This window comes from Lissotriton vulgaris, chromosome 7 (genome assembly GCF_964263255.1).
Source record: "Lissotriton vulgaris chromosome 7, aLisVul1.2, whole genome shotgun sequence".
NCBI lineage: Eukaryota > Metazoa > Chordata > Amphibia > Caudata > Salamandridae > Lissotriton > Lissotriton vulgaris.
In genome coordinates this window covers 192,615,133-192,759,311 of record NC_141695.1, presented here as the reverse complement: position 1 = coordinate 192,759,311, position 144,179 = coordinate 192,615,133, and the positions used below count along the sequence as shown (strand labels likewise).

Here is a 144,179-nt window from a genome sequence, read left to right as displayed (position 1 = left end):
ATTCGGCCTTCAGTTTTGATCAACATAAAACTGCCAGGAGCTTTGGTAAACTGATTTTTCTTTGAATTGGACAATTTTTTAATATTGACCCTTTCCTTATGGCACGAACAATTCTTTGCTTAACGTAAAAACTATTCTTAGAGAACAGAAGCTTCACACTTCTATTTCTAAAAAACACATCTAGAGACATAACAACATAACACCAGCCTCTAGCACACATATTATTACAATGCATTTTTATGTGATGATTTATCTCGCATTTCTTCTGTCAGAGATACTTCATGTGTAATTCTTTTTGCATAATCGTTCATTGATTTCATATGCAATAGTTTTTGAATGATTACTATGCTTTAAAAAAACGTACAGTACCTAAATTCCATGTATTACAAGTACGCCTATTTCGAATGCATTTATGTATTTTGGGGTGGGCTATGTTACACAATGTTACACATGCATCTAATTGCTTAGTTTTAGTAATTTTGATGGACATGAATTCGTGGAGTGGGTGTCATGTGCTTATCTAGGTTCCTGATCGATACTGTGACCTTATGCCCCTATTCGGCTATAAATCCATTTATTCCCTATATTGGCATAACCGTTCAAGTGCGATTTTCTGTAAAGTCATCTCTGGCCTCACACGAGCAGAGCCACAGAGCCACATTCCAGCATGACTCTCTGCTACTTCCTTTGCGACCAATTAGTGCAATGACAGAGCAGCAGTCACTATCTGATATTCCTAGATAACACTCCGAGTTCTTCAACAAGATAAAAACTTAGCAAACCTGGAAATCCCCGCTTGCTATGTTTTGATTAGTAATGGAACTCTAATGAGCAACTGATAACTATCACTTCCTAGTGACATCTTTAATTGACGTCTTATGTCCAGCAAACTTGCGTCAAACCCGGCACCTGTCAGGTATAAATATTACCAACGTTGCCTTAAGCAATGAGCGAACATGTTGCTGATGCCAGCTGCCTGCATGACCCCGTGTTGGTAAAAACTAGCACTCTGTCGCTGCAGCCTGCTATCCTGTGGTGGTGAAGCTACTGATTACCATTATCGCCGCTACAGCGCGACCTATGGTGCAGTACGCTTGAGGAGCCGTGCAGCCGTCCTCTGCGAAGACATCCAGCCCAGCTGCCCGCGGACGCTGTCACCCCTCCTTCCTCGACGCGCTGAGAGAAGCCGCTGCCTTTCTCGTGCAGAGAAATCCAGTCCCGGCGCTTCCAGTTTACCCTCGCAGGTGACTGGGATATCGAGAGAGACCCCTGAAGGAGATACCAATCCTCCATCATTCTATTCAGAGGTATGGTGTTGACTAAACCCTTAGACGAGAATTCTTGAAACAAACCTTGGCAAAACCAACTTAACTTAAGCTACTTACTTACTCCCCTTCTCACGTGTTAGGCTTAGGTCAGGCACACTGGGGTAGGCTTAGTTAGAAGCACCAGTTGAGTATGTTAGCCTAATGTATATATGACTGTATATATGTTTTATTACTTTTAAACCATTGTATGGCTAAGAAACCATATCAATGCTTTTACAGTTCTATTTCGCTATTCTTATCTTACTGTACGTACTTTTTATAATAACAGTTATTGCAATTGTGGCAATACATTTCTCTTGTATGAGAAGAAAGACTGTTCAATAAATGTTAACCCTTTATTGATACACGCCCGTCTCTCTATTCTCTACATACTGTGAAAGTAAACTGCACTAGACTGACTGAGTGAAATCTATGTCTATTGTTTCACACGACCCTAGAGATCGACTCTTGATCTGAGGAGCAAAGTTGTCATGTTGCACGGTTGTTGGAAAGCTGAATCCCTTCTTGTCTGTGCCAAGGAAGCTGATCACTTCCTATGCAGAGAAGAAAGTTTCCAGTGACCTCTGAGCTAGTTGGTAACACAACCCAATTAAGTTTAGCATAGTCAGTGGAGGCCTGGAATATAAGCAGTTCCACGTCGATACTACTGTTTATGTTATTCCAATGCGCAGGGCCTAGTGGGAAACTAGGAACTACACTACACAATGCTCTCTTTTCCAAATGATCTACAATCCGGCAGATCTCCACGTTGGTAATCCCCCCCAACGCTCTCATTTACACACTGGCCGCAATCCGGCAGCCCTCCACGCTGGTAATCCTCCCCAGCGCTCTCATTAACGCCGTATATCAACGACGACCACATTCCTATGAACACCTTCAGCTCTCTGTCTATTCACTAAGGGTCTGCTACTACAATAATATTATGGGATGGCCGAATTACTTAGTGTCAACAATTCCCTAGCTCAAGGGCTCCCTGTTCTCCCTATTCATTCAGACTTACCGGATCAGGGGCAGCATCCGTTCTGGCTATAACATCTGACTAGGAGAAAAAGGTTACCTATGCTTTGGAACAGAAGACGCTGTTTACAGGATTATGGGAGGGTGTACTAACGTGGTCCCTTAGTTGCAGGTCTCCTCTCTCCCTCACTATTACTTACCTGATCAGGGGTAGCATCTGTTCAAACAGTAATACCTACCAGGAAAGGAGATTACCCTCACTGTATGGGGACAAAGATATACACACTATGTGATTGAGTTATTTCTTGATTTAAGCGCTCCTACTCCCTTCTGGTCCATCAGTGGCTCAACGGCAACTGGCTAGAAGCTAAGATAGCTTTATCATAAAAAAACTCATGCACACTAATTCACTAATTAAATGGGGTCATTTATTGTAACAATAATAAAGTACACATACACAAAACTATGGGGTCTCTATAACTAGCAGTAACTTTAACACCCCGCTGAAAGAAAAGGATTAGACATACAATTTATAACACACCGCTGAAAGGGAAAAGATTAGACATACAATAGCCTAGGGAATAAGAACAAGATTAAGGTGTACATGTAAAGGGGACTTGGTTCAGACTACCTCACCTATTAGAAGGAAGATTTCTCTCTCTCTGACTCTGGTGGGATCAGGGCTCTCTCTGCCTCTGGTGGGATTAGGGCTCTCTCTGTCTCTCCCTCCTTCACCACATCACCACGCCTCTGGTTCAGTTCCTCCAGCTGACAGCCTTCTTTGATGCTCTCTGCACTGCTCTCTCTCTCCTCATCTTCAGCAATCGTCTGCCTTCTTTCTCCATTCAAGAACTGCACTCTATTCTGCAGCTCCAGCAGACATCCTCTCTCTCTCTCCAAGCTGAACTGAGCTCCAAGCTGAACTGAGCTCCCAGCTGTTCTGAGCTCCAAGCTGTTCTGAGCTCCAGGCTGAACTGCACACAAGCTGGAATGAACACTCCTCCTTTCCTGCAGCTCGCTAATATGGATTCCCCTCCCCTCATGGAAATTTCCAACAGAGGGCTGTCTCCTACCGAATTCCTGTGCCAGCTCCCAGGCTTCCACGCAACCGCAGTGAGCATCTGCATGTTACGTCTGGGCCCAAGAGAAAAACACATTCCTCGGATAAGAAGCAGTCCTAACTGGATTTTCCTCTAGCACACAACAGCCTTAACTATAAACATTACCTTTACTCTAAAAAGCCTCTCAGCTCCCTCAAGATGGAGTCCCTCTAGTTCTAGGCCTGTAGGCCTGAAAGGGATGAAATACCCCTTAGCTCTGTCAGAATACCTACATAAACCATACCAATGTGTCTAGTATGTCAAAGCCAATAGGCAATAGACAGGTTAGAGTCAAGAATAAGGGATCTATCATCATATTAAGCAGCTATCCTCTTCTAGGTCTGGAAGAAAGGGCTTAAAAGGGCCAACACAAGCTAAGAATACCTATCCTAGATGTGAGCAAGACTAAGATCTATATCACTGCTAAATAGAGCCAAAAACTCTGCCATTACAGGCAGTCAATCACTACCAAATGCATCCAGCATAAAGATGATTTTTTTCCTTTTAGGAGGCGACTGCAATCAGATAGTTGATCCTTTCTTGGATCACAAGTCCTCTGTCTGCTTTGTCCCTCATAAACCCCATAAACAGTTTTTGGATACTCTTTTACAAACACAACTTATGGACTCTTGGAGACTCACTCACCTAGATACTTTAGATGTTTCTTTCTTCCCTCCTCCCCATGCCTCTTTTTCCCGTCTAGACTATATTTTTCTCTCCTCTTCCTTATTTCAAAATCTTTTATCTTCCTCTATTGAACCTATTGTAATCTCGGACCATGCTCCTATTGTTACAGACTTTGACCTGCTTCCCCCTCTTCCTACTCCTCTCGCTGGCGATTCAATTCCTCCCTGCTAACTGATCCTAACTTTTCCTCTTCCTTCCGTTCTTTCACTAATGAATTCTTCCACCTCAACTCTGACCCTCACATCTCCCCCCATGTCCTTTGGGATTCCTTCAAAGCCACAGACCGAGGTTTCATTCTTGACTTTGCTTCTAAGAAAATGAAGCAGTTTCTTCAAAAGCGGAAGGAAGCTTTAACCCATATCAAAACCTTGGAGCATCAGTTTTATACCTCTTCCCCAATCACATGTCCTCTGAGCTTCTTCAAGCCAAAATTGCCTTCAATAAACTTACCACTGATTCGGCTTCTTCCTTTCTTCTTCGAAGTAGTGCACGTTATTACGGTGGTCATAACAAATCGGGCAAACTCCTTGCCAATTACCTTAAATCTCGTAAAGAGCGTACTTTTATCGAATCTATCTATTCCCCCACAAATACTCTCCTACACACAGATAAGGACATTTTGGATCAATTTCAATCCTTTTATAAATCTTTGTACACTCCAGAAGCGCCCCCTACGCCGGCTCTTCTTCAGTCCTACTTTGACAACTTACCAAAGCCTGATACGTCTCAACTCCATTTCTCAGACATTGAAAAAGATTTTTCCATCCATGAACTTTCTACTGCATTGTCCTCCCTTACTAACGGCAATACACCAGGCCCTTATGAATTTCCGGTTGAATTCTATTTGCATTGCTCTGACCTTCTTTTACCTAAACTTCTTTTTCTCTTCCAATCGTTTTGTTCTTCTGGCCTTGCTCAGGATTCTTTTCAAGATGCTACTATCTGCCTAATTCCCAAGGAGGGCCGCGACCCCAAGTTTTGTAAAAATTACCGGCCAATATCCTTAGTTAATGTGGACTATAACCTCTTTGCTAAATTGCTCACACTACTTCTCGATCCCTTCATGCCACACCTCATTGGGAAAGAACAGTGCGGCTTTGTTAAGGGTCGCCTTACCTCGGATAATTCTAGACTTTTCCTCAATGTTTTAAATAAAGCCTCTTCTCTCTCTATCCCCCTGGCAGTTATTTCAGTAGACGCTGAAAAAGCTTTTGATCGGGTTGATTGCTCTTTTCTACTTGCTTCCCTGAAATGGCATGGGTTTGGCCCCAAATTTATTTCTTTTATTTCTTTGATATATTCCATGCCCAAAGCCTCAGTCCTTGTCAATGGTCAACTCACCTCCTCTTTTACGCTTCAACGTGGGTTCGTCAGGGTTGTCCTCTCTCCCCTCTTCTTTTTGTCTTAGCTCTTGAACCTTTCCTCTCCTCTATTCGTAATAACTCCTCTATTTCTAGTTTTCCATACGGAGAGCACCAGCTCATATTATCTGCTTATGCCGATGATATTCTTCTATTTATCTCAGATCCAGTATCCTCTGTTCCTTCTTTGTTAGCTGAATTTGAGAAGTTTTCTCTTGTCTCAGGCTATAAAATTAACTCTGATAAAACGGAGATTCTCCCGCTAACTAAATTTTTTCTCCCGCATTTCTTCACCTCTACGGGTTTCGCTTGGAATAGCACTAAAATAAAATATCTGGGTGTTCTATTCTCTAACTCTATTTCGTTCTCTATCAAACTCAACATGACTGCAGTTATTTCTAGAATTGAGCATCTGTTTTCCTCCTGCAATCCTTTATTCCTTTCTTGGTGGGGTCGTCTTGATTCTGTCAAGATGATGATTGCTCCTATTTTGATTCATTTGCTCTCTATGCTTCCAGTACATATTCCGGCTCTTTATTTTAATCGTATTGATTCTGTTCTGTCCAAATTTCTTTGGAAACAGAAAAGAGCTCGGATATCTCTCTCAGCTCTTCGCAGGGCCAAATCAAATGGAGGGGTCAATTTTCCTGATTTTCGTCTCTATCACAAATCTTTTTCTCTACGTCAAGCCTCTCATTGGTTATCGCCAGAGCTATCTCCATTCCCCCCCTCTGGCTTCATATTGAAAGTTCTTTACTATTGCCTTTTTCATTTCAAGATGTCCTTCGTTTTACTTCAAAATCCCCTTATACCGTTCCTCCGCTATTTAAACATACTTCCTCTCTCTTGAAACCGTTGCTTTCCCCATCGAGCGTTTCTCGCAAATCCTTCCTACTATTGCCCATTTGGTATAACTCGCTCATTCTACTACAAAATAGACCTGTTGCTTGGTCTTCTTGAAGGTCGAAGGGCATTATTTGGGTCCATCACCTCATCGACGGCTCGTCACCTTGCTTTTTCCCCCAATTTCAACAGCAGTTTCGTTGCCCTCGTTCATTTGCCCAGAAATACTATATTCTTATGGAAATTGTCCTCGACCGTTATTACTCTCTTCCATCTTCTGAGCTGTCTCTCCCCCCTTGCCCCCTTCTCGTCATTCTTACCACTCTTCCTAAAGCTTCTCTTATCTATCGCTTCTTCTCTGCCCCCAACTCTGTACGTCCCAAGACTAAATTGGAGCTCTCTTGGGAAACAGATCTTGGTTGTTCATGGCCTGTTCATCTCTGGGATAAATTATGGTCTAGAACCCTGAAGACTTCTCGTTCTGCTTCCCTCACTCAATCCATATTTTTCCTTTATCATAGACTCTATCTCTCTCCCCTTTCTCTCTCTCGCTTTCTTTCTTCTTCCAACTCTAACTGCTGGACATGTAGCGCGCCTGCTGCTGATCTTCTTCATCTTTTCTTTTTCTGTCCTTCTGTAGTAACTTTTTGGAAGCAGATCTGGTCTTACATTTCACACATTTTTACACTTTCTGTTCCTTACTCTAATTCCCTTGTGTTTTTGGGGAGTCTCTCGGACTCTTTGAATCTCCCACCACACTCAATTGCTCTCTTTGACCTTATGCTGGCTCTGTCGTTCCAACACATTGCCTCCAATTGGAAGTCACTTGCTAAAACTTCCATTCGTTGTTGGTGGAATTTACTATGTAACTTTCATAGACTTGATGTTGCCTTTGCTTCCTCCTGTAAACCCTCTCGCAATGTTGAACTTTATTGGTTACCTCTTACTCTTTTATTTAGATCAATCTGCCAAAAGAAGCTACACTCCCCTTTCCTCCGACAACTTTAAGCCCCCTTGAATACTTGTACTCTCGCCTGCAGTATTGCTTTTTAGACTTCACAGTTTGGTTTATTATAGACTTCTATGTATGATATATCCCTTCTCGGTTATTGTGCATTTGTTTTATCTGCCGACAATTGTTTATATCAATATGACTTGAATTAACATGATTTCTATTCCCCCCCCTTTTTCCTCCCTCCCCCTACCTCTCCCCTAAAATTAGATAATGCTTAGATTCTTACTGTTGTCATCAGTAGTCTATGGTTCTTTCCATATATTTTTCCCATGCATTTTGTTCCTATTTTCTGCTGGTGTCACCTTGCTGTTATATATCCTTTTATTTCAATAAAGCTTTCAAACTGTAAAAAAAAATAATAATTCACAAAACAATGTCTTGCTAAACTACTGAGTGATATTAGGTACCATTTTATCTGAAGCATCATTTAGGAAAACGTTGATGCATGATATAATTCCCAACACTATTCATAATGGAATCAGTGTAACCAGCTTCAACAAGATTATGAGAAATATGAAAATAAACAAGCATTGGCAAAGCCAAAGGTCTGACATTGGTGGTCAGCATTTTGGTCAAGGCACGTCATGTTTTGACATGGTTTTTATTAAACGATATTGTTGTGGTAGTTGTGGGTCCTCACCATTATAACATACAGTGGCAGAAATACCTTTTGGTCTCAAAAAGCTCACATTGCCACAGTAGTTCCTGGCTCTGAACAAAAGTGCTGATATATGTTCCTTGTGAAAGAGAAGAATGCTGTCACTCATGGTGAAGCTAGTCAAGAGAGAGAGATATCCCTGACCTCCTGTCTAGGCTCACTCTCTCCCCCACCAGGAACCCTGGATTTCCAGCCATCAAAAACCTCTACAACAACTTTGTCATTCTGCATTCTGGTACTTTTAGACCTATCGGCTGCCTTTGACACCATCTCCCATCACCACTTGGTCAGAAGGCTATGGGAGTGTGGTGTCAAAAGGCAGGTTTTAAGATGTTTTATCAGCTATCTGTAAAATCGAACAACCACACTGCAAACAGATGAAACCTTAGCCAGCACACGGCCAGTTACAAGGGGTGTGCCTCAGGGCTCTATCCTCAGCCCTTCGCTCTTTAATGTTTATATGTCCCCTTTAGCCAACCTCATTAGGGCATATGGATTTGACGTGTTATCATATGCTGATGACACGCAAATACTAGTCACCCTTGGCCATGACATAAATGATACCAAAAAGCGCTTAAAAAAATGCCTGGTGGAGGTAAAAAATTGGATAAGTCTGAATCATTTACAATTGAATGGTGCTAAATCTGAAATAATGACATTTGGCCAAGCCAGTGTACATTGGACCCAGGATTGGTGGCCCCCGGAAATGGGGGAATGCCCTGTCCCAAAAGAATCCGTCCGCAACCTTGAAATCCACATGGATAATAAATTATCCATGAAGGACCATGTAAACCACACAGTTGGGACCTGTTTTGGAATCATGCGAAGTTTACGCAGAGTTTTCAAATGGATACCAAAGGAAGCACGCAGAGTCCTAGTTCAGGGCCTTATAATAAATAGATTAGACTATGGTAACTCTCTTTTGCTTGCCATAAATGAGTGCCACATCAAGAAATTACAAGTTGTTCAAAACACTGCTGCTCGTCTGATTCTGGGACTACCAAAACAATCCCCCTCCCTGCCATGCCTAAAAAGTCTACACTGGCTCCCTGTAAAAAAAAGAGCCATTTTCAAAACCATGTGTTTGGTTCATAAACATATGTACGGTACAGGACCAAAATACTGGAACCGAAAATTGACATGGTACCAGCCTGGTCGAGAACTGAGATCTAGCTCTAAGTTCCAACTCACGCCATTTAGAGTTCAAACAACTAGAAATGGTGGACGTGCTTTCTCCTATATGGCACCACTCCTATGGAACAAACTTCCTTTAAACATCCGTACAACTATCGGATACATGAGTTTCCGAAAGTTGTTGAAAACATGGCTTTTCAGTTAGGCCTTCACTTTTAGGATCATTCACTATCCTTTTCTGGGATTGTCCGCATGCGCCATGAGACTCCCTTTGGGATGTGATATGTTTGCGCAATACAAATATCCAGACTAGACTAGACTAGACTAGCCACCCTCCAAACGCCACAGCCGGCCCCCCACCCTCCAAAGACATCAGCCAGCTAGTCCACCATCTCCATCTGGACTCCGATCACGACTAAAGACACCGCCTCGACCATGAAAGGCATCCATTCGGGGCACCCACCGACCCCAGCCCACCTCACATCTACCACAGAGCCACAGCCACCATTGCACCCGAACTCCAGTGCACCATCAACACCACCCTCCAACCAGGCATCTTCCCAGACGACTGGAAGCGCTCAGAAGTCAGGCCCCTGCTCAAGAAACCCACAGCTGACCCCACCGACCTCAAGAACTACCGAACCATCTCTCTCCTCCCCTTCGCAGCCAAAGTTGCAGAGAAAACAGTCAACAGGGAACTGACTCGATTCATCTAAGGGAGCGCCGTCCGAAGCAACCACAGCATCGAGACCACCCTGCTCGTCACCACAGATGACATCTGCAGCCTCCTGGACCAAGGACACTCCACAGCCCTCATCCTACTCCACCTATCAGCAGCTTTCGACACTGTCTCCCACTGCACACTAGTCACCAGACTACACAATGCCGGCATACAAGGAACAGTCCTGGAGTGAATCTGATCGTTCCTCACCGGAAGAAAGCCAAAGGGTCAGACTACCACCCTTCCTCTCTGATCCCACGAAACTCACCTGCGGAGTCCCACAGGAGTCATCACTGAGCCCGACCCTCTTCAACATCTACAAGGCCCCCCTTGCAGCCATCGTACGACAGCACGGCCTAAACATCGTATCCTACGCCAACGACATCCAGCTCATCCTCTCCCTCACCAAAGACCCCACCACCGCCAAACTCAACTTCCAGAAAGGAATGCAAGACGTCACAGCCTGGATGACCAACAGTTGCCTGATGCCCAACGTCAAGAAGACAGAAGCCCTCATCCTTGGAACCACCCCCTCAGCTTGGGACAGCGCCTGGTGGTAGCCCGTCCTCGGAAGCTTACCTACCCCTTCAGACCATGCCAAAAACCTTTGCATCGTACTCGACATCACTCACCATGAACCAACAGGTCAACACCGTCACATCCAGCTGTTTCAACATCCTCTGCAAGACCTTCAAATGGATCTCCTCTGAGTCAAGGAAGACAGTCACCCATGCACTCATCACCAGCAGACTGGACTATGGGAACTCGTTCTATGCCAGCATCAACAATTCCCTAATCAGCAAACTCCAGACAATACAGAGCTCCGCCGCCAGACTCGTCCTCGGCATCCCCGGCATGAACATATCGGGCAACACCTAGGAAGACTCCACTGGCTCCCCGTGGAGAAGAGCCACCTTCAAAATCCTCACTCATGCCTACAAATGCCTATACAACAAAGGACCCAAATACCTCAACGACAGAATCAACTTACACGTACCCAAAAGGGACCTCCAATCTTCCAACCTCGCACTAGCCAAAACCCTGCGCACCCACAGAGCCAGAGCAGGCGGACAATACTTCTCTCACATTGCAGCCAAAACCTGGAACGAACTACCGTCAGACATCAGATGCACCCCCTCACTGAACACCTTCAGGAAGGCCCTCAAGAAGACCTGGCTCTTCGACTAAATGATCTGCGGATCCCCACCCCCCCCCCTCCTCAGCGCCTTGAGACCCTCTCAGGTGAGTAGCCCACCTACAATTCCCCTAAGCGCAAAGAGACCTGATGGTGAACCAGTGCTATATAAGAACTAATTAACATTAACATTAACATTTGATTGATTGAGATATAATTTTATTAAAAAATGAAAGGTCTTGGTTAATGCAGACCGATTTAGGTGCTCAAATATTCAAGAAAGTCAAAAAAGTGCATCCTTACTATATATCCTTGCATTAATGCATATTTATTGGTTTCATGAATTAACAGGAATTTACAGAAGTAGGCCAGGGAATTGTACTTCTAGGAAATATTTGAAAACTTCATTTTAGCATGAGCAAATATGCATGTGTATATTTACTTGTGCGAAAATCTGTTGAGCGTCTACAAGTTCACCTTCCTTCCAACCGCTTTTTTCCCAACTCTGGAAGGAGTTTTACTTCTGCCCTTATCAGGAGTAAATTTTCAAACTTTCTCAGTATAGAAAAGTTTAGGGAAGAGCTGGTGAAAAACCATAAAACATGCAAGTTAGTAGGTTTGCACTCACTAAATTAAAACCTGGAGCTATTGCTTACCCCTACCTCCAGCCCCAGTACGTAGATCGGAGGAAAGGTGGCAAAATAATAGACTCACTAATATTAAAACCCCTCTATAGTATCAGCCCTTTCATAATCAGAGAGACTATTATCAGAGCTCCTTTGTAATGAGAATGCTGCCATAATTTGCTGCTATACAGCAAGGCACCACAGGTACACTAAACTTTTTTTACCGGACAAGTAGATTTATGAAGCAACCTGTCCCATGGGCATGTACTATTAAATTCCACACCCCTGACACTTTAATGACTATTAACTTTAACATATGCATTTCATAATGCATGTATCAGGCCTAGTGCCTTTACCATAACATTTCATAATATACAGATCAGGCCTCTAGCCAAGATCATTGGCTTGCACCCATAACCAACTCAGTCTTGCTGCATCAAGTATATACTTCAATAAGCCAAAAAGTGCAAGCAAACACATTGGCCCAATCTCCTGTACTCGGGGAAGCCAACCTAAAAAGCAATTTAGGTTACTGACTACTTCCTCTCCCATCTGTGCTGCTGCCAGTGAAAAACACCATACATTATCTAGTTATCTAAGACACTTGAATAGCATTACAATGTAATGTGTGTGCACCTACTTGTTCAAGCACAAAGAGCTGGATAAATAGAGAAAATCATCACTGCTGTTTGAGGGCACACATTTTTTTATGAAAGCACACCATTTCTGCACAACAGAAACCTGCACTCTTGGCTCCCAGCATTTGGGTGGAACCACAACCACCCTCTTAGTTATTCGCACATAATTGTCTGGGGACCGCTGCAATGTCAAGTCAGACCATAAGGAAGTACAATTTGGCCTAACCTTTTAAGATACAGCAGTGTACAACATCAGTATAACTTTTATGTTACATTTGTTCTCATGACTCACCGTTAGATGGTGGTATAACCTCAAATATAAAAATCAGGGTCTTCGGCTGGATACTGTTCAGAGCTGCATAGCTAAAGACACCCTGGTGCATAAAGACCGACAGATGGGTTGTATTTCAATTTCTTTCATTTAGCACTTACAACCTCTAGTGAGGTGCTGAAACCCTTTACGCCAGGCAGCACACTGCTCTGGAACCCAAGGTTAGTGGTAAATCCAGTGGTTATAGATTATTGCAATTAGTCTTGCAGACCCAGGGAAACTATTGCATGCCTTTACTCCTGTTTAAATGTGGTAGCGAAGACTGAATTATTACATCACCCAGCAACAGTGATGATGGCAGGAGAGGCCAAATATTGATTAGACATTCACAGCAACCTTTCGTCTACCTCAAGCATGGTTTTGTCAGCAAAGGATTTAAATATTAAGTGCCCATGAAATGTGCTTCCACACTTTTATCCTTCCAGGTTTCAGTGCATGGTGTAGCTGTAGGTGTATTGGATTGTGTGTTCACGTTTCTGTATTTGCAGGTATGTGTAATCTATGTCAATGTGGGCTAAGATTCATCTCTATAAAACTGCATTAAAATAAACTAGAATGCATGCTTGGATCTTGTATCTTCATCTGCAAGTGTACATGCACTATACAAAAGTCTGACTTATTGAATTTGTCAATATCTATTTTGTGTGTATCCTAATTTTCACAGTTCTATATCTTAATAAAAGACCTACTATTTTTCAGAGATATAGGTCAAGTTGTAAATTAACCTTTTTGTTCTTCACCAGGAAATAAAATGGCAACTTTTTTGGCATGTACAAAGGAGGCCAGGCATAAACGGAGCAGGAGTGATCCCAGATTCCCAGTCCTTCCCAAAGAATTCTTTTCTATATTATGTATTAAACCCAGTACTAAAAAAAAATCATGTGCCTAATGGTACATTTCTACGAGTGTAAATGTAACTTAGAGGTGCATTCAACCTCAAAACTTGTATTTTTATTGGTGATCCAAAGTTAAAATATGTAACCATTGAGGAGCAGTCTTCATGACGCCCTCTCCATGTTTGGGGTGCTCCCTTGTTTTTCTGCTTCAGAGCGGGGCGCACTCCTGCTGTTCATAAAACTAAATACTCGACCCTGACCAAGGAGAATAGGCCATGACATGTTTGTGAGCAGCCGTATATAGGGGCTCATTGGGATCGCGGACGGACTTGAGTCCGTCCGCGACCCCAGAGTAGGAGGTAATGTCCGCATGGGCAGCGGCGTTCCCTCCGTGCAGATTAGGATGTGACCGCCAGGGTGGCGGTCACATCCTCTATCTTTAACATTGCGGCGGGTGCAGCTTTAAGCTGCACCCTCCTCAATGTTAAAAATGCATACATTGCATTTGTATGCAGAAAGCGGCAGGCACCGCGCGGTGCCTGCCAATTTCTGCATACAAATGCAGGGGGGTACCATGTTATGTTATGTTATGTTATTAGGGTTCTTCTATAGCGCAACGGCTACTCCAGTAGGAGTGTCCCGGCGCTTTAGCGAAGAGGTCCTTTAAGAAGAGGAAACATAACTGCAGAATAAAAGGAACAGCGAAGTTAACTGGTAAACAGCCAGGTTTTTAATGCCTTTCTGAACAACATCAGACTAGGGGCTTGTCTGAGAGAAATGGGAAGCTCATTCCAGGCGCGCGGGGCCAGGTAATGAAAAGAGCGCCCCCCTTGTCTGGTTCGCTTGATGGTTGGAACAACCATTTTAGACAAGGAGGCAGATCGCAAAGTTCTGCTCGGCTTGTAAAGAGCAAGGCGCTTCCTAATGTACCTAGGGCCTGAGTCATGAAGGGCCTTGTAGGTCAGCGTCAGGCTTTTAAAGAGAGCCCTCTTGGCTATAGGAAGCCAGTGCAGTTCCTTCAACAAGTCAGAAGCACTAGCTCGTCTAGGGAGTCCATAAATAGCCCTGGCAGCTGAATTTTGGACTACTTGAAGTCTCCTCACGAGATATTTAGGGAGTCCTAGATAGAGGGCATTTGCATAGTCCAAACGCGACCCGACAAGTGCTTGGACAATGACCCTTCGGTGGTTCATAGAAATCAAGGGGAGGAATTTCCTGAGCATCCGCAGGATCCCGAAACATTTCCCCGAAAGACAGGATATTTGAGGCCCAAAGGATAACTCATTGTCAACAATGATACCTAGATTTTTAGCCTTGGTACTTGCATTAACCGGTGGAAACAGGTCTTGTGGCCACCAACTTTTCCAGTTAGGTTCAGAGACACATCCAAAAAAAGCAGCTCCGATTTATCGGAGTTGCATTTTAAGCCGTGTCTTTTGAACCAATCAAAGACTGCTTCTAGGCAGCCTCTGATGCGAATCCCATCGAACACCTCATTCTTGTCGTATGTGAACAAGAGCTGGGTGTCGTCAGCGTAAGACACGATCTGAGCGCCGAACGACTCCGCAACCTCTGCAAGGGGGGCCAGAAAGATGTTAAAGAGCAGGGGGCTAAGAATAGACCCCTGAGGGACCCCCACTTCCAGAGTTGCCATAGCTGCGGAGTGAGGTGGCGCCCAGATCGTTTGTCGACGGCTAGCTAGAAATGATTTGAGCCAGTTCCACACCGTCCCCCGGAGACCACAATCCCAGAGTCGAATTAGGAGGGTATCATGGGGAACAGTGTCGAACGCCGCCGACAGGTCCAACATGACCAACATGGCCTTTCCTCCAGTATCCAAGACCTCTCTGATGGCAGTGGTGACTTCAAGTAGCGCGGTCTCTGTGCTGTAATTAGCACGAAACCCAGATTGAGTGGGGTGCAACAGATTGTTATTCTCGATGAAGTCAGAGATAGATCTGTGCACATGTCTTTCCGCCACCTTTGCCAGAGCAGGGAGGAGAGAAATAGGCCTGTAGTTGGCATGTATGATGGGATCCAAAGCTGTTTTTTTTATGAGTGGAAGGATGAGAGCACTCTTCCAAGCCTGAGGGACTACGCCAGAAGACAATGAGGAATTAAGAATGGAATTGATTGGGCCATTTAGCACAGGGGCTATTTTGTTAAGGCAAGAGACCGGGCAAGGATCTAGAGGAGAGCCCGACTTCAAGCTTGTCAGATGGTCTAATGAAGCAGCAAGGCTCAGCTGCGGGAATTCCCAGAGGGTGGGTTGTGAAGAGGAGAGGGCACCAAGAGCAGCATCCTGAGGCTGTTTTGAGTAAATGGCAAGAGAGGCTTGAATAGATGTTATTTTATCTACAAAATAATGTGCCAGTTCAGTCAGCCAAGGTACTGAGTGAGGCTGAGCAGAGATGCCTAGGGACGGAGAAGTAAAATCCTTGACAATTTTAAAAAGTTCCTTACAGGAGTTTTCAGATTCGTCTATCCGACGTTCAAGATAGGATTTTTTTCCACTCCAAATCATCTTGTGGTAAGATCTAGTTAAGTTTTTAAATTTTTCTTTCTCAAGAGGATTGTAGTCTTTCCTCCAGGCTCTTTCTGCTCTCTTGCAGTTTTGACGGGCTTCTCTAAGCTGAGATGTGAACCAAGGAGCTGAAGGACGTTTGTTTCCGGGTTTAGCGGCTTTCTCAGGCACGAGATCCGCCAGTATAGTCGTGAGCCAGTCAGTGTAATGAGCTAGATCGATTTCCACATTACCTGACAAGGTGCAGGGTGAACATGACATGGCCTGTAGTAGCATCTCATTAGAGAGCAGATGAAAAGGCCTGGAAAGTCGTTTAGCAGAGGTAGTGGGATTTGGTCTAGGGGGAGGGGTACTTAATAGGAAAAAGGAGATTAAGTAATGATCCGACCATAATACTGGCTGAGGAGCAAGTACATTAATAGGGACGGTGGAAAAAACTTGGTCCAGAGTATGGCCCTTATTATGCGTGGGATTATGAATGAAAGGTGTAAGTCCTAATGCTGTTGTGACCTCCATGAGTTTCATTGTGTCAGGATTTGTGGCCTCATCCATGTGTATGTTTAGGTCGCCTAAAAGTAAACAATGTTCTGATTTAAGACATGGGACAGAAAGTGCTACCTGTAATTCATCCAGGAAAGAACCTAAGGGACCGGGAGTTCTATATACGAGAATGCCGGTACATGCCTGGTGGGGAGACAAATGAAGTGTAAAGCCGAGCGCCTCGGTGTCCTGAATATTGTCTATCGGGAAGGTAGTGCAGTGTAGCTGGTTGTTAACTATGATAGCCACACCACCCCCGCGCCCAGATGTTCTGTCCCTCCTGATGATGGAATAGTTAGGTGGGATGGCGTTGACTAAGTCAGGGGCCGAGGTATCACTAAGCCAAGTCTCTGTGAGAAAGAGGCAGGATATATTAGAGTTATCGAGCAAATTCCAAATATCTAGCGCATGACAGCCTAGGGAACGTGTGTTAAGGAGTACGCAGGTGGTAGTGATAGGTTGGTGGATCAAAATCGGCTTGTTGTGTATAGGAAAGCGCCATCCGCACTCAGTACAACCTTTCCTACGGGTACGGCAACCAGGAAAGACAGAGTGGCAGCGACCTACCGGAGGACGCATATTTAAGAGGGTCTCTGAGGAGTAAGAGAAACACATAGCTAAAGCCGAGAAGAGTAAGGCACCAACCAAAGGTAAATGCCAGCCAGCCGTCCTGACCCGTCTGCTGCCGGAACGCTGACGGGCGCAGACGGGCTGACTCTGGCGTGACTCCGGCGCTGAGGAGGCGCGTCCGCAAACGCGACCGCTAGCGCGGAGAACAACTGTTTCCTTAAGTACAGGAGACTGGAGCGCTCTCACAGCTCTCGCCCCCTCACCCAATATGGCCGCCGTAGAATCTGTTTGCTCTGCACCTCGATCTTCAGCCCTAAAGTCGGCTGGGATCGTCAAAACAAGGCGAAAATGATGCCAAGTGGGTGCCAGGTGTGCTGAATGCAAGCAGTGTGAAAATTCAACAATTTAGAAGTAAAATTCGGCGATTTTTAAAAGTACAAAAACGTTGCACGCAGTAGCTCTAAATTGCTCCTAGCGTGTTTTGATGACAGACAAAGTGTTGGCAAGGCTCTAGAATCACTTGCCTGCCTCCTAGGGGCTCCTTAAGTACAGGAGACTGGAGCGCTCTCACAGCTCTCGCCCCCTCACCCAATATGGCCGCCGTAGAATCTGTTTGCTCTGCACCTCGATCTTCAGCCCTAAAGTCGGCTGGGATCGTCAAAACAAGGCGAAAATGATGCCAAGTGGGTGCCAGGTGTGCTGAATGCAAGCAGTGTGCATGTGCACCCCCCACCCCCACTTCACCCAGGGGGCCCGCAACAGGCCCCCGAAGTCAAAGTCCGTATGCTTTTCCACGGCGGAGACCCCGCTGTGGAAAAGCACCTCTTTTACACTATCCTAATATGGCTGGCGGTGTCTGATAGACACCGCCAGCCATGTTACAGCTTTTCCGCCGCGGTTGTAAGTCAACCGCGGTGGAAAAGCGACGGACTGAAACCAGGACCCACCAGCCATCCTAATGTGGCAGTGGGTCTTTGGTGGGTCCGCAGAGGATTTTCCGCATCTTCCGGGCCGGCGGTGGCTTCCGCCGGCCCAGAGGATGCGGAAAATCCTCCATCATAATCAGCCCAATAGTACCTGGGTTGGTGTGCACAAACGTCTCAGGGCTTCCTGTCAGGAAGATTTACTCAGATGTCAAAATGCATGTCAGTAAATATCACTACTGGTGTAGGTACAAAGCCCAAACGTAAATTGGCATCCATAAATCAAGCCTTTGCTGCACCTACCTCGACAATGGATGTGCAGATAGGTTTCGAAAAGCAGGTCCAAAGGAAACCAGGCGTAAACCTGCAGAGCTGTGGCAGCTGTCAATTCCCAGGATTACGGATGGAATTCCAATTTACATCCATGCAATTGCATTTACAGTACTTCCAACACATGTGTGTATGTACAAAGATAGCACAGTAATTTCAATTGAACTGCTAAAGTTTTAAAAATGTTTTCTCCAGGGGTAAAAAACCAACAGTGCTTCAATACTCATTCTTTCTTGGGTAAGTATTTACATATGCAAAAGTGCCCAGCGTGGGACTAAACCGGACAAATGTTTATGAATACATACATTTGATGGTGAAACTTCCAAGGAACTGCCTACCTTGAAACCCTCATTCCAAGCCCCTTGGAGAAGTTTTTCTCCCAAAATTAAGTAAGTGAAAGCAATGGCTTTATTACGAGCCTGGCGGTCTTCCTCTGGGTTCGCCTCCGCGGCGGTCCCTGGAAGCCTGTGGTGAACCTGTCAACCAGAATATGGGTTAATTCCACAGGACGGACAGGCGATGCAGCGTTGGTGTCATGGTGGCGGGTATGTTAGGGTCATAGGAGAGCCTAAACAGCATACTGCCGCCATGAGAGAGCCTGCAGCACGTACCTGCATGGTGTGCCAATGACCTTGCTGTGCATACCACACAGTGCATGCAGGAAGGTGCAATTGTAGGGTGGCATAACATGTGCCCCCAGGCATGCACCCCCATGGCCAGATTTGCCCCCTTACCTGCATTTCCGCTACCCTGCATTGGCACCGTCAGCATATTAAGCCCCTTTTCAGCCCACCACAGAAGCGGGTTCCTGGATCCCGGCGGTCTTGTGGTGGTCCCAAAGGCACCATCATAATACAGCGGTTGGATCGCCAGGGTGCTGGCGGTCGGGGTGCCACCGTGAGTATGCCAGTACTCGTAATAAGTCCCTAAATCTTTGTATACGTGTAAATCACGTTTTGAAGATCTAAATAATGTATAAATTAGGCTGTTTGGGAATCAATTTAGAATTAAAGTTTATAAATGGCTTATAAGTCTGGATTTTTTTAGCGTACTTACATTCTGCAGGAGTAAGCTTTCCTTTGCATATTGCTATTCTTGGACACCCAAGTGTACAACAGGAATAAGTTGGCTATACAATTAGAGATCAGCGGTTTCTGAGTCCTTGAACACCAGTACCAAATCGCATTATGGACCACGAATACTGTCCAGTAATAAGGTCATAAAAGGTCATAAAACCTTTCACCAGTACTTTGTGTTCGGAAAGCACTATTGTAAAGAGTTTAAATACCACCACCAAGATTTTGTACCCAATGGCTTCTGGAAGTATTGCAGATAAATAATACATTTGTGAAAATATGAATAGTCTTGTAAATCATTAATCTTTCAATATTTCCATGAGTACTGTTATGGTTTGTTGTGGGTGACTAAACATTTTGAATTTACTCTGAATGTAGGAGTAGAGCTACAGGAGTAGAACTCATTTTTAAGCCTTGTTTGTGAATCGTGTCCTCAGTGTGCCTGATATTCTGAATGCGATGTTGCCCTACCGCGTGCACTGTATCCACGCATGATATCATTACTCTTGAAACATCCTGGACTGCTGTGGGACTCATGAGCGTGTCTAGGTTATGTTATAACTATTTACCACAAAAAGAGCTGCCCCTAGTGTAGTGACTCAATTGAAGTTACGGTTGTCTTGTGAGTGAGGGCATCTCACAAAATGTGATGGACTGGTCTCACACAGCACCTGGTGTCATGCCCATCATTGGCCAGTTCTCGCCCTCTAAAAACTTGGTTTGATAGAGGGCGGGCATACACCTGACGACAGGGATGCACTTCTAAACCAAGTGGGGGCCCGTGAGGATGTGAGTGAGGATAAAAATCATAGTTATTTTAAATAGATTTTAATGTGACTAATATGATGTTAAAATCAGTGGATGGTGTGTGGGGAATTTATTGTCCGCTAGCCATTGTATAAATGGTCAACATGTTTCTGCCTTGTTGGCCCAAGTGGCTCCAAGTGGGTCATGGGCATTTATCAGGACCTAAGTGTAAGGAAGGGGGCTCCGTTCTTACCAACTGGTGGCAAGAAGATACCACTGTTATAACTATGATAGCAGCAGACCTCACCAAAGGCCCATCAGGTGTGGGATGCTATAGAAAGGGAGACCCTGAAGTAAACATTTGTTTATTGCAATACTTCCAGAAGTCATTGGGATACAAAATCTTAGTGGTTGATACCCAAGAGGCCTTACTCCTCACTTTTAGTTTTCCAAATGTTTCCATGGTTCAGAACTGGATGTTCGTGAATAGCTGCAAACTTATGAGTAAATTTTAACTGGCCCATGCAGAGTTAGTAAGAACCCTTTTCCTGTGCTGAACCCTAAATGTATCTCTCTTTCTTACCTCTCTCTGAATGGATTTCCCTAAAGAAATCCTGTATATTTTACTAAGTCTGGAACTAATTAAAAAGTGTAATTGTGTACACAGCACTACAGTCCCTGCTTCTCCACAAACTCCAACACCATCACCAGTTCCTTCACTGTAGAGCACGCCATTGCCATGTAACAAGGTATGTGCTATACTGGGTACGCAAGTAAAATATGTAACACTTAAAAGTCAAGCATACTGTCATTAAAATTGTCAATTGTAAATTCTAAAAATTCTGATTTTGTGTGAAAGAATAAAAAACATGTGGGATCAAATGTACTAAGCATTTTAACAGTCAGAAAGGCTCCAGTTCACCATTTGTAACTGTTAGAATGCTTTTTCTTATGCGCTAATCCCAGTTTAGGAGTCGGAACAGATTATGCAACTCCAAACATGGGATTCCGATTGTATCTGGAAGGGGGATATTGTAGGCGTCCCTTACAAATACTGAATCAATATCTTATTTATCAATGTTTCCCGACAGAAATCTGGACGTAAAACATTGAAATTTTACCAACACCTCAAAGAACAAGCATTGGCAAAAGCCAATATGTCTGGTATCTTCCGCCAGCCTTTTGGCAATTGTTATCTTATTTTGTCATGGCTTTTGCAGACCTTTATTGTTTGAGAAGCTGCCAGATGTTTGTCAATTGTTAAAAAAAACACTGACTAAGATGTTGTAAATCAAAGAGAAGTCAGCCTATGGCGGAAGTGGCATGATGTGTTACCCATTGATGCATGCTTGAGTGGGTTGGAGAAAAATGTGAATGACACAATCACAGACAAATAGATTGAGTGTTGCCGAAAACCCTTATAAGTAGCTATATCATACACATACGTTTAGTAAAATCAAATGGTCTTCCCTAACATAGATCTAAAAAACTAATTGTTGTGCTATTGGTTGTCAGCCACTTGCATTTGAGAAAGGAAGAATGAAGGAATGGAAGAAGGAAAGAAAGAAAAAGTAAGAATGAAAGAAAGAGGGAAGGGGGAAAGAAATAAAGAAAATGGCAGGAAGGAAAGAAAGAAGGCAGGAAAGCAGGCAAGAAATAAGGATGGTAAGAAAGAAAGCAGATAAGAAAGTAAAGAAGGCTAGAAAGAATGGATAGAAAGACAGACAGAATTGAGTAGGGGAAGAAGGACAGAAAGACAGAAGGCAAGAAAGAAGGAATGAAAGCAAGAAAAAAGGAAAGAAGGAATGAAACAGGAGAAAAAGAAAGAAAAAAGAGAGAAACAGAAAGAGAGGATGAGAAAGAAAGCAAGAACAGAGGAAGAAAGGCAAGAGACAAGGAAGGAAAGAAGGGAAGAAAGAAGGAAAGCAAGAAAGCAAAATGGAATGAAACAAATAAAGAAGGCATGAAATCAAGAAAGAGGGACAGACGGAATGAAGACAAGAAAGAAGGCAAGAGAGAAATAAAGCAAGAAAGAAGGAAGGAAAATGAAAGAAAGAAGGCAAGAGAAAAAGAAAGCAAGAAAGAAAGAAGTAGTTATGGAAGAAAAGAAGACAGCAAAAGAAAGGGAAAGAAGGGATGAGAGACGAAAGGAAAGCAAGCCAGGAGGAAAGAAGGAATGAAAGAAGAAAGTAAATAATTAATGAAAGAAAAAGGAAAGAGAGGGAAAGAGGAATGAAGTCTAAAAGAAAACAATAAAGAAGGACAGAAAGGAAGAGGAACATAGAAAGAAAGCAATACAAAAGTGACAAAAGTGCTGCAAATTAAACACAATGAAGGCTGCTTTTCTTCCTGGGTACAGTTTATCAGAGAACAATTAGTAAAAATGAGTCCAGAATAAACGTGTTCTGAAGATTGTCCTCTTTTTAATTCACATGTATAATATTGCAACTTTCACTAACTTAATACAGAACAGTTTTAAATGGATGCAATTTGTTATGCTGTGGAATACTAGAAGTGAAACGGTAAACAAAGGACACTCCAAAATTAATTTACAACTGCATTGGCAGAAGGCAGGAACTGATAAAGCATGGAATGCGGCCTGTGCTCACATCTGTTATAGCATCCTGATGTCACATCCGACTCTAAACATGGAGGGTTGTAGTTCCGTGGTTTGTGAGTGGGGTTCGATGGTTTCGAACCCGTTCAATAAAGGTCGTCGGAAATGGACGATGTTGGTGTCAGCAGACCGCAAATGACGAGTGTAGTGTGTCTGAGTGTTTTCTCATGAATTGATCTATGGGAACACTCTGTATTCAAGGATTTAGTTTGAACCTTCGGGTTCCATTTTGTGTATGGCAGCCATTTTGTATGGTTGCCCTCACATAGGCCGAAGACTGCGGCCGAACGAGTCCTTGAGACACGTATGCCTTAGCTGACTTTTGAATAACCTGGCCGAACTGACTCCTCGCCCGAGGCCGACCTCGTTGAACCAGTTCCTTGTTCAGCAGCTGTTCTGATAAAGATCAAAGAGTAGGGCAGGTCCGAGTTTATGGTACACTGCTCCCACCTTTCTATCTCACTTCCAATCTGTTTCTGTTCCTTCCTTTACGACATAATCACTGATTTGGGTTGAGGGTTTTATGATGGGTTTGTCCGGCCTGATCCGACAAGAATCCTGGAATTTGCTTGGTCATTTTTGGTGGGCTGGACAACGGAAAGTGGGATTGTCGTCATACGTTACTCGTAAAATGTTACACTGTCATTGGTCCGTTTGTATGCACACAATGTAAATTTGGAATGTTGCCTGAGGCTTGATTTTTGGCATAAAAGACCATGCTCCGCTCATTGAATTTGTGCAGTCTCTAGCGAACCACCCGTGTGTGCTTCGTAGATCTCTGTTCCTGGTTGCAGCCAATAAACTTTGGTCTTTGACGTCATCAAGAAGTATCCCGTGTCTCTGTTTGCCAAGACAGGGGAACTCGAAGGCATCGGGCGTTCTCCCTGACGCCGCTGGGTTCTAAAACCCGGTCCTTCAGGGTCGGATTCACAAAGGTAAACTTATGCAATTGTGTAAGTTTAATTTTTCAGTATTCGCACAACTGCATTTTAATAGTATGTTTACGAGTACGGAGACTCCGCTGTTGGGGCGAGAACGACAGGCCTATATTTTATGTGTGGAGTTCTCCGTCCAGACTGGGGAGTCTCTGCATTCATAAACTTACTTTTAAATATGAATCAGGCCCAAAGGCAACATCAAAGTAGGAAAAAAAAACATTGGCACATAAGCATACATGCCAACATTTTGGAAGAGGAAAGTGTGAGATATTTTTAAAAAGTTATCTGGCGAATGTACTTCTCCCATTGACTTCTTTTGCCGCCTACATCGGGTCTATTGGCCTGTATGGGACTTGCTAGTGCACTGCTGCAGGATCGGATTTCGGAAATTCAAATATAAGTGTTTTCCATTCGCTATGGCAGGGAGAGAAATTGTGACAAAATGTTGTGCACTTGCTTGCAGAAGCAGGTTACTGGCAGTGCATGATCTGAGACTAACAAGACCAGCCCCTGTCATCTGATACCCGCTGAGGAATAGGGTTTTTGCTTGCAGGAATCAGGAGGTGGGAGACTAGCCTTGAAATTGGTAGTGTACCGCCTGAATCGGGAGCGTTGGCATGTATGCAGCTTGTGTGCAGAAGTGCTCCTCTCCTTGTGAAAGAGCAAAATGCATTCACTCAAGTGATGTTAGCTAGAGACTTAAGCGGTCTAACTACCTGCCTGTTGCTGTATGCTGAAGCAGGTGGAAGCAAAATGTAAATGACACATTAACCAGGGGCGGCTCCTCCATAATGGCAGAGCAGTCTCGACTCACTGAGCCAGTCAGCAGAAAATAAAATAACATAACAGTATTATCATTTTTTCGCACTGACTGAGCCAGGGAGTCTTGGGCAGGGTAGGTTGGCCATGGTAGGGAGGAGTGGTAGGCACACTGTAAAGTGCGCATGTCGGTTTGGCCGGCCGTCTCAGGTCGGCCAAACAGACATGCAAACTTAGGTTTCTCCAACCTGGCTCTGTTGCACAGCCGGGTTGAAAAACACCACCGGCACTAAGGCCCTGTCCGAGGGGCGGCTCTAGGCTCATGGTGGCCCTGGGCAGGGAGCGTAGGTAAGGGCCCCGGAAGAGGGGGTCCGGGCGGGGCGGAGCGAGGAGGCCAGTGAAGAGGGGGGATCAGGGTGTTTGGAAGTGGAACAGAGCCGGAGGCCGCCAAATCCCTGCCAGGGACCGCCACACAAATATGTATCCATCCTCAGAGGAATATTATATTAAGGATATATATTGGCGTGGTGGCCCCTGGGGTTTGGTGGCCCTGTGCAGGTGCACAGCTTGCACATGCCTGAGGCCGCCCCTGGTGGCAAACGAGGCTGCGTAGACCAATCCTGGCGCTGCTCTCATGCTATGACGGCAGCGTCTGGATTGGGTGTGCTGGTGTCCCAGGAACTGCTCGGACACTCAGGAGTGAAGAGGAGCACCGACCGCCGCAGGACAGGTAACTTTTTTCTTTTCTTTTTTATTCTATCCCCTTTAACACCCCCAACTGGAGTTTTGTGGAGGCCGCAACTGACATCAACAGACCAATGGATGAAGAAAGCCGGCTAAAAGATCCCTTTAAATATGTAGTCTACATATATTTTCATATTTAAATGAAAAGATATCCTTGGCCCACGCCAAACCTAAAATTGCAATAACCTCCTCGACTAAGGGGAACTCCCAGCATGCATTGCCATTAAAGCTATAGCTCTTTTGTGGCCCGCCATGAATAATTTGAATCTCCCGGCGGGGCCATTGCATCAATTTCTTTATCTGGCTAAAGCCTTCACGGCGCCATTTAATACTCCTGCCTGGCGTCTTTTGCAGGTGAGCCCTCCGTCCCCAGGGGACACCTCCGTCTCCCCGTGACTGGCAATCAGCAGCATCAGAAGGCCGGGACCAGCAGCGAGCACGGCGCCCCCGGGGGACCTGCTATTCCCATCGTCAAACAGGAATTATTGGCGTCCTCGCGCATCCCTGCTCGTCAATGTTAAATCGCGATGGAGTTGATCAAAAGGGATTGCGTCCTCCCCCCTCCCCCGCCCGCCTTCCCTTCAGATCGCTGAGCCGGGGCTTTCCTCTCCCTTGATAGCAGGGCCAGGTATGAATAATCCATGCGGGCCCCGCGCGGCCCACGGTGTCTTCGGAAGCATTCGCCTCAGCGTGAATTGTTGAAAGGCATTTCTAATTCAGAGTCATCTTGAGGGATGCGCGTTTATTTTTTAATTTAACCATTTCACTGCCGCAGGCGGAACAGACAGCGCGCTTCTGTACGTCCACGGGAAAGCCATCTGCCAGGGCAAAGATGACAGGTTAGTGCATTCTCATGAAGGTTATTGCTAAGTGCGTCCAGGGCTCAGGTCCTATCAAAAGAAGTGGGGGGACTGACAACATGCAAATTACCCCATGACGTCACGTACTGAACGTGTCCCGGTGTCTGAAAATGACACCGGGACACGTTCAGCTTATATCTGTGGGGCCCACCTTCTTGGAAGGGTGGACGGCGTCCACCCTGTGAAAAGAGTGGGGGGACGCCGTCCACCCGCGTGGACCCCCGACTCGAGCCCTAAGTGCGTCCCTAAAGCTTAAAAAACATAGTTGAAACATTTCTAGGCCCATACTTTACGCTCCCTTTTGATTTTCAACACAGAATGTTATTTAATTATAATAATTATAATATGTTTTTCTTAGGAACACTTGACTATTTGCAATAACCAACTACACACTAGATTAACCGCTAACCTTGGGTTCCAAAGTAGCGTGCTACTCACCGTAAAGAGTTTTGACGCCTCATTTTATGGGGAAGTAAGCGCTATATAAATGCAATTACAAATACAATATTTAAGCTCTCATTGCCAGTAGCCTGGTTTCCAGTGTCTGGAATGTATTGGGTGTGATAATTACTGCCTAGTGCAAGTTTCCCTGCAAAATAGGGCATAACATGCAGATGATGGGGCTTACCACACCCTACTATGCACATCCTGGTATTTTATAGGATTGCCAAAAGGCTGGCGGAAGATACCAGGCCTATTGGTTTTTGACAATGCTTCTTTTTTTTTGCTCACCAACCAATAGGCAGAAGGCTGTTCCAGTACAGGCACTTCCGGGGTCAAGAGGCAGGCTCCACATCAGAACATGACTCAAAGTTACATTCTCTCAGGTTGAAATTCAGGTCACTGTTGTAAAACGCTGCCTACAAAATTAAAATGTGTGTGGCTATAGGCACCACAGCTTGCAGTTCCTTTTTAGGTTTTGCCTGCACAGCGCAAGCTTGTGAAATCTATTGTAATAGCAGCCCGTCCCGACCTTGTCCAGGAGCAATCATGCTTCAGGGCCCCCGCCCGCCCCGACGTTGTCCGTGGGTCCCCCGGATCCTTCCTTCATATATTGCAGTATTATACCTCTATGTTTCCTTTGTACGCTTTTGTAACCTGCACACGTCACATTTTTCTCATGTAATGCACCGTTTGCTACCTCTTGTATTTTGTTGGCTCACTATTCTCACTTTTGTAATGCACGGTTTGCTACCTCTTTTGCTTCATTTAATGCTCACTGCTCCTCCCCGCCTGTATTTCACCTACGCTCACCGCTCCTCCCCGCCACTTTTTCCTCATGTAATGGACTGTTTGTTACCTCTTGTATGTTGTTGGCTCACGATTCTAACTTTTGTACGATTCTCACTTTTGTAATGCACTCACTTTTGTAATGTCCGTGGGTCCCCCGGAGCCTTCCTTCATATATTGCAGTATTATACATCTATGTTTCCTTTGTACGCTTTTGTAACCTGCACGTGTCACTTTTTCCTCATGAAATGCACCGTTTGCTAGCTCTTGTATTTTGTTGGCTCACGATTCTCACTTTTGTAATGCACGGTTTGCTACCTCTTTTGCTTCATTTAATGCTCACTGCTCCTACCCGCCTGTATTTCACCTACGCTCACCGCTCCTCCCGGCCACTTTTTCCTCATGTAATGCACCGTTTGTTACCTCTTGTATGTTGTTGGCTCACGATTCTAACTTTTGTAATGTACTCACTTTTGCCGTTTGCTACCTCTTTTGCTTCATTTAATGCTCACTGCTACTCCCCGCCTATATTTCACCTACGCTCACCGCTCCTCCCCGCCTGTATTTCACCTACACTCACCGCTCCTCCCCACGTGTAGCTTTTGTATTTCACCTACCTCATCCGCTGCTCACGGCTCCTCCCCGCCTGTCCGCCGCTCCTCACCGCTCCTCACCGCCTGTCCGCCGCTTCTCACCGCCTGTCCGCATCCCCTCCCCGCCTGTCTGCGGCTCCTCCCTGTCTGTCCGGCGCTCCTCCCCGTGCTGATGTCCGCCGCTCCTTCCTGGCTCCTGATGTCAGCACGCACGTCGCGGCCGGCTTGCGCTACTTCCAAGGGACTACTTTTTTTTTAGGTAAATATTTTAAATAACGTATATTTTTTTATTTTATATAGCCTATGTCCATCTACAGACCCTGCCAATTACAACGATGTATCGGGTGTTTGGATTGGCGCTGTGGTTCCCGAGTTTACCCGCCTCAAAGGTTCAAAGTTCTTCCTTTATAATAGTAGTATAGATTGAATATATCTTTAAAGGGGCTTACATTGCGCCCCTTTCTTTCCTTGATTTTCATTGGTTCTTGTTCTTGTCACTTATTTTTCCTCCATTACTATTGGCCTTGGCATTCTGTGTCCTGTCGTTCCTCGAGTGCTTCTCCTATCAGAATCCTAGCGCTGAAGTACTGCTTTGATCTGTTTTGAAGGACTTTGTTAGGTGGAGCCTAGACAGAGTTTGTGCTGTCTCTGAGATCTGCAAGTATGCTTAGATCCCTCTCTAAAGATGGTGCTAAGGTAGGAAGAGGAGGGAGACGTCACAGATCACCGTGCCCCCATAAACACAGTGGAGCCACTCCGCTGTCTCCACAGCTCCTGCTCTACAGCAGCTGACCGCCAGTACGCAATACACACACAGGGTGTATTGTTTACATTCTTGCCTCCGAAGTCTTGTGTTTATGAGCTGGGACTGTGAATTCCACATTAACATCTGAGTGTCTCCCTTATCAGCAACGGGGTCTCCTGGATGATCTTCGCGGTATGTGAACCCACATTATGGACACCAGCCAGGCTGAAAGTGTGTCTTGTGAGCAGGAATTAAGGGTCACACTGCCTCATTATTTCTTCAGCAGTGTGGGCCTGCTTCTTCATTTATTCTGCCGGTAGGCAGGCAGTTGCTACTGGCAGCCCCTCTCTTTGTTATTCACTGGTTCCAGCCATGTTCCCTCCCATGGGATGATCACATTTATTTTATCCTTCACTCATCTTTAGGAGATAGTATTTCTTTCCAATAGGAAGAATGTGGAAAACTCATTTTTCTCTCTTTTATTGACCTCTGCCCACCCCTTTCCTGCTCTCCGGGCACATCCCTTATTGCAGTAGCAACACCAAAGGAGTGAATCAACCTCCCCCTTGAGCTCTGGTCACTTTCCTCCATTCAGGCTTTTCACAAACAATTGAAATGTTTCCTTTATAATTAATAAGTATCTATTCATTTCTTAGAACCCGTAGGGTTCTTGTTATTCTTTCTTTGTTCTTTGGTTATGTTTGATTGAATAGCGCCAAGAAGCTTCAGTGAACGGAGCATGCTATAAGTATTAAATAACATCATATATATACCAGCGACATCCCATTAATTTATTCAATGAGGGTTTGAGCAATTAGCTTAATCAGATATGCTGTAATGAACTGGACCACTCTTCATACGCAGAAGGGTTATTGGTATAGAGAAAAACCCAAACCACAGGCGTGCCATTCGCAACCAGCCATCAACTGCCAAATTCCAGAACCCTGCTGACCATATACAACTCCAAAGCATCATACTTGTATCTGCAGTCCCAGCCTAGCTGAGACTGCCTAAGCACATCACAACAAAGCTCCCTACCGTACAAACAAGAATAACATAACCCCCAAATATAATACCCATGTATCTCCAGATACAAGCCCCATAAATCCTCCCCCAAGTACCCCCAACAATGTTTAAGACAAAACAACTAAATAAATAGAGACCACCAACCAGTCACACGTATACTACTGTAAATAACCAGGAGTCCTCCTTGCCACCCTCCTAACCTCTGATGTGACCTCTAAGGACCCATCTCCACTTTCCAATCTGTTAACAACACTCTTTCCCTGCTCTAAGTCGTCATCCATCCATCACACTCAACCAAGGCAAACCAGACTTTGACATCAACAGCTTTGGACCATTGTCACACTCACTCTGCCTCTGATACAGGGCCACACACCAGAGATTCCGTGTCTGTCCGTTTTCCAACCTGATCAAATTACCTCCAACTGGGACCCCAGAATTTGGTCAACCCCTTACCAGAACATCCAGGTTTCATTCACCTTGACCCAGCCACCCACACCAATTAATCTTTTTGTTTCTTTCCACCTAGAACCACACAGTTTTTTTTTCTCAGAAACCCCTCCACGCATCTATGACAGGATTAACTTAGTATCGGCTTGTCTGCCCCGCATCATCTCAAAGGGAGTTAGCTCAGTGCTAGCATATACAGTGGTTTGATATGCCCAAAGCATGTCTTTAACCGCCCCTTGAACAGATAACCCAACACTCAACACGAACTGCATAGTTCCTTTCATCATCTTGTTAAGTATCTCCACCAAACCATTTCCCTGGGTATTATACAAAGAAGAACAAACATGCTTCACACCCAGGTTTTCCCCAAAAACTCTTATCGCCTGGGAAATTAACTGAGTTCCATTATCAGTGAGCAATATGGAAGGTATCTCTTCTGTCCTGAACACCTCACAAACACCTGAATTGTCAAAGACTTTTCTCATAAAAATCACCTCCAACCGCTTTGATTTAGCATTCACTAACACAGCAGCAAACTTTCCGGAAGCATCCCAAAAGGCCCCAAAAAAAAGGCAAACCTTCTCCCACATCTCTCCAGCTTCAGAGACGTTGTTCTTCCTGCAAACAACCCAAATCAACCCTCAGGCGTTTTTCATAGTCTCTACATAGTCTCTACAAGCTTGACACCTTACAACTCACTCTCTCACGTGGTTGTCCATGAGAGGCCACAAAAACATCTCACGTAACCTTTTGATAGTCATCTTTTGACCCAAATGTCCCTCATGGGCCAAATTAATCAATCTAGACAAGGCGGCATAACATCTCTCTGTTGAAGCAAACCCTTGTCATGCACTGTCAACTCATCAATTACTTTGAGGAATGGTCTCACCCCTTCAGGTAAACCACTCTCTCTCTTCACCCCCCACCCTTCTAACTTGAGTCCTGCTAACCCTACAAAACAATTTTTAATGCCTCCAAGGGTTTGGGATCTGTCCTTAACGAAAATGCATTACCCCTCAAGAACACCCTGAAGTAGTTCCTTGCCCACACAGCAGCCAATGCTTCCCGTTCAATAACGAAACAGTTCTGTTCATAAACTGCAAAGAAAAAGCTATTGTTCTCTCCACCTTTCCCTGCACCTGCGCTAAAACAGCCCCTACACCTACTGCACTTGCATCCACCATAACAATGGTTCTCAACCCAGCTTGAAACGGTACCAACACATCTACCTTAGCAATGTCATTTCTGATTAAGGAGAAAGCTGTTTTTTCAATGTACCCCCCTCAAATTTCCTACCCTTTTATAGTAATTCCCTCAAAGGCTCTGTCTTATGCGCAAAATCCTTCACAAATTCTGATAAGTACTCCACCAGAACCATGAATGGTCTGATTGTATCTTTATCATGTGGAATTTTAGATTTTACAATAGCACTCCCCAGATTGGCTTTAGGTTTCACACCATCGCTAGTTATTATTTAACTCAAGTACCCCACCTCCTGAACCAGAAATACACTATTCTCACTATGCCAATTAAAACCAGCACACCTAATCCGTGTCAATACCTCATCTAAAATCTTGTTATGTTCCACAACATCCTCTCCAAACACTAGAATATCATCCTTAAACACTACAACCTTATCCAACCCTGACAGAACCCCGCCATGAACCGCTGAAAAAGACTTGCGGCTGAACACAACCCAAAGGGTAGCCTACAAAATTTAACTGTCCCTTCCGTTGTTGGTAGGCAGACAAAATATCGAGTTTTAAATATCGACATACAGTAATGTTGATGTCTAAATATCAAAGGGACAGAATATAGAAGGTAAGTTATATCGATATGTTTAATATCAATGTTAGTAATATCTATGTTACTAATATCGATGTAAATAATATCAATGTTATTAATATCGATTTTTGTATGATTTTTATGTATATTATTATGTATTCATTATGTATTTAATTTTTATATATGTTATTTAAGTACATTTTGTATTTTAGTACCGTAGCGGGTTCTGGGTTTATAGGGGAATAGGGTGGGAAGTAATTTAATTATAATTATTAATTATTAGGAATTATAAATACATTTTAATTAATTTGTCATTATTTGTTATTAATTTGGAATGAATTTTAATTACTTGATTAATTGATAATTATGTTCTGTAGTGGGTTATGGGTTTATAGGGGAATAGGGTGGGAAGTAATTTAACTATACTAAATTAATTATTCATTTTCAGTAACTATAAATTAATTTTAATAAATTGGTAAATAATTTTAATTAATTGGTAATTAATTTTAATTAATTGATTAATTGATAATTATGTTCTGTAGTGGGTTATGGGTTTATAGGGGAATAGGGTGGGAAGTAATTTAATTATACTAAATTAATTATTAATTTTTAGGAAATATAAATTAATTTTAATTAATTGATTTATTGATAATTATGTTCTTTAGCGGGTTATGGGTTTATAGGGGAATAGGGTGGGAAGTAATTTAAATGTAATTGAGTAATAACTTATTTTAATTCCTTGGTTTGTTAATTATATTATTGTTAATTACTTATTAATTTGTAATTTATTATTATTAATTGGTATTTATTATTAATTTAATTTTATTTAATTATGTACTGCTAATAATGTTTTTAATAATTATGTATTGGTATTTGTAAATAGTTTATATTTATTAAATAATTTATTTTTGTATTATTTTAAATTATTAATTTATTTATAAGTATGTTATTTTTACCTTCTACGCTATACAATACTTTCCCTACTGTTGCACTCTCTGGAGTTGGAATAGTAATTTTTACCCCTACGCTATCCAACACTTTCCCTACTGTTGCACTCTCTGGAGTGGGAATAGTAATTGTTACCCCTACGCTATCCAACACTTTCCCTACTGGTGCACTCTCTGGAGAGGGAATAATAATTTTTACCCCTACGTTATCCAACACTTTCCCTACTGTTGCACTCTCTGGAGTGGGAATAGTAATTTTTACCCTTACGCTATCCAACACTTTCCCTACTGTTGCACTCTCTGGAGTGGGAATAGTAATTTTTACCCCTACGCTATCCAACACTTTCCCTACTGTTGCACTCTCTGGAGTGGGAATAGTCATTTTTACTTCTACGCTATCCAACACTTTCCCTACTGTTGCACTCTCTGGAGTGGGAATAGTAATTTGTACCCCTACGCTATCCAACACTTTCCCTACTGTTGCACTCTCTTGATTGGGAACAGTAATTTTTACCCCTACGCTATCCAACACTTGCCCTACTGTTACACTCTCTGGAGTGGGAATAGTAATTTTTACTCCTACGCTGTCCAACACTTTCCCTACTGTTGCACTCTCTGGAGTGGGATTAGTAATTTTTACTCCTATGCTATCCAACACTTTTCCTACTGGTGCACTCTCTGGAATGGGAATAGTAATTTTTACTCCTATGCTATCCAACACTTTACCTACTGTTGTACTCTCTGGAGTTGGAATAGTAATTTTTACCCCTACGCTATCCAACACTTTCCCTACTGTTGCACTCTCTGGAGTGGGAATGCTAATTTCTACCCCTACGCTATCCAACATTTACTTATTCTTTTTTAATTTGTTTTACATTTTTATTAATTTTTATTTGTATTAATATTTTATGTGTGTACATTTATTTGTAATTTATAATATTTTTATTTATTTCTAAGTTATTATAATTATTTTTAAAAGTTAGTATCAAGGAAGTATATACTATGTATTATATTTATAATATTAATTAATGTTTTTTATTAAATTATGTATTATTTATTATTTTTAAATATTATAACATGTTTTTAACTATGTTTATTACATTTATAAGTATTATTTTATTTATATTACATATTTTTTAATTTAAAAAAAATTATATATTTTTAATAACAATATTTTTTGACATCGATTTTTTTTGCTATATTTTTGTACTTACCTTGTTAGAGATAGCATGTCGATATTTTTGTAATCAATATTTTTGTTGCAATATTTTTGTAGGTAGATATATTTGTAATCAATATTTTGTCAGGGATTCCCGTTATTATAAAGGAAGTGAGATGCTCGGACTCTGCATCATGTTCAATTTGATGGTATGCACTCCTCAAGTCAAGTTTGGAAAAGTAATTTCCCTTAGACACCATTAACACCAACTCACTGATGTTGAGTAACTGGAAATTGTCCAATGTAACATTCTCATTTAGACTTCTCAAATCCACACAGAATCTGAAAGGCCCATCAGACTTCTTGGTGATGACAACTGGCGATAGCCACTCCGCCACTTCCGATCCTTCAATCACTTTATTTTCCAACATCTTTTTGATTATTTCCTTGACCTTTTCTGTCACAGCCATGCTACCTTCCTGGCAACTTGTTTCACAGGCACAGCATTGTTTTTTAATATTATCTCATGTACATAGTCCTTTGCTACACCTATCCTGTCTGCAAAGACCTCCTTATGGAGAGCCTAAATGACCTTCATAATGTCATCTTCAATCACCATCACCTAGTTTTGAGCCCTTGGATTCACCATGATGTTGGGGTCTCATTGATGAGACAAACCCAGAATAGGAGGACACTCTGCTACCACATAAAGTGTGCCAGCTGTTTGTCTTCCAGTAAATTCGATAATCGCAGACTTGAAACCCATGACTCCTTGATAACCTTTCAGGATGACATGCACTGCAATTAGATGATGTTCTGTCCATGTGGCCAAAATAAATCCTTGGGAATTAACATATGCCCTGTGTTAACCATCAAAGACACCTTTTTCCCATTAATGTCAAAGATTGTTTTTGGTCACACTCTCCTCCTCTCACCATCCCCAGCTGCCACAGTGCTACCTTTCTGTACCATGAGCACCTGTACTCCCATTTATCAATCTCCACAATGGCCTCCTTCTTATCCATGAACTTGCACATGCGCGCAATGTGACCTTTTCCCCCATATTTGAGGCACTCCTTACCTATTACAAAACTTCTGTCATGTGATAGTTACTCCCACACCTGTGGCAAGTACAAGTAGAAACTTCCCTTTCCCAGACACCATACCCCTTGAGCTACTATTCTTGAAGTAACCCCCTTTGCCCATTTGAGACTTGCCCTTTGTAGCATATACTTGATCACTGTCATCAGTCAATGAGGTAACCTAACTGGCTTTATTGTCCAAGTTAATGTTTTTTCAATTCCCGCATACAGTTTTCCGACTCCTCCACCGTCTTTGCAATTGCCACAGTGTCCTTCAAAGTGAGATTTTTTGCAGCCCACAATCTCTGGGCCTCGCCTACGCAGCGCGCATACGCTGCATAGAAGGAGACCTTTAGTAATCAATTCACTTTTTGAGCCAAAAACGTGCACGCATTGCATTGCTTTCAATGGCAACGCGTGCACGTTTGGCGATTCCCTTGCGGGAGCGAGCTTTGAAACCATCTGTTTGTAATAAAGCGTGTTGCTAATACGAAACTAGAAGCAATTTATAGTAGAACACTGTAAGCTTGCGCTGTGGGTTAGAAGAGGGGTTCATCCCATGCTGCAACCCCTGGGATTAGGGCTGGCGTCTCACTGTGTTTCCAGGATGCTATGAATCCAGTCCAGGACTTGTCTGCCACAAGCATATGTACAAGGACATGTTAGTTCAATTACAGCAACAAAAGAAAACAGACTACAGCTCCCAGAATGCTATAGGTTGTCAAATAAAAGTCCACGATGGAAACATAGGGGCCCATTAGGATGGCAGGCGGACTGCCACCGCCCAGCCTGGCGGGGGTTTCCACCCGCCAACCACACCTAAATTCCCCCCGCCATATTAGGATGGCGGGGAGGACCGTGGCGGACGGAAAGACCATCCACTGCTTTTCCGCCCCAGTCGCCTTGCTGCCGGGGCGGAAAAGGTTTAATATGGTGGCGATGTCTATTAGACACCACCAGCCATATTAGCATGGCTGAAAACAGATGCCTTTCCGTGGCGGCGATGCTGCCACGGAAAGGCATGCGGTATTCACTCCGGGGTCCTCCTGTGGGCCCCGGAGTGAAGGACAGGTGGGGGGTGCACACGGGGGGTACCTGTGGTACCTCCTGCATTTGCATTAACAAAGCGGCAGGCACTGCGCGGTGTCTGCCGCTTTGTTAATGTAAAGGCATAAATGCATTTTTAGTATTGTGGCGGGCGGTGCTGAGTACACCGCCCGCCACAATGCTAAAAATGCAGTATGCGCCCCCCATAGTGGCGGGCGCATCCTAATCCTAATCCCCCCCACGGGACCCCCGCCCTTATGGCGGGCGGTCCCAAACTCCGATAGGAAGGCGGGCGGACTAAGTCCGCCGCCATCCTACTGAGCCACATAGTGTACAGATGATCTCCAGGACTCACTTGATCTCCCTGGGCAGGGCATGAGTGAAGGGTGTCCTAGTGTGGCTCTCACGCTGTGGTCAGTACACTGTCATTCACTGCTGCCCCCACTTGATGACAATCACACATCACACCGTGGTCTGGACTAAATCTCCCCTAGAGATGGGCTCTCAGCCATATCGATTCATCCGCTCGACCCTGTGGCTCAAGTCGGAGTCTAGAGAGGCCACTGTTGCTGTTCAATATCACTCTCCAGCCACAGATGGCCACCATATTCAGCCACAGATACCACTACCGCTGGTGGCTACCATTTTAGCCCGGGAAAGCCACAATCTCACTCTCCAGCCACAGGTGGCTACTATATCGCTCTACAGCCACAGGTGGTCACCATCTCACTCTTCAGCCACAGGTGTCCACCATATCGTATGGCATCGAGTAAGGGCCATGGTAAGAGAAAAGCTCCTATTCCATATTTAAGAAGCATTGGCATAGCCAACATCCCTCGCCTTTGGGACCTTTTAAGTATGTAATTCTGCAGCTCAATATCATTTATGCAACATCAACTGTGGCATGGCTAAACACTTATAATGTCCCAAAAGCGAGACCAATTGGCTATACCAATGCTTGTTTTACTAGTGCACTGCACAAAGAGTGGATTCTTTACTATCTCTTCCTTCATCAACCCAAACTGGCACTTTGCAAAAAGCTCCCTTAACCGTGCCACAAAATCATCAATGGACTCTTCAGCATGCTGTGAATGTGTTTAAAATTTGTGAAATCGCATGACCACAATCACTTGTTTCGCAAACTTAATTTGTAACTATAGAACCGCCTCCTTATAAGCATCTTCAACCTCTTCTCCTTGGGCATTCCTGGCTGGTGTAAGTATTTGAACAGATGTTGTCCCTCTTTACCCAGGCGTCCCAATAACAACACTTTTTTCCTCACTGCAGAGAGCCTAGATCTATCTAGAGCTAATAAATAATTCTCAAAGAAATCTATCCAGTCCTCCCAATCAATAGGAGGTCACCAGACATGACTAACAAGTAGATAACAGCGTTGTACATGGATCTCAGTACATAGAGTGACTCTTTCTCTCTCTCTCTCTCTCTCTCTCTCTTTAGATGCCTGCCATGCCTTTCTCCAATCATCGCCAAAATTGTAATGACCTGGACCACTCAGTATACACAAGGGGGCATATTATCAAGGGAGTTTATCTCCGCTTTTTTGGCTTTAAAAGCCAAGAAAGCGGAGATAAAATTATCTCCCTATTACCTAGCTGTCGCTAACACCAGTTAGCGACAGCTAGTTGGTGATAGCGACCATCTTGGGCCCCGCTTTGCATGTCAGTGATATTTATCACTAATGACATGCAAATTGGGCGTGCCAAGATGTTAGCGACTGGAAACAGTCGCTAACATCGCTATCTCCTATTACCAACTTTTGGAGATATTCGCGCTAAACGCGATTATCTCCAAAAGCTAACACCTGCCCCTGAGCAGTTCTTAGCCATGTTATCCAATGGTAGGTGGATAACATGGCTAAGAGCATTAGCTCGGTAATGCATGAATATCGCTGACTTTTCAGCGATATTCATGCATTTCGGCCGATTTTTGTTGCTTAGGAGATAAACTTTGATAATAGCAAGGTTCCTAAGCGATAAAATCCGCCGCAGCTCGGCGATAAAAATATTGCCGCTAAGCCAACATAGCGATAATTATCGCTAGTTGTTGGTAATATGCCCCACGGTTTATTGGTACAGAGAGAGAACCCCAAATGTCATGTCAGTCATGTCAGGCGCAGCTAGCCACCTTTTCCTACTCTAAACTACTAAATAAAAATACAAGCTTTTCAAACGTCTTGCGAAAAGTATCACTCACACGACAGAATGTATTACTAAGTAGGATAACATAATGACAGTCAGTGCACTACGGAAATTAATAAGGAATGCATTTGCAATCTGTATTGATTTCGCATATGAGTTCAGGAACAATAAATGAAGCAAGTAAGAGGAAAATTACTTGCTCCATGTGCTGAGTAAATAATAAATTATGTGATCACATTTATCGAAGTCTGCAATTATAAGGCTTGGCCTTCGTCCATGAGGTTTCAACCTTAGCTTGAAGAGCCCTGTAAATTAGTGAGCTACTCTTTAACCTGTGCTGGTATAATTGCAGCTGTCAGTCCCCTCACAAAGGGCACAACTCATACATAATTAGTGAGTCAAGTGGTTCTTTTTTTAAAGGAAAATCCCATGAATAATAATAATGAGAACAGCATCGAGCCATTGTCGGGATAGTCTCGAATTGGAAAGTCTGCCAACTACTACTACTAATGAATGCCAACTGGTGCTTTGCTTACGAAGCAGTCTCAATCTGATGCATAAGCTATAGACGTTTGAAAGAATATTGTGCAAACATCCAGAAAACAGCATATTAAAAGGCTAAGCTTTAACATACCACTGAGACTAGTTTGTATCATAAATGAAACAGCCCTTCTCCAGGCTTTGGAGTGCGAGCTACAACAGCTGAGTAAACACACAAGGCAATTTTAAGAGAAGGATCGGTGGACTTTACTCTATTTGCCTTGCCCAGTACAAACATAATTTCATCTTTAAATAGAGGCTTTGTATTCCTTTGCATTATACAAGGGAACAAATAACTTAATATTAGTGGACCTAAAATCCGCTTTCGACCTGGTGCAGAGAGACAACTTGTGGGCAACTCTACTGGACCTGGGGGCTCCAGCTTACCTTTGCCAACTCATGAAACAACTACACGTTGGCAATTTTGCTCAAATTAGGTTTGGCAAATGCAGAGAATTTTCTAAGCCCATACCCATAGGCAGAGGTGTTCGTCAGGGCCGTGTCCTTGTCCCGACTCTTTTTTGTCTTTTTTTATAAATAGATTAGTTGAGGCTTTAACTGCAGGGAAGGACATAGATGCCCCCAAGCTGATGAGCCGCAAAGTACCGGCCATGATGTTCGCTGATGACACTCTCTTACTTTCAAATACACCCATGGGTATACAGAGGGTCCTAGATAAGCTTAACGCCTTTTGAAAGGAAAGGGGGCTTGAGATCAACTGACAGAAAACAAATGTTATGATGTTTAACTCAGGTAAGTAGTACCCGGTCATGTTTGGAAGGCAGACCCCTGGAGCGGGTCGCTGTATTTGAGTACCTTGGCATCAAGCTCACAGAAAAAATGGAACGGGGAGCCCAAATTGAGAAAGCCAGTTTGAAGCTGGTCCAGATAACGGGGGCCTGACAAAGGTATTTTGAAATTCCACCCATAAGCCTGTTGGTTGAAATATACAAAGCATAAGCTAGAGGTGCTGCCCTGCAAGGGACCAAAATCTGGGTCCATCTTCCATCTGGCAACATAGCAAAAAATCTAGAATACCTTTGCCAGGGAACTATTTGGCCTCTTTCCCAGCTCCCCCCTTCAACTACTTTGCCTAGACCTTGGGGTCAGATCAATCACAGGCGAAGCCGCCCTCAGACCCCTCATATTCTGGCAGCTTTTGTGGGTCACCCCACAACTGGTTGAGTATAGGGGAGAGAGGTGTTGAGCATACAGGGTGCGGGACAACCGCTGTGGTTGGCCTTCATCTGGGACACATTTTTGACCATGGGAAGGGGCAATCTGTGTCACAACCCAGAAGTAACTTACCCTACGGTATCAAGGAAGGATCTGATAGGGAGTTACCGGGAGAACAAACTTGCCCACCTCCAGGGAAGCTCCACAATAGGCAAGCTTACCACAGTATTTTAAGAAATCAAAGATCAATACAGATTAGAGCCCGCACTAGATGACATCAAACCGGCTCTTGCTATGAAGTTATACCTCCAGTTTAGGCATGGGGTACTTCCACTGCGTGCTTTTACAAACAAATGGACAGGCTCACAAATTTTGGGTTGTCCGGCCTGCAATAACGTAGCGGAGTCGGAATACCATATACTGTTTTTCTGCCCAGGTGACAAGAAGGCAAGACAATGATGGTTGATTCAGCTTTGCAGAAACCTGGGAACTAGGCACTGCATAGAGGCTTTTAGAATATTGAAATATTATACTAATCTCCCCGTTGTATTCTCAATATTGCGCTTCTTTTTTCTATGTGGTGCATACACAGAGCGCTCTTGAAGTTGACCCCCATAGGCTCTGGCTCATTATCTTACAATATTTTTAAATTGATTCTGGATGTTTTTTAACTTGTATTTACACATTTATGACTTTTTTATGAGATGTTTTTATTTTATTACTGATGTATATTTGGTTTTACGAATACTGTACAAAATCACCAATAAGCTGAGTAGTGGTTTATGGGCTAGGGTGTATGCCTATGTAATCAGATTATATGTAGGCACAAATACTTTATAAAAGCTATTGTAATGGACGTCCAGCGGGCTTGGGCTCGTGCTTTCGTGGATTGCACTGTGTTTACCGCTCCTTGTTATCGTTTTCCGTATTGTATATATATTGCACATGCACTCTAAAGAGGTTTCTAGGTTTGGGCTGGTCGTAACACAGATTTCTTTTATGCTATATTCATGTGATGTACATGCATCTTTGTGAGTTGAATGGATTCCCTTTTAATTATTTTATCTTCAATTGAAGTGTATTATATTGCATATATACTTTTATGGTCATAACGGCCAAAATAAAGTTTTCTGAACTGAACAAAGGAACAAAGCTCAGAGGACGCTATGACTTGTAAGTTGACCAAAAGTCCTGAATTCCTTTTTTACTTATCCCATGCATTCAAAGTACAAAACACCAGCATACAAGTGACCTCAGTGGTTGTACCAGCTAGTAAATGATACAAGCTTCTTGGACTCCACGTGTTCCAACAGTACGAGCTCAGGCCAAAGCAACATCCTTCTATGGGCCATATACAATGAGTATTGAAGCAAAACATCAATTATTTCATTATTTATATGATACATTTTTGTGTATATTGCTAGACGTCGAAACATGTTTGAGTCTCAGTATTGTTGGATGTCTTAACAGCGAGGTATTTTCATATACGGTATGAGTTCTGTGCATGTTCTGTGTCTAGTTACAGTGTGCACTGTTGTAAGGTAGCAATATCTTAAACTTGGAAATGTGGATAGGGTGAATTGGGGAAAACAATTGCTCACTGTTTTAATTAGATTTTCATGAAAGAGGTAACCTTTCCATATTATAAAAATGTATTCTGTTGCACAACACTTACATACCTTTCACCTACTCTCAGACAATGATCACTCTGCACACTCAGCCACCATTTACCTTGCACAGTCACCCTGACATTGTGCTGGCAGTCAGATACTGTTATTCTACCACTCACACAGTGCTAACTCTGCACTCACACACCATTGACATACCCAGACTCACATTCATCTCACCTTTCACCTAAACCTTTCGCCCTGAACTCAAACTTCTCATACTGCACTTATACTATTGACATACTGCTCATCCTATACTTGCACACCTTTTACCTTGCATAGGGTAACACCTCTCACCCTGTACACTCACATAATTCTCATTCTGCATTGAACACACATCAATCACCAGGCTTCAGGCACTTTCACCTTGAGCCCAGACACTTATCAACCTTCATTCATGCATCACTCACCCTGCACAGAGAGCACTCACACCATTCTCCCTGCACTCATTCACTGCTCCCACACCTCTTTTTATTAATACTATAGGTGAAACCTAATGCATTTACCAATACATGTTAATGATTACATTTCCTATATGCAGCTATGTTTTTAGGTCTCGCCTACGCAGCGCGCATGCGCTACATAGGAAAAGACCTTTTGGCATCAATTCACATTTTGCCCTAAAAACGTGCACCTGTTGCATTGCTTTCAATGGCAACGCGTGCACGTTTGGCAGTTCCCTAGCGGGAGCAAGCTTTGGCACCATGTGTTAGCAATTATCGCTCCCGGTACAGCTCGCTCCCGCAAGGGAAACTCTTCCACTTTTGCCGACACTTTTTTAGGCGTCCGCGCTTGTTGCTTTGTTTTCAATGACTTGCAGCCCCAATTTTGTAATGGGCTACGCCGGACTGCAAATGCCAGGCAATCTAGACTAGTGCCCTATCTACACTGCATATTAAAACCTTGTTGTGCCACTTGCGGATGGAAAACCAGAGAGCTCTGCATCTGCGCACGGTCCTCACCTCATATCCCTTTCATCCTAAGCTCTCATATACGGCCCATCCCTCAACTTCAACAAGCTTTCTTTTCAGGTTTTACAAGGTACAGCTTCCTCTGCAGTGCTCACCAATGATGCGATTCAACAGCTCCGTCACTGCTCACCCCCCACCCCCACCCCCCATTGCTCTTAACCTAAACACTCCCTGAAACAACACATCCCACAGCTTCCACAGGCCCCCTTACAGAGACACCGAGGAGAGGTAATTCCACTGCCCCTACCGCAGCATGTACCCCAATCCTTCCCCACTCACCAGCCTGATGACCCCCAAATACTAAGCACGAACCCACAGGCTGCCATCTTCGGCCCGCAGCACAGCACGGACACCATTGGAGCGCAGAGGTGAGAGCGTGGGCGCCAGTGTATCAGCTGGACACACCGAGCAGTGGGGCGAGGGATCAGCGCCGGCACAGAAGGGATGTAAAGGATCGGTTTCAGAGCTGGGTCCCTAGCTTCTTGCAGCCTCTCCCCTGCCTACTTTCTTCTGACAGCTCAACAACGTAGGTACATCCCAGAGACAACTCTCCTTTCAGAGACAAGGAGAAAGGACAGCCCCACAACACTCCTTCAGCCTTTCACAGAGGAGGAGAATTGAGATGTGTTACTGACTGTCGGAATTTCACTTTCAGACCATTCCAAGATGGCAAAACCCGCAGCGAATCGCGATCTCACTGCATTCATTACTGTACCGGCCCCCGTCAAACCTGGTGAGAGAATTAATCTATATACTGACTAAAATCCGTTCCGAAGCAACGAGACGTTTACGTACCCCATTCCAGTAAAGAAAATAGTGTCCCCAGTAACATGACCGTAGTATTGTTCCATGCAAAGTATTCCGTTCCAAGATGGCGCACCCCCGCTCTACACTACCTCATGGTAACAATTGACTTATGATTTATCCTTTCGTGTCCACGCTCAGCGCCACGTGACTGTCATGAGACTCTCATGTGATAACTCATGAAATTCCTTTACAGCTTTACAACGAGACAGACGAACCGGTGCAAACTGTCAGGAATGGTTCCCCTGTAGGTCGTTCTCTGCTGGGTTCCTCCACAAATAAGTCTTCTTTTGGTGTCAAGACCCCGAGCTCTTTTACTAACTTGTCCTTGCTTGTGGCTAGATATCGTTTGGGACTGAGCAGGCGTTTCCCTGTTGCCACTGACAGCGTAATCTGTTAGCGCTCTAGTGTTTGCATAGAACGTTGGCTCAGCTTCTTGGAGCGCGAGCGTTTCTCTAACGTCGCACTTCAACAGTAGTTTTCCCTGAGAGGCGAATGTTCTATTCGCGCTCTTTTCTCGAAGCAGTATTTCCAGTGTTTAGTAACTATTAGCTATTCTGGCATTTGTTATATTCATCCCGTATACATTATTGGAGTATTTACGGGGTTTCGGCGGCAGCCTCTTCGCCGCCTTAGTCACACTCCGTGACTCTTCTCAGCCTCTCCAGTGTTCCCGGCAGCGGCTCCACATCAGGGTTTTCTTTTCGGAGTTCAGCAGGAGCCCGGCAGCTCGGCAGCGGCTCCTCTTCAGCGCTAACCCTGAGTTCAGCTAAAGCGAGGCAGCGGACTTTCCTCAGTCAGCCCACATCTCCGGAGGACATTGTAGCAGGGTCCTTGGTGAGATCGTTCCTTGTTTCCTTTTGGATATTCAGAATTAAAGTAAAGTATTGTAGCACCAGCGCTTTCCCTATACAGAACTCTCTGACAAGTATTGATCTGCATATGTACTAGGTTCCTGTTTAGACTGTCATTTAAGAGTACTACTGCAGTGCAGACATTCGTGAGTCTTGGGCATCTCTAATATAATCAGAAGCGCTCCCTGCTCTAGACTTTGGGCGCTACCTAGTTTATGGAACTGAACTGTTCATCTGTTTTCCTATGGATAGTTTGGAGTTCAGGTCTCTGAGGACACTTCTTCAAGCGGCAGAGTCATCAAGTAGATAACAATATATATATATATATATTCTTGTGTACCACCTTATACTGCAACTCCATTGTCTTCATATCTTCAACTATTGACTTATACTCTATCCTTCAGTTCCTATTGAGACTTTCTAGAGAGAAGCTATTGCCCACACTAAACCAGGTAAATAGGAGAGAGTTTAGGAGAGTAATTAGAAGGAAAATTAATGTTTGATTATTAGAGCAAGAACTTAGTAATGTTGTTGTTTAATCTTACAGAAAGAATATTCATCTCATCCGAAGTAGAGGTGAAGATTCCAGTGTGAGCAGTCTCTCTGTTTGTCTCTTCCACTTCCCCTTTCCCTGGCGTCACTGTGGCAAGAGAAATCTGGCGCAGTGGTGTAGGGGAATTGGGACCTAGCATCTCCTTCGGCCTGGTATTCCCCCAGAACTCTGGAAACTTCAGGTACCTAATCTGACACAAGCGTTTATTCATCAGAAAGGAACGCCTACAACTGACAGAGCAGGGGTCAAATGTCATAGAACATTCTTAACAATGACACAGCACGCAAAAGAGAGGAAACACAAATACAGAGCTGCCAAGTTTGCATTGTTCTAATGCGTGACATTTCCATGTTTCCTGTGTGCTCATGTGTGAAATTGAGAGTGACACTTTATCTCAAGTACTTTCCATGTAATGAAATCTACTTCTTATGATGCAAAGTAATGGCAATAATCTGAAAAGCCAAGATAGGCTGAAAGGGTGTTGTACAGCCTCCTAGAGAGTTGTAGGCAACAAAGTCCATTTGATCTTACTTTGTGCATCGCTTAGAGCAAGCCAGCCAGGGAGTAGTCCATGTTGGGATTATAGTCTATGAAACACACAAAAGTTGATAAGAGGAATGCTTGCAATTTGTCTAACCACTGGCAATCGCTCGGGTAGCACTCGTTCTTTTGCTCACCATGTCACCTCAGTTTGGACCCAGCCATATACAAATCAGTCGACCCTGCTCCTCACGGGAACAGTCGAGCCCGAACTGCCATGCTAGGTCTTTCCGTAACCGGTTGATAAGCCTATAACCAGGGCAAAACCGGTCCTGGGTTGCTGATGTTCCAGTACAGGAAGGAGGGCCAGGGTCCAGACTGATATGCATATCGCTGGGTCAAAGCTGAGGTGGCGTGTTGAACAAAAGAACGATGGGTTGGAGTGCAACCTGAGCTATTGCCAGTGGTTAGACTTATTGCAAGCAGCCGCCCATCACCTTTTGTGTTTCATTTTGTATTGTGCCATCTCTGAGCATGTCCTAGGGAGCCATCTTTTCTTCAGTTGTGATCTCATTCTGTTTCACACGATGTCTTGGTCTGTTCTGTGAAGCAGTCTCTCCTCATGTTGGGATTTATCTTTGTATTGTCTGGGCTCTCGTCTGACCTGGTAAAACAAGACTCTCCATGAGTTATGATGTTATTGTATATTTCCTATCAGCAGCTTTTGATATGTTATGATGTCACTCTGTTCACTGTATTACCAGATTTAGATCCAGTCTCTCATGACATTCTAAACAACAAGAACAAGCATTGGCATAGCCAAGAGGTCTCACTTTTGGGACCTTATAAGTATTTATTTATGCAGCACAGTATCCTTGGTTTAACAACTTAAACTTTTGCATGGCTAAACACTTATAAGGTCTTAAAGGCGAGACCTATTGGCTATGCCAATGCTTGTTAGCTGTGGCAAAGTTGTGCACGGGTGAGAGATAATATTTACTGTAAAGTGCTGTAAAAGTGCTTAAGAATTGAAAAAAGCTCTGGTCACAGCATAGGGAATGCCTGACTTATAAGTAGTATTAATTTCCTTGAAAGATCTTCATCAGCAGGGGGAATAGATGATTAGAGATAGCAAGTCCTCTCCAATCTGGATTAAGGTTGCTCATGTCACTTTATTATACTATTGCTGTAGAAAGATTTCTTAGGACTGGAGAATGTTTTCTTAGTTCAGCGGATCTTCTGCCTTGCAATGATTTATAAACTAGCCTGGGACAGATAAAGCCTTTACAGATTTTTTCAAAGGAATGGGTGCCCCGCGGAAGTCCTAGGCTTCGCATTCTACTGTTGCACTTACATTCAAACCCGAGGCACTTTAACAACAGAGCAGCCGACACATAAAAATTCACTTGGACTGCTTTAGAGTTGGGTGCAGGAAATCCCACCAAAGGATTCTCCTCCAAGATCAACATATTCTACAGAAATTAAAGGATTAGCCTGCCACCCTAAACTCTGCACTTAGAATACCGCACTGGGGAAGTTGAAGATATCTCAGCTCTTTTAGACTTTTTTTCCGTGCCATTCATTGGCTACCTGTTGACTCTGCAGGACAACAGCAGATGGAGACTCTGGTTGGTTGGTGCTGCTGTCACCAAATCGTAGACATCAAGGCCTTTAATATTGGTTTTTATTGAAGCTTAAAACAACACCACTAGTTCTCGACCACCAGAAGCTAAATGGCAGGCCACAGAACCTTCTTCCTAAAACAAGAACAGAGAATGTTTCAAAAGAGTAACATGATATCATGAGTGAAGATTTGTTCCCACCAATCACCATGCTCCAAAGTTGCTGCTCTCTCCCACACAGGTAGGACACAGGGAGGCAAGAAAATATTCCTCCTGAACTAACTCTCATTGGTCATTGGTCACGTTCCAACCAATGCTTTGGCACAATCTTCGCCATACTCTCAAACCAAAGAGAGGGACTCCGTGTAACCCAAAAGGAAATGGAGTTCCAAATAACTGTTAAGTGAAACAAAGTATTCCTTTTGGGGGTTAGGAATAATTGCCAGCTGAAGCACTCACTACATGCAGTCACTTACTCACATTCGATTTTATATGGTCAACACATTTGGGAAAAGCTCTATAATGAAAACAAAAACAATTATACACAATATACAAATGTATTAATATAAAAGAGACATATACATTAATCCACAATTTCATTTAAAACAATTACATACATAATAAAAAAGCCACCTAATGTGGTGAAGGAGAAATATGAACCGAGACAGTAAACTTTGTCTTAGTGTTTGTTAATTCGGACTTTTTGTTGTCAACAATGGGAAGATATACATTTCTTATACCCAACTGTTTGTTGACAACTCCAAATTTAAACGTTTTTGTTAGCGTCGACGCGTTTCGGAGACTTATGGTGATTATGGTCTCCGTCTTCAGGACAATGTTTTATTGAAATTTCTCCAGTTTGTAACGTTTCACCTAGTGTATATAAAATATTTATATTAGCTGACACATCTTCAACTCATATTTATAGACAAATTGCTAATGTCATAAACAGAGAATACTGTTAAAACAAACAATATGCCTCTATGTACCTATATACTGCGACTACACATATATTTTTTATCGTTATATATCATATATTCTATCCATGTATTAGTATTTTTTCTCACTTTTCAAAGGAGTTTGCCTAAAAATAATGCATTCCTATGAGCGAACCCACTAGTTCTTCAACCTTTATAAAGTTGTTGATCCGTCAAGTCTAAAATACAAACCAAAAGCTACCACATTCCTACATGTTGTTAAAGCAACCTGTTGACTTTGTCAATGTTTTAACATTTTTACCATAATACACTAGACATATAGTTGACATTAGCTGACATTAAGCATCTTATCTATACCAAAACATATTCTTCATTTCAAACCATTACAGAAAAAAAACAAAATTTAAAACGGAAATAAAACGACAATAGAGACTACAATTCTGTTTGTTATTATTTGTATTAATATTTCTCAAAGATACTTTGTGTTCTAAACATATCGGGGAACAATTAAAAAAAATTTAAGGAAGAGGAGAACAGCTCGTTTTATTTTCATTAGTGACAGCCCTTCCCAACTCTTGTCATACATTCATTCTCACAGACATCCTTTAAATAGCATTCATAAATCAATCAAGGCAAGGGTTTTTCAATATTAACTCACCTATGCAAAAGCATCTGGGTGAAAATACTGTAATTTATATCCGCTCCGAGTCTACTTTATCTTCAAGGTTAGACTCCCACGCTGTTAGTGGATAAGAATCATAAAAACGGCCTATTAGAAAATTATATTAACATGAGTGGAGTAACAACTCGTGTGATCCAATTACTAGCTTATTTTTACCTAGAGCGCGATTGTTACGAGTTAAAAGACCATTATTGTACATCAAGTTTTCACTCGTATTGATTCTGGAGCCCACGTTCTGCTCCTGTAGTGAAAACGTGACAAAGTTGTTATCTATTTAAAATACGCGCTAGCACTGTTTCATTTACATAAAGGTTCACAGAGGGTTACCTCTCTTAGCTCCTCGGTCTTTTAAAGATCCCGTCTATTTGAAAGTCTTTCAATTAAAATCAAGCATTCTGTGAAAAAACTGAAATGATAACCGTTTTGTTATTTTAGTTTGTTTATATCAACAGACTTAATTACATTTACTTTGACAAGCTCTCACCTTGTCAGGCGGCTTTCAATCCGTTTATAATTCAGGCACATCCGGGTATTTATGCTCGCGGCTGCATGTGAAATAAAATACAAACAAACCGGGCGTTGTTACAATTGCTCTATGTGGGCTATGCATTTTGAATTAACGGTCATCTCTACCTGAACCGTTCATTAGGTTAACATATCAGGCAGGCTCACTAAACTGTGTCTATCGATATTTAAATCACATTTAGCAATCCTGTTGAGGCTTACAGTTCAACTAGGCGGCGTTATGTTTTAATCTATACCAATCACTGCCGCATCCTGACGATTATCTAAAATTATAAAATTCTGTATCGCAAGTGTAACTTGCAATTCTATGAGCTCCTAACGCTTACCTCGTTTAGTAACCTAGCGGATTTCCCCGGTGTGGATTCTAGCGTCAGAGCGATCGCTGTTTGAAAAGATATTTTTTTTGGAAACAACACAGTTTCCCGCGCGTTTGCTATTTAAAGCCTGATAGCTCCTACGTCACTACGTTCCTCGGTCTCCATTGAAGCCGTTTTTTTCTTTTCTATCTTTATTGAAAGCTTTGTCATGGACAAGCCTCGCTTTTGTCAAGATTGTCAATATTAAAGCGTAGCCTGCAACTTTGTAGATTCTGTCATACAGACTAATCTGCTACAGATTTAAAGTGCACTTACAAGGTTGCGCACGGATTTATTATGCAATCGTTTCTGCGCAGGCCTACGAGTCCCTACTAATTGTCATGCATCATTATTAGAGGTGCACTAGATGCACTAAGTGCACATTATTGTATTTAAATATATATTCTCCAAAGTCAGTGAAATCTCTATCTCTTACGGTGTCAGGAATTATACCTACTGTCTATTTGTCCACTCTCTAATAATAATGCATAATTACCTTAATTACCTTAACCCTGAATAAGCAAAATGTTTAAGGATTCGGTATCTATTAAAAGGTATATGGGAAGAAACTTGATTTGAGGTATTAGGTGGGCATCCTGTATTGATCCTTTATTTAACAGTGAGTGTTATCGATCGCTGTTATGGCAGTATCTGTATATCTACATGGGGCCTAATTTCAGTAAGGCCAAGTTATCCGGTAATTCTCATCCAGTCTTCTTTAGTGTTTAAACCTTTGTTAACTGTATTCAAGGTGGAAATGTACCACTGTTCTCGGTTTCTGCGTTTGGCTTCTACATTTCCACCTCTTTTTGAAACAGTGATTTTCTCCAACACAAACCACGAAAATTCCGTATGTTTGTGTTTAAGTTTAATGAAATGTTCCACCATTGGAGAGTTTTCCTTTTCAGTTTTGAGAGCAGACCGATGTTCTAATAAACGTAATCTAATTTCTCTACCAGTTTCGCCAATATAGGCCACTCCACAAGGGCACAGTATAATGTATATTACATTGCTACTTCTACAGTTGCTTATTGTTTTAGACGTCACTGTGTAATTGTTGTGAGTGAGTGTTTTGCTAACAATAGAACTATCACACATTGAGCAGTTACTGCATCTATAATTACCTACTGCTTTAGTGCCATCCATGGTCATTTGTTTATTCTGAATTACCTCCCTATATGTATGCACCAGGTTTTGACGAATATTTTCATTGCGTCTAAAGGCAAAGATTGGTTTAGGGATTTTATCTTTTTTCCCATCATTTAGAATATTCCAGTTAGACTGAATGATATTTTTTAATTTATTACTAATGTTGGAGAATTGACTCACAAACACCAATTTCTGATTAGTCACAGATTGTGTCTTTTGGTTTAGATCTGGGTTTATCATGCTTTCTCGGTTATAGAATCTTGCTCTTTTACAGGAATTTTTTATTAGTTTCTACGGGTGTCCTCTCTCTATTAATTTGTCTGTCAATTTTTCAGCATGTTTAACACAGTCACCCATATTGGAACAGTTCCTCCTTAATCGGAGGAATTGGCCAAATGGTACATTGTCCCGTTGTGTGCGAGGATGATAACTGCTATAGTGTAGTAAGGTGTTCTTATCAGTAGATTTAGTGTACAGTTCCACCTCTAGTGTTCCCTCCTTATTTTTAATTGTTATGTCGAGAAAGTTGATTGACTTGTTATCATATGAAGCAGTAAATCTTAAGTTACTGTCTCCCAGGTTTAACCATTCTAAGAATTGTTCCAGATTTTCTTTCTGACCTTCCCAAATAAAGAAAATGTCGTCAATGAAGCGACGCCACAACTTGATGTTCTCGTAAAATGGCGCCACTTCATTAAAGATATGTCTCTCCTCGAACTCAGTAGAGCATAAATTGGCCAGCAAGGGATTTCATTTATATGAATTTACAGCACTAGTTTAGGACTTGTTGAATAACAATCAAAGTACCTAAATTTGAGTTCAATCAGCGGCTGTTCGAATAAATTTAAAAGTTTCTAACAATGAGAAAGCACAAGATGTTACCACACTAACATCAAAAATAGAGTAAATGAATAATAAAACATGAAACCAGGATAGTTTTCTTGTCTGAGAGGTTATTATTTTTACTTTCAAGACAAAGAATAAATCTGTACACAAAATCAACAATAACATAAAGCAGGGTACATACAAAGATATATAATGGATATTAAAGGTATTGGTTACTTTTCCTATAATATATCCATGAATACTGTCCAAACTGCTAAAGAGGTGACAACTTGATTTCTACTATTAATCAGGAGAAAATCAACAGTCGGTACAAGTCATACAATGCAGAATTGGACCATGTGGGTCGACGTTTCGGTCTTATCTTGATCATTTACAAGACCATCATCAGGACGGAATATTGATATATACAAGGTTGACCCTCTGTAAGAAAAACAACATAACATTACAGTGTATTCTGTTACTTTTAAATACTTTTAAATTCCTGGTTCACTAACTTAAAAACATTTGTAGTTACATCTTTATTTAGAAAAATTAGAGACAATCTAAAACAGTCGGTGTGGCGACTGGAGCAAGATAACATCATTTAACAATCATAGGATTAAGTTATTCCTAGGTCTTGGTTTGAGCATATGTTGGTTTACTCACTTTTTTATTCCAGCTCACGACACTTATGGGTTTAAGTGACGGCCTCAGCTAATTTCTTTGAGAAGCGGGCAATGTGCAGACTCAATTATGAGTGTCACGCACTATTGGGGGAAAAAGTACTCTTAGTTTGTATCTTTCCTTTATGCGCTAATACATATACATTTCATGTTTATCAGGGGTTTACCTTGTGTATACAGCAGTTTTGCGAAAGGCAGATTCTGGTGGTTTATTCAAATCGCGATTCTTTTGCCAAGTATTCACAGTTATCTAAACAGAAAACAATTTAACCATGTTTTAGGAGATAATATATTGATTGATTCATAGACTTTACGATATTTTCAAAGGTGTGGGGCACCCTGATAAAGGTATTTTATATTATGTGTCTTTTTACTTTGACACCAGACTTATTATTGACAGAGAAGGTTATACTAGGTCTATTGCATATTTTAGTTATCATAATGCATATATACCGGCTGGGTATAAAGGGTCAGTGCTTGGAGCCCCAAAACATGTGCTGTTTGTCAAACAAGACAGCGCAACCAAGGTGCTCCTCTAACAGAAGTTTATAGCATTGAATGGTAGAGAGACGTCTTCTGCAGTGATTAGAACGCATTGCCGGCTAATACTATGAATAGACGTCTTTTACTCACAAAGTTACATCGGTTAGAAGTCTACAAAAAATGTAAACAAGAGTATTTAAGTTTATAACAAAAGAGCCCACAAGGCGTCTAACTGGCACTGAATGGTAAAAACATCTTTTGCAGTGATTAGGGCGCATTGCCGGCTAATTTTATGCATAGACGTATTATTATCCCGAAATTGCATAAGTTCACAGTCTAAAACGTGTGTAGACAAGAATATTATATTTACAACAGACTAGCGTCTAGCTATCCCACCATTGCATAGCATTTAATCAAGACGGGCATCGGTTCACTTACTTATTATAATCGCGGAGCGTCAGCAACGAACAGTCCGGAGAGTAACAATGTTGCAATTTACCGCTGTTTAAATACCGGTGTTGGTTCGAAGAGGGAATTGCGAGATCTCGCGATGTTTTGTGTGGCGATTAGAGAATCGGAATTGATTCATTTCACGGCGGCCATCTTAGCACAGGTTCTAAAGTGTCATTGTTTATGCAAACAGAAGTGAAGAGTATCGTTTCTTATTTATATAACTTAATTGTGATACTACGGATGCTTCGTAGATTAAGTTGAGAATTATTTGGAAGTTCTTTGAATTATTAATTCCATAATATAAACTAACTCGTTATGTCACTGGATTTTATCTGTAAATCAAATATTAAAGTGACGTCGGGCAGCAGAATATTATTCAATTAGAAATGTTGATAGGCCACTCGGGAAGCGGTATCAACCGATGTTGCCCATTGAAGGTATAGAGGTTTAAGGGGCAGCCATTTTGGATTGGGAAAGGTCTTTGTTTTTTGTAAAAAGCCATCGTGTCTTTGGTTTGTTTTAGATTAACAGGAAAACGACCTTCTGTTTGAGCATGATCACATTTTGAATAGATACATTGGACTCTACAAAATAGATTATATATCTTGGATACACAGTACATGATTCTTACGGAGTCAAACATCACAGCATGCCTATCAGTGCTGTCACCAATGAGGTGCTCACATTCTGGTTAAGCCAAATGCACACAAAAAGATAGTTTAAGTGGATACAGCATATATGGGTGTATATGGCTAAGGCAACTCAATATATTAATCAGGTTAGGCAAGCAAGGGTATGCCATTCTGTACATACGTTTAGTCCGTTGTTAACACTTTTGGCTACCTCAATCCAACGGTTCTCCTTGATAATTAGACTTTTCTCACAGTTTTTTTGTCTAATAGATGGTTTAATCACGTCTATCACCCACCAGATCATGTCATTTTCTGAGTGTTTGGCGGAGGAGTAAACACTTGCCTAACCTGATTAATATATTGAGTTGCCTTAGCCATATACACCCATATATGCTGTATCCACTTAAACTATCTTTTTGTGTGCATTTGGCTTAACCAGAATGTGAGCACCTCATTGGTGACAGCACTGATAGGCATGCTGTGATGTTTGACTCCGTAAGAATCATGTACTGTGTATCCAAGATATATAATCTATTTTGTAGAGTCCAATGTATCTATTCAAAATGTGATCATGCTCAAACAGAAGGTCGTTTTCCTGTTAATCTAAAACAAACCAAAGACACGATGGCTTTTTACAAAAAACAAAGACCTTTCCCAATCCAAAATGGCTGCCCCTTAAACCTCTATACCTTCAATGGGCAACATCGGTTGATACCGCTTCCCGAGTGGCCTATCAACATTTCTAATTGAATAATATTCTGCTGCCCGACGTCACTTTAATATTTGATTTACAGATAAAATCCAGTGACATAACGAGTTAGTTTATATTATGGAATTAATAATTCAAAGAACTTCCAAATAATTCTCAACTTAATCTACGAAGCATCCGTAGTATCACAATTAAGTTATATAAATAAGAAACGATACTCTTCACTTCTGTTTGCATAAACAATGACACTTTAGAACCTGTGCTAAGATGGCCGCCGTGAAATGAATCAATTCCGATTCTCTAATCGCCACACAAAACATCGCGAGATCTCGCAATTCCCTCTTCGAACCAACACCGGTATTTAAACAGCGGTAAATTGCAACATTGTTACTCTCCGGACTGTTCGTTGCTGACGCTCCGCGATTATAATAAGTAAGTGAACCGATGCCCGTCTTGATTAAATGCTATGCAATGGTGGGATAGCTAGACGCTAGTCTGTTGTAAATATAATATTCTTGTCTACACACGTTTTAGACTGTGAACTTATGCAATTTCGGGATAATAATACGTCTATGCATAAAATTAGCCGGCAATGCGCCCTAATCACTGCAAAAGATGTTTTTACCATTCAGTGCCAGTTAGACGCCTTGTGGGCTCTTTTGTTATAAACTTAAATACTCTTGTTTACATTTTTTGTAGACTTCTAACCGATGTAACTTTGTGAGTAAAAGACGTCTATTCATAGTATTAGCCGGCAATGCGTTCTAATCACTGCAGAAGACGTCTCTCTACCATTCAATGCTATAAACTTCTGTTAGAGGAGCACCTTGGTTGCGCTGTCTTGTTTGACAAACAGCACATGTTTTGGGGCTCCAAGCACTGACCCTTTATACCCAGCCGGTATATATGCATTATGATAACTAAAATATGCAATAGACCTAGTATAACCTTCTCTGTCAATAATAAGTCTGGTGTCAAAGTAAAAAGACACATAATATAAAATACCTTTATCAGGGTGCCACACACCTTTGAAAATATCGTAAAGTCTATGAATCAATCAATATATTATCTCCTAAAACATGGTTAAATTGTTTTCTGTTTAGATAACTGTGAATACTTGGCAAAAGAATCGCGATTTGAATAAACCACCAGAATCTGCCTTTCGCAAAACTGCTGTATACACAAGGTAAACCCCTGATAAACATGAAATGTATATGTATTAGCGCATAAAGGAAAGATACAAACTAAGAGTACTTTTTCCCCCAATAGTGCGTGACACTCATAATTGAGTCTGCACATTGCCCGCTTCTCAAAGAAATTAGCTGAGGCCGTCACTTAAACCCATAAGTGTCGTGAGCTGGAATAAAAAAGTGAGTAAACCAACATATGCTCAAACCAAGACCTAGGAATAACTTAATCCTATGATTGTTAAATGATGTTATCTTGCTCCAGTCGCCACACCGACTGTTTTAGATTGTCTCTAATTTTTCTAAATAAAGATGTAACTACAAATGTTTTTAAGTTAGTGAACCAGGAATTTAAAAGTATTTAAAAGTAACAGAATACACTGTAATGTTATGTTGTTTTTCTTACAGAGGGTCAACCTTGTATATATCAATATTCCGTCCTGATGATGGTCTTGTAAATGATCAAGATAAGACCGAAACGTCGACCCACATGGTCCAATTCTGCATTGTATGACTTGTACCGACTGTTGATTTTCTCCTGATTAATAGTAGAAATCAAGTTGTCACCTCTTTAGCAGTTTGGACAGTATTCATGGATATATTATAGGAAAAGTAACCAATACCTTTAATATCCATTATATATCTTTGTATGTACCCTGCTTTATGTTATTGTTGATTTTGTGTACAGATTTATTCTTTGTCTTGAAAGTAAAAATAATAACCTCTCAGACAAGAAAACTATCCTGGTTTCATGTTTTATTATTCATTTACTCTATTTTTGATGTTAGTGTGGTAACATCTTGTGCTTTCTCATTGTTAGAAACTTTTAAATTTATTCGAACAGCCGCTGATTGAACTCAAATTTAGGTACTTTGATTGTTATTCAACAAGTCCTAAACTAGTGCTGTAAATTCATATAAATGAAATCCCTTGCTGGCCAATTTATACTCTACTAAACTCTGCCCGAGCCCGCAAGGGTATATTGGGTTACTCACCTTCCGAAACATTCTCCTCGAACTCAGCGACATATAGACACGCTAGGCTCGGCGCACAGGTGGCTCCCATGCTCGTGCCCTTTTGTTGAAGAAATAGCTCATCTTTAAATAAAAACATATTGTTTTTCAGCACCAAACTGGTGCATTGAACAATAAATTCTTTATTCGCTCCTCTAAGATCTACCTTATCCAAAATATCACCAATCACCACAATGGTGTCATCTTGTGGTATATTGGTGTATAATGCCTCTATGTCGAGGGTAACCAAAATTTGGTTATTGGGGTTATATGCCAATCCTTCTATCATCGAAATAATGTGTGCTGTGTCACGTACATATGATTTTTGTTGAGTGACAAGAGGTTTTAAAAAAGTGTCCACATATTGGCTGAGTGGCTCTAGACGTGAGCCAATACAGCTGACAATCGGTCTCATCGGTGGATTATTTAAATTTTTATGTATTTTTGGGAGACTATATATCGCAGGTGTTTTAGCATCCTTATTATTTGGTAATTCATGTTCAGCTTTACAGATTGATTCATTATTTAAAGCTTCCTGTGTTATTTGCATGACCTTCCTGTTTAGGGAGTCTAGTGTGGAGAATGGGACCCTTTGTTAATGTTCTTTAATCTCTAACAATTGTAGCATTTTTGCTTCGTAGTCCACTGTATTAAATACAACCACCCCCCGCCTTTATCGGCCGGTTTGATGGTTAATTGTAGATTATTTTTCAAATCTAGCATGGCTTTCCTATGTTCTTTGGACATATTGTTAGTATCAGGATGGGCATGTTCTATTGCTTGCCTCACTTTGAATTCAACAGCTTTCTCGAATATTTCCACATTTTTCCCTACATGTGAGATAGTGGGTGTAAACTTAGACTTTGGTTTAAGACCAGATAGATTTGTTTCTACATTGTACTCTTTGTCTTGAAAAAATTCCCTTAATCTGATTTTTCTAAAGAACGCTTTGAGATCTTTCTCCAAGTGAAATTTATTAACATTAGCAGTGGGGGCAAAAGTAAACCCTCTCTCGAGTACCTCTAATTCTGTTTTATTTAGGACATGATTAGAAAGATTAATGATAGGGAATTTCTGTGTATCCCCCAGGTTTAGCGACGATATCGCTGGCTCCTGGTGTTGGGATATTCCTGAGGGCCCTGGTTGTGTTGTTGGTAGTTCGTTCTGTGACCACCTTGATATCCCTGTTGTTGATTCCTCTGAAATCTTCCTCTGTGTTGATATGGTCTTCCTCCCCTCTTTTGGCGATTGTCTAAAAAAGGAGAGGATATGGAGAGTGCACCATTTTGATGTCCTGTATTGTCACCATTGGGACCCTCCTCCTCGCTGCTGGACCCTGATGTTTCTGAAAAGGTAACCCCTTTCTTATTGCCCCTATTATAGATAGGTCGCTGTTCTAAATTTCTCTCCTCCCTTGATTGTTGGAAGTAGTCTTTGTGTGTGTAAGGATAAACCATTTCTAAACTAAATTTGTTGACATCTTTCTTCAATTTTATAGTTTTTTTATTTATCAGGTAATCTTTATATCCATCTAATTCTGAATTCAAGTCCTCAAGGCGTTTCTTAGCATCATCCAATGCTGACATTTCTAGGAGGGCGAGTTCTAGTTGTTCTATCTCATTCCTTTCTATGACCACTCTCTCTTGGGCCGTTTCGATAATTAATAAGATCCAGTCTCTGCTGCATCTTGTGGCAATTTGTGTCCAAATTTCTGGAAATTTTTTATTGTCTGTGAATAGACCTGGTTCAGTTCGAACCTGAAGGCCTATAAGGATAACACCAGACCTAGCATATTGCACCAAGAACTCAGCATGGAGTTCTGTCCGTACAGATTTCTTCTTAAGATTAAGGACATTGCCCCATTTATCATTATTTCCTGTCACGACCGTGATTTTATTGGTGCTATTTGCTGAGGAACCAATGATTTTATTAAATTGGTCCTCTGTGAATACGAATGTTTTAAATGGATCCATATCAAAGATTTGTTAAAGTCACTAAACAGTGATCAGAAAAAGAGAGAAAAAGACTCTCCAGCCGAGTGGCTGTACTCAATAGTCTCAAACAAAAGAGAGGGACTCCGTGTAACCCAAAAGGAAATGGAGTTCCAAATAACTGTTAAGTAAAACAAAGTATTCCTTTTGGGGGTTAGGAATAATTGCCAGCTGAAGCACTCACTACATGCAGTCACTTACTCACATTCGATTTTATATGGTCAACACATTTGGGAAAGGATCTATAATGAAAACAAAAACAATTATACACAGTATACAAATTTATTAATATAAAAGAGACATATAAATTAATCAACAATTTCATTTAAAACAATTACATACATAATAAAAAGCCACCTAATGTGGTGAAGGAGAAATATGAACTGAGACAGTAAACTTTGTCTTAGTGTTTGTTAATTCGGACACTTTGTTGGCAACAATGGGAAGATATACATTTCTTATACCCAACTGTTTGTTGACAACTCCAAATTTAAACGTTTTTGTTAGCGTCGACGCGTTTCGGAGACTTATGGTGATTATGGTCTCCTTCTTCAGGACAATGTTTTATTAAAATTTCTCCAGTTTGTAACGTTTCACCTACTGTATATAAAATATTTATATTAGCTGACACATCTTCAACTCATATTTATAGACAAATTGCTAATGTCATAAACAGAGAATACTGTTAAAACAAACATATGCCTCTATGTACCTATATACTGCGACTACACATATATTTTTTATCGTTATATATCATATAATCTATCCATGTATTAGTATTTTTTCTCACTTTTCAAAGGAGTTTACCTAACAATAATGCATTCCTATGAGCGAACCCACTAGTTCTTCAACCTTTATAAAGTTGTTGATCCGTCAAGTCTAAAATACAAACCAAAAGCTACCACATTCCTATATGTTTTTAAAGCAACCTGTTGACTTTGTCAATGTTTTAACATTTCTACCATAATACACTAGACATATAGTTGACATTAGCTGACATTAAGCATCTTATCTATACCAAAACATATTCTTCATTTCAAACCATTACAGAAAAAAAACAAAATTTAAAACGGAAATAAAACGACAATAGAGACTACAATTCTGTTCGTTATTATTTGTATTAACATTTCTCAAAGATACTTTGTGTTCTAAACATATCGGGGAACAATTAAAAAAAAATTTAAGGGAGAGGAGAACAGCTCGTTTTATTTTCATTAGTGACAGCCCTTCCCAACTCTTGTCATACATTCATTCTCACAGACATCCTTTAAATATCATTCATAAATCAATCAAGGCAAGGGTTTTTCAATATTAACTCACCTATGCAAAAGCATCTGGGTGAAAAGACTGTAATTTACGTCCGCTCCGAGTCTACTTTATCTTCAAGGTTAGACTCCCACGCTGTTAGTGGATAAGAATCATAAAAACGGCCTATTAGAAAATTATATTAACATGAGTGGAGTAACAACCCGTGTGATCCAATTACTAGCTTATTTTTACCTCGAGCGCGATTGTTACGAGTTAAAAGACCATTATTGTACATCAAGTTTTCACTCGTATTAATTCTGGAGCCCTCGTTCTGCTCCTGTAGTGAAAACGTGACAAAGTTGTTATCTAGTTAACACCTTGGCTGCTAGGTGTTTTTCCCTCCTGTGCTGATCTTGGATGATTCCCATTGTTCATGACGAGCTCAGCTCGTCATCAGCACAGCTCAACCGTGCCTCATGACGAGCTGAGCTCGTCATGAGCATGGAAGGGGTTAAAATACGCGTTAGCACTGTTTCATTTACATAAAGGTTCACAGAGGGTTACCTCTCCTAGCTCCTTGGTCTTTTAAAGATCCTGTCTATTTGAAAGTCTTTCAATTAAAATCAACCATTCTGTGAAAAAACTGAAATGATAACCGTTTTGTTATTTTAGTTTGTTTATATCAACAGACTTAATTACATTTAGTTTGACAAGCTCTCACCTTGTCAGGCGGCTTTCGATCCGTTTATAATTCAGGCACATCCGGGTATTTATGCTCGCGGCTGCATGTGAATTAAAATACAAACAATCCGGGCGTTGTTACAATTGCTCTATGTGGGCTATGCATTTTGAATAGACGGTCTTATCTACCTGAACCGTTCATTAGGTTAACATATCAGGCAGGCTCACTAAACTGTGTCTATCGATATTTAAATCACATTTAGCAATCCTGTTGAGGCTTACAGTTCAACTAGGCGGCGTTATGTTTTAATCTATACCAATCACTGCCGCATCCTGACGATTATCTAAAATTATAAAATTCTGTGTCGCAAGTGTAACTTGCAATTCTATGAGTTCCTAACGCTTACCTCGTTTAGTAATCTAGCGGATTTCCGCGGTGTGGATTCTAGCGTCAGAGCGATCGCTGTTTGAAAAGATATTTTTTTTGGAAACAACACAGTTTCCCGCGCGTTTGCTATTTAAAGCCTGATAGCTCCTACGTCACTACGTACCTCGGTCTCCATTGAAGCCGTTTTTTTCTTTTCTATCTTTATTGAAAGCTTTGTCATGGACAAGCCTCGCTTTTGTCAAGATTGTCAATATTAAAGCGTAGCCTGCAACTTTGTAGATTCTGTCATACAGATTAATCTGCTACAGATTTAAAGTGCACTTACAAGGTTGCGCACGTATTTATTATGCAATCATTTCTGCGCAGGCCTACGAGTCCCTACTAATTGTCATGCATCATTATTAGAGGTGCACTAGATGCACTAAGTGCACATTATTGTATTTAAATATATATTCTCCAAAGTCAGTGAAATCTCTATCTCTTACTGTGTCAGGAATTATACCTACTGTCTATTTGTCCACTCTCTAATAATAATGCATAATTACCTTAATTACCTTAACCCTGAATAAGCAAAATGTTTAAGGATTCAGTATCTATTATAAGGTATATGGGAAGAAACTCGATTTGAGGTATTAGGTGGGCATCCTGTATTAATCCTTTATTTAACAGTGAGTGTTATCGATCGCTGTTATGGCAGTATCTCTATATCTACATGGGGCCTAATTTCAGTAAGGCCAAGTTATCCAGTAATTCTCATCCAGTCTTCTTTAGTGTTTAAACCTTTGTTAACTGTATTCAAGGTGGAAATGTACCACTGTTCTCGGTTTCTGCGTTTTGCTTCTACATTTCCACCTCTTTTTGAAACAGTGATTTTCTCCAACACAAACCACGAAAATTCCGTATGTTTGTGTTTAAGTTTAATGAAATGTTCCACCATTGGAGCGTTTGAGAGCAGACCGGTGTTCTAATAAACGTAATCTAATTTCTCTACCAGTTTCGCCAATATAGGCCAATCCACAAGGGCACAGTATAATGTATATTACATTGCTACTTCTACAGTTGCTTATTGTTTTAGACGTCACTGTGTAATTGTTGTGAGTCAGTGTTTTGCTAACAATACAACTATCACACATTGAGCAGTTACTGCATCTATAATTACCTACTGCTTTAGTGCCATCCATGGTCATTTGTTTATTCTGACTTACCTCCCTATATGCATGCACCAGGTTTTGATGAATATTTTCATTGCGTCTAAAGGCAAAGATTGGTTTAGGGATTTTATCTTCTTTCCCATCATTTAGAATATTCCAGTTAGACTGAATGATATTTTTAATTTATTACTGATGTTGGAGAATTGACTCACAAACACCAATTTTTGATTAGTCACAGATTGTGTCTTTTGGTTTAGATCTGGGTATATCATGCTTTCTCGGTTATAGAATCTTGCTCTTTTACAGGAATTTTTTATTAGTTTCTTCGGGTATCCTCTCTCTATTAATTTGTCTGTCAATTTTTCAGCATGTTTAACATAGTCACCCATATTGGAACAGTTCCTCCTTAATCGGAGGAATTGGCCAAATGGTACATTGTCCCGTTGTGTGCGAGGATGATAACTGCTATAGTGTAGTAAGGTGTTCTTATCGGTAGATTTAGTGTACAGTTCCACCTCTAGTGTTCCCTCCTTATTTTTAATTGTTATGTCGAGAAAGTTGACTGACTTGTTATCATATGAAGCAGTAAATCTTAAGTTACTGTCTCCCAGGTTTAACCATTCTAAGAATTGTTCCAGATTTTCTTTCTGACCTTCCCAAATAAAGAAAATGTCGTCAATGAAGCGACGCCACAACTTGATGTTCTCGTAAAATGGCGCCACTTCATTGAAGATATGTCTCTCCTCGAACTCAGCGACACATAGACACGCTAGGCTCGGCGCACAGGTGGCTCCCATGCTCGTGCCCTTTTGTTGAAGAAATAGCTCATCTTTAAATAAAAACATATTGTTTTTCAGCACCAAACTGGTGCATTGAACAATAAATTCTTTATTCGCTCCTGTAAGATCTACCTTATCCAAAATATCACCAATCACCACAATGGTGTCATCTTGTGGTATATTGGTGTATAATGCCTCTATATCGAGGGTAACCAAAATTTGGTTATTGGGGTTATATGCCAATCCTTCTATCATCGAAATAATGTGTGCTGTGTCACGTACATATGATTTTTGTTGAGTGACAAGAGGTTTCAAAAAAGTGTCCACATATTGGCTGAGTGGCTCTAGACGTGAGCCACTACAGCTGACAATCGGTCTCATCTGTGGATTATTTAAATTTTTATGTATTTTTGGGAGACCATATATCGCAGGTGTTTTAGCATCCTTATTATTTAGGAATTCATGTTCAGCTTTACAGATTGATCCATTATTTAAAGCTTCCTGTGTTATTTGCATGACCTTCCTGTTTAGGGAGTCTAGTTTGGAGAATGGGACCCTTTGGTAATTTTCTTTAATCTCTAACAGTTGTAGCATTTTTGCTTCGTAGTCCACTGTATTAAATACAACCACCCCCCCGCCTTTATCGGCCGGTACAATTAACCATCAAACAGGTGTTTTAGCATCCTTATTTCGGGTAGAGAAATTAGATTACGTTTATTAGAACATCGGTCTGCACTCAAAACTGAAAAGGAAAACGCTCCAATGGTGGAACATTTCATTAAACTTAAACACAAACATACAGAATTTTCGTGGTTTGTGTTGGAGAAAATCACTGTTTCAAAAAGAGGTGGAAATGTAGAAGCAAAACGCAGAAACCGAGAACAGTGGTACATTAACACCTTGAATACAGTTAACAAAGGTTTAAACACTAAAGAAGACTGGATGAGAATTACCGGATAACTTGGCCTTACTGAAATTAGGCCCCATGTAGATATAGAGATACTGCCATAACAGCGATCAATAACACTCACTGTTAAATAAAGGATCAATACAGGATGCCCACCTAATACCTCAAATCGAGTTTCTTCCCATATACCTTATAATAGATACCGAATCCTTAAACATTTTGCTTATTCAGGGTTAAGGTAATTAAGGTAATCATGCATTATTATTAGAGAGTGGACAAATAGACAGTAGGTATAATTCCTGACACCGTAAGAGATAGATTTCACTGACTTTGGAGAATATATATTTAAATACAATAATGTGCACTTAGTGCATCTAGTGCACCTCTAATAATGATGCATGACAATTAGTAGGGACTCGTAGGCCTGCGCAGAAACGATTGCATAATAAATACGTGCGCAACCTTGTAAGTGCACTTTAAATCTGTAGTAGATTAATCTGTATGACAGAATCTACAAAGTTGCAGGCTACGCTTTAATATTGACAATCTTGACAAAAGCGAGGCTTGTCCATGACAAAGCTTTCAATAAAGATAGAAAAGAAAAAAACGGCTTCAATGGAGACCGAGGTACGTAGTGACGTAGGAGCTATCAGGCTTTAAATAGCAAACGCGCGGGAAACTGTGTTGTTTCCCAAAAAAATATCTTTTCAAACAGCGATCGCTCTGACGCTAAAATCCACACCGGGGAAATCCGCTAGGTTACTAAACGAGGTAAGCGTTAGGAACTCATAGAATTGCAAGTTACACTTGCGATACAGAATTTTATAATTTTAGATAATTGTCAGGATGCGGCAGTGATTGGTATAGATTAAAACATAACGCAGCCTAGTTGAACTGTAAGCCTCAACAGGATTGCTAAATGTGATTTAAATATCGATAGACACAGTTTAGTGAGCCTGCCTGATATGTTAACCTAATGAACGGTTCAGGTAGAGAAGACCGTTAATTCAAAATGCATAGCCCACATAGAGCAATTGTAACAACGCCCGGTTTGTTTGTATTTTATTTCACATGCAGCCGCGAGCATAAATACCCAGATGTGCCTGAATTATAAACAGATCGAAAGCCGCCTGACAAGGTGAGAGCTTGTCAAACTAAATGTAATTAAGTCTGTTGATATAAACAATCTAAAATAACAAAACGGTTATCATTTCCGTTTTTTCACAGAATGGTTGATTTTAATTGAAAGACTTTCAAATAGACGGGATCTTTAAAAGACCGAGGAGCTAAGAGAGGTAACCCTCTGTGAACCTTTATGTAAACGAAACAGTACTAACGCGTATTTTAAATAGATAACAACTTTGTCACGTTTTCACTACAGGAGCAGAACGAGGGCTCCAGAATCAATACGAGTGAAAACTTGATGTAACTCGTAACAATCGCGCTCTAGGTAAAAATAAGCTAGTAATTGGATCACATGGGTTGTTACTCCACTCATGTTAATATAATTTTCTAATAGGCCTTTTTTATGATTCTTATCCACTAACAGCGTGGGAGTCTAACCTTGAAGATAAAGTAGACTCGGAGCGGACGTAAATTACAGTCTTTTCACCCAGATGCTTTTGCATAGGTGAGTTAATATTGAAAAACCCTTGCCTTGATTGATTTATGAATGATATTTAAAGATTGCCTGTGAGAATGAATGTATGACAAGAGTTGGGAAGGGCTGTCACTTATGTAAATATAACGAGCTGTTCTCCTCTTCCTTAAAATGTTTTTTAATTGTTCCCCGATATGTTTAGAACACCAAGTATCTTTGAGAAATATTAATGCAAATAATAACGAACAGAATTGTAGTCTCTATTGTCGTTTTATTTCCGTTTTAAATGTTGGTTTTTTTCTGTAATGGTTTGAAATGAAGAATATGTTTTGGTATAGATAAGATGCTTAATGTCAGCTAATATCAACTATATGTCTAGTGTATTATGGTAAAAATGTTAAAACATTGACAAAGTCAACAGGTTACTTTAACAACATATAGGAATGTGGTAGCTTTTGGTTTGTATTTTAGACTTGACGGATCAACAACTTTATAAAGGTTGAAGAACTAGTGGGTTCGCTCATAGGAATGCATTATTGTTAGGTAAACTCCTTTAAAAAGTGAGAAAAAATACTAATGCATGGATAGAATATATGATATATAACGATAAAAAATATATGTGTAGTCGCAGTATATAGGTACATAATGGCATATGTTTGTTTTAACAGTATTCTCTGTTTATGACATTAGCAATTTGTCTATAAATATGAGTTGAAGATGTGTCAGCTAATATAAATATTTTATATACAGTAGGTGAAACGTTACAAACTGGAAAAATTTTAATAAAACATGTCCTGAAGAAGGAGACCATAATCACCATAAGTCTCCGAAACGCGTCAACGCTAACAAAAACGTTTAAATTTGGAGTTGTCAACAAATAATTGGGTATAAGAAATGTATATCTTCCCATTGTTGCCAACAAAGTGTCCGAATTAACAAACACTAAGACAAAGTTTACTGTCTCGGTTCATATTTCTCCTTCACCACATTAGGTGGCTTTTTTTATTATGTATGTAATTGTTTTAAATGAAATTGATGATTAATTTATATGTCTCTTTTATATTAATAAATTTGTATACTGTGTATAATTGTTTTTGTTTTCATTATAGAGCCTTTCCCAAATGTGTTGACCATATAAAATCAAATGTGAGTAAGTGACTGCATGTAGTGAGTGCTTCAGCTGGCAATTATTCCTAACCCCCAAAAGGAATACTTTGTTTTACTTAACAGTTATTTGGAACTCCATTTCCTTTTGGGTTACACGGAGTCCCTCTCTTTGGTTTGAGACTATTGAGTACAGCCACTCGGCTGGAGAGTCTTTTTCTCTCTTTTTCTGATCACTGTTTAGTGACTTTAACAAATCTTTGATATGGATCCATTTAAAACATTCGGATTCACAGAGGACCAATTTAATAAAATCATTGGTTCCTTAGCAAATAGCACCAATAAAATCACGGTCGTGACAGGAAATAATGATAAATGGGGCAATGTCCTTAATCTTAAGAAGAAATCTGTACGGACAGAACTCCATGCTGAGTTCTTGGTGCAATATGCTAGGTCTGGTGTTATCCCTATAGGCCTTCAGGTTCGAAATGAACCAGGTCTATTCACAGACAATAAAACATTTCTAGAAATTTGGACACAAATTGCCACAAGATGCAGCAGAGACTGGATCTTATTAATTATCGAAACGGCCCAAGAGAGAGTGGTCATAGAAAGGAAGGAGATAGAACAACTAGAACTCGCCCTCCTAGAAATGTCAGCAGTGGATGATGCTAAGAAACGCCTTGAGGACTTGAATTCAGAATTAGATGGATATAAAGATTACCTGATAAATAAAAAAACTATAAAATTGAAGAAAGATGTCAACAAATTTAGTTTAGAAATTGTTTATCCTTACACACACAAAGACTACTTCCAACAATCAAGGGAGGAGAGAAATTTAGAACAGTGACTTATCTATAATAGGGGCAATAAGAAAGGGGTTACCTTTTCAGAAACATCAGGGTCCAGCAGCGAGGAGGAGGGTCCCGCTGGTGACAATACAGGACATCAAAATGGTGCACACTCCATATCCTCTCCTTTTTTAGACAATCGCCAAAAGAGGGGAGGAAGACCATATCAACACAGAGGAAGATTTCAGAGGAATCAACAACAGGGATATCAAGGTGGTCACAGAATGAACTACCAACAACACAACCAGGGCCCTCAGGAATATCCCAACCACAGGAGCCAGCGATATCGTCGCCAAACCTGGGGGATACGCAGAAATTCCCTATCATTATTCTTTCTAATCATGTCCTGAATAAAACAGAATTAGAGGTACTCGAGAGAGGGTTTACTTTTGCCCCCACTGCTAATGTTAATAAATTTCACTTGGAGAAAGATCTCAAAGCGTTCTTTAGAAAAATCAGATTAAGGGAATTTTTTCAAGACAAAGAGTACAATGTAGAAACAAATCTATCTGGTCTTAACCCAAAGTCTAAGTTTACACCCACTATCTCACAAGTAGGGAAAAATGTGGAAATATTCGAGAAAGCTGTTGAATCCAAAGTGAGGCAAGCAATAGAACATGCCCATCCTGATACTAACAATATGTCCAAAGAACATAGGAAAGCCATGCTAGATTTGAAAAATAATCTACAATTAACCATCAAACCGGCCGATAAAGGCGGGGGTGGTTGTATTTAATACAGTGGACTACGAAGCAAAAATGCTACAACTTTTAGAGATTAAAGAACATTACCAAAGGGTCTCATTCTCCAAACTAGACTCCCTAAACAGGAAGGTCATGCAAATAACACAGGAAGCCTTAAATAATGGATCAATCTGTAAAGCTGAACATGAATTCCTAAATAATAAGGATGCTAAAACACCTGCGATATATGGTCTCCCAAAAATACATAAAAATTTAAATAATCCACCGATGAGACCGATTGTCAGCTGTATTGGCTCACGTCTAGAGCCTCTCAGCCAATATGTGGACACTTTTTTAAAACCTCTTGTCACTCAACAAAAATCATATGTACGTGACACAGCACACATTATTTCGATGATAGAAGGATTGGCATATAACCCCAATAACCAAATTTTGGTTACCCTCGACATAGAGGCATTATACACCAATATACCACAAGATGACACCATTGTGGTGATTGGTGATATTTTGGATAAGGTAGATCTTAGAGGAGCGAACAAAGAATTTATTGTTCAATGCACCAGTTTGGTGCTGAAAAACAATATGTTTTTATTTAAAGATGAGTTATTTCTTCAACAAAAGGGCACGAGCATGGGAGCCACCTGTGCGCCGAGCCTAGCATGTCTATATGTCGCTGAGTTCGAGGAGAGACATATCTTCAATGAAGTGGCGCCATTTTACGAGAACATCAAGTTGTGGCGTCGCTTCATTGACGACATTTTCTTTATTTGGGAAGGTCAGAAAGAAAATCTGGAACAATTCTTAGAATGGTTAAACCTGGGAGACAGTAACTTAAGATTTACTGCTTCATATGATAACAAGTCAGTCAACTTTCTCGACATAACAATTAAAAATAAGGAGGGAACACTAGAGGTGGAACTGTACACTAAATCTACCGATAAGAACACCTTACTACACTATAGCAGTTATCATCCTCGCACACAACGGGACAATGTACCATTTGGCCAATTCCTCCGATTAAGGAGGAACTGTTCCAATATGGGTGACTATGTTAAACATGCTGAAAAATTGACAGACAAATTAATAGAGAGAGGATACCCGAAGAAACTAATAAAAAATTCCTGTAAAAGAGCAAGATTCTATAACCGAGAAAGCATGATATACCCAGATCTAAACCAAAAGACACAATCTGTGACTAATCAAAAATTGGTGTTTGTGAGTCAATTCTCCAACATCAGTAATAAATTCAAAAATATCATTCAGTCTAACTGGAATATTCTAAATGATGGGAAAGAAGATAAAATCCCTAAACCAATCTTCGCCTTTAGACGCAATGAAAATATTCGTCAAAACCTGGTGCATACATATAGGGAGGTAAGTCAGAATAAACAAATGACCATGGATGGCGCTAAAGCAGTAGGTAATTATAGATGCAGTAACTGCTCAATGTGTGATAGTTGTATTGTTAGCAAACCACTGACTCACAACAATTACACAGTGACGTCTAAAACAATAAGCAACTGTAGAAGTAGCAATGTAATATACATTATACTGTGCCCTTGTGGATTGGCCTATATTGGTGAAACTGGTAGAGAAATTAGATTACGTTTATTAGAACATCGGTCCGCTCTCAAAACTGAAAAGGAAAACGCTCCAATAGTGGAACATTTCATTAAACTTAAACACAAACATACGGAATTTTCGTGGTTTGTGGTGGAGAAAATCACTGTTTCAAAAAGAGGTGGAAATGTAGAAGCAAAACGCAGAAACCGAGAACAGTGGTACATTTCCACCTTGAATACAGTTAACAAAGGTTTAAACACTAAAGAAGACTGGATGAGAATTACCGGATAACTTGGCCTTACTGAAATTAGGCCCCATATAGATATAGAGATACTGCCATAACAGCGATCGATAACACTCACTGTTAAATAAAGGATCAATACAGGATGCCCACCTAATACCTCAAATCGAGTTTCTTCCCATATACCTTATAATAGATACCGAATCCTTAAACATTTTGCTTATTCAGGGTTAAGGTAATTAAGGTAATTATGCATTATTATTAGAGAGTGGACAAATAGACAGTAGGTATAATTCCTGACACCGTAAGAGATAGAGATTTCACTGACTTTGGAGAATATATATTTAAATACAATAATGTGCACTTAGTGCATGTAGTGCACCTCTAATAATGATGCATGACAATTAGTAGGGACTCGTAGGCCTGCGCAGAAATGATTGCATAATAAATACGTGTGCAACCTTGTAAGTGCACTTTAAATCTGTAGCAGATTAATCTGTATGACAGAATCTACAAAGTTGCAGGCTACGCTTTAATATTGACAATCTTGACAAAAGCGAGGCTTGTCCATGACAAAGCTTTCAATAAAGATAGAAAAGAAAAAAACGGCTTCAATGGAGACCGAGGTACGTAGTGACGTAGGAGCTATCAGGCTTTAAATAGCAAACGCGCAGGAAACTGTGTTGTTTCCCAAAAAAATATCTTTTCAAACAGCGATCGCTCTGACGCTAGAATCCACACCGGGGAAATCCGCTAGGTTACTAAACGAGGTAAGCGTTAGGAACTCATAGAATTGCAAGCTACACTTGCGATACAGAATTTTATAATTTTAGATAATTGTCAGGATGCGGCAGTGATTGGTATAGATTAAAACATAACGCAGCCTAGTTGAACTCTAAGCCTCAACAGGATTGCTAAATGTGATTTAAATATCGATAGACACAGTTTAGTGAGCCTGCCTGATATGTTAACCTAATGAATGGTTCAGGTAGAGAAGACCGTTAATTCAAAATGCATAGCCCACATAGAGCAATTGTAACAACGCCCGGTTTGTTTGTATTTTATTTCACATGCAGCCGCGAGCATAAATACCCGGATGTGCCTGAATTATAAACGGATCGAAAGCCGCCTGACAAGGTGAGAGCTTGTCAAACTAAATGTAATTAAGTCTGTTGATATAAACAAACTTAAATAACAAAACGGTTATCATTTCCGTTTTTTCACAGAATGGTTGATTTTAATTGAAAGACTTTCAAATAGACGGGATCTTTAAAAGACCGAGGAGCTAAGAGAGGTAACCCTCTGTGAACCTTTATGTAAATGAAACAGTGCTAACGCGTATTTTAAATAGATAACAACTTTGTCACGTTTTCACTACAGGAGCAGAACGAGGGCTCCAGAATCAATACGAGTGAAAACTTGATGTACAATAATGGTCTTTTAACTTTTCACACGGGTTGTTACTCCACTCATGTTAATATAATTTTCTAATAGGCCGTTTTTATGATTCGTATCCACTAACAGCGTGGGAGTCTAACCTTGAAGATAAAGTAGACTCGGAGTGGACGTAAATTACAGTCTTTTCACTCAGATGCTTTTGAATAGGTGAGTTAATATTGAAAAACCCTTGCCTTGATTGATTTATGAATGATATTTAAAGGATGTCTGTGAGAATGAATGTATGACAAGAGTTGGGAAGGGCTGTCACTAATGAAAATAAAACGAGCTGTTCTCCTCTTCCTTAAAAATTTTTTTAATTGTTCCCCGATATGTTTAGAACACAAAGTATCTTTGAGAAATATTAATACAAACAATAAGGAACAGAATTATAGTCTCTATTGTCGTTTTATTTCCGTTTTAAAATTTGGTTTTTTTCTGTAATGGTTTGAAATGAAGAATATGTTTTGGTATAGATAAGATGCTTAATGTCAGCTAATGTCAACTATATGTCTAGTGTATTATGGTAAAAATGTTAAAACATTGACAAAGTCAACAGGTTGCTTTAACAACATATAGGAATGTGGTAGCTTTTGGTTTGTATTTTAGACTTGACGGATCAACAACTTTATAAAGGTTGAAGAACTAGTGGGTTCGCTCATAGGAATGCATTATTGTTAGGTAAACTCCTTTGAAAAGTGAGAAAAAATACTAAGACATGGATAGAATATATGATATATAACGATAAAAAATATATGTGTAGTCGCAGTATATAGGTACATAGAGGCATATGTTTGTTTTAACAGTATTCTCTGTTTATGACATTAGCAATTTGTCTATAAATATGAGTTGAAGATGTGTCAGCTAATATAAATATTTTATTTACACTAGGTGAAACGTTACAAACTGGAGAAATTTTAATAAAACATTGTCCTGAAGAAGGAGACCATAATCACCATAAGTCTCCGAAACGCATCGACGCTAACAAAAACGGTTAAATTTGGAGTTGTCAACAAACAGTTGGGTATAAGAAATGTATATCTTCCCATTATTGCCAACAAAGTGTCCGAATTAACAAACACTAAGACAAAGTTTACTGTCTCGGTTCATATTTCTCCTTCACCACATTAGGTGGCTTTTTTATTATGTATGTAATTGTTTTAAATGAAATTGTTGATTAATTTATATGTCTCTTTTATATTAATAAATTTGTATACTGTGTATAATTGTTTTTGTTTTCATTATAGAGCCTTTCCCAAATGTGTTGACCATATAAAATCGAATGTGAGTAAGTGACTGCATGTAGTGAGTGCTTCAGCTGGCAATTATTCCTAACCCCCAAAAGGAATACTTTGTTTTACTTAACAATCTTCGCCATGTCATACCAGCTACCTCCATCCTTCGGTTCAGAGAAGAGCTAAACACCCATCTTTTTTGATTTGCCTTTCATAAGAATCTTTACATTCTTGGTTTGTGTTCTGAAAGCTCTCAGTGGCAGTTCATCCACATTGGCATCTGGAAACTGCCCTACCTAAAACACCACGTGACAGTCAGAGGGATTGGAAGTAAGAGGTACTGTCTATTGTGCACTGCATGAAATGACACCACCTGATCCAGTCAATGGCAGAGACCAGAGACAATACTGTGTTAGACTGAGCTGCTCATCTCTGATGAACTGCTCAGGATTAACTTCTATGACCGGAAGTAGGCTGGGCTGCTTACCAGGATTCCATAACGGCTTCTTTTTTGTGGAGCTCTGTTGAGGCTCCAGCATCCGCACTGTGACTGTTGAACTGACCCTGAGCCAAGTTGGGCACAGTACCAGAGAGGATGTGGAACGGGGAGGTCTAGTTTCTTTTGAGAGCTGTGCTCTGAAATCTAAGCAGAAACAATGCCTCTCAAAAGAACACAAGTGCAAGTCCCTCAGAAACAAAAAGGGCGTATTATTTTCCAAGCCTTTTGTGTCTCATGGAGGGACTAATAATATAGAAAAAGTTACATCAGGCATAGGGGACTAGGTGTAGGATTCACGTAATCGATACTGGTAGGCATTTTTTAAATGTGCTTGGTATGGAGAAGCACAAACATAACATAACACAATGGTCAGCATTGACTTTAATAATAAGAATTTATTTCTACCCCAACAAACCTTTTTAGCAGCATCGGGATAGTGAAAGACTGGGAAAAAAAAACATAACTTACTACCTTGTACCATGTGATTTGCATGCAGCTCTTTGATGGCAGTTCATAGCTCACTGTGCTAGATTACGATTATAACTTACGAACTTCACGGTAACAAAGGTATCTCTGTGACAAAGCAGCAACCGAAAGAGCTATGCACCATAATGTTTTTTACATGCATGGTACACGTTCTTTGCAGCGGCATGTTAACCGTTTGCACTACCTTAGATGAGTCAAAGCAGCCACTAGACAAAATTCACATCTCTCTCCAGCAGGTGCATTAATCACCGGAGTTATCTTGACACTTTTATTGTTGCCCAAAAACTGCTGATTATACAGGGAACTTTGCAGTGCTTTCAAATTGCTGTCTGCGGACACCTTGGGAATCAGTTTGGCAACCGTTTAGGGGACTCCAATTTAGGAAAACGTTGTGGACGCACTGTTCTTTAAAGTGCACTACATCACAATGCATTAACCATAAACAACCCAGCTTCCTCTCTATTGCTTATTGAATTCATGCTTGTGTTTGAACATGCACAACTCCCCTCTGCCTCTGGCTTCGTTCGTGCTAAAGAAATGCCATACACATTCACACATAAGCAGAGACAACACTAGGCTATCCCATTGTGAGCAAGCATGAATGTTAATAAAAATAACTTATATTCATAGATTGTGAATGCCAGCACATCAAAACCATCATAAACCAAGAAAAATGCTCACAGTATAAATTCATTAGTACATAACCAGGATTTGATCTGTTGACTGTTATTGTTGAAAAAGTGTTAGAGCTATCACTGCTGAAATTCAGGATAGTCCCGATACTGCAAAGGACAGAATTCAAGACGGGATGTCTGGTCCTTAAATCATTGTAAGGCAAGAGCCCTATATTTACCAATACTCTTCTAAATAGGTATATTCCTTCACGCAACCTCCGCTCAATGCATCTTCAGTTACTGACCACTCCTGCTTGTAAACGGAAACGACAAGGTGAACGACTGTTTGCTTACTTGGCCAATTGGAATTCCTTTCCACTAGAGATCTGTTCCTGTACAGATTTATTTAAATTCAGGAAATCACTCAAAACGTTTTTGTTTATAAGTGCGCACGTATAGGTTTCCTCTGTTCAAAGGTATGTTTCAAACAGCACCATGAAACCCCTGGGTGTACGTGCCCTTTATAAGCAACTTGTAACATAACATAACGTAACATAGTGCCTACTGCTGCAAAGGCATGTTTTATCAATATCTTTTTATTGGTATTTGATGCAGTCCATCTCCCTGATAAAAAATGTTTACAATCAGAAAGCTAATGGTAGTTCCTATTGAACTCAGGTGTCTAATGAGGTGCTTTCCACTCTCACTCCGAGGCAAACATGCCCTGTGGTGACATGCACTGTGTTATTGTCAGTGCAGGGACTGCAATATAATACATGGCCACATTGTGATTAGCTATTATTTTCTGGCAGAGCAGAGACTACCATGGAGGAGCATAGGAAACCCTGCAGTTATTGCCAGTCTGGGTGTGGTGGGTGAGTGCCAAAAGCGGATGAGAAATACAAGGCTACTAACCAGTCAGTGACTGCTGGATGGGGTATATGGTGTGTGTGTTCGCGTGCGCGTATGTGCATGCATGTGTGTGTTTGTGTGTGTGTTCGCCTCTTGATGTTGCTGGGCTCTGAGCTACCTTCAGCACTGTCAACCCTTCACACTCTCATCTACACCATAAAACTCTGAATGGGATTCACAGGCAAAATCCTTCAGTGGTTCACCTCCTACCTTTCCACCTGACACCACTGCATTCACATGGCCAACTCCAGGTCTCAAAAGATGAATATTACCAGATGAGTCCCCAGCGTTCCACACCATTCCCTGTTATCTTCAACTTCTATACAGAGCCTGTTAATGCTCTACTTATGGAGAACAGTTTTAAAATAAGTCAATATGCCATTGATGGCTCAAAATCCCATAAGTCACCCATTGCCAAGTCACTTGGATTTATCTTGGAAACCAACCTCACATTTTAAAGGGACACACTGTCAAGAAAAGAGCTCTGATACCCTGGCCAGTGCTATAGAAAACTTCTAAATAAATAATAAATAAATAAATCTATGTCTGCTAAAGAAAGTGAACCTGTTGCTCTCAAAAAAAGAAATCAGCACTGCATTTCTAGTCCTTATAGTCTTGCTTCTGAATAGGAGAAACACAATACTCCCTGGCTTCGCTATCTCCCCATAGGCTGTCCCATCCGGCATTCTACAAGTTGTACCACATCTCATCCTTGCCTCAAGGAAACATGACAACATCACCCCCATCTTGATAGAACTTAACTGGCTCTACTAACTATAACTAGTGAATTTCTGTGTTGTTTTTGTTCAAAATGTTAAGTTATTACTGATATTGTCACCTAACCATAACTCCACTTTAACCTTTCTTTTTTCAGTGAATTTCTAAGGTTTTTATTAATGTATGTAAAATATTTATGTAAAGTAAAATAGAATTTCAATTCCTAACTATAACGTCAATTTAAGCTTTTATTTTTCAGTGAATTTCTATGATTTTTTTTAACATACGGCGATATATTTTCACCAAACATTACAATCAAGCAACCGGTTGGAAAAAATGGAACATGAGAACCCCACAAGCATTCCACGAGAGTGGGTCAAACAATCCCTTCTGCATAGTCCAAGGGGGTGGGACTTGAATTTTCTGCTTTTGCAGACTACCCATGAGAGCAAGTTTGCACAATAAACTCATGATAAGTATATATTCACCATATACCTTATCTTAAAAACATAAATGAGAGATAAGAAACATATACTATGAACATAATATTATTAATTTTGATTTAAGATCCTGCAAGCGTCTTGTGGGAGGACCGCAAGAATGTAAATACACCCTTTAATGAGATTTGACTAGCTAATATTAATATCAAACTATGTATAAGGTAATACCCACTATAAGTTCCTCTCTTTGGATAGAGCTTTTGATGTTGTATCATCTGTTGGTGTTCCCACAATTAGCTTCTGTATTGTTGGCTGTGTGTGCAAGCGGTGTAGTGTTAAGATGCCTTCTTCATCTGACAGTAGGAAGGAAGCAGAGCCTTCAATATCCACAGACCCTGCTAGAAGCTGCAAATAATCTCTTGTGTGTGGAATTCTTGACTATACATGAGGGTGCAAAGAAGGTATCTTCAAGGATAGTTACTTACAAGCTGTGCCACGAAAGGTTTACGCATGGCACATGCAAGCCGTATTCTTTCAACACCACAGGGCTGTGGCATTATATGCATTCAATGCCTCCCATGAGGATCACAAGAGCGCTGATGCACAGAAGTGCAGAGGCATCTTCTGGAGCAAATCCCAGCAGTACAAGCTGGGGATTCTGTTCCCCAACAAGTAGTGGCGGCTCCTCCGCTAAGGCAGAGTAGCGTTACCCCACTGCTTTCTAGCAGCGAAATAAAGGGAAAATAAAATGATAATATCGGGGTGAGGGGAAAAGTGGCGGCACCCTCTAAAGTGCTCAACTACTGCTTGGCAACAGTCTTGCGCACTTTGCATGCATTAGAGCTTGCTGGAGAACATGCCCAGACTCCCAGTCAGCGTCTAAGTGACGAAACATGCTGCTCATACCAATCACATCGCTGCTCAATCTAAGGCAGCGTTGTCATTGGCTGACTGGGAGCCTGGGGGTGTTTCCTGTTCAGGCCAGCGGGTGAGGACTACGGAGGAGAGATGTGGCTATAAGGTAGGTTTTTTTTTTTAGTTTTTTAGCACTAGCTTTTACCGCGTCCTTTCCCCTCCCGTACCTGCCCCTGCCCCGCTGCCCTACCTCCAATCCTTGCTTGCCACCACTGACAAGCGCAGGCAAGGAAGACTGCCTCTTCACTGAGACCTCTCCACAGGGTGACAAACATGAGTAGTATGGTGTTAGGAGGGAGTGACCGCTCGCTGAGACATATCTCTAGGATAATGAGCATATGTAGTAGAGTGTGGGGAGAGACTGGCCTCTAAGCTGAGACCTCTCCCCAAGGGGACAGACATACATAGTAGGGTGTGAGGAGAGACTGTGTCTCTTAGATGACGCATAAGTGTAGTAAGGCGCGGGAAGTGACTGGCTTCTCAGCTGAGACCTCTCCCTCAGATGACGGGTGTGCATATTAAGTCATATTAAGCTGTGGAGAGGGACTGCCTTCTCTGCTGAGATTTTTCTCTTAGACCATGAGTATATATAGCACAGTGTGGGGGGTACTGGTCTCTCTGCTGAGACCTCTCTCTTGGATTATGAGTGTACCTAGTAGGGTGTATGGAAAGATTGCCCTCTCCGCTCACTCCTCTACCCTGGGTGACAGATGTGGATAGTTGCATCTGCAGAGCGACTAGACTCTTCACTAAAACCTCTTGGAGTAGGGTGTGGAGAGGTACAAGACTCTCCACTGACATTTATAAGGTAAAGCGTCCAATTAGCATGGGCAGGGAGGTACTCATCAGGGAGGTACTCATCTATGCTCTCAGACTCCTCCACAGGGTAACAGGTGTGTGTATTAGAGTATAGGAAATATGGACTGGCCTCTCTAATGAGACTCCTTCAGGTTGGCATTGTAGGGTGCGGGGAGTGACTGCCCTCTCCACTGATGTCTCTCTCTTGGATGACGAGTGTGCATAGTAGAGTGTGGAAGGGACGAGCATCTCCACTGAGAGCTCTCTTAGATGACGGGTGTGCATAGTAGGGTGCATGGAGGGACTGGATTTTCCACTGACAGCTATCTCCAGGTTGTCACGACTCTCCACTGAAACTCCTCCATATGGTGATGGCTCTGCATAGCATGTGTGGGGGAGGACTGACAACTCAGATGAGACTCCTCCACAGGGTGACAGGTGTGCGTAGTAGGGTGTGCAAAGGGACTACCCTCGCCACTGATGAGTCTCTCTTGGATGATGAGTGTGCATAGTAGAGAGATGAGAGAGACTGGCCTCTCTGGTAAGACCTTTCTTTTGGAAGACGAGTGTGCACAGAGTGTGGGGAGGACCTAACCTGTCCACTAAGACTCCTCTCTTCAATGACGGGTGTGTGTAGTATGTTGTGAAAAGGGACTGGCCTCTCCACTTAACCTCTCTCTTGGATGATCGGTGTGCATAGTAGGGTGTAGGAAGTGACTGGCTTCTCTGCTGAGACCTCTGTCTTGCATGACGGGTGTCCATAATAGTGTGTGGAGAGGGACTGGCCTCTCCGCTAAGAGCTCTCTCTTGAATGACAGGATTCCATAAATATGGTGGAGGCACAGTCTGTCCTCTCCGCTAAGACTATTCTACAGAGTAACACATGAGCATAGGAGGGTAATATGATGGACTACTGATACAGTGACAGTCCTACCAAAAGTGTCAGGTGTACATAGTAGAGTGAAAAGAGAAATTCCCTAGTCATTCCTATTTTTGTTGTGATACTGCAAGAGTCTCGCAGGCTTGAAACATTTAAAAAAAATCATTTTTAGTTTCATTCATCACAGTGCTTATACCTTATAGTCCTCCTCTTAGTTACTAGGGGAACAGAGTGCCTATAACCACCCCCTTATATACCCTTTTCACTTCACTCTCACATAGATGCCAATTTTTTGCTAGAAACAGTAATGGTAGCCATCTCCTCTTTGACCCTCCAACAGCCAGCCAACCAGCATGCTTGCTTCAGCAGGACTTGCAGGATTCTCTCACTCCCATGGGAGCAAGATGAGTGAAGGGAAAAAGGTCCTCTGCAAACAATCAGATGGCCTAATTTTTTAATTTTAGCTCCAGCTGGACTCTCACAAGAATCCCTCGAAACCAACAGTCCAGATTTACACCAAATCACAAGAAATACATTTTTTGGACCAAGATCTACCTTCCTGCTAAATTTGGTGTAATTAAAGTTCAGTAGTTTTTGTGATATCTCTTTTTAAAAACAGTCTTTGGAAAATGCATGGGGATTTTCTGCTTTGTGACCTTTTTTCTCCACCCGCTTGATGGTTGACCCCAAAACATTCCAGGAAAGAGTTGAGGTGGATGAACGTTTTTTGGAAAGTTTTGTGAAGATTTGTCAAATGGCACCAAAGTTAAAACCAAAATGCGCTATGTCTATAAAGAAGCAGATCTAACTATAACTACCCAGTGGCAACCACCACTGGGTAATATATATATATATACCTATACTTATATCCATATGTATATCTATATCTAAACATATTACTTACTGGCAGTCGTCAGAAGGTAGTTAAAATGAGTACCTAGTTTACATAGGAAAAGGGTTTATTGTTTTGCTAATAACTTTGGTACCACTGGACAAATCTTCATGAAATTTACAAAACTAGTATGTACCTGAGTTCAGCTTCTGTGTGGAAAGTTTCGGAGTGATATGTCAAGCGGGGGCTGAGAAAAAGGGGAGTCCCCAAAACGTTTTCACCCTGCTATTTCCTATAAGGATTTTTAACCTGACTACAGCCGAAACCGCTGAACAGAATTACACCAAATTTGGCATAGAGCTAGCTTTTGGTCCAGAAACAGCCTTTTTAGAAATTTGATGTACGTCCCTTCAGGAGTTTTGGAGTTATTTAAGAAATATAGTTAACTGGGGTCCCAAACCCTCCAGAGATCTCATCCTTAGATCTGATTGGATGCCAACACCTACATCAGGAAGTATTGGCAACCATTTTGAGTCTCGGTGGGGGTGGCAGATGGGGGCACTAGCCCCTGATCTGCCCCCAGGGGTGGTGGGTACAAAGCTCACTAGGCACCAGGGATAAAAAAAAAAAAACTTAGTGTAGCTGTGAGGACTGCCCAGAATGAGCATGCAAATGCACATCCCTTTGGGAGATCCCTGCAAGTCACACCTCCCTGGACACCCCCGGACTCTCCCGGATGTCTAATTTTCAGAAATGTCTGTGTTTTGTAGGTTTCCCTAGATGGCGGACGAGCCCGGTAACAAAAGCGCAGGTGTCCCCCTTTTTGATCTCTCCACAATATGTTTTGGGCCCTTCCCTGTCGCGGGTACTTGGCTCTCCCACACAAGAGAGGTACCATTTTTATTGGGAGGCCTGGGGGAATGCTGGGTGGTAGGAAATTTGTTTCGACCCTGTTATCCCACAACAATCCCACACAGAAATGCAAGGAAAATTAGATTTGTGTAGTTACATTTGAGCTTTGCTAGGAATTCTGGGTGTGAAACTGTGGGGAGATCCATGCAAGCCACACCTCCCTGGACTGTGACTGATGTCTATTTTTCAGAAATGTCTGGGTTTGGTAGGTTTCCCTAGCTGGTTGCCAAGCTTGGGACATAAAAGTGATGGTGACTCATTCGCAAAACCAGTTCTTTTTGTGATCGATAATTTTGAAGTCTCCAGTCCACAGTACATTTTGGCCCATTTCTTGTTGCAGGAACTATGCCTACTCACACAAGTGAGCTACCATTCTTATTGGGAGACTTGGGGGAATGCTGGGTGGAAGCAAGTATGTGATTCACTGCAGATTTCAGAACTTTCCATCTCAGAAATGTGAGGACAATTCGGGTTTTTTTACAACGTTTGAGCTTTGCAAGGTATTCTGGGTAACAGAACCTGGGGAGAGCCACCCATTTCACCACATCTTCAATTCCCCTGGCTGGCTAGTTTTTAAAAATGTACCAGCTTGCTAGATTTCCCTTGGTGCCGGCTGAGCTAGGGCCCAAAATCCACAACTAAACACATTGAAAAAAAGGTCACTTTACTGTGGAAAATGTGCATTTTGGGCCTTTTCGTGTCATAGGCACTATGCCTACCCACACAAGTGATGTTCTATTTTTATCGGGAGATGTGGGGAAATACTGGGTGGGTGGACGTTTGTGGCTGCCCACAGATTCCAGAACTTTCTATGACAGAAATGTGAGGAAAATGTTTTTGTTTACAATGTCTGAGGTTTGCAAGGGATTCTGGGTAACAGAACCTGGTGAGTGTCACACAAGTCACCCCATCCTGGATTTCCCTGAGTGTCTAGTTTAAAAAAATGGTGAACCTACAAGCCCTATTTATCCCACAACCAGAAAGGTCCTACGGATGTAATAGTGTATCGCTTTAAAAAATTTACCATAGTTAGAAGAAGTAACAGGCAAAACTGTAGGAACAAAGTCGCTGTTTTTTTCAACTCTATTTCAATATTTTTTTTATTTCAACTGTTACTTTCTATAGCCAAACCTTGAAGGATCTACACAAATGATCGCTTGCTGAATTCAAAATTGTGTCTACATTACATAAATGTATAGCTGTCTGGGATCCATTATGGGTTTCACACCCATTTCTACCACCACTAACTGAAAAGAGGTTGAAAGCATAAAAAATAAGAAAAATAGGCTATGTTCCAGTAAAACGCCCAAACTATGTAGAAAATGTTGGTTTTCTGACAAAAGTCTGCCTGATCCTAAAAGCAGGGAAGACGGTGAATTGAGCATCATAACCCCTTCATTGATACCATTTGCAGGGGGAAAAAACAATGTTTTCTTCGGCAGCACCTTTTTCCCATCGTTCCGTCAAAAAAACTAACATGTTGCTGCATTTTGCCTAATTTCTTGGTCCCCACCAAGAAAATCTACAAACCCTGGGTACCTTTAGAATTCTCACAATGTTGGAGGAAAAGGATGCAACTTTGGCGTGGATATCTTATTTGGACAAAACGTTATGGGGGCCTAAGTGCGAAGTACCCCAAATAGCCAAAAGGGACGTGGCATGGGGAGGAGAGGCCTGGTAGCAAAAGGGTTATATTTCTTACAAAGATTTAATGCCATAAATGTAGTTTTGTCTACAATTATCTCTAGGCCGCACTCCAAACAAAAGCCACTAAAGCTGCTTTATTGCTTTTACAGAACATTAGGGGCCTTATTATAGAAAGAGCCCCGGGGGCACAACAGGCATCTGCTCCCACTTTGCGCCCCCGGGACACTTTGGTATTACAAAAGGAGTTGCAGGTGCTTGTGCAGCCCTTTCTGTACTACATATAGCCCTGGTGCACATATAGACCCAGCGCTATCACCGGAGGGTGCACCTTAATTTGCATGGGAGCGGGGCCCCATAGAAATGAGGAAATCCCTTTGCCTCTGCATCCATGCTGTATTACCGACGCAGGCGCAGAGGCAAAGAAGCTGTCAGGAGATGCACTGACAGTACGTCCACTGTTAGCAGCCCTCTTAATGGGGGAAGGGGGTCCCTAGACATTCCCTTGCAGGCGGGTAATGTCACTCACTTCACCCGCTTTCAAGAAGATCTCAAATACCCCTTCAAAGTGCAAGCAGGTTGACGCCTGCACAGTGAAACATGGAGCGGCTGCTTCAAAGCCACTCCTTATTTCACTTGAATGTGCTGCCCCCAGGGCAGGATGAGTTTGCGACTGCCCTGGGAACATCGCATTCAATGTAATACGGCATGCTTTTTCTTGTTTGCGCAGAGTGCACCTTTTGAAAGGAGTCCAGGTTGCCCACTTACTTGTTGCCTTTTAACCCGTTAACCGCGGCATAAATTCCACAGTGGTGCGGGTGACTTATTGCGTGGGCGGGCCGTGTTGGCCAACGGATGTGCGCAGCACTACCGAGGTAGTGCTTGCGACGGCCGTTGGCTGACGCGCGCACGCGAGGGGTTAAGGTGATGTTTGTCTGCTATTTGTTCAACGTTCCTAGTTCTAGAAAGGGTTGCATAATCAACCCAAACTTCATTGAAAAGGTCTTCCGTTCGTGAGGCATACAGGGTTATGTTCACGCGCCTTCCTTTCTTGTATAATCATGTCTTTGACTAAATGCCACAGTTGCAAATTGACCATTATATAGTCAATGCGGACTTCAGACTTATGGTTGTTAAAATATAGGCCCCCTTCCGATCACACTTGGTCCCCCCATTTGTAGCCCATACACCAAGTTCGATAGTGAGTGCCTTCCACTGGAGAGCAGCTCGGGTCTATCTCTACACCATGGCAACCTCTAAATGCAGGATGAACCATCTTTCATCAGCCTCTGCCATGATTTCAATGTCATCCCTGTCAAGGGGCTCAAATTTAGTGTTGAAATCCCCGAGGCAAATCAGATTGACACCAGGCTGCTGCCTATCCAAGTAGGCTTCCAGGGGTTGGATTGTTGACGAGGCTGCCTCACCTTTTTCCCCTCTCGCATAGATAAAGATAGACGTTCTTAAACTACTTACTTTGATACGTAATTTATCCTCACAATCAGTTTTTAGTTACCAAATTTTACAGTTTAGGGAGGAGTTAACCTAAGTTATCAATCCACCTGCTGGCCTCAACCCTTTGCTCTACCTTGCTGGGATAAAGTATGTCAAGAAGCCCGGTCTATGTACAGTACAGGCGCACCATCCCCCAGAGGCATCAAGAACCCATTTTGCTATTCCTTAATAGCGAAAAATAACGATTCGCTATGACGTAATAGCAAAATGCAATGCATGAAGAAATCACTAAAAAAATAGCGATTTCTTAAAATTCCTTAATTGCGACTCGCAAATTGCGAGTCGCAATTAAGGAATACCTTTCCATTCATTCCTATGGGCCTAGAGGCCCATAGCAATGAATGGGAAGACCTACTCAATTTGGGAATAGCAATTAGCGAATTGCAAATTGAGAATGCGATTTCAAGGGTGCAGGGGTGTCCAAAGGACACCCTGTTGCACCCCTGAAATTGATCTGTGCACATATGTTGCGCACACACATGCCCTGGGGGCATGTGTGTGAGCAACATGAAACTTTGAGAAATGCACTTTAGTACACTTTTCAAAGTTTTTGCAAATTACCATGAAGTTCAACTTCCTGGTAATTTGCAAGCCCTATTAGCGAAATCGCTATTTTTTAAACTTTAATGCATTCCTTAAATGCAAGTAATTGCAATTTTGCGATTTCTTAATTTGCGATTTTTGCATTTGGGATGATGCATCCCAAATGCAAAAATACCGGTCGCAAAGGGGCAGATTCTGAGAATCTGCCCCTTTGCGAGCGGATTTTACCTTCATGAATCTATGCCCATGTTTCTTGGAAAAAACATATGTCAAAGTTATCAATGAAATGGAACCAATGAGGAAGAAGGAGCTTAGTTTTAAGTTCGGCTACATTCCAAGAGATTAGTGGAGTTGTAGATGGAAAGAGATTTGCGTGAGAGCTACACAAGAAGCAGTTGCTGCCCTCTGTGGGATTTTCTCGGACACTTGATAAAACAGGTCCTGCATGGACATACCCAGAATGTGTTAAATCTGCCGCACCTTCGACCCTTCCTAAATGAGAGGTGTTATTGTCCTCAAGGGAAGTCCGCATGTCAAAATATCTTATAATATTAAGATCCACCGGGGCTTCAAACACACCATCAGCAGTTAACAAGTCCTCATGCCCCACTTTCCTACGTAACTTTAGGCCTCCCAATAGCAACGCCTGCTGGTTTTTGCATGGACATATAGCCTCAATGGCCCCTTTTATTTGGGGTTGATGTTGAAAGGAAGTGCTTAAGCCATCCCCAAGTCAATCATTATTATAAAGTCAGACATAACAGCTGGTAGATGGGTAGGTTCACCTGTTTTAGTCAGCCCCCTTTCCCCTGACCTTGCATATTTAAACTGTATACTTGAGTTTTTGGGAGGGTAGGACTGAATATCCAACACTACAAGACCATCCATAATAATAAGATGTTGCAGCTTTTGAACATCTTCCGGCTCCCATTAGTCATCCCTAATAACTGAATGCCACCCTCTGGTATGTCTTATCCAATAGGCAGCTTTGTTCTTAAGAGGCTCTTCATCTTCGAAATTCCGAGGGTCAGCAAGTTTTGGGACATTGACCATTGAAAGTCTGAAACTGGTCTTAGGATGGCTATTTAGACGATAACCTCTGCTTGGGTAAATCCCATCTCTTTCCCCAGTAGGTTTCTGTTTCTGATGCTTGCCCTAGGGGTTCTAGGTTTGAATATAGCTTTATGGTTCTGGGATTCACTGGATGTCTCTTAAGACCTGTGAGCTGGTCTAAGCAAGCTCCCCCTAAGGTTATTTATGGTGTGTGTGCACTGATGCTACTGAAGTAGCAGCTCTCACAGATCCAGTCCTGGGCATCTGCTTCACCCATGCTGCCCTATTATCCCCTTTAGAGTAACAATCTGGTTCATGTTGCCCATAAGAAGACCTAGCAGTGATCTCAACTCTCCCACCTCAGCTTTCAACTGCATGATAAGAGAAACATGGGTGGCCATGTCAAAAGTTAACAGAGTTGAGTGTGTTAGACTATGCACTTGCGCACTCCTCTCATTAATGGAGGTAGGCCCACCTTCGTCTACCATCAAAGGAAGGAGTCCATTGTGACATATTGATGGGAGTGGGGGGTAAGGCTGTAGGGCCTGGAGGTAAGGTTGTAGCCCTTCCACTTCTGACTGCACAGGTCTTGGACATTGGGGGGTTAGTGGTGTAACTGGTTTGTGAAAAAAACATAATATTTTGGGGGTCCTTTTCTCGCTTTGGTCTTAACCTCTTAATTTTGAGCAGTTACAGCCCCTATTGTGGACTCCGCCTACTCAATTAGCTGATCTATCGGAGTTAAAGTTTGGTTATCAGTCCACCAAGATGCTTTACTATATATAGCAATGCCTTGTTCAGGTTCACCCACCTTCCGTTTCCCCATATTATCAAAGTGACCCAATTACTCAAGAGGGATAACAATTCCTAAAGGCTAACCTCAAATCAGAATCCCCCTGGGAATTTTAGCAGGATGAATATAAGAAGCCTGTCCCCGCCCCCACACCTTACACCAATGACATGCTGCTATAATCCTTGATCAGAATAAGCACTAGTGCCCCATAATAATACTTGACTAATGCAGATATCACTCTCAGGACCCCCCTACCACACAGAGGCAAGGTGCTCGTACCTAGCTCCTAGCACCAAAATACAACCAATTGTTGCATTTGTGCCATCATCCGGGTGCTAATAAGATGTGCGCTACAAAGTCAATTCAGATAAAACCAATACAAAACAAAGTACAAAATGAGATGGCTTCTTTGGCTAGACAATGTCCCACTAGGTATCAATGTCAAAGACAGTTTGAAAATTGCATACAATACGTATTACAAAAAAGGAACACAAGGAGTCTCAGTACATTTGTGAAAAGGTTATTAATCACCAATTTTGTTGGAAATGGGAAGCACCGTTAAGAAGCAGCACTGTACATGAAAGACAAGGCAACTCGTCTCCACCTCCTCGCTCATTCTCCCTGCAGTCGATAACCTCGTGGTCAACCTGGGCACGAAAGAAGGCGCTGTCACGCTCGTGGTGCTATACCGCCCCCCGTACCCTATGCCTCTATTTCCCCCTTCGTTTGTCGAACAATAGCCAACCTCACCACCTCCTCCCCTCGTGTAGTCATTTTTGGGGACTTCAACTACTGGTATTCACATCAGGACGCTGGCCCTCAGGCCACTGAACTCTTCGAGGCCCTCTCGTCCCTTACCCTAAAACAACACATTGATGCCCCCACACACACCGGAGGCCATATCCTCGACCACATCTGGACCCATGGGGTCAAGCTTTCCCATCCGGTGATCACCCCCTGCATCTGGTCCGACCATTTCCTGGTAGACGCCACCCTCACTATCACTGGCCATATCAGAGCCCCTCCCTCTGAGGGCGGCATGGCACGAAAATGGAGGGCTGTAGACACGCAGGTCCTTCTTGACCTCCTCTCGAAATCCCGCCCTTCCCTCTCGTCTGACCTCAGCACTGACAAGCTAGCTCATGACATCTCTCACTGGCTTGTCTCGGCTAGCGACATCTTAGCCCCCCTCACCAAATTCCCTCGGTCACGGCACAATCACTCCCATAAGTGGTATAACCCCGATCTTAAAAAGCAACATCTTGAACTTCGCCAACTGGAGCGTAGGTGGAGAAGGGACTACCACACCTCTAGCAGGGAGTCTTACTTGGATGCGCGCAACAAGTATAAGAAAGCCATCATTGCGGCCAAATCTACATATATCGCGGAAAGAATCCTCTCTGCACCTATTCAATCCAAAGAAATTTTCAAGGTGATTGGGGAACTCACTACTGACACTAGGACTCTCCCTACCCAGGCCCCTACCCAGGAATCCTGCAACGCCCTTAGCCACTTTTTTGTTGAAAAAATTGTTATGATTAAGGACTCTATCACCACCCCCTCTCCTGACGCTGTTTCCACCCCGGTTCCCCATAACTCTTCCTCACTTCTACACTTCCCTACTCTTGACTCGACCACCCTAGCAAAACTAGCTACCCGGGTCAAGTCTGGGTCCCCGGATGACTGTTGCCCCCCGTCTATACTGCGAGACATCTGTATCTCTCTTCCCGAAAGCATTCTTCCATTGCTGAACTCGTCTCTTTCCTCTGGTACGGTGCCTGGCTCTTTTAAGGAGGCCGTTTTAGTTCCTCTCCTGAAGAAGCCAGGGGCCGACCCATCGGTCCCTGCCAATTACCGACCTATTTCCCTCCTTCCCTATTTCTCCAAAATCCTGGAAGCCCATGTAACGGCTAGCCTCTCACAGTTTATCGAAAATTCGAACTTCCTGGAACCCAACCAAGCCGGTTTCCGACCCGGCCACTCCACAGAGGCAGTCATCTTAGCCGTGCTCGACACTCTGAGAGACAATGCTGACAAGGGCATCCCCCAGGCCCTGGTCTTGTTAGACCTGTCGGCCGCCTTCGACACGGTGGATCATGACATCCTTATCCGCCGTGTCGAGCAGGCCGGCCTCCAGGGCCCGGCGCTGGCTTGGATCCACTCCTTTCTATCTGGTAGGTCTCAGACGGTCAGTCTGGGGACCTTTCGTGGACCCAAAGTCTCCTCTACTTGCGGTGTACCCCAGGGTTCTTCTCTGTCCCCTCTCCTTTTCAATCTCTATCTTCGCCCCCTTCTTCTTTCTCTGAGGCAGTGGGACGTCACCGTCTTTAATTACGCTGACGACCTACAACTCATCTTTCCTCTTTCCACCCCTTCTGCTGTCTCTAATTTCCACTCTGTTATGTCCCATATTCTTCTCTGGATGAGCCAAAATCAGCTTAAGCTGAATCCTGGAAAGACAGAGCTCCTTCTTCCCGGCAGGAGCTCCATCCATTGGGGTCCACACTTCTGGCCTTCTGAACTTGGTCCTCCCCCTGTCCCTGTGACATCTGTGAAGAGTTTGGGTGTCATTATTGACTCCGAACTCTCCCTCAAGGCCCAGGTGGGGGCAGTGGTTTCGTCCTGCATGTTTCAGATCCGCAGGATCAGGAAGGTTGCTTACCTCCTGTCCCCCGCTGTCCTACTTCAAGTCACTCTGGCCTTAGTACTGTCCCGTTTGGACTTTTCCAATTCTCTTTATCATGGCCTGCCTAAAACCCTGCTTCACAGGCTACAGGTCGTGCAGAACCAAGCGGCGCGTCTTGTATTTAGGACCCCCAAATGGCAGTCGGCCAAGCCCCTCCTTGCTAAACTGCATTGGCTCCCCATCAATCTCAGGGCAGCCTTCAAGATCGGCTGCCTAGTATTCAAGTCCCTTACTGGCCCTTCACCTAGCTTTCTGAAATCTCTTACCACCCCTTACTGCCCCCCCCGCACTCTCAGATCTTCCCATCTTCACCTCTTGGTCATCCCACCCTTCAAGTTTACAAGGATGGGAGGCCGAAGCTTCTCATATCTTGCCCCTACATTCTGGAATTCTCTTCCTTTTTCTCTCAAATCTGTCACATCACTTATCCTTTTCCGTAAGTCCCTTAAAACCTGGCTTTTCCCCCAATCCGGATAAACTCTAATCTGCCCCTCTCAGTATCCCAATCAGCGCCAGGAAACCTACGGTGATAGTGCGCTTTACAAAAACCTCCTAACATAACATAACATTCATGGAGCAACCCAAATGACACTTGGTGACAAGGTGATGACAAAGTGAAAGTGACGACGCAAGTGAACGTGGTGAACAGCGCGGTCGGCGCAAAGTGATTAAGAACAATCAAACATAGGCTCCACATTGAGTATACATGATTAAAATGTTCCAATTTGGCACAGTTATGAGCCTATTGATAGTGCGCCAAGAAATCGCGCTGTGTTTGTCAACGGCGTTTCGATCCTCTACGATTTGGGATCCTCTTCAGGACAGGGTTGACGCTGATTTGGAGTGCTGCGTGGAGAAACAATTAAATTAGGAGATCGGGCATGGAAAAGTGGTGGCCTAATTAAGGGGCACGAGTGTGAGCCGGGTGGTCGGGCAATTCACGGCAAGAGGAAGAGCCAGATTAAAAAGGGCCTAACAGTGTTGGCGGTGGCAGGGCACATACAATTATTAATGGTGAGTAAGGAAAGTTGGGCTAAGGTGGAGGACGGGGACACGGGAGGTGGGGGGTAGCAATGGCGTACCTAAAGTCAATGGGCTCTGACAAAGCGGGGGGGGGGTCAGTCGTCCAATGATTGTGAGCCCAGGCGATCAGAGGTGAAGCAGTGATCTTGGCTGGGGGGTCCAGGTCTAACGTTTTGAGCCGGTTAGGCACCTAGAAATAAAGTCTAGATTAGGACGAGGTGTATCGGGCATACAAAGAAAGGTGAGATGCCTCCGAAATGTCGGTGGATCGGTGGGGGGTAGGTAGATTACCTGAGTTAATCTGGCGCTGGAGCCGAAAGAATCCGTGGCGATGGGTTCCCGCGAAGTATTACGGGTTGAATGAGGTTGTCAAAGTAAACCAGGAAGTAACCATTGGGAGGGGCGGGCCACAGGGTACGGAAGGGCGTGGGAAACGGGGAGGGGGAGGAGAACAATCGTACGGGCAACGCCCATGGGCTGATTCTATTAACGTGAAGGAGTTGAAGGGAACGGAGGGTGGGTGGGGGAAGGGGAGGGGACGCTGCGCTGTGGTCTAATGATTGAAGGAGAAGTGACAAATACACATATTTTAGAGAATCAAGATCACAGATAGTTAACAATGCATAGAAATTCACATCAAGAGTTAAAGGCGCAGTGAGGCATAAGTAATTGCAAGAAAAACCCGCACAGGTGGTCGGTTGGAGTCTTAATAGGGCCACAATGTTAAACTAGCAGTTTCAGGTATCATGATGAATAAGCATAGGTAAGGGTCAAAAGGTCTGAATGGAGACTCAAGTAATGACCGTGCTATTCCATTCATCAAGGGTGTTAAGGCCCCTATTTACAGAGTCTGCAAGTGAGATCCATTTACATTCAGCTCGGTTTAGGAGTAAGTTTATGTTGCCACCTCTGGTAGGGAGTCTGAGATGGTCAATTACCTGCCATTGTATATCAATGTCTCGATGGCCTTTTTCAATGAAGTGCGTAACAAGGGGAGCTGAAAGAACCTGGCAATTGATTCGGCTTTTGTGCAGAATAATGCGCTGTTTCACCATTTGGGTAGTCTGGCCAATGTAGAGTAGATCGCAAGGGCAGCGAATGGCATAAATCACGTTAGTGGTTTTACAATTGGTATGACAAGTTAGTTCATGTCTTCTCCCATTATATATAAACTCTTTGGTGTTGTTGGTGAGTTCACATACACTGCATCCTTGGCATTTGAAATGTCCACGAATTGGTGCCAGGCCCCAAGCAGATGTGATGGTATTTTGGTCTTTTGTTGTTTCTGGCCACGTAATGGCATGTACCAAATGATTAGCAATGTTGTTGCCTCGTTGGTACGAAAAGAGAGGAGGATCCCGGAATTGCTCTTCGGATCTGAGCATTGCCCAGTTCTTTTTGATGATGGCACTTATTTTGTTGCTGTGTGGTCCAAAGGTAGAGACGAATGGGATCCTTGTCATTGATCTCTTGGTTTTGGGGACTAATAGATTTTCACGATGGTAGTACCAGGCACATTTCTTAGCTCTGGTGACCAGTCTGCGGGGGTATCCTCTATGTATGAGTTTGTTCACCAGGATGTCTGCTTCGCGGAAGTAATCTTTTCTCCATTTACAATTACGTCTAATGCGTAGAAATTGTCCGAAAGGCAATCCATCTTTAAGGCCTCTGGGATGATGGCTTGAATAGTGTAACAGGGTATTGCGTTCCGTGGGTTTCCGATAGAGAATGGTGCCCAAAGTGCCTTCCTCGGCATGTATGATAACATCCAGGAAAGGTAGATCGTTTACTTTATATTCACTGGTGAAATTCAGATGTTCTTGGCTGTTGTTGAGCCATTCAATGAAGGGTGTTAAATCATCAGGGGTACCATGCCAGAGGAGGAGGATGTCGTCAATATAGCGACGCCAAAGACCCACGTGGTGGAGGTAAGGATTGGCCGGGTTGAGGATTAATGATTTCTCCAGATTATGGACATAGAGTATTGCAAAGTTGGGCGCGAAGCAAGCGCCCATCGAGACACCTTTGATTTGGAGGTAGTATGTCTCGCGGTACAGGAAGTAATTGTTTTGTAGGGCAATTCGGAGTAAGTCCATGATAAACTCCGTTGGGATTCTTGCGGGTTGTGGTCTAGTTACTAGCAGATCATGGATAACTTGTAGGCCTTCTCTGTGAGGAATATTGGTATATAGGGATTCTATATCCAAACTGACCATGAGTTGTGAAGTAGTGTCAAAGGCCTTATCCTCGATGGTGGTAATGAGGTCCATGGTATCTCGTACATAGGTGTCAGTAAGAGGGACAAATTCCTTGATGATGGCGTCGATAAATTTGCCCAGGGGTTCGAGGATTGAACCGCAACCGGAGACAATTGGACGACCCGGAGGATTGGTCGTGTCCTTGTGGATTTTCGGCAGGACATACAGAACAGGTGTCCTGGGGTGAGGGTTGTTTAAATAAGCATGTTCTTTTTTGGTTATGATGCCAAGATCTCTCGCTGAAGATGTAACCATCAGTATTTTGGATTTGATGTCTTGTATTGGGTCTTTGGTGAGAGGACGATAGTGTTCCAAATTGCAAAGTTGTCGTTTGATTTCAGTATCGTATTGACTGGTGTCCATTATCACGATTCCTCCGCCCTTGTCAGCAGGCTTGATTATAATTTCGTTATTGTTTTTCAGTGATTGGAGAGCGTTCTTTTCGGTTAGGGGTAGATTGTAAGGAGTGAATCTGGGAATGGTTTTGAGTTCTAACACTTCCTGCATGACCAATTTCTCAAAAGTCAAAATTTCAGGTGACATTTGATTGGAGGGTGGATTGAAGGTGGAGGGAGGTCGGAATATAGAATGATTCTGATGATTTGATTCCGTTTTATCAGCAAAGAAGTGTTTGAGTCGTATCCTTCTGAAAAATTTAAGAAGGTCGGATTGAAGGTCCAGGAAGTTGGTACGTTCCATGGGGACAAAAGACAGTCCTCTCGAGAGTAGGTTGAATTCATCAGATGTCAAAGTGTGCTTGGATAAGTTAAATATAGGAATGGTAGGTCAGTGTCCTGGGTTTCACTGCCATTATTTATTGTGGTTGGCCCCATTGGTAGAACCGGTTCCGTGTCTGCCGTTCTCCTGGGAGTTGTGGTTGGTATTGTCGGTTTCTGGTTTGGCGGTTTGGAGGAGGGGGTTGACCGCGGCCGCGGACCCGGCCTAAAAAACCGGGTGGCAGGAGAGGTTGCGGTCTGTTGCAGGAAGTGGATGCTCCAGAGTCTGATTCTTCTGCTGAAGTGTTGGACGAGTCCGAAAAGGTGATTCTTTGGTTGTTCCGAAATCTACCCCAGTTGCGTGTCCTATGTGGGTTATATGGAGTATTGAAGAACTCCTCGTTAAGGTAAGGATACGTGTTTTCAACTTTGTAAAATTTGATGTCTTTTTGTATTTTATTGACTTTTTTGTTAGTTTCGAAGGTGTTGAAGGTTTCAATGGTTTTATTGATTTTTTCCAGGAGGCTTTTAGCATCAGCGAGTGAATTGTCAGCTGCGATGAGTTTTTCCAATTCGTCAATTTCTTGTAGTTCCAGACGGCTATGTTCTATAGCGGTATCGATTCCTGGAACCATCCAATGACGTGAGCATGTGGTGGCAAGGTGGCTGAAACTGGTTCTGAATTTTGGATCTTGGGTGAAGATAGCAGGGGTGTTCCTTATTTGTAGGCCTACCGGTATGACACCCGATCTCAAGTAATCTGTAAGCATACGCGCATGAAGGTCCGTGCGTATTTGTTTTTTCTTTAGTTTTTCAAGTTTATCAAGTAGAACTTTAGAAGAGTTGGGGGTGGGTGTGGTCGAAGTAGAGGTGGTCGGGCCTGAGAGGAGTGACGGCCCAGTTAACCTCGAATGGATGTACTCTTCTGAGTAAGTTAGAGACTCCTTGGACATAGTGTGTATGTACGAACTATTACACAGCTAAATGCTTGAATGAATAAAGCACATATGGCAAGTACCGTCAGATACCACTCTCGCAGCTCAGCAGCTGTTTACTACTAAGTGAAAAAGAACAGGAGTGAAACCCATAAACCAAAATGGGACTGGGTATAGAGGATATATAGGATGCAATGTCCCACTAGGTATCAATGTCAAAGACAGTTTGAAAATTGCATACAATACGTAATACAAAAAAGGAACACAAGGAGTCTCAGTACATTTGTGAAAAGGTTATTAATCACCAATTTTGTTGGAAATGGGAAGCACAGTTAAGAAGCAGCACTGTACATGAAAGACATTCATGGAGCAACCCAAATGACACTTGGTGACAAGGTGATGACAAAGTGAAAGTGACGACGCAAGTGAACGTGGTGAACAGCGTGGTCGCCGCAAAGTGATTAAGAACAATCAAACATAGGCTCCACATTGAGTATACATGATTAAAATGTTCCAATTTGGCACAGTTATGAGCCTATTGATAGTGCGCCAAGAAATCGCGCTGTGTTTGTCGACGGCGTTTCAATCCTCTACGATTTGGGATCCTCTTCAGGACAGGGTTGACGCTGATTTGGAGTGCTGCGTGCAGAAACAATTAAATTAGGAGATCGGGCATGGAAGAGCGGTGGCCTAATAAAGGGGCACCAGTGTGAGCCGGGTGGTCGGGCAATTCACGACAAGAGAAAGAGCCAGATTAAAAAGGGCCTAACAGTGTTGGCGGTGGCAGGGCACATGCAATTATTAATGGTGAGTAAGGAAAGTTGGGCTAAGGTGGAGGACGGGGACACGGGAGGTGGGGGTAGCAATGGCGTACCTGAAGTCAATGGGCGCTGACAGAGCGGGGGGGGTCAGTCGTCCAATGATTGTGAGCCCAGGCGATCAGAGGTGAAGCAGTGATCTTGGCTGGGGGGTCCAGGTCTCAACGTGTTGAGCCGGTTAGGCACCTAGAAATAAAGTCTAGATTAGGACGAGGTGTATCGGGCATACAAAGAAAGGTGAGATGCCTCCGAAATGTCGGTGGATCGGTGGGGGGTAGGTAGATTACCTGAGTTAATCTGGCGCTGGAGCCGAATGAATCCGTGGCGATGGGTTCCCGCGAAAGATTACGGGTTGAATGAGGTTGTCAAAGTAAACCAGGAAGTAACCATTGGGAGGGGCGGGGCCACAGGGTACGGAAGGGCATGGGAAACGGGGAGGCGGAGGAGAACAATCGTACGGGCAACGCCCATGGGCTGATTCTATTAACGTGAAGGAGTGGAAGGGAACGGAGGGGACGCTGCGCTGTGGTTTAATGATTGAAGGAGAAGTGACAAATACACATATTTTAGCCAATCAAGATCACAGATAGTTAACAATGCATAGAAATTCACATCAAGAGTTAAAGGCCCAGTGAGGCATAAGTAATTGCAAGAAAAAACCGCACAGGTGGTCGGTTGGAGTCTTAATAGGGCCACAATGTTAAACTAGCAATTTCAGGTATCATGATGAATAAGCATAGGTCAGGGTCAAAAAGTCTGAATGGAGACTCAAGTAATGACCGTGCTATTCCATTCATCAAGGGTGTTAAGGCCCCTGTTTACAGAGTCTGCAAGTGAGATCCATTTACATTCAGCTCGGTTTAGGAGTAAGTTTATGTTGCCACCTCTGGTAGGGAGTCTGAGATGGTCAATTACCTGCCACTGTATGTCAATGTCTCGATGGCCTTTTTCAATGAAGTGCGCTTCGCGCCCAACTTTGCAATACTCTATGTCCATAATCTGGAGAAATCATTAATCCTCAACCCGGCGAATCCTTACCTCCACCACGTGGGTCTTTAGCGTGGCTATATGGACGACATCCTCCTCCTCTGGCATGGTACCCCTGATGATTTAACACCCTTCATTCAATGGCTCAACAACAGCCAAGAACATCTGAATTTCACCAGTGAATATAAAGTAAACGATCTACCTTTCCTGGATGTTATCATACATGCCGAGGAAGGCACATTGGGCACCATTCTCTATCGGAAACCCACGGAACGCAATACCCTGTTACACTATTCAAGCCATCATCCCAGAGGCCTTAAAGATGGATTGCCTTTCGGACAATTTCTACGCATTAGACGTAATTGTAAATGGAGAAAAGATTACTTCCGCGAAGCAGACATCCTGGTGAACAAACTAATACATAGAGGATACCCCCGCAGACTGGTCACCAGAGCTAAGAAACGTGCCTGGTACTACCATCGTGAAAATCTATTAGTCCCTAAAACCAAGAGATCAATGACAAGGATCCCATTCGTCTCTACCTTTGGACCAGACAGCAACAAAATAAGTGCCATCATCAAAAAGAACTGGGCAGTGCTAAGATCCGAAGAGCAATTCCGGGATCCACCTCTCTTTTCGTACCAACGAGGCAACAACATTGCTAATCATTTGGTACATGCCATTACGTGGCCAGAAACAACAAAAGACCAAAATACCATCACATCTGCTTGGGGCCTGGCACCAATTCGTGGACATTTCAAATGCCAAGGATGCATTGTATGTGAACTCACCAACAACACAAAAGAGTTTATATATAATGGGAGAAGACATGAACTAACTTGTCATACCAATTGTAAAACCACTAACGTGATTTATGCCATTCGCTGCCCTTGCGATCTACTCTACATTGGCCAGACTACCCAAATGGTGAAACAGCGCATCATTCAGCACAAAAGCCAAATGAATTGCCAGGTTCTTTCAGCTCCCCTTGTTACGCACTTCATTGAAAAAGGCCATCGAGACATTGACATACAGTGGCAGGTAATTGAACATCTCAGACTCCCTACCAGAGGTGGCAACAACCTAAACCGAGCTGAATGTAAATGGATCTCACTTGCAGACTCTGTAAACAGGGGCCTTAACACCCTTGATGAATGGAATAGCACGGTCATTACTTGAGTCTCCATTCAGACCTTTTGACCCTGACCTATGCTTATTCATCATGATACCTGAAACTGCTAGTTTAACATTGTGGCCCTATTAAGACTCCAACCGACCACCTGTGCGTTTTTTTCTTGCAATTACTTATGCCTCACTGCGCCTTTAACTCTTGATGTGAATTTCTATGCATTGTTAACTATCTGTGATCTTGATTGGCTGAAATATGTGTATTTGTCACTTCTCCTTCAATCATTAGACCACAGCGCAGCGTCCCCTCCCCTTCCCCCACCCACCCTCCGTTCCCTTCCACTCCTTCACGTTAATAGAATCAGCCCATGGGCGTTGCCCGTACGATTGTTCTCCTCCCCCTCCCTGTTCTCACGCCCTTTCGTACCCTGTGGCCCCGCCCCTCCCAATGGTTACTTCCTGGTTTACTTTGACAAGCTCATTCAACCCGTAATCCTTCGCGGGAACCCATTGCCACGGATTCATTCGGCTCCAGCGCCAGATTAACTCAGGTAATCTACCTACCCCCCACCGATCCACCGACATTTCGGAGGCATCTCACCTTTCTTTGTATGCCCGATAAACCTCGTCCTAATCTAGACTTTATTTCTGGGCGCCTAACCGGCTCAACACGTTGAGACCTGGACCCACCAGCCAAGATCACTGCTTAACCTCTGATCGCCTGGGCTCACAATCATTGGACGACTGACCCCCCCGCTCTGTCAGCGCCCATTGACTTCAGGTACGCCATTGCTACCCCCCACCTCCCGTATCCCCGTCCTCCACCTTAGCCCAAATTTCCTTACTCACCATTAATAATTGTATGTGCCCTGCCACCGCCAACACTGTTAGGCCCTTTTTAATCTGGCTCTTCCTCTTGTTGTGAATTGCCCGACCACCCGGCTCACACTCGTGCCCCTTAATTAGGCCACCGCTCTTCCATGCCCGATCTCCTAATTTAATTGTTTCTCCACGCAGCACTCCAAATCAGCGTCAACCCTGTCCTGAAGAGGATCCCAAATCGTAGAGGATTGAAACGCCGTCGACAAACACAGCGCGATTTCTTGGCGCACTATCAATAGGCTCATAACTGTGCCAAATTGGAACATTTTAATCATGTATACTCAATGTGGAGCCTATGTTTGATTGTTCTTAATCACTTTGCGCCGACCACGCCGTTCACCACGTTCACTTGGGTCGCCACTTTCACTTTATCATCACCTTGTCACCAAGTGTCATTTGGGTTGCTCCATGAATGTCTTTCATGTACAGTGCTGCTTCTTAACTGTGCTTCCCATTTCCAACAAAATTGGTGATTAATAACCTTTTCACAAATGTACTGAGACTCCTTGTGTTCCTTTTTTGTAATACGTATTGTATGCAATTTTCAAACTGTCTTTGACATTGATACCTAGTGGGACATTGTATCCTATATATCCTCTATACCCAGTCCCATTTTGGTTTATGGGTTTCACTCCTGTTCTTTTTCACTTTTTCTTTGGCTAGACAGCAGTTTGGCTATGTGCCTCAGGAACCAATGTCAATTAGGAAATTAAGTCAACAACAAGTGGCATTTGGGTGGGCTACCTTGGTTCACCAGAACTCGATCCACAACATGTACAGTCCTGTAAGTCATAAAGGTAGCCTCAAGAGCTCCTTCAGAACCACCTGGGTCACGTATGCTTGCTGAATCACCACATAGGGACCAACATTTAGCCTCCAAAATGTAAGGAGAAAGGACCAGTCCCCGCGTATGTGGCTAACGCAAGGAAACCGTCAGTCACTGGTATTTAGGGACCGGTTTAGGCACACTAATGTGGCATACCGTCAATGAAATCCCATGCGAAGTTCAAGGTGAGTGGCCCTGTCTTGGCTCTTTCTGGCAATGATGGTCAAGGATGGGCCCGCCCTTGGCCTGGGCTTTGTCTGGGCGCAGCCTGAGCTCTTCCCAGTAACGAAAGCTGCTCCCGCTGGCAGGCAGCAGACTTTTCATCTGTTTTCCTAACCGCTATGAAGCAGGCAGGAAAACAGATGAAAAAATTGCTCCCATGCACATGGAGCAGCAGTCTTTGCTGCTCCACACGTCAGAAAAATGCTGGCTCCTGCTGGTGGATGGGCAGCCAGCCAGGACCGCGGGTGCATTGGGGTTCCCCCCGCCATCCCCAACACTTCTCATTGTGTGTCCTGAGAGGGCTCTAGGGACTCATCATCAAGAGACCAGGCCTCGGGCATAGGGACCCAGGGCCAAAATTGCTGCGTCAAGGGGGGGCCACCATGAGTGTTTTCTTGTCCTCTCCTGGTAAGACCAGAGTCCGTGGTTCTCCCTTTAAATTACTACGATTATGCAAATATACAAATCACCTAGACCTTAGAAGTATGCAAAGGTCTTTCCGCCTTATGCCAGTATAATAGACATCTTACCAAATGGCCCCCCATTGCGTTTCCCGACTACTTTAGTGAAGCTTTCTTGATGCCAAAGAATATGAGGACATCTCCACCAAACAAAGAAGCACTACTTCATATAATTAAGGGAAAGGACTCTAGTTTGGGGGGTATTTCCCTAGTCTTGTTGTCTTCCCTATAGGAGGATTCATGTTATCACAGATTTCTGGATGAAGATGCAGAGGAACAATCACATTGTGAAAACACAGACAAGCTCACTGCAGACATTTCTCGTGGTTCATTACGCAGCTGTAGTGTAGAATATGCACTAGACATTTACCCAACGAGATAGCGTTTACTAATTGACTAGTAGAAAGTACTCCAGTTAGGTAGACATTGTGTGCAAAACTGTGGACTCTTGTTGGATAAAGTGGCAGGTGGGGTTCAGATCTGGTCCAGTCACTCACACAGATGCTGACACACCCACACATACACTCAGACACCTGCTCATACCCTAATTCAGCCCCTCTCACATCCACTCACAGACCCACCCAGCCACTCACATATGGACTCACACACCCTCTCATACACCCACAAAACCACTCACACACTCACTCACAGACACATACAGCCACTCACACACCCCCAAAACTCGACACCCATACCGCCACTCACAACCGAATTACAGATCCATACAGCCACTAACACAGCCACTCACACACCCATAAAGCTAATCACAAACCCACTCACAGACCCATACAACCAATAATAAACCCACCCACATAGATACTCACACACCCACTCACAGACCCATACCACCACTCACATGCTCACTGACTGACTTACAAATCCACTCACACACTCACTCACACACCCTCTAAACTACTAACACACCCTTTCATACACCCATACAGACACTCACAAACCCTCTCATAGGGGTCGATTAGGATCGCGGACGGACTTGCGTCCGTCCGCGACCCCAGAGCAGGAGGGAACCTCCGCATTGCATGCGGAGTTGCCTCCTGTGCAATTAGGATGTGACCGCCACCCTGGCGGTCACATCCTCTATTTTTAACATTGCAGCGGGTGCAGCTTCAAGCTGCACCCGCGGCAATGTTAAAAATGCACGCATTGCATTTGCATGCAGAAAGAGGCAGGCACTGCGCGGTGCCTGCCGCTTTCTGCATGCAAATGCAGGGGGGTACCATAGGTACCCCCCGAAACCCCACCCCCTCTTCACCTAGGTGGCCCGCAACGGGCCCCCGCAGTGAAGATCCGTATCCTTTTCCGCGGCGGAAAACCCGCTGCAGAAAAGCACTTTTTAAAGCCCATCCTGATATGGCGGACGGTGTCTGAGAGGCACTGTCACCATATCAGAGCTTCTCCGCCACGGTTGTAAGCCGACCGCGGCGGAAAAGCTGCGGACGGAAACCAGGACCCACCAGCCATCCTAATGTGGCGGTGGGTCCTTGGTCAGTCCGCTGCGGTTTTTCCGCATCCTCTGGGCCGGCTTCCGCCGGCCCCGAGGATGCGGAAAAACCGCAATCATAATCGGCCCCTTAGACTGGTATAGCCATTCACTCACCCAGCCACTGACTCGTACAACTACTCACACACCCACTCACATGCCCATACAGCCACTCACATGCCCATACAGTCACTCACACACCCACAATACCCTTTAGACACCCACTCACAGACCCATGCAGCCACTCACACCCCCACTCACCAACCCATACAGCCACTCACACATCCACTCTCAAAGATTACAGGTGATAAAATTTAAAAAATCTTCAAAATTCACTAAAAACAAGGGTTACAGGGATGTTATAGTTAGGAAATAACAAAAAAAAAACATGGAAATTCACTCAAAAAACAAATGTTACAGGTTTGTCATAGTTAGGCTCAGATTTCACGTGTATAAACCCATTGAAGTTCAGCAGTTATAGTAAACACACACAAACACACGACGCCCACAACAGTAAGGAATTATTCAACATCGTCAAAGAATTTACCAACCCCACCGCAGGCACCAACGACATCACTCCCTCTCAAGACCTCTGGGACTCTTTATCCTTTTTCTTCCACAACAAAATCGTCAACATACATAACAGCTTTGAAAACCAATCCGAAGAACAGTCCACTCCACCCACCTCCGAACCAAAACAGCACCCTCACGACCTCTGCACCTGGAACCCAATCACTACTGAACACACCATCCACCTGATGAACTCCATCCACTCAGGATCACCAACCGACCCATGGCCCCACCACATTTTCAACAAAGCAGACTCCATCATCGCACCCCATCTCCGCGATGTCATCAACTGTTCCTTCAACTCCGCTACCTTCCCGGAAAGCTGGAAACATGCCGAACTCAGCGCACTTCTGAAGAAACCCACAGCAAACCCCTCAGAACTTAAGAACTACCGCCCCATCTCACTCCTCCTATTCCCTGCCAAAGTCATTGAGAAAGCCGTTTATAGTCAGCTCGCCACCTTCCTTGAATCCAACAATTCCCTCGACCCGTCACAGTCCGGGTTCCGAGCCAAACACAGCACCGAAACCGCCCTCATCGCAGCTACAGACGACATCAGAACGCTACTGGACAACGGAGAAACAGTCGCCCTCATCCTACTCGACCTCTCCGCCACCTTCGACACAGCCTGTCATAGCACCCTCATACAACGCCTCAACAACCTCGGAATACAAGGAAAAGCTTTGGACTGGATCATCTCATTCCTCGCCGGGAGAACCCAGAGAGTCCGCCTCCCCCCATTCAAATCAGAGGCCACCAAAGTCATCTGCGGCGTACCACAAGGATCATCACTCAGTCCCACCCTCTTCAACGTTTACATGAGTCCCCTCGCTTCCATCGCACGACAACACAACCTCAACATCAACTCCTACGCAGACAACACCCAGCTGATCCTCTCCCTTACCAAAGACCCAAACACCGCCAAAACCAATCTACACGAAGGAATAAAAGAGGTAGCCGAATGGATGAAGAACAGCTGTTTAAAACTAAACTCAGACAAAACGGAAGTCCTCATCTTAGGATCATCCCCCTCATCCTGGGACGACTCATGGTGGCCACCGGCCCTGGGTGCAGCACCCATACCAACAGATCACGCACGTAACCTGGGATTCATCCTGGACTCCTCCCTCTCGATGGCCAGACAAGTCAACGCCGTCTCATCTTCATGCATCAACATCCTACGCATGCTCAAAAAAATCTTCCGTTGGATCCCCGCCGAAACAAGAAAGACAGTCACCCACGCACTGGTTACTAGCCGACTGGATTATGGAAATACCCTATACGCCGGAACCACTGCCAAACTACAGAAAAAACTCCAACGCATCCAAAACACCTCAGCCAGACTCATACTGGACATCCCCTGTCAAGCTCACATTTCCGGTCACCTGAAAGACCTCCACTGGCTCCCCATCAACAAGAGAATAACGTTCCGTGTCCTCACCCACGCACACAAGGCCCTCTACGACCTAGGACCCGAATGCCTCAACACACGACTGTCCTTCTACACACCCACCCGCCAACTACGATCATCCAATCAAGCCCTCGCCGCAATTCCGCGCATCCACAGATCCACCATGGGAGGAAGATCCTTCTCCTACTTAGCTCCAAAACCTGGAATTCCCTCCCCACTCACCTCCGCCTTACACAGAACCACCTCTCCTTTAGAAAGCAGCTAAAAACCTGGCTTTTCGATAAGTAATTCACCTTCCCTCCCTCAAGCGCCTTGAGACCCTCTGGGTGAGTAGTGCGCTATATAAATTCTTGAACTTGAACTTTTTATAACACTGAACCTGCAATTCTTTTTTGTGCTGTAAAAATATGCACCAGTTTGCCAATATTTTTTCAATGTTCTATTATGGAACGTGAATTAAGAATACCTAAGGAGGGGTGTCTGACTTGCCTGGCACTATTTCACCACCGGAGACTATCGCTTTTAACCCAAACAATGTGAAAATGGTGCTGGACAATAGAGCTTTTCATCATCTTTTGAACCTGAAGTGGGGTTTGTGTATTTTGTTTGGTTAGTGAAATTCAAGTATTTAGAACCTACCACCAAATATCACCTCCCTCGCATGCAGTTTTAGCTGTATGTACCCACATCAAACACCATCTGTCTCCAAACCCTACAGATTTAAGATATAGATTTAAGATATAAGTAAATGCTAATTATTTGACTTATCTTTTTTAACTCTGAAGAATTGATCATTTTATTGTCTCTGGTAATTCATCCACTACAACGAAATCGAAGGCTCTTGCATCTGCGACTTTCTGTTCTCTTGCAAGTGAACAGCTTCAGTCCAACAGCCCTCTTTATATTGACCCCCTGCTTCTTGAAACCAGGCGTGTGCTACAAAAATGAGAAAAAAAATCTATTAAAAGACCGTTTCCACTTATGAAACGTCAAATGGTAGGGAACAGATGTTAAAATAATATGTATCTTTAACGTGACCTATGTCTCCCTGCATTGGCCATGAACTATTTTCTAAAAAAAGAAATGAGATTACAGTAGATTTTCAAGGATAAAAGCTATGAAAAGGAAGCCCTTAGGTGAGCCACACTTTGACGTTTTCAGAAGGAGCTACATGAAAAGTATACTGAGTCCGAACTCCCACTGAGCCTAAAAAGCCTTTGATAAAAAGCTAGTTTTTCACATCAATAGAAATAGAATTCTTTATTTTAGGAGTCCCCTGATAAATCATTTTCTTTATTCAGACTGAAAAACAATTACACGGGCCTAACATTTAAGAGGCAGCTAATTACTATCACATTTGTGTCCCAAACACATGATTCTTGGCCTGTAAAATCTGAACCGGAAAGGAGGAAGCCCCTTTACAGGTGAGTTGGGTTGACGTCCTTGGTTCGTTGGAATAAACATCTGGCTTGGAAGCTACAACTACTTGAGAATTGACTTTTATCTTTGTAAAATGAAATGAACAAAGATGCCACCCGTGCGACAAACAGATCCGCAGAAGGAGGAATAATAGTTTGGGTCGGTGTCAAATGATGGGCAGCATTGTGTATGTGTACGGGAAGCGGGTAGGCCATTCCTCAAAGTCTAAAATGGCTGCTTGTTGCGAAGAGGCCTGCTGAGGCCTACGCCGGCTGGGAACGCACGGATACTCCCTGCCACCGAGGACAGGCCCTGCTGGCGCTCTCGTGATGTCACTGCCATGTCACCTCAATGAATGCCTTTTGTGACACACTGCTGCCCCCCCATATAAAGCTGATGAGCTGGGGGGTCAGGCTACACTGGGAGCGAGCACACACACACAGCGACGGCGGCCGCTCTGCTGCCCGAGGCTGTGGTCTGCACGATGAACGACCCGAGGCCCTTGAGTATGAGGACCAGGTGAGAGGAAGGGGCGGGGCCAAGAGTTCATTCTAGAACGAATGACGAAGCCAGCACGATGGTTTCCTTAGAGAACCTGTTTACAAGGCCGTTGTCCATTTCATAGCTGTGGCTCTTTTGGGTGGAATACTACTACCTTATTGAACAATTAACGAGTGGCCAGCTTATTTCGCTAGGGTCGGTAATAGGGGTCAGTAAAGTCACACCTGTTGACGCCTTTTTAACTTTAGTAAGTTAGGCGCTCCTACTAATTAGTTGTTAATTTCAGAAAGTGATGCACTCCTGCTAAAACCTGTGAACTTTGAGGACGCAAGTTTGAATCCCAACAAGGTCAGCTCAGCCTTTCATCCTTCTGAGGTCTATAACATGAGTATCAGTAAATTGGACCATAGCCCTTGCTTCCATTTGCAGTGCTTAGAAATAAGCTCAACTATGAAAACTGGTGATTGTACATCTCTCATTGCCAGTTTGTCTGCTTTGGTATATATTTACTCGAATTCGTAACCTGGCCAGTGTTCCTAAAAGACACGAGACTTCTATGTCACTTCAGAAACGGACTTTATTAAAGAAAAATTGCTTAATTTTTGTGTTTATGTTTTGCAGTATTAATGTGCTCGAGTTGAAATTCCAGGGCACCAGTTACAAGTTGCTTTCGTGGAGGAACGGTTTCACTTTATTAGTAGAGAGAGTGGGTACTGGTGAAAATTGAGCTTAACTTAGCTCTGGTAGACCTATGATGGGTACTCCGTTCCACCCTGAGTCACTGAGCTCTCTGGAACAATGGTTGTAAATATCGAAAGGAATCTGTTTATTAGTGAGGGCACTAAGTTTTTAAAAACTAGTTTCAAATGCTCCAGATTCATTCACTCAGGACACTAGAAAAGCTTCATCATGGCAGTGATTCGGACCCCTGCATATTTAGCACTGGTGAGCTAGATGAACAGAGCATGCACCTCTGTGCCTTATGGTCAAGCCACCAATAACACTCCTTCCAAGTACACCAAGACAACATACCACCTAGACGGACCCATGGACAGGCGGGTGAGGTGCTTCAAACATCATTAGCTACTTGTAGGTTGACCAGAATTTTAAAGCCAAAAACCGGGACATTTCACGAAAATAGAAGGACTACCATTTGACTTCCAGCGAGCGGATAGAATGACAGCGCCCCTCACCAGAGAATTACAGAACAGGCAGTTAGAACATACATAAAATGCAATTTTTTAAACCCAGTAGCTTGCCTGCTAATTAAATTGCTTTCATGAAACAACTGATAACTATCCCTGCTTTGTAAAAACATAAAAAAGCACCTGTCGCCGATTTCCGTCAACCATCTCTAAAAACCGGTACAGGAGCTAAATTTCCTGAAATCTGCCGGGACAGCTAGTGAAACACCGGGATCCCTGGTCACCCTAACTACTTGGCACACATGGGTAGTCACTGAGAGAGACATGAGCCACACTGGTTATTTAACTATTTTATATTTAACTTTAAAATATGTTCTATTTTTTAATAAATTATTTTAACAGTAAATTATAATCATTTATGTTTTGAAATAGTGGAATTTAAATTTAAGATTATTTCCTATTGGGCTTTATTTCTACACCTAACTCTATTATTTTTCTATTGGAGGAGTTTGCAATACCAGCCGTTGGCAGCATCCAGTAATGGACTCTCTTCATCACTGAGATGCAGTAATTTACTGGTATTTTGGATCCCTTTTTGGTTGTAGCAACTCTAAAAGTGCTGCTTGTTATTAGTAATGGGCTTATTATGTTGTGGGTATCTCTACATTCCTCCCTAAACCTCTTCCTAACCTTCACTGAGCCAGCCTAAATCCCTCCTTCCTCCACCCTAATCCACTCCCTTTTATTTATAAGTAGTCTCCAGGCAATTCCCTGTGTCCCTCCCACATTCACTACTAACATGTACATCTGTGTGTGCTGAGACTCTGCAGTTGGGGCAGAGATCTTCGCACATAACAGTACTGACGGGAAGGAGGCATAAACTCTACATGTAGGTTTGTGAACAGCATTTTGTAGTGTGTTTTATAGTACTACAAAACGTAGTAAAAATATGCAGTCTGTGATTAGCCCCCTCAGTATTTAAATTGCTAGTACAGGTTAATTGGCTTTAGGGTAATCCAATGTTCCAGCTGTCCAATATTTGTTTTTCTGGAACTGACCTACTGAAAGGAGCTCACTGTGGCAGTTCTGGGACAGGCATCAATAATTGTTTGCAAATCCTGACGTGACTCAGTCATCCACCTACCTACCATCACTCTTCAGCCACAGAAATGTGGCTGAAGATGAATAAGTGGAGAACTTTGGACTAAAAACCCCCCTGAATTAAAGACCGCTGCCCGCCCGTGCCGCCATCAGAGAGAGCAGGTTGTTGATCCTGCCAGCTGGGGTTGTGGTGCAGACGGCATCCAACTGCTCCAAAAGAAGACTTCCAACGCATTCACACACCATTATCCCAACAGAGCTGGCTTCCACTGATGGTGGAACTGGTACCGATGGTATAGGACAGCTGAGCGACCCCTAGTGCACCTGAATTGCACACATAAATGGTTGCTGAAAATTACTACCCCCTTGAGAGTCCAAGGCACCTGAAGGTGTCTCACCTGGACTGTGAGAACAGAGACACCAGTTGCTACACAATGGACCCAAGGCCACATGCGCGCGAGACCCTCCCATGTGGGTAGAGCCGACTCCCGTACTGTCAAACCAGCTATTGTCTTTTTCTGCTGCGAAAAGTGAGGCACCCGCTACCACCCTATGTCTAGATATCCCAAATTCATTGTTGCCCCTATGTGAACCAGGGGCACTTAATGCCGCCTATGTGTCTGGTCCCATTCTCATCAACAGTGCTTATGCATATGCTCCAGAGCGCCATACCTGCTATCGTCTGCTGCTGCCACAAAAGCTGATGGGGCTGATGCCTGGTGCTCCCAAGGCCACCTGGTTAAGTGAGACACTTGCACGTGGGTGGCACGGGCCCCCGTAATGTCGGACCGGCTGGTGACTTTTGCTACCTCTAAAATAAGGCCTCCAATGCCTCCCTCTGTTTTTGAGGCATCTGATTGCCTCCTAATGGAGGACATTGTTGTACAGTAAATTCCGCCCGAGGAGAAAGGCCCACACTGGGGAACTCTCTTGCAGCACACTTGTGTATGAGAGCCGACCTCCATCCCTCCAGACTTGGTCAGCTGACGAAGATAGCGTGGTTTTGGCGGGGCACCTGGTTCGGCCCTACAGCAGTTCCCTATGATGCCCTGTCAGTCCTAGTGGCTGAGGGCGAAAGCCCTACTCCCTACTGCCAGACAAGAGTGAGTTCATGGCACTACATGGTGGATTCGAGCCTTGATTGTGATGGACGCTTCTAGCAGCTCTCCTCACACACTCAGCCCCAGTCTCTTTTGGACACTTGGATTAAATATTACCTATATGTAGACAGCAGAAAACTCTACTACAAAATCAAATCAACCAGCAACATCGAGCATCTTAATACCACACCTGTCAAGATACTATCTTGGCTAAACACCAACCACCTTAAAATGAACCCCAACAAGACTGAACTGCTACTCCTCTCCCCAAAATACAAACCCATACCTATCCAAGAAAGGCTCAAGAATTTAGGCACACTAAACACTTCTCCAACACTGTACAACTCCATAAAATCATTGGGTACCACTCTGGATAAAGACATGTAAATGAAGGAGCACATTAATAAGTCAGCCAAAGGAGCGCTCTTCACACTAGAACATATTAAGAAAATCAAACCATTTATACCCCATGACGATCTTAAAGTGGTAGTCCAATCTCTAATCCTCTCGAAACTTGACTACTGCAACACCATCTTCACTGGACCTCCAAAATGTCACCTTGTGCCCCCGAAGAGCAACTCTCAATGCGTCTGCCAAACTAATCACAGAAATCAACCGATGTGATCACATATCACCTGCCCTTAAGAGTGTCACTGGGCTTCCCATTGAAGTGAAATGCATCTACCAGATAGCTTGTGTCCTCCACAAAGTACTATATACAAAAAACTCCAAATACCTAGAATCCAAACTATCAAGAGCATGACTCTGAGAAGCTCCAACTCTCTTTTTCTCATACCTCCTAAACTTACGAAGAAATCCTCCCAAGCACGCTCCTTCTCTGGAAACGAACCTAGGATTTGGAATTCACTTGCTAAGAACCTTTGCTGAAACTCTTCCTTTTCATGCTTCTAATTGGACCTCAAATCTCTACTGCTTAAATATTACTTCAAATCACACACACACTCACTGATTTACTTTTCCCAAGGAGCCAACCCTTATCAACAAGATCAATCTATACTGCCATTTCCTTAATGCTATATTGTGATATAGATTTGAGTCTACCTAACTACCTCAACGCCTTTTGTCCTATACTTTCCCTCTGATGGTTTCACCCACACAATTCTCATGTACATCCTCTAAACGTATTCGCGAAACATGTAAAGCACTCAGATATCATCGGATTTAGCTAGTGCTATATAAAACTCAATTAAAAAAAATGGATATAAAGATGTATTCCTCAGTAGGGTCTAACTCTGATTTTACTTATATTCATAGAAAAATTAGATTTAAGGCTTGACTGTTATTTTAATGAGATGTGAGCATCATAGTTTTTAAAAGCTGCCATCTGTAAAAGTCTCCAGATTTTTGTAACTTTTCTTATTCTGAGTGCTCAATATATGCCACTTTCCTCTGCTGCTATGCTTCATCAGAAAGTGAGTGCCCAGCTTTTATTATTTAATTTTCAATGACTTTCTTATTTGTACACAATACTCATCTCAGCCTATTTTCTGTTTTTTAGGGATTCGCCGACGCGTTCGCCCAGTGAGGAGAGGAACAATCGCTCGCACCACACATCAGGATTCATGAATCACCCCTTGATGAAAGTGCACAAGTAAGCTGGGTTCCTTTCAGTTGTAACCAGTGTTTAGTTTGCAAGATAAGTGCCAGGGCCCAAGATATTTCTCAGGCGGCCATTGCAATTTGCACCACTTACTGTCCCTGCCAGCGCTGCCAATACCAGTGACACCAACTTACCATGATTCCCCTACATACTTCGGGCAAATGTATCGAAGCAGTGTGTCACTTTTGCACCACACAACGGGGTGCAAAAGGGATGCAACTCTTAAGTATGATTTATCAAGCCACGCAAGGCCACCTTATGTGGCTTACTGAATCTAGGGTAATGCAACTCAGTGAAAATCCCTGTGTTGCCTTACTCTACCTGAGGGATGTGTTCCATGGGTGGAGCGTGGGTGTTCCTACTAGGGGTGGGTGGAGTTTGCGGAGTTGCACTATGCTGAATCCTACAGAGTTGCATAAAAACTCAGTTGAATTCTGCGGAGTTCCACTCCACCCTAAATGGTTTTCCTGCAGCCTCCTTTAGTGTCAGCAAAGTTTGATGAACGAATCTGACAAACATAATCCCAGGCCTTTGCCATTAAACCCAGGGCCTCATAACAACCTTGAACCTGCTATTAAACTACGGGGCGCTATTCTTACCCATGTTGCAAAGTCATTGACGCCCCCTTTCTCCCTTCTTTTCATGTTACCTCCCCACTCTGTATGCCACAGAAGGCCCCGGGGGCTTCAACTCTGTGAGCTGGGTGCTGGAGGGGAATAGCAGGAAGCAGTTATGATGAGCGGGAAGGGAGTAGAAACCATGGGTATTGCTCACCTGGCGGAGCGAGTGAGAGAGTGGTCAGGTGGGGGGTGTTGCCACAACTAATTCGCAGCTGGTACCCCCCACCCTGGTGAGTTCTAACTGCACCGTGCTGAGGTGCTCTCTGGGCTACTAGCTGCGGGCACACTTTGATTCCTTTCTGGTGGGCTCCACAAAGCTGCAACTCATTCTCGCACCCTGGTGGTCCAAATATTCAGGTGTGCCAAAGCCCCAGTCCAACCTGGTCCAGCAAGGGCCAGGCCGGGAGCAACATTCCCCTTATTAAGCTCCGTACAGACCTTCACCTGCTGCAACTCTTCGGTCACTGCCCCTGCCGCCCTGACGGCTTTAGACGGCTGGGCTCTCTAGCGTTTTTTGGTTACAGCCTGCCTGGGCTCTTCAGATTCTATCTTTGTGCCGGCAGAGTCTTCTTAGTAAAAAACGTGGGATTAAAATTGGACCAATCTCTCAATATGAAGGACCACATTGCAGCTACGGTGAGTTCCTGTTACTACAGCCTTCGCCTTCTGCGCAGGATAATACCATTTCTGCTGAGAACCATCGTAGAACCGTGGTCCAAGCATTGGTTATTAGCTGTCTGGACTACGGAAACGCCTTACTGGCGGAAGTAGGTGAGACACTATTATCTAAGCTGCAAGTGATTCAAAACACTGCAGCAAAGATGACATTAAATCGGCCTCCTGGCTCCCCCTCTCTTCCGCTACTAAGGGCACTCCACTGGTTGCCAGTAAAAAAGTGATCCTTCTTTAAGATCTGCTGTCTCACATTTAAGACCTTGCAGGGCAAGGGGCCCTTGTACCTTCAAAAGAAGCTTGTTAAACAGTCTTCGGATTATAATCTTAGGTCTAACTCACTAGCTCTGCTAAAGATCCCCCGTATTCGTCTCTTACCCACCGGGGGTAGAGCCTTTTCATACATTGCCCCAAAGTAATGGAACCAGCTCCCAGTGGCCCAACGCAAATGCACCTCTTATTTGGAGTTCAGGAAACATCTGAAAACTTTTCTATTTTAATTGATCTGCACCAATCTTCCTTCTCTCCTTCCAACCTCACTGTTTCGCTTAGATAACAGGCCGAGATGCCCCCTGGGTGAGTCGAGCGCTATAGAAGAGCCCCCTAACATAACATAACATAACATAACATAACATAACATAAAGTTTTATCCAGCTATGCCAGACTGCAATCGATACTGGTGGGAGTGATTCTAATGCTTTGGGGTCACTGCAGAGAACCGGATTACTGCTGTTTCTAGTAGAGTCACCTGGGAATCAATCTAAAACTATGGGTGGGGGGCAGCAAACTCCACTTCGCAGCGGTTTGCAGAGTTTTTGCTGAACTCCGCATTCCAAGGAGAGCATGGAGTGTCAAAAACTCGGAATTCCGCCAACGTAGTGGAGTTCACAGGTCACCCCTAGTTCCCCCGCATCCATCCATTGATTTTGGCACATGCCAGATTTCTCAACAATAGTAAACCTGGAAAAGCATCATAATGCTACGCATGTTTATTTCTCCTCTTTTTTTCTTCTCTCTGTGTGCTGCATTCTCCAGCAAACATGGATAAAAAGAAAATGCCTCAGGGAATTGTTTTTGTTCAGGAAGGACTCCCTTCCTGCACACAAACAATCCAACTTACAATGCACGCACCCTTGCAATGTTGTGCAAGAGCACCTGTGTTGGCGCTAAGCAGACTGCACAAGGAAAGGACAGAAATCCGGCGTATTATGCTAAATACAGTGCATTTCTGCCCTTTCCCTTTTACTCAGCGCTGCATGAAAGCAACATATATATATATATATATATACCCCCTTGGGCTATACTAGGTGACCCAAGGCTGTAAGAAGGGCCTAAGCGCCATGGTATTACAACCTTTGTAATTGTGTATTGAATTATGAACACTTTGCTCATGCGCTTTGTTTAAAAAAAAAGAGTCTGACAGAACCACTATGGGGTGGACCGTCATAAATTTGTGCCGGTGTTACTAAATAAGTACCTGAGCACCAGCAAACACTGGCACAAAGGAGAACACTGGTTGTAACCCAAAAAGAAAAAGATGAACACCTCTGCTCTAAACTGAGAACCTTCACACCATGCAAGGCTATTATGAAACATTGCTCAGAGGAGGGGGCTGCGGAGTCATATCTGATATAGAATCAGGGGGTTTCTGCTGATTTCTTGCAAAACAGTCAAAATAAAAAAACATACAAGGTTGAAAAATGAACTGATGTTCCAGTAATAACAGAACGAGAGAAGTGAACATAACATGATTAAACGGCTCTAAAACACTGGAATCATTTCTTGGCAGCCCTTTCATCGTTTTATTTAGAATACTTTGACATTTTAGGTTAAACTCTCCTTCAAAAAGAATAATTTCTCCTACTCCTCGCTCACTGGCCACTCCCTCCCACTGCGTGCCAACTCAAGAGATGTGTTTTTTAGACTCCTTGGGCACCATCAACTGCTGTCCTCTTGGCCCCCAGATCTGTCAGACGTTTGGTAGTGCCAGGGTCAATTTTCTTCTAAGTATCAATAAAAAATGTATCCTCTAGGGATAGAGAAAAGACTGCATCGCAAGCATCTGTCACCATCGAAAAATAGCCTGAATGACACATAAAGCCCTCCACCACAATACCCCTCGATATCTCGTCCAGAAGCTCGAACACTGCCGGCATCCTGATCAACCAATCCTTCTCTGGGATCACCCCAAGAATTTGGAACACATGACCTCCTGAAGTCAGGATGAATCCCTCGATCATGTCCTTCAAGAAAAAAGTCAAAGAACTCCTTCTGTACCAATTTCTCCCCTAGATCCAAGACTCTAGTTTCCTAAGTCGCTCGCAGGACTATTTATCTCTGCCTACCTTAGTGCGTTCCTCCTAGCAGTACCCACTCTTGCCCCCTACTTCCCAACATTGCCTGGGACTTGCAGTTGCCTGAATTATGATACTACAATGGTAATAGTGATGGAACTTTGATATTCGGTTGTTATCGATTTTGCAGTGAATTTGATATTACTGTATCTGCTACTGTGTAATTATAAAGTGCTCTGATACTCGCAAGGATATGTCTCTAAGTGCCAATACGTTAACAAACAGGGATACTTTTAAAATCAAATGTATTAGGCTTTGTGAGTGGGATGCTTAAAAACTGTGGGGCCTGGGGCACAACCCCCTCTGCCTTCCACCTTGTACAGAGCTTTCCCTCGATATGAAGGCCTGGGATGTCACAGGGAAGGAGCGGAGCAAGGGACCATTATACCACAGGCCCTGCCTTTTCTGGGCCCCGCTTTCGCTCAGCTACATTTTCTTATATATTTTTTATTCCAAGCTACCTTGCCACCTTCAATAACAATGAGGCTGCTTATGTGGCCAGACACCGAGATGGCAGCAAATACTATAATTTTCCTAGCCCTGAAGTACGTTATTTTTAATAGTTAGGAAAAGGTGCTTATAGCACCTGACAAAAACGGGAGAAGCTTCTAGGCCATGCATTACATTTTGGCACCAGGCCTCACAAAATATTCTGACAAGTCCCCTAGTTCCTGGACCCTTGGTGGTGGTGTTGGTGGTACTTCTCCAAAAGCTGGAATTAGGACATTTCTCAAGCAAAACTGCTACAATCATAGGTCTCTGATTGACACTTTTGGATAAAATGCAAGTTAAGAGCTCCTAGGTTTAAGTAAACTGAAGTAGGTTTACCAACAGTAAGTGTTGTGAATGTGGGTGAAGCAAGACAAGTGGATAGGCTCTTAGATAAGACATCTAGCCAATCTCTGTAAGCTAGTTCTGAAATGTCATGTGGTGCCAGATTCTGTGATGATGGCAAAGAAGAGGGTTTACCAAGCAGGTTGTGAATGGCTAGTTCCTCTACAGAAGAAACGTTTGATAAGAGCTCATTTAAATAATAAATAGCAGTAAAAAAAAGTATGATAATTTGGGTTCTTATAAAGCAGTGGTGTTGGTATTCCATGCAGGAGATGCCCAACCATAACCACACCCACTTATTGTTCAACACAGACATTGTTTAGTCATAAATAAGTCTGGTAGAGTATGGCAGTCTGAGCTCTCAATCAATCAATCAGGGGCTTATAAAGCATGGCTTCTCACCGGTGAGGGTATCAAGGCGCTGGGGGGAGAGAGGCTGCTGGTTCCTCTGGGTGGAGGATCATTCGAAATAGCCAGGTCTTGAGGTCCTTCTTGAATTAGGCCAGCGACGCTGATTGCCTGAGGTGGAGGGGCACGGAGTTCCCGGTGGGAAACAGCACTTACTACGCATTCTTTACATCACATGCCAGTACAACGCCATTGTTACAATGACCGCGTTGTTACATCAGAAACCATTACATCGCAAGTAGTTGCGACTTGCGATATATGGCAGAAGGTGTTGAATTTACAATCCAACACCTTCCCTGCTGTTCCACAAACTGGAGTAGGAATAGAAAAATATACTATTCCTAAGTCCATCAAGCTTCCTACAGCAAGTTGTTGTACGAGGCATAGGAGCGAGAATCAAAGAGCATCGGCCTGCTCTGATGCAATGAAACATGGGCACAACCAAGAGTGCAGGAGAAGCGAGACAAACTATGTGACAGGGATAGTAGACATAAGTTCAAAAGTGTGATGCCTAGAAGAAGGGTCAGCAAGTGCATTGTGCAAGATCCATTTATTCACTGTGGAGGAAGTCCAAATGGGATTGAACATTAAGTCAATTGAATACAGACAGGCAGCTGCATTTTACACAGTCTGAAGGCAAAAGATATTAAGTTAAGCCAAGTAAAACTGTATTTTTTATAACCCTAATGGAATGAGATGCCACCCTTTATCACCAACACTCACCCTTCAACTTGAGACAAGGACGAACTTTCCTTAGGCACTTCAAAATGGAGTAACATTTACTACAAGCAATATTGTTGACAAGTGGGAAGAAAGTAAGATTAGTATTTATGGTACCACCAACATTTTAGGTCTGGGTAGGCCAAAAGCCAGTGACTACCAAACAGGCCCAGATCTATTTTATCTGCATTCACTCTCAAAAGCTTATTGGCCATCCAACCTGCGGCTGAAGCAAGACATTCCTGAAGTTTAAGGGTACATTCAGACTCAATTGTGCTGTTATATTGGGAATTGTCTATCAACAACGCTGTTTAAGAAATTAAAGCCAAACGAAAGAATACAAGCAACAAAAAAGCTTAAATAACTGAACTGAGGCTAAAGAACTCCACAAAGTTCTCAATAATTCTTAATAAGTCAATGACCAGTTTCAGTTTCTTTAAGTACTTTAATTCACACACAACTAAATACTAAACATACAATTACAAATGTACACAACAAACACAATATGTCTCTAGCACCACCTAAACTAGAGATCTGTGTCAGAAGGTTCACAGTGGGAAGTTCTTCATATTGCACTTGTCACCTAGTTTTCCATGTAATGCCATTTCATCTTAGATTTGTCAGAGAGCTCACAATGTGAAACCACAACCCTACTGCATTTGTTAAGGAGATCCTAATGGAAAACCAGTTTCTCGGACTATTAGTATTGTGGGCTAGATGCTCACAACACACAAAACATAACATGTATAAATCTATGTCAACCAGTGCTTTTTCTTCAAAAGGGAAAAGTCTTTTAATGCACACATCTAACTGCTATGTCCAAAGTTACACACATTACAATAATTAGAGGTCTACTGCCTTTGACACCACATTTAATAGTCAATGAACCAAGCCTATATGCTTTAACATGAACATAAATAAACATGAAATTGTAGCCTTTGCCTAAAGATACCCATCACACATTTTAGAAACCTTAATTCTTCCTGTGGGGATGCTTGTCTTCTGTTTAAACCAGCAAGGTTTCCATAACCTAGAGATAGGACTTCTGTTTGAAACAGTAAAACCTGTCCAGGTGGGATTGCAAGGTTTGACACCAATTCCCTTTTTCCAGATTGCCCTTCCAAAGATAATGTCCATCATAATATAAGATTGAGAATCTACTTTGAAAGAGCAAAATGGAAAAATGAAAGATGGTGCAATTAGAAAACATGAACCTGACACTTTTGGGAATAGCCAGCCGTGCTTAGCATACCATGAATGTATTGGACAGTGCCATGCATGGGCTTCCAGACCTATTATGTTTTAGCAAATCTATATGAAGGTTGTACTGAAAAATGCCCCTCACCTTTTTTTATGATCATAGCCTCCAGTTGTACAGTATTAAGCATGAACAATATCACCATAACTAGTAACAGCTACAGCCACATGGACGTCATTTAGGGGGTGTAATCATGTGTATGTCAGTGAAAGTGAGTGAATCAGTGACTCCAAGTAGATGAGATTGAGTCCTACATTTACCATTGCTTTCACCCAGGGCAATGCTACACCAGAGATGCTGTGCTGCGTTGCGATAAAGAGAAAAAGAAAAATGCACCATATCTCCTAAGATATGGTGCATTGTTTCTCTCCCTCTCTGCACTTTTGGCAGCTACACACCAACGCATGCAGCCTTGCTCCACAGTGCAAGGGTGTGTGCGTTCTCTGAAGCACAGTTTTGTACTGGAAAGCGTACCTTCCAGTACAAAAACTATGCTTTAAGGCTTTTCCCACTTTGTATGTGCGCTGTACATGCAGCATACATGCAACGTTGGAAAAACGAGAAGAAATCAAAACATTTCTCCTCGTTATGCCTGCCTCGAAAAGTTGGAGATTTTGGTGAAAATTCCTCTCTTCCAATGTTTATAGATGGGGATTTGGTTCAAAACTCATGGACGGTTGCATTGGAACGGCCATGCACTACCCATGTTATGCAGGGCCGGACTGGCCGTAGCGGGCACCGGGGGGCAGTCCCCTGGTGCGCGGCACGGGTTGGGGCCGGTTTTGGGACCCTGGGGGCCATTTTTGTTACAGGGCCGAAATCGGCCCCGTAACAAAATCGTCCGAAAACCAGCCCTAGAGCTTGGTGACACCTCCAACACTCCTTTCCCCTGGGCGGTGGGCGGGGCCGGTTTTGGTTCCCAGTCCGACCCTGGTTGTTTGTCACTTGGTGTTAACTTCACTGAAATAACTTGCTGTTCATGATTGGGAAAGCTCTCCTCATGTGGCCGTTTGTTTGTTTTAGGGGTGGCTGTAGTCTGCATGTGCTGGTTCCCGACCTTCACCGTGTTGATGTTTGAAGCCAGTTTGGCAGTTTTTTATGTTTCGTTGGCCCTTGTTCTCTATATTATCTGTTGCCCCACCCTCTCTTGACTGGAGCTTGGAACTTGCTCGAAGTTTAATGTTGTGAACAATGAGTGCAACTTAAGAGTTTCAGCTGTAGTTTCTGTTGTTAGTTTGTTTCTTTGCTTGCGCTGTTGTTTATTTTCTCTCTTACTAGGCAGGCAGGGTGATTGTGTGTTAATTTTAGAGTGTTGTGAGTCTGGCGTGGGCAACATGGAACCTGCATTGAGTCAGCTGGGTGGGTTGAGTCTCCCCAGCTTGGGGGCTCTGCAACAATGTTGCGGGACTATGGTCTGTAAGTCTTGAAGTTGGATCTTTTGGGGTAAAATGTGATGTTGCATGGACAGTTGCCATGCAACTCAATCTCAGTTAGTGGCCCGCAGGCACCTGTGCCTTTTTTGTTTATTAGTACTAAGTCTGATCTGGTCTATTTGGGTTGCTCCTGTTCCGGGCTCCTACTATCCATACATAGACCTCCTGTCAGGTGTTTTACTTCATCTTGGACACAGTTTAGGAACATCAGAAGAGTTGATAAACTGTCAATGATGGATGAGCAACGACTTGACCAGATTTGAGGCTGATTGTCCCAAATTATTAGGTTGTTTAGGTTCTCAAGCTTACTGTTGATGCATGCCGTAAACAAGGCTAGGATGTACAGATGGTCACTTGTATGTCTAGTTTATCTGAATAGTAATTTAATGCAGTGACTGTTGTTTGGAGCGTTTGCAGCAGTTTTGGCCATGCTGCCGACATTGAAGAGGAAATAGGGTCCTTTGTTCTAGGTTTGGGTTTCTGGTTAGACGGTCAGGCGGTGTGTTTAAGGAAAAAAGTAATTCCAAAAGTGATTGATCTTTTAAGCCAGTGTCTACTTGCTTTAAAGAGGCAGTTGATGTGCCCAGGTTGAGAGGGATTTGAGGCAAAAGTGATTTGATGTTTCCCTTCGGTGATCTGACCCATTGAGCGTCAGGAGGGCTAGATGTGTAAGTGCTAGTTGAGAATGTTTTAATTTAACTGGGAAGCTTGAACGCAGGTATTGTTGTGACTCAGTGTTAGATTGATCTGTTTGTTGCAATTGATTGTTTGCAGTTAACTCGATGGCTTTGCACCAAGATTGTTCAATTGGTGATTGTGGTTGAAGATAGTCCTGAGGCAGAGGAGGTGTGATTGAGGCTCTGAATATGTCCCCACAGTTTGGCCTGATGGGATTTTTCTGTTTTCCACAACTGACCTACCACTAGGGGCAACCTGCAGTGGCCCGATTCCATTGTTTGGGGGCGTATGGACGATAGCCTTGGTTGTGTTCTTCCCATAGGTGCCTCTAGCCCAGAAAGGGAGGAAGTGCACCTTACCCCAACTGGTATCCTTTTGAAGTAATATCTAGCAAGGAGGGAGCTTAGTGTATAGAGCCGAGCTCCCGGTTTCTAGCACAGTTGGGGGCAGGTGGAGATGCAGGCGAGGTTGGTAAGCGTGGGAGAAACCTGTTCGTAGGTTGTTTAGGAGAGTTAGCTGCATTATCATCCTGCCCTGCAGAAGTCAAATTGTTTTTTTTTAGCTTAGGTTTTAGGAGTGTCTTCCTTGTTTTTCCAGTTCTCATTGCTTTGTTTTGTTGAATTAACCTTAATTGGCACCTCAACGCACCACCTCCACTTATTGTGTGACCTGTCCAGGAGACAGAAGAGGTTCTAAAAGGGGTTCAAGGAGGTTCTTCCTTGTGGTGTAGACCAGGTACTCTGAGTTTGGCCCCTGTGCTTCTGTACAACTCTACCCTCATTAATTGGCTCTGGTATGCATCGTTTGCTCCCAGTGAAGCGAAGAAGGAAGTGGTGGGTTCTGAGCCCAGAGTTGCTCATTGGTAACATTGCAGGCTTATGCTTGTCGACTTGTTCACTTATTAACTTATTGACTGTTAGGCAGACTATTTACTTACGCCTCGCTCCTGGATTTGTTATCCCAGTTTTCCAGCTGGGAGGAAGGAGAGACGAGGAAGGAGGAGGCAGAGGGTCATCCTGCCCCCCCCCCTCTCACCCCCCCCCCCACCGCAGATTGAGCTCCTGCTTCGTAGCCTCTGCCAAGGCATAATGCCCCAGCTCCTCCTCTCACTCAGTCGCCTTTGCACAGTTTCTTACACTTCCGCAAGAGGAGGGGAGAGTTACAAGTCCAGGAAGACCAGGGGCCCCATTCACCCAGGCTATACGATAGAGCTGCAGGCCCAGGGGCAGGATCCGATGTAGTGAGCTTCCCAGGGGAGGGGGAAGAGTGGCAAGTTCAGACCTAACCAGGCCTGACAGCAAGCGGGGCACACCCGAGAGCACCCACAGGCTGCACATAGCACTAGCAGGGCCGCCTCCGCGGGACTCCTGGGTGGTATATGCTTAACGGCATCGCGTAATAACCACTCCAAGCATCAGTTTGCGTAAAAGGCCATTTATTAGGACAGGCATGACAGCTTACAAAACATAACATTATCAACTTAACAATCCCCCCAACATCCTGCCTTTCAACCGTCATCCACTCACGTGCTCCTCCAGCCATTCCCAAATCACACCACAACCTCTTTGCATCCCATTCACTTCCCCTTTCCACTTTCCGACTCCTCGGTCATTTCCATCCATCGCACTCCCGTCTACCACTCTCTCCCATCCTGCACCTGTAACCCCCTCCCTGGAAGGGTGATTCTGCCCGTCATGGACTCCCCACCCCTCCCAGTTCCCGGAACCTATCCCCCCTTGCCATCCTGTCCTAAACTGGCATGTTGCCCAACATGGCACCACAACAACACCGCCCCAAAACTCCCTTTTCATGTAGGGTGGGCGGGTGGCAAAACCTAACTCTTCCCTGAGGCACCGGGGACAGGAAAAGGAAGTTGTTCCTCTCCTGTCCTCCCTAAAATAGCCTCCTACCTAACCCCTCCCACCCCTGACCTAAACCCCTGACCTAACTTCCGCCTGCCGTGTCCTCGGGCGAACACCCCGGGGGAAGACTAGTCTGCCGACCTGCATTCCCCCGGGGGCCGCATTGCGCAATAACCACTCCACGCATCAGTTTGCGTAAAAGGCCATTCATTAGGACAGGCATGACAGCTTACAAAACATAACATTATCAACTTAACAATCCCCCCAACATCCTGCCTTTCAACCGTCATCCACTCACGTGCTCCACCAGCCATTCCCAAATCACACCACAACCTCTTTGCATCCCATTCAACTCCCCCTTTCCACTTTCCGACTCCTCGGTCATTTCCATCCATCGCACTCCCGTCTACCACTCTTTCCCATCCTGCGCCTGTAACCCCCTCCCTGTAAGGGTGATTCTGCCCGTCATGGACTCCCCACCCCTCCCAGTTCCCTCCACCCAGGGAACCCCCGGAGGGCGGTTACCTGCCCCACCAAGCGCGCACCTTTCGAACTCAGACTCGCCTACACCATATTGACTCATTCCACAGACAACTAATCAAGTCCCGCAGCTCCATGAGGTAAAATGCATTTCCCATGTGAGAAAGGTGCACGCCGTCATCCCTGAAAAGAAGAGGTTGTTCCAGCTGGAGCCCGACATGAGCCAGCACTTTAATCCCCCGATCCGCGCAAAAGAGTCTCATAGCCCTGTTCAGTTTCCTGCGGGCCCTTTCCACGGCCGCAGGCTTGAGTGCACCCCTCCAAATCCTCCTTGGTACAAACTCAGTCCACACAATGCAGGCGCCAGCCAGATTGCGCTTCATCACCTCCAAGTCCCTCTGCATCAAATGCAACAGTGAAACCCCCGATTGCTTCACCAAGTCATTTTCCCCCAGGTGGACGATGATCATGTCCGGGCAGCCCAGCTTCAACACTTTCTTTGTCAGCCACGGCAACAGTTCACCCCATCTCATTCTGCTCTTACCCCACCATTGAACTTCATGATGGCTGCTCCTCAGGCCCAGGCTACGACCGTACACCTGCCTGTCAGCATACTTCGAAGTCCAATGCACAAAAGAGTGCCCCACGACCCAAGTGACCGTCTTGGCCCCCGGTCCACGAACACAACCTACGAAGAAAAGGATATTAGTACCAAGGCATAACAAGAAAATACGCCAAGCAGCGCCGCCGTCCAAGCGTTGCGCCCCCGCCCTCACTTGCGCACATAGCGCTCATAGCACCGCGACCTCCAGCGACCAATCCTCCTGATCTCCTCCCATGACCAACCCAAACCCGCCGCCGCCGTAGCCGCCCCAATCCGAAAGGAATGCGTGCCAAACCGAGCCGGATCCCTGCCCAGCCTCCTCAAAGCCATCCGTAGCACTGCCAACAACTGACCCGACATCAAACGCTTCCGTGACGCATGCACAAAGATTTCCCCTTCCGTCCGCCGCACTTTCTGCCCAAAGCTCAGCCACTCTCGCACCGGACACACACCTGCACACCCACTCACCGACAACCACACCCATTTACCCCGTCCCACCTGGTCAGTCTTAGACCGCCCCAACCAAATACCCAAACGGAGCCCATCCACACGCACATCAGCAAACAACCTACCCGCCGCCCCCCGAGCCCCCAGCAGCTCTGACACACGAAACGCTCCAAAAAACATCCAGATCATGCATAGGCGAAAAAGCGCCACCTCCCCCCCCCCCATCGTAGCAACAAAAAACCAATTCCTGCAAAACCAACTTCAATAAGTCAAACGTGACCGCCTCTCTAGGCAACTCCCCGCCCCCCAACTCTGCCCGCACCCTCCCCCAACCCTTCAACATTCGGCTCAGCAGATCCGAACTAGCCAGATCAAAACCCAAATACACCATGCAGTAGAAAGACACACCCGCCAACTTGCCAGCAATCGTTGTCTGCGACAGCCCCCTATCCATGCAATCCAAAACAAAGTGCACCACCCGCCTTTCGCACTCCTCCTTTGGCAAACACATCACCCCCGTCCCCAGGCCCACAAACTTCCCAAACTCACTCCAAGCCAATCTGTACGCCCGCCTAGTAGACTCCGCCAACGACCTTTCCACCAGACCAACCTCTCTCACTCCCCCCATGCCCAGATACCCTCCGGCACCTTGGTCTTGCAAGCCTCTGCTCCCGGCGCCAGCTCCCTGAAGCGCAGCCACTGCGAACGAGATAACGCATCCGCAATTTCGTTATTTGCGCCAGGCACATGTTGCGCGCGAAACAGCACATTGTAACGCAGACATAACAGCATGAAGCTTCGCAGCAAGCGCAGCACCCTCAGATCTCTCGCTTTCTGGTTGTTGACCAAGTCCACCACCGTCATATTGTCCACGTGGAACAACGCAGACCTGTTCTTGAACTCCGGGCCCCACACCAGCAATGCCACCAACAAGGGAAAGAACTCCAAGAACGCAATGCTCCTGCCCTGACGCAGCCAATGATCGGGCCACCTTTCCGCGCACCAGCGACCGTCCCAGAAAATTCCGAAACCAGCTGTCCCCGCCGCGTCCGAGTAAAGTTGAACCTGCCACACCATCCTGTCCTGCGCAAAATCCAAAGCTTGCCATTGAAATCCTCGAGGAAAACCAGCCACACTCGTAAGTCCGACCGGACCCCGAGCGTAATCCTGACCCTGTGATGTGGGAGGGCCACGCCCGACATGGCCATGCCGAGCCGCCTACAAAACGTCCTCCCAGCCCTCACCACTCTGCAGGCAAAGTTCAACAACCCCAGCAAACGCTGCACAGATCTCAACTCCAGCTTCTGAACCGCGATCGCGCCCTTCAAAGCATCTTGCATCTCAGCCACCTTCGCCACCGGTAAACGCGCCTGCCAGGTCACTGAATTCAATTCAATTCCGAGGAACGTCAGACAACAACTGGGCCCTTCCATCTTCTCTGGTGCCAAAGGCACCCCAAAATCGTGAGCCAACAACTGAAACTGCTGCAGAGCCCGACCACAGTTGCCAGAACGTCCAGATCCCACAAACAGAAAGTCATCCAAATAGTGAGACACCAGCCGGTGCCCACTGCGGTCCACAAAGGCCCACTGCAAAAAGGAGCTAAAAGTCTCAAAGAGCGCGCAGGAAATCGCACAACCCATTGGCAACACCATGTCCACAAAAATGCCCCAGCAAACTGCATACCCAAGAGAGGAAAATCCGCCGGATGAATGGGAAGAAGCCGAAAAGCCGACTTGATGTCACACTTGGCCATCTCTGCCCCCCTCCCACACGACCGCACCAACCCAATGGCATCGTCCACCGAAGCATACAACACCCTCGAGTCCTCCTCAGCAATGAAATCATTCACCGACCCACCTTCCGGCCAAGACAAGTGATGGATCAACCTGTACTCCCCTTGCTCCTTCTTGGGCACAACCCCCAACGGTGACACAATGAGATCTGACAGTGGCCACTCCGAGAACGGACCTGCAATCCTGCCCTCCGAAACCTCCTTCTCCAACTTACGCGCCACTACCCCCGGCAACTCCTTAGCAGACCGCAAATTCTCAGCCCAACGCCTCTCCCTGGGCCCCTGATAGCCAATCCGAAAACCTTCCACAAACCCCCAATACAAACGCAACGCCGCCTCCTTATCCGGGTACCGGGAGAGCCATGGACCCATGGCCTCCACCTTAACCGGAGTACGGGCCCTTTGGCCCAGGCTGCCCCCTACCCTTGGCAAATTTCCACTGCTCTGATGGCGTAGCCAAGGTGAGGCACTGCGTGACCGGGTGACGTCCCCCACACTTAGAACACTCATGCTTGAATTTACAAGAGGGGCGGTTGCAGAAACCTTTGTTAAACCCCCAGCAGGCCCCCGAAGCGACCGGCTTGTACTGTTGTCCTGCTGAGCAAGACCACACAGGCTGGCTCCCATGTCCACTTGGGGTTCCCTGGTTACACGCCCCAGATTGAGCGGGACGCGGCTGAAAGGACCGATACATGACTGGAAGACCACTGGCCGTATGAGTAGACGCCGCCGCCTGCGTCGAGGACATCCACTGGATCCAAAGCTCCTGATCCACATCCCCCCACGGCTTGTCAGGGTTAACACTGACCCTAGCCCTAAACTCCTCGTCGTAGCTCAACCAGGCGAAACCCCCAAAATGAAGCTGCGCCTTCCTTATCACGTCCATATATTTAAACAATGCGATTGCCCGATCCCCATGCTTCTCACAATATATACTCGCATAAATCAGGAATGCAGATGTCCAATTCTCCATTGTAACCGGCACCCTCGGCCGCCTAGTCAATTCCCATTCCTCTTCCTTAGACCCTTCCTTCGCCTGAATCTCCCTGTGCAAGAGCTTAAACACATCCACATACTCGTGCCTCCAAATCCTTGCCTTAGTCTTCTCCGACAAATGAGACCCCAGGGGCATCCCCAGCCCCATGTACGGCAACTTCTTTCTCAGTTTCTCCACCCCACTCACACCCTCCTCCTTCCCTTCCAGGTCTTCCACCTTGTCCGTCTGCGCGCTGGCCGTCGCGACCTGCTTGCCCCCACCAGCCTTCAGAGGCTCCACACCCCCTTGGGCTCCTGCCCGCACAGAACCATCCCCCACCCCCACCGACCGGCAGGGCTTCTTTCTCCCCCCACTCCCCCCATCCAACCAGGCGTCCCACCAGGAGCCCTCACCTGACAAAGTTGCAGGAGCCTCCCGCTCCTGTCGCCGTGCGTCCGCCGGCCTCGACATCCCTCTGCTGGCCCGACTGGCGCCATCCTGTGCCTCTTGAGAAGCACCAACCTTGGTAGCTGCCCCTTTAGCCTTACACCCACGTCCAGGCTCACGCAACTCACCCTCTTCCAACTCATCCTCATCATCCTCATAATCCAACCATTCATCCTGAACATCCAGCGGTACCACTTCAGTCACGACTCTCTTAGCACCCTTCCCTTTCACACCAGGTGAAAATTCACACTCCAACATGGTCGGTGCCTGCTCCCTGCTTCTTCATCCTGGCGTTTGGAGGCCGTTTTGCGCCCCGCCGGCCCACCCCGGCCTCTGCCAGCTGACCCTGCTGGCCTGACCCCCCCACCCCCCGAGCCGTATGCGCTCGGGGAGGCCCCGGTGCCACCAGGTCTCTGATCCGTCTCTGATCCGTCAAGGCAGTCCCTAAACTCTCCACCCAGACCCACTGTCCTTGCGCCCCCGGGACCCCCCTACCTCGGCCACCGGCCGACAACCTGCCACGCCCTGGTGCCTGGGCCTCATCACCCATGGGCACCCCACCTGCCTTCTCCTCCCTGGCGGCACATAGGCGCTGCCACTCCCTCTCATACTCCTCAATGACACGCCGCTGGTCCCTCGCTCTCTCCTCCTCAGTCATCTGGGCCCACCGGTCGAACATCGATGACTGCCCCGGCCCCCCCGGGCCTCCTTTCCCGGGCAAGGGTGCCGCAGCACCTCCCGCCCCCTGCCCTGCCCCTCCGCGCTGCTGTACCTTCAGGGGGCCCTTGCCCTTGAAACCCTGGGACTTCACCACCCCCTTCCGGTCCCCCGACAGGTCGACCGGCTGCTCAATGGCGGTGAAACTAGCCTCCCCCCCAGACTCTTCCCCAGACAGCATGAGGGCAAAATCCTCTCCAGCAGCCACCTCCCACTCATCAGAGTCCTCCCCCCCACTACCATCGCTGCTCTCCCCGTACCCCGCCAACTGGCTCAAGCTCCTGGACAGCCTGGCCTGGGACGCCAGTGGAGCCTGGCCCTGCACGTGCTCCTCAATTGCCAGCTCGGGCCCTCAGGCCCCCCACCCACGGCCCCCCCTTCCTCCTCCGGGACCACCTCCCCCCCTGCCCCGACCTTGGCAGGGAGACTCAACCTCCTCCCCCCCTTCTTGGGGGTTCCTGCGTCTTCTTGGCTTTCCCCTTCCTGGGCCCCCCCTCCCGTGACCCAGAAGGCTCATCCTTGCATGCAGCCACCACTGCCGCCACCCCTGCTGACGCAGACCTGGTCGGGCGGGTCATGCCGACCCAAGCCTGGTCCAGGACACCGGGCTGGAGGAGATCCTCCCAGCCCGGCCAAGTACAAGCAATGCAGCCCTCACCGCCTCAGCGTCAGGGACAGCTATGTGGAATTCGACAGAAATGCCCTCCGCGAGATGCGTGAGGATCGGCACCCGCTCGTTCCGTCCGCGAGATGCGTGACGTTTTGCACCCCTCGCTCGCCGCCCGGAGCTCCTGCTCCGATATAAGCAAACAATTGCTAAATCACACCCAACCTAATTGTCGTCCTGGGACACCAAAACGACGAACCAGTCACTAATTCACACAGCGCCTACCTAAAGTAGCACTCCGCCTAAGCTCCAAAACCTAACTCTTCCCTGAGGCACCGGGGACAGGAAAAGGAAGTTGTTCCTCTCCTGTCCCCCCTAAAATAGCCTCCTACCTAACCCCTCCCACCCCTGACCTAAACCCCTGACCTAACTTCCGCCTGCCGTGTCCTCGCGCGAACACCCCGGTGGAAGACTAGTCTGCCGACCTGCATACCCCCAGGGGCCGCAGCTAGATGCAGCTGCCGCGCTTGCACTTCGCCCCTCCTCGCCTCCCTGTCTTTCTGTCTTCAGCAGCCGGCGACCAGCCTCCACAAAGTGGATGCCGCAAGGTAGATGCCGGGTCCTGATACTGGGTGCCCGCACATCATGCCGGCAGTGCAGTTTCCGTGGCCTGCGGTCCGCCGGGAGTTCACAGCCCTGTTGACAGTATCGAGCCTGCAGCAGATCTCTGCACCTCGTCTCTCTGCCTCTTGCACAATGCTCACCACAATGCTCACCGCTCGGCATGCGTGCTTCGAAGATCCCTGCAACACAGACACCCTTGCACCTTCGCAGTTTTATATAGCACAAACTCAACCCGAAGGTATCGGAGCACTTTACATGAGCACCAGTTGCCTTACAGATGGACAAATTCATTTTTAGGCAGGGGGAGATTAAGTGATTTTGCCCAGAATCACAGCATGCTCGAGCCTCCTGACAAACTCGAACTTGGTAGAAATATAAAAGGCTGCTTCAGTTTTATGATCTGAAACTAATATTATTTGCACGTGTTTATTAAGGTATTTCAGACAGTAATGCATGTATTAAGCATGCCCTAGCACCAGTATTCAAGATTGATTCAAGCAGTTCCAACCATCATCTTTTGTAAAAATATATTTACATCTAACCTCTATCAAAAACATTAAACCAAGCACTAGACAAGTAAATCGTTCAAGGTGTAATGAATGACAGACCGCTACACATTTTACTCTTGGGTATTGTAAGCTAAACAATTTCAAATGAAGCATTTTTTACCCAGCTCATTTGCATACAAGCACCCAGAATCCTCAGCGCATAGCACTTTGCTTTTTGTACAGTAGCAACTAGAAAGGCATCCTTGTAATTCTCTCAGTGGGTGTCTGGGGAAGGTAGGAGTTGTTTTTTATTGAGACTTACTGAAAGTTAAGATTAGCTACTGAGCTCGGAAAGATTCACAATAACTTTACTGCGTAATTGTGGGGAACATTGCAGGTTTGTGCTTTTAAACATAAGCCTGTCTTTATGTGTTGAAAAGGGTTCCCATCTCTTAAGCGGCTTATCTGTTGCTTGCTGCCGTGCTCCAGTGTGGATGTTTCAGCAGGGGGTTCTTCTGCTGCAGGAAAGGTCTCACTGTGGGGAGCATCAGGAAATTGTGTCTATGGCCGTGGGTGGCCTGCTGGCTGCATAATGAGGGTCACTGCTCCACTTCCTCACCTGTTCACATATTTATGTTATTTATGTCTTCTCGCTTGCCCTCCTAGGCTCTTTTCTATATTTGAACATGGCACGAATGGACGAACATAGGAAAAGCAGGTTTCAAAAAGGGACAGGGATAATTCCTCTACTTTAACATTTTAACATTTTGTTCTGAAGCATCCCCTATGGAGAATTCTCGAGAATGCGAAAGATCTGCAGCTCAGAAAGGGACTTATCATTATGCCATGACCATGCCACCAGCAGATTCCTTGAGCGGGGTTATGATGCAAAAACTGTGGAGCGTGCTAGGGTCAAATTTAATGTGAAATCTAAGGAAGCTAAGCTTGTCTCGGCCTCAACAATATTAGATTATTCACTACTTTTAGCCGGCAAGAGAGACATATCAGATCCATTATTAAAAAACAAACTGGTTGTCCTCAAAAGAATGCTTTTACAAATGTATCACATGCAGAGCATGCAAGTTTGAAATTAACACCATCAAATATAGGTCGGCTTTCACTGAGGGATTCTAGTACAATAAGGGGAATCACACCTGCAGAACAGACCATGGGGTGTATGTGATGGAATGCAAATGTGTTTTCCGCTCTGTGGGAAGCACAAAATTACCAGTGTACGCCAGAATACTACAACACCTCAGGGCTAGAGTTAATTCAGACCCAACCTATCTGGTGGCACACCATTTTAAATTGGTACATGACTACAAGCTTGATGACTTGGGATATGTCATAGGGGCGGTACCGATTTTAAGATGATTAGAATAGGCACCGAGGCGAGAATTATCAGGTCCGAGGAAATTGAGCCCAAGACTTGCCGAGGCAGGAATTGAACCCTGGTCCCGGGCCAGAACTCTGCATCAGGGTCTGCCGCTCTAACCATTGAGCCACACTTCTCCACTGTTGAGGCAACTCGAATCAAAGTTTATCCTTGTAGGAAGGTAAGTTCTGACTGCTTGGTTTCCCCCACTTTTTTTCTGGTGTTTTGCTGGTTTTTGACTAGTCTGACTGGGGTCCTGCTAATCAGGACCCTAATCTATCTGCTTTCTCCCTTAAAATGTCATGCATGTTCTTTAGTACACTCCAGATTGGATACTGGGGTACCCTTATAAATCCTTAGTATATGGTACCCATGTACCCAGGGTAGGTACCCCAGAGGCCTCCCGTGGGCTGACGCATGTATTATGCCACCCATGAGAGGCCATGCAAAATGGAACTCTAGATCTGCTACTGCAGCCAGTGTAAGATTATGCTATATCTAATGGTCACTACACACAAAACTTATACATTACCCCTATAGCAGGCCTTAACAATCCTGAAGGCAGGGTGCTGAGTTTTTTGTGAGAGGGTGCCCCTGCATGAGCAGAGCCTCTCTGTAGCCTACGGAGACCATTCTCCCGGGTTGTCTGTGACTCAGCCGGACATATAGGTAGAGGTGCATTATAACCTTGCTGTAAATGCTATATCGTGATAGCTGCATAGAAACATATCAACTTTGGTATCAAACACCTTGGAATCATACCTTCACATGGAGGTATGATTCCACCCTTCAGAAGCGAGCTTCGTGGGGTCACTGGTCTGACTGGTGCCAGCCTTCTTGACCCGGACAGCACATAATGGATGCTTCGACCAGAGGCACATTTCTTCCCTCCTGCTACTGAGCCAAGCTTAAGGAAGGCAGCACAATAGACATCCTGTCACCCCAGACAATATTCAGTGTATTGAGGCTGAGTGGGTGCACTCTGAGAGTGCCTGAAAGTCTGCACTTGGGCCACATTTGGTGTCCCTGTGGATAGTCCAGCTCAACCCAGCTCTGGGAACCATTGGCTCCTGCTCCGGTGCGCAACTGGACAAAAGACATGGGTGTAGCCACCCCTATGTCCTGCTCCTCCCCTAGGAGGGTCCCCAAAATCTGCCCAAACCTCTCCCGTGGGTACAGAAGGGTTTACCTGGCTGTAAGACTTTAGATTTTACATGGACAAGATTCTACAAGAAGAAACCACTGACCTTCGACCGTCTGGACATGCTGGACTTCGCGGGACCTCAACTGGGCTCAACTTTGTCCCCCTTTCCGTCCAAAGCTTAGTTTGTGCGTTTGGTCCATGCAGGGCTCTGTGCAGGGCCTGTGGTGTACTAAAGACAACAGAAAAATCTCCCTTTCAGTGAAGGAGTCACTCCCCTGCTTCGCAGGCACCTAAAGCGCAACTGATCAGTCTGCTGCTCCTGAGCTCCTGTGGACTACGAAGCAACACAGGAGATAGAATTATGAAGGTCCCCCAGGTTGATCAGCCCTCTCACTGAGTTTGAGGCCAGTAGCCCTCGTGGGGGCTGCGTAACCTGAACCCCTTTGCACCGCGTCCATTTACAAGTGCATATGCTTGTTGGCAGTTCCTGAGCTTGTGCATTGGACTATGTGTAGTCCTGACCATGAGCAGTATTTGCAGCAAAGAACTCCGGCCTCCTTGCACCGAGTGCTCCGTGGGCTGGTACTTTCAAATCTTGCTCGAGGTCCCCTTGCGACTCCTGGTCATTTGGCCTGTGGTTCCCCCTGAGGGTCATCTTGATTTCTTTTGGGCTTTCCTGGTTGCTCCAGATGTGCCCCCCCATTGCTTTGGTGAGTCCCCTGGACCTTGCTGGTCCACACTGTAATCTGCTTGACCTTCCTGTGTGGTTGCTTTTGCCAAGGCTGGTTGGTGAGTAGTTTGTTGGTGCTCCCGCCGGACACTGACCCCTCAGAACTCGACATCCTTTGTGGAACAGCTCGAATCCAGCTCCTGGTCATCCTGGACGTCTCCTGGTCCTTGTGTAGGGAGTGGGACGTGTATGATAGGGTAAAAAGGACCGTCAAGGGATGTTGATCAAACAAAAATTTTTTAACAAAAACTTTTAAATTCTTAGTTGTAAGACCCAGTATCAATGGAAGTCTCAAAGCATAAATGGACAACTTTGTAAGTTAATTCAATGTAATTGCACTAAGTGTCAATAAATAAAGAGCTATTAGTCTCTAGATAAAAATGGAGTATCGAGACAGGTGTAGATAGAAAAAACTAATTTTATCTGTAAATTTTCATAAAATAGGGTACAAAACAGTATATCAAAACACAGTGTTACATGAAGTGCAAAGTCCAGATTGTAACAACTTCTCTGTAACAAGGGTACAAGCTTTTCTTCTTTAGATGTACAGAAATGGAAGAAAAAGCGACTCAAAACACGTACCCCACCACCAAACCTACACCCCCCACCACCACCATGTGCGCCTGGACTCAGGTCAGCACAGAAGATACCACCCACACAATGAACACCATCCACTCAGGCTCCCCAGCCGATCCCTGCCCACACCACATCTTCAACAAAGCCGACTCCATCATCGCACCCAAACTTCAGGACAGCACCGAAACTGCCCTCATCGCAGCCACTGACGACATCCGAACCCTGCTCGACAACGGGGAAAGAGCGGCCCTCATCTTCCTGGACCTCTCCGCAGCGTTCGATATTGTCTGCCACCGCACCCTAGTACAATGCCTCAGCAACGTCGGAATCCAAGAGAAGGCGCTGGAGTGGATCATCTCGTTCCTCGCCGGAAGAACCCAGAGAGTCCACCTCCCCCCGTTCAGATCCAAGGCCACCAAAGTCATCTGTGGCGTACCACAAGGATCATCACTCAGCCCCACCCTCTTCAATGTCTACATGAGCCCCCTCGCAGCCATCGCATGCCAACACAACCTCAACATCATCTCCTACGCCAACGACACCCAGCTGACCCTCTCCCTCTCCAACGACCCCGCCACCGCTAGAACCAACCTACACGAAGGGATGAAAGAAGTAGCCGAGTGGATGAAGAACAGCCGCTTGAAACTGAACTCAGACAAGACGGAAGTCCTCATCCTTGGATCATCACCATCTGCCTGGGACGACTCCTGGTGGCCCCCGGCCATAGGCAGCGCACCCAAATCAACGGACCACGCACGCAACCTGGGCTTCATTCTGGACTCCTCCCTATCGATGACCAGACAAGTCAACGCCGTCTCGTCATTGTGTTTCAACATCCCACGCATGCTCCGAAAGATCTTCCGATGGATCCCCACCGAGACCAGGAAGACGGTCACCCAGGCACTTGTCACCAGCCGACTGGATTACGGAAACACCCTCTACACCGGAACCACAGCCAAACTGCAGAAAAGACTCCAACACATCCAGAACGCCTCCACACGACTCATCCTGGACATCCCCCGTCACAACCACATCTCCGGACACCTGAAAGACCTGCACTGGCACTCCAAGAGTCTCTAGATATCCAGCATCAACTCCTGTTCGCCCCACTGGAGAGGTAGCCATATCCAATTTGAGGAAGAACCTGTGCGATGGACTGAGCATCATCTTTGGGGTTTGGGAGCACTACAGTCTGTTAGATATCTGCGACTTAAACTTCATCACTCTACTCACATTCATGACTATGTATCCCTGCAACGCAAAGACTCGCCAGCCATTGCAAGATGTTTTCCTGACATTTTTGGCACCTTGGCCAATCAACAAGTGGCAGACCCGCGAAGTCTCTTATTCATTGGCTGTGATTCAGGCCACGCACTGTTTAGTCACATTGTTATGTGAGGGTGCGGCAGGTAAATATTACTTCTGTGATTAGGGGCCTGCCAGTCCTGGAACGTGGGGGAGTGGAGAAGGTGGCGTGGGAAGTGTAGGATTAAAGTGCAGAGTGGATTGAGAGGGTTTTAGATAAGCAACTCTTCCTGCTGGCAATGGAGGAAGAAGTGGGGCACATATGCCTATGTGCATGTGCTTTTCTGGGTATTCACGAGTCCTGTGGTGTGTGGGCGTGTGTATTTACGTTTGTGTTTTTGTGTGTTTGTATGTGTCAAGAGAGTAAGTGTGCCTGTATCTCTTGATGTTCCAGACTAACAGTGGTGTCCAGCCTTGGCGTACAGAGGCCACCTTTGGGTTTTATGGCTCCCTCTTACAATAAGGAGGATGCACATCACTGCACCATACCTGGCATAATTATACCGTGATTTGGTGAGTCCCGCTGACATAATGACACATTTGGGTATAACACGGGCATCCTTTGCATGATGGTTTCAGTCACTTATAAATATTGGCCGATAAAAAGCATAATTCATAGAAGCATATAGTGTCCCGGGGGTGGGAGGAGGGTGGGAAATTTCCTGCAGTATGGGAGACTCATGAGAACCATTAGAGATGCTTTCACGTCCTATCATGAGTATACTTGACCTCTAAGTGGCCATGAGTGGCACGCAGTAGGCATCCCTGGTATGTGATGCACATGGGCACCCTTGGCATTCTACATGGGCACATGGGTATGTCAGACAATCTGTCCACCTGTGGTAATAGGAAATGTATGTTCTTCATGAAAATTACACATCGATGTATTTGAAGACAAAATTATATACTAGCTTTTTTTATACCACAAATTAAAAATGTTTGTTTGGTAGCAAAATGTGCGTGTTTTTATAAACTGACAAGTTGATTTTTGGAACAAAATGTTAGCATTTCCAAAATACATTACACTCACAATTGAGTGATAATTGAGTAGGCTATGTTTGATAAACTAATTTTTGGTATTGTTTGTCTTCCCTGCTGTGGCAGTTGTTTTACTACCAGCATGGAGACATTCAATCAGATACATTTTCATAAAGCTATTGTCTGAGGCCATAGCTTTTAAGATTGGTTTCATCTTGTTGTGGTGTAAACAAGTCTGTCATTCTGCTGTCAGAGCCTATAAGATCTGTCCAACTCTGCAGCCTCAGTCCGCACGATCTGTGCGACTTCAATTTCACACACCGCTCCTTCAAAGTAGTTTCTCATCCATAACAAATAAGCAGCGGCAGCTGGCAGGTCCCTTTGGCAAAAACAAAAGAAGAAGAATACATTAAATAAACATACCTTCCTGCAATGAAGCGAAGTCCTCGGTCGTCTTTGCTCCCAAGCCAATCCTGGCGCTCCTCTCATACCCCGGCACTGGATGCATGCACTTAGCCTCAAGACCACTGGGTTGAGAGGTTTAAAGTGCGCATGTGTGGCTGTCCATCACAAAACAGCAGGCCAAAGAGACATGCACAATTGTAAACAAGTGCACAAGGCAGCTCACCCTCCTCTCTACTGCTGCCGCCATTCAGCAGGTCATGCCCCGTCCTAATACTCTGTTCGGGACGGGGTGACAAAAAATAATATGGTAATAAATTGGCTTCAATACCATTTTATTTTTTGTCTCTTGGGGCATTTCAGTGGGGCGACACTCCTCTGCTGTAACCAAGGATGCACCCCTGTAAATAGGTAGGCTTGTGGGAAGGCTTTATTTCGCGAGCAATGCTTTATGTAGTTCCTCATTACTGGCCTTTATTTAGATCAGAGTTTCCCCACTTTCCCTTGATCTAAGCCAGACCATAGGTCTTCTCCTTTGACTTCCAGCTAGTGCTGAAATGGGATGTATTTTCCAGCAGAGTACTGTGAAACCATCTTGTCAGCTTTTGGTATGCAAGTGCCTATCTTGCGGAGCTTTTCCTCGCAAGAGGCTGAATACTGCAGAATGTTATTCCAAATTCAATCTACATACAAGCTTGATATATGCTCAGTGGATTTTCTCAGAACTCAGTAGAATATTGTTGGACTTGCCAGTGGGTACTCTCATCCTGGGTAGGGACATGAATGAGACGACGCTGCCGGAACTAGACCGAGATATGCACTCTGCCAGAGCCAGGGGGTTGCTGCCATTCAAGGTTTTTGCGACTGCAATGGGGTTGATGGACATGTGGAGACTGCACTATCCCACTGTCAGACAATATACCCACAGTTCCATGGTGCATGGTAGTGGGTCACGTTTAGATTATATCTTTCAGGCTGGCTGTCACAGGGCTCTGGGAATTTCTGAACATTCCCCGGTGGAGGTGTTCCTGCGGGGTCTAGTTAGGGACTGGACTCTACCTCTGCGTTTAGACCACTATTTATTCAAGGACCAGGAGTTCAGGAAGGAGTTTGAGGAACGTACTGAGCAATACTTTACAGAAAACTCAGGATCTGTGCAATCCGACTGCGACTGCCGGGGCTAGACGCAAAGAAAAGAGGGTGAAATGTGACAACTTTGAGCAAGAGATTACAGCTCTTGAATCTGTGCTGGGACCAGAACAAGGGGGAGACACCAGACGCCTGCACATACTTCGTCTTAAACAAAAAGAACTCAGACATCAAGAGGAAACACAGCCCATACATATGCCATAGCGACGCAAATACGCATATATGGCTTAGGCGACAAGGCAAACAAACTCATTGCATGGTTGGAAAGGAGGGATAGAGGTCGCAACTGGGTCTCTGAGATACGGACCTCTGACGGTACGGTGAAGGGGACTGGTGCAGTTATAGCAGAGGAGTTCACCCAATATTATGAAGGGATCTATCAGACCCACACAGACAGAGGGGAGGGGGACTGCAAGGAATTTCTGAAAGATATAGTCTTACCAACGCTTGGTGCGGAGGATCGGGAGGCGGTTGACTTGGACCTCACTACAGAGGAAATTGAGGGAGCCATATGGGAACTCCAATCCGGGAAAACAGCGGGTCCAAACGGCTTCCCGGCGGAGTTGTACAAATGTGTGGCAGGGTGTATCTCGCACCCAATATGCTCTGTATGTTCCGAGAGGCGAGGGCAGAGTGCGAATTGCTTCCAGACCTGAGTACAGCTACTATTGTCGTCATCCCTAAGAAAGGTAAACCACCAGATCTTTGTAGTTCATACCGACCGATCTCGCTCCTGAACTTTGAGGCTAAGGTATTGGCTAAGGCAATTGCAAACAGACTATCCCCAGTAATACAGTCTCAGATTCACCCGGACCACTCCAGATCTATGCCTCACAGAAACACCAGGTTGAATCTCCTTCGTTAATATGGGGTAATGCACATGGTACAGCTGCAACCTGATGACCAGGCAGCACTCCTGTCACTCGATGCTCATATGGCTTTCGATAGTATCAAGTGGCCATATTTGTTGGCTGTTCTTGCTAAGCTCGGATTCGGCCTAAGCTTCTACACCTGGATTGAGTTTCTGTAAGAGGCCCCGCTGGCACGTGTCAGAGATAATGGAACATGTCTAGAGTTTTCCAGTTGCATAGGGGTACGAGGCAGAGCTGGCCGCTCTCGCCGGTGCTCTTTGCGCTCGCAATTAAACCGCTGGCCTCATGGGTAAGAGGAGATCCGCTGGTGAGAGGCATTGATGTGAGAGGGGTTGGGAAGAATGTATCTCCCTCTACGCTGACAATATCCTGCTGTACGCTCATAGACCTAGACAGACCTTTCACAGGCTTATCCATATTATACAGTCTTTTGGCCAATATTCTGGATATCGTATAAATTAGGCTAAATCCCTGGTATACACTCTTGCCGGGGTGCCTCCTGCTCTGACGTTGGCGTGTAAAGAGCTGGTCAACAAAGATTCCTTGAAGAATCTGGGTATCTGGATCACCAAAACAGAAGAAGAGATCATGCAGTTAAATGTGCACTCGCAGTTGGACAGGTTGAAGAGAGATGTGGCCCATTGGCGGCGCTTATCGGTCTCCTTTATGGGAAGGGTGATTTTGTTCAAAATGATGGCCCTCCCGCGCCTCCTGTACACTATACAGAATACCCCACTCCAGATCCCGGAAGCCTTCTTCCGCGCGGTTGAGTCTGAACAACGAACACTGATGGTTGCTCTAGGATCCTAGAGGTTGCTCTAGGATAGCCCTGAAGAAATTACAGAAAGTGGTCTACAATGGGGGGCTGGCAGGTACCGGGCATTAGAAAATATAACTGGAGCTCAGCCTATCAACATTAATGGGTGCGTCTTTTCGCCGACAGAGGAGCCAGCCTAACCGGGTCGATCGATTTGCCATGGGTTCGAGTAGCTACCTGTCTGCTCTCTCCTGGTGGAGGAGGGGCACTCCATCCCTACCGATCCTCACTCAGAGAGTGGTCATGGCAAGGCGACTAAAATGATCGGTTGGGAGGCCATACTCACCGAACAAACGCCACTCTGGGAGGGAGGATTTTTGAGAGGTAAGGCATCTGAAGAGTTTCCATAAGTGGAGTAACATAGGCATTAATCTTCTGGGGGACATTTGGGAAAAGGGGAACATGATTACATTTGATTGTCTTCAGACAAAGTTCCAAATGGGTATGACCGAACACTTCAGATACCTACAGTTGAGACATGCACTTTACTGCCACTTGAAGGAAGGGGACTCAACACCACTTGAACACAGACTCCGACTGGCTTTAATGATAGATAGGGCAATATCCCTTACCTACAAAAAGCTAACAAACAATACACCTGACTGTCTGGGACATGAGGATGATGACTGGAGAGAGGCTCTGCAGAGCCCCAGTGAGATAGCTGTGAGAGCAAGATTTAGGTTGATCCAGCTCCGTATTTTACACAGGTCATATGCCTTGAGGACGGTAAAGTGCCGTAAGGGCCTTTGTACGTCAGCGCAGTGTATTAGGTGCTGTGGCGAGACAGGAACCTTTTTCCACATATTGTGTGCCTGCCCCAAGTTTCACGCATTTTGGAATGGCTTGGCTCGAGTGATGACAATGGTGGTGGGGGAGTAGGTCCCAACAGATGCGACATGGTATATCCTCGGGGTGACTGGCGAAATAGTATGGCCCAAATGGGCCACAACATGGCTTGCCCTGGCAGGAGTGGTGGTGAAGGGTAATATCACCCGAGCATGGGTGGCCAATGCAGCCCCAACAGTAAAATCCTGGGAAAATGATTTGGATTGGTGCCAACGGGCTGAGCAGACAGTATACAAGATCAGGGGATGCCCACGCAAATGGGAAAAGATCTGGAGGGGCAGCTCCCGGTCTAGTAAAGAGCCTCAGGCATGTCCGGGATCCAGTTGAATATTTGTACCCTACATCAGATTGGTTCGGTGGGCAGGCCACTGGGAGGTTTGAATTGTGATAATATTATGTTTCTGTACACGCCAAACTCACACTATGTATACTGTAATATTTTCTGAAGCATTTGTTTTCCTTTTGATTAATAAAAATAATCTTTAAAAAAAAACACTCACTGCATCTGGAGGTCACTGCCAGACGAGGAGCTCTGACATTACCCAATTAGAGACTAAATACATCTGAAAGCAAAAAAATGTAAAATTCAAGCCTTCTCCGCCAAGGGTCTGGAACAGCATCTCCCCTCCAACCACAAAACAGCACCTACCCTCCTACAATTCAGGAAGGAACTGAAAACTCCCTTCTTGAGGGAACACTACCTCAGATAGGCCGACATCTTACCTCCTTCACTAGCTCTACCTCCTGCCTCTTTACAACGAAATCATTACAACACAACATCCTTTACATTGCATGCCATTACAACGCAGCCATTATATCGCATGTCACTACAATGCATGTGGTTACAACGCATGTCACTACAATGCATGTGGTTACAACACATGGTTTTTACCCTTACACTATCCAACACTTACCCTACTGTTGCACTCACTGGAGTGGGAATAGTAATACTTACCCCTACACTGTCCGAAACTTACCTTACCTGCATTGTAATGGTATGCGTTTTAATGGTATGTGTTGTAATGGTATAATCCGTTGTAATGGAATGCGTTGTAAATGTAGTTTCTGAAAATGCATTGTGATGGCATGCAATGTAAAATCTTTTGTTGTCATGGATGTTGCGATGTAAAAACTGCGTTGTAAATGTTTGCTTTGTAACGTCATACATTCGGGCTTGCACCCTGCACAGTGCTCCATTGCTAGCCTGTTAGAATTGTGCTTTATAAATACCAGAACATACATATATTCAGTCTCTATGATGTCATCATATTGGGCATAGGTAATTATTTATACTTGCACTACTCTCGGGTTTCTAGGCCATTCTGAATCAATAAAGGATTCCACCTCAGGAGAACCTTAGTTGCAGGTAAAAAATGTTTTCATCCTACCAGTCTCAATTTTGTTTTTTGTTTGTTACTAAAACATTACAGACAACTATACTAACTACAAAGAAGGAGTGATTCTGAGGCACCACTGACTTGCATTAGAAGAAGGAATTAACAATGGGAACTTTGTTACATCATTTTATCTATGCACATTAAAAGACCCCTGTATAGAGACATATCTATGTGTACAGAATGTATACTTCCTACATAGACTGTTTTTTTTCTCAAAAAGTAGATCCTCCGATTATAATGTTGTGCAACTTTGTTTTTTCAGCGGGGCCCCAGAGCTCCAGAGAAGGCTCCCACCTCAGGAACCTGCATCCAACAAAATACTTGTTTCTCAAACCGTGGCACGGGAGGCACCTGTCTACACAAATGTGGTTATACCGACACAAAAAAATAGTTCAGGGACTGTCAATGTCCCCAAACGCTGGAAGAGCGAAAGAATCAGCAAGCCAAAGAAGGCGGCGGTCACCTCCGTACCAGTACGCCGATATCCGTTGAGGCTGCGGCGACCTCCTGAACGACTAACCTTCTGAGATGGCAGATGAGGACAGTTCATTATCTAAATATCTTCCCCTTAAGGTCTCTGTGAGGCCAAGCTTCCGAGAGAGGATTTCATAAACCTTCAAGACATCTACCATACCTGTGAACATGGCTCATTTTTGTATGGGAGTGAGTTTGTGGGGTTTTCTAGATTTTTTTGTGCATTCACTGGCCAACCTTAAAGGCTGGCGTTTTCTGCCCATGTCAACAAAAGGCAAATCTGGCTGTGATATCAGATTTGGATCTAAAGTCGCTGGAAGGGGGTGATGGCAAATGTTGAACACTAGAGTGCCTGTGAGTAACTGCGGATTGTGTGGTTCTGAGAGGTAGCCAAAATACAGAGGGACCCTGTAAACCTACTGTCCAATAGGCCAGGGGAGCCACCCACCAGGGAGGAAAGACTAAATAAACATGAAAGGGAGCTTCTCCAAAGTAAAAGGAATTAATCAGTAAGTATCAACCAAGAACACCCACAGAAAAGCTGAAATATTTTGAAAAATTTATTTTGAATCAATCATTTATAATAAAATTATTTAGGCCCTATTTAATAAAAGGTCAGCTTCTAGAGTACAAAAATTCTTTGAATAATGGAAGCTTAAATAAGCATCAGCCCAAGATACAAATAGAACAATAAAAACATGACACTTCATTCTTTCATTCTAACAGTCATCCACACACTCTCATTCAAACAAACCAGTTATTCATTATCAATCACAACATCAAAGAGCGTCATGCGATGTGAAAAAAGCGCCGACGCGCGTTTCGGAAACAAAGTTATTTCAGAAGATCCTTCATCAGGGCGCATATGTTTAATCCATAGATGGGAGTTGGTTCATAGTCTCAGTTGTGGGCTGAAAAAGCAAATCTCTAAGTATGCTGTAGCTGACCAATCCTGGAAATTAATCTGATATTTAAAACACTCCCAATTGTGAATGATGAAGGCTGACAGGCAACGGTGTTCCTACCATCTGATAAAAATGATGAAATCGTCGACTCGAAGGATTCAATGGGCGTTTTCTGTTCAGACCAGATGGTTTGTAAGCTCGTCAGAATGATGGGCAGACTGGAAAGTTCAGCTGTTCACCTCCTGTTTCTTAGGTAGCTGTAGATACGATAGATAAGGAACGGTATAGAATGGGTCCGGGGGTTCCAGGGAATCCTTGTGATAAAAGCGAGGAAGTCTGTTCCTGATGATGCGTGGCAGTAAACGGGAGGAGCAGAGGGGTAGAACTTGATGGACTGCTTTCCTACTTTAAAGACGCTGTGTCCTGGTCTCGCAGAAAGCCCAGAGTCGACATGGTTCTGAGAGGTTACAGATCCCTCAAAATGATAATATTTGTCCTCTTTTAGTTCTTGGTGTAGGACAAGCCAGTGGCACCTGATTGGCTTCATCTGTATTTAGATCATTCCAAATTGTCTATGGTGAGAGCAATCTCTTTCTTTGGAGTAGTCTGGAGACAATAAATAGATACATTTACCAAGCAAGTAATGAAAGTTGTTTTATGCTATTGGGCAGAAAAACACATACTCTGGCTAAATTATATCAGAAAGAATTATGAAATATGGTTGTAGCCAATAGGTTTGGTAACCAGGGTGCATTTAATGAGATATCAGACACCTACAAAAAAACACTTTAATAATATCAGTATGTACTTGCTGTTGTTGATTCTATGTTATTAAGACAGCTGCTGATAACTCCATTTTTGTTAATGGGCAGTAAGTGTTGGTTAGTTTTCATGCAAACATGTGTCAGTATTCCTGACAGACCAACAGAGAGGATGAGGCTTTGCTTGGATCCATAGAGTTCCAATTGTTAAGACTGGTCGTGCTGCGGACTGCATTAAGTAGGTCCTGGGGTGGGCGGGGCTTCCGTCAGCAGGATGAACGGTGAGTGGGAAAACCTGGTCGGAAAAACCCCACCAGGAAAACCTGGGCAGTGGTGCGGTCACTGGATCAGTCTGGAACAAGCAGGAACTGGAGACCACAGGCAAGTGGCAAGCTAGGTGTCCAGGTGCCTTATTCACACAAGAACTTTTGAAAGAATCCCTCCCTCAAATATTGCTCTACTCAGTGGTGTAATGAGACTTGCATGCCCCCCTGCAAAGTATATATCAAGGGTGCCCCCACGCTCCGGACCCAGTAAGGAGCTATCAGGCCGGGGGTCTGCCGCCGGTGCACAGTGCCCGATGAGGGCCTCCGGGGCTTGGGCCACCCTCACCACGGGGTCTGCGTGGGTTAATTTTACGCCACTGGCTCTACTTACATAACAAGTATCGGAACACAAGCACAGGTGCACCACACATACATTTTGACGCGAAAAGAACAATTATATAGTCCATATCCAATAAAGGTGTTCTTCAAACTTTCTTTTTTATTCCACTTCCAGTAGATTAAAAAACAAAGTCAAATTTTATGACTTTTCACACAGTACGATACCAAAGGGGATGATGGACGGAGCGTTTGAGCAAATCAAACACTCACCCCCAGTCAACTTATCTGGGTTTAATCCATCATCATTCTTTAGCTCACTCCACCACCCCAGTTCAGACATGGCCATATGCAAATCAGTCTGACCCTGTTCCTCATGGGAACAGTCCAGGCCAAACTGCCAAGCCATGTCTTCCCTGGACCGGAAACAAGCATCCTGGGATCGGTTTCTGGCTAATCAGCCGTCATCAGCCAGGCTAGCTTGAATCCAGTGGCAAAGTGAGCAAGGGAACAACGTCTGGGCATACCCTGCCAACTTAGGGCGAACAAAGCGATACCAAAGGGGTTGATGGACGGAGCGTTTGAGCAAATCAAACACTCACCCCCAGTCAACTGATCTGGGTTTAATCCATCATCATTCCTTAGCTCACTCCACCACCCCAGTTCAGACATGGCCATATGCACATCAGTCTGATCCTGCCAAGCCATGTCTTTCCTGGACCGGAAACAAGCATCCTGGGACTGGTTTCTGGCTAATCAGCCATCATCAGCCAGGCTAGATTGAATCCAGTGGCAAAGTGAGCAAGTCCTACAGGTAGGCCAAACAGCTCCACCATGCTAAAATGAGCCTAAATAATATCAGCCTCCCTGATTACTTAAGGTCAAGACAAGACGGAGAAAACGTCCCAACAAGTTGTCTCATAAATTAAATATAATATTGAACGAACAGCAGACCACCAGCCAGAATAAGGCTGTCGCAGGCAGGATAACAAGGGACGTGGCAGCAACAAATAAAAGAACGAGACAACTTTGGACGTTTTCTCCATCTTGTCGTGACCTTAGGTATTCGTGGAGGCTGATATTATTTAGGCTAATTTTTGCCTGGTGGGGCTGTTTGGCCTACCTGTAGGCCTTTTTGCATACTTTTGGTGTACGTGTTCTAATACTAGGAATTCACACTTTTAGATGCTATTCAACCATAAACTGAAAGGCTTGGATGTGAGCCTCTGCGTAATACATTACTACGGTGATTGAAATCTGGATGTTGGGAATCCTACTACTAGCCATCAGTGGCATATCCCTTCACTTCTTTGTGCTCTTGATATAGACGGCTCATACTTCTGACACTGTATAATACTTGACGGGGAACGATTTACATGCAACTAAGCCTGCTACTCACTAGCCTTTGGATGTGTTTGACCCACCCAATATTAAGTGCCCTGAAAAAGTCCTGCACTAGGACGAAACGCGTTGGCTGTACTGCTTGAAAAGTCATTACATTTGACTTTGTTTTTTAATCTATTGGAAATGGAATAAAAAAAAGTTTGAAGGGGGAGGAGCCAAGATGGCAACCGGAGCGGACGTGTAGGCGCTCGGCTCCGCCGGCACTCGAACCCCGCATCAGAATCCTGATCGATATCCTGCATTAAATCGTCGGCGGGATGAGCGGTATGACAAGCTGACTCTGCCAGCGTTCCTCCGGGTCCCCTGTCTGCCCTGGGACCGAAGATATCCCGCATTTGCCTAGCTGCCCTGGACCCCAGCGTATATCGGAGCGCGCCGCCAGACCTCAGGGGCTCCGTGACGACCGGGCTGCTCGCTCGGAACTGGTGTGTGGGGAGCGCCGCCTTTGCCTGGGACACAAAACGTCCGGCATAATCTGCCAGGGGTGCATCGCACGAAGCCAGTGTAGCGCGAGTGTGTGGCAAGGACGAGCCGGGTGAGTGACTCCTTTGTATGGCGCTAACGGAGTGCTGCGTGGACCCCACTGCAGCTCCGGACCGGCATCGGCGAGCCCCCCCCCTCCGCCATGGCTAATCAGCAACGTTGCTGCGGTTCCCGGGAATAACTGCTGACCGTGAGACGACTCTGAAGGCACCGAGGGCTTGCCTTGATTATCGGTAGTGCCTCGCTAACCCTTCAACCCCCCCTGTTCTAAAACTGGACCGCTGGCAAGATGGCGATGCCTATTTCCTTGCAGCGTGGGGGGGATTGCCCGTCCTCGCCCTGGGACTGCTATCCCACGCCCGCACTGGGAGCCAGATCAGATGTATCCTCCCTGGATTTGGAGTTAACGGAACTACAGACTGTGCGGTCTTATGGAGGCATTGTTGCTGCCCTGGGTGAACTACGATCGGCGCTGGAACATGGCTACCGCATCCTGGGCGAGAAGCTTGAAGCAATTGAGACTGTTCCGGGGTGGGAGCGGAGGGTCTGTTCCCCACAACGTTTGGATTTGCCCTCGCAGCTGGCTGACTGGGATGAAAAGTCACCGGGGGCTCACAGCGCTACTGTTGATGTTATTACTGGTAACTGTAGCAGCTTAAGGCTACCCATCGGAC

At 44.2% G+C, this 144,179-nt stretch overlaps 1 long non-coding RNA gene across 1 annotated transcript; it reads left to right on the top strand.

Moving 5' to 3' along the window:
- The first annotated feature begins 25,442 nt into the window (after positions 1 to 25,442).
- Positions 25,443 to 139,505, top strand: LOC147701160 (uncharacterized). Its single transcript, XR_015297159.1, has 3 exons — positions 25,443 to 25,766; positions 109,160 to 109,252; positions 139,139 to 139,505. It is a non-coding gene; the product is annotated as an uncharacterized LOC147701160 (long non-coding RNA).
- Positions 139,506 to 144,179: the final 4,674 nt, after the last annotated feature.